Source organism: Myotis daubentonii, chromosome 15 (assembly GCF_963259705.1).
Source record: "Myotis daubentonii chromosome 15, mMyoDau2.1, whole genome shotgun sequence".
Lineage (NCBI taxonomy): Eukaryota > Metazoa > Chordata > Mammalia > Chiroptera > Vespertilionidae > Myotis > Myotis daubentonii.
In genome coordinates, this window is record NC_081854.1 from 26,091,142 (window position 1) to 26,193,855 (window position 102,714).

General features: G+C 45.6%; 5 protein-coding genes and 3 pseudogenes across 17 annotated transcripts in view; 1 reads left to right on the forward strand and 7 right to left on the reverse strand.

The window, feature by feature from the left end:
• The window catches only part of UPK1A (uroplakin 1A), an 8,164-nt gene extending 6,220 nt beyond the window's left edge, over nucleotides 1–1,944 (reverse strand). Inside the window, exons 1-2 of the mRNA XM_059665526.1 lie at nucleotides 1,835–1,944; nucleotides 1–102 (exon numbers count right to left, since the gene is read on the reverse strand). The exon at nucleotides 1–102 is cut by the window's left edge and continues 99 nt beyond it. Of these exons, the coding sequence (XP_059521509.1) occupies nucleotides 1–102; nucleotides 1,835–1,915 (183 nt within the window). The 5' untranslated portion in view covers nucleotides 1,916–1,944. The remainder of the gene's footprint in view (nucleotides 103–1,834) is intronic.
• A 9,732-nt stretch (nucleotides 1,945–11,676) lies between these two features.
• Nucleotides 11,677–19,193, reverse strand: LOC132216987 (cytochrome c oxidase subunit 6B1). 2 transcript variants are annotated; one of them, XM_059666799.1, is made up of 4 exons: nucleotides 19,062–19,193; nucleotides 16,908–17,024; nucleotides 13,995–14,095; nucleotides 11,677–11,844 (listed from the first exon to the last, which is right to left on the reverse strand). In XM_059666799.1, exons 2-4 carry the CDS (start codon nucleotides 17,011–17,013, stop codon nucleotides 11,791–11,793), a joined length of 261 nt encoding a protein of 86 aa, XP_059522782.1. In that variant the 5' UTR covers nucleotides 17,014–17,024; nucleotides 19,062–19,193; the 3' UTR covers nucleotides 11,677–11,790. The 2 variants fall into 2 exon arrangements, with proteins under 2 accessions (XP_059522782.1, XP_059522783.1); XM_059666800.1 differs by having other exon boundaries at nucleotides 18,983–19,141.
• A 3,077-nt stretch (nucleotides 19,194–22,270) lies between these two features.
• ETV2 (ETS variant transcription factor 2) lies at nucleotides 22,271–27,228 on the reverse strand. 6 transcript variants are annotated; one of them, XM_059666809.1, is made up of 6 exons: nucleotides 24,336–27,228; nucleotides 24,153–24,227; nucleotides 23,824–23,883; nucleotides 23,144–23,608; nucleotides 22,718–22,830; nucleotides 22,271–22,496 (listed from the first exon to the last, which is right to left on the reverse strand). In XM_059666809.1, exons 1-6 carry the CDS (start codon nucleotides 24,403–24,405, stop codon nucleotides 22,290–22,292), a joined length of 990 nt encoding a protein of 329 aa, XP_059522792.1. In that variant the 5' UTR covers nucleotides 24,406–27,228; the 3' UTR covers nucleotides 22,271–22,289. The 6 variants fall into 6 exon arrangements, with proteins under 6 accessions (XP_059522792.1, XP_059522789.1, XP_059522793.1 ...); XM_059666806.1 differs by having other exon boundaries at nucleotides 22,271–22,830; nucleotides 23,144–23,883; nucleotides 24,336–24,425; nucleotides 25,328–27,228; XM_059666810.1 differs by lacking the exon at nucleotides 23,824–23,883.
• Nucleotides 27,229–27,381: 153 nt separating this feature from the next.
• Nucleotides 27,382–35,653, reverse strand: RBM42 (RNA binding motif protein 42). 3 transcript variants are annotated; one of them, XM_059666802.1, is made up of 10 exons: nucleotides 35,431–35,653; nucleotides 35,065–35,209; nucleotides 33,774–33,858; nucleotides 33,593–33,667; nucleotides 32,008–32,073; nucleotides 31,757–31,911; nucleotides 30,952–31,284; nucleotides 30,517–30,634; nucleotides 27,707–27,901; nucleotides 27,382–27,627 (listed from the first exon to the last, which is right to left on the reverse strand). In XM_059666802.1, the coding sequence occupies exons 1-10, from the start codon at nucleotides 35,556–35,558 to the stop codon at nucleotides 27,515–27,517; spliced, it is 1,413 nt and encodes a 470-aa protein (XP_059522785.1). In that variant the 5' UTR covers nucleotides 35,559–35,653; the 3' UTR covers nucleotides 27,382–27,514. The 3 variants fall into 3 exon arrangements, with proteins under 3 accessions (XP_059522785.1, XP_059522784.1, XP_059522786.1); XM_059666801.1 differs by having other exon boundaries at nucleotides 31,757–31,932; XM_059666803.1 differs by lacking the exon at nucleotides 32,008–32,073.
• Nucleotides 35,654–41,077: 5,424 nt separating this feature from the next.
• On the forward strand, nucleotides 41,078–42,161 carry LOC132216991 (EEF1A lysine methyltransferase 4-like; annotated as a pseudogene).
• Nucleotides 42,162–42,312: 151 nt separating this feature from the next.
• On the reverse strand, nucleotides 42,313–52,410 carry HAUS5 (HAUS augmin like complex subunit 5). Of its 5 annotated transcripts, none has more exons than XM_059666811.1 (19): nucleotides 52,261–52,410; nucleotides 51,525–51,587; nucleotides 51,402–51,434; nucleotides 51,259–51,283; nucleotides 50,557–50,662; nucleotides 50,319–50,478; nucleotides 48,855–48,924; nucleotides 48,680–48,762; nucleotides 48,099–48,156; nucleotides 47,831–47,955; nucleotides 47,564–47,627; nucleotides 47,325–47,455; nucleotides 46,965–47,127; nucleotides 46,674–46,754; nucleotides 46,426–46,571; nucleotides 46,047–46,158; nucleotides 45,592–45,724; nucleotides 43,311–43,495; nucleotides 42,313–43,126 (listed from the first exon to the last, which is right to left on the reverse strand). In XM_059666811.1, exons 1-19 carry the CDS (start codon nucleotides 52,356–52,358, stop codon nucleotides 42,878–42,880), a joined length of 2,085 nt encoding a protein of 694 aa, XP_059522794.1. In that variant the 5' UTR covers nucleotides 52,359–52,410; the 3' UTR covers nucleotides 42,313–42,877. The 5 variants fall into 5 exon arrangements, with proteins under 5 accessions (XP_059522794.1, XP_059522795.1, XP_059522796.1 ...); XM_059666815.1 differs by having other exon boundaries at nucleotides 42,923–43,126; nucleotides 43,311–43,443; nucleotides 52,261–52,409; XM_059666812.1 differs by lacking the exon at nucleotides 47,564–47,627 and having other exon boundaries at nucleotides 47,325–47,516.
• Nucleotides 52,411–58,288: 5,878 nt separating this feature from the next.
• On the reverse strand, nucleotides 58,289–59,062 carry LOC132216254 (small ribosomal subunit protein uS5-like; annotated as a pseudogene).
• Nucleotides 59,063–83,343: 24,281 nt separating this feature from the next.
• LOC132216255 (dual specificity protein phosphatase 7-like) lies at nucleotides 83,344–84,670 on the reverse strand (annotated as a pseudogene).
• Nucleotides 84,671–102,714: the final 18,044 nt, after the last annotated feature.

Genomic DNA, 102,714 nt, shown 5'->3' on the forward strand with positions numbered 1-102,714 from the left:
AGCGAAGACATCATCCTTGCCTGAGACACCCATCAGTGGGTACACACGGTACTGGTCAGCTGTCACCCATACTGTCTCAGCAAACAGGGCCAGGCCCGATAGCTAGACAGAGCAGCAGGTTAGAAGGACCGACTCAGGGGCAACATCCTCAGCTGCATGAGTCTCCATGAGCAAGTTCCTTCCTCATTCTGAACCTCTACTGCCTGCTCAGTAAAGTGGGCATGTAATAAGAGAGGCAAAGACATCACCTTTCATGAACAGGGTTGAGGCTAGACAGAGGCCAGAAAGGAAGGAGGGCCCAGTCAGAACTGTCCCTCTCCCCTCACTGCCAGTTGCTTTAAGGGCAAAAGGAGATGCCACATGCAAAGCCTGAGTGATGACTGGCACAGAGGAGATGGTTGGTCCACCTGCCCTTCCTTCCTAGTGTTATTCTCTGAATAGGGGAATCTGACCAGTCCCAGAACAATTACAAATATATCAACTCTTTGGTTCAGCAATTCCACTCACAGAAATCAACCCTACACACACACGTGCCCATGTAGGAAAATCACAAACCACAGGTGATCCCCTGCGGCACTGTGGGTAGAGAAACCAGGAGGCCACACAATGGAGTGCTATGCAGTCGTGGAAAAGGACAGGGCTCTTTTGAGGACTTCTGTGGAGTAGCCTATAGGCTATGTGAGCAGGAGAAAATGGGAGGCATGAAAGGATATGGAATGAGTGACATCTGGGGCGAGAAAAGGGAGACAATTGGTACGTATGTTCCTATTGCTTGCATTTGTTGCATGTTGGAAAAACTAAACATCTAGTTACCTGCAGGGTAAGGAATGGGGAACAGAAGAGAGGGAATTTCTTGGTAGATCTGTTTGACAACAATCAAACTAACACTCCTAGACTACTTCCTGTGTGCCAGGCATTGGACCTCGTAATTGGTTTCTGTGTGATGACTATAATTGTTACCAGCTGCAATGTACATTGTTGTTATGACTAATACAAAGAGTAACCACACATGCCAAACTGGTCTAAGTACATTAATCCAGTAACTCATTTTATCCTCTCAGCATTACTATTTTATCTCCATCTTACAGATAAGAAAATTGAGGCTCAGAGAGATGACCCCAGGTCCCACAATAGAAAGTGGCAAAGCTGGGATTTGAACCCAGGCTGTCTGGCCCCAGAGCCATGTACAGGCATCACGTATTTTTAAAAAAACATTAAATATTAAGAAAAAGACATTGTTGTCATTATCATGGGCTTCCTGTGTGCCAAGCAGGCACTTTATAGTCGTAATCATATTAATGTTGATAGCTAGCATTTCTTTTTTTAAATATATATTTATATTGATTTCAGAGAGGAAGGGAGGTAGAGAGACAGAAACATCAATGATGAGAGAATCATTGATCGCTGCCTCCTACATGCCCCCCACTGGGGATTGAGCCTGCAACTCGGGCATGTGCCCTTGACTGGAATCGAACCTGGGACCCTTCAGTCCACAGGCCAATGCTCTATCCACTGAGCCAAACTGGCTAGGGCGATAGTTAGCATTAATTACTTTTTCTGAGCTGAGGGTCATACATGGATTAATCCACACAAATATCCCCACAATGAGGACATAATCTGTAGATGGGGAAACAGGCACAGAGAATTAAAGTCACTTGCTCAAGATCACACTGATGAGAGAGGCAGAGCTGAGATTCGAATGCAGGCTGCTCTGACTTGAGAGCCTACAACACTGGCCTGCTGGGGTCTTGGGCCCTCAGCCTCCACCCTCAGGCTCAGGACTGCCCCTTCTCCCCACCTCCCACTCGGCTCCCAGCACTGGGGGATGTCTCACCAGAATAATGATGTTGCCCACGACCAGCAGCCCCACCACAATCGGAGATCCCTTCTCCGCCTCTGCTGCTGCAGAAGCCATAGTCGTGCCTGGGACACATGAGCAGGGATAAGGCCGGCAAAGTCAGGAGAGGAGGGAAGGTCCAGCTGGACCCACTGCCCCCCAATGCCATGGGCTGGTCCTTGTTCTCTGCTGGGCCTAGACTGGTACTGAGTGCGCTCAGATTCCCACAACCCCGGTTGATGGGCCATTTTACAAAAGAGGATCGTGAGGACCAAGCAGGGCACTCCCTGGCCAGAGCTCAGCACTGGCCCTCCTTGCGCCTCAGACCACCCCAGTTCCCTCTACCCATCCCCCCCCAGAGTCCCCTCCTCACCTTCTCTGCCTGCAGTTTCTCTGGCCAGCTCCTCCCACAGTGGCTCCCTATATATGCCCAGGCCCCTCCTTAGGAAGGGAGGAGAGTGTGTGGAAAAAGGGATAAGAGGTCAAGCAGGCAGACCAGCATGAGAGAACAGCTTTATGTGCCCCACCTGAGTGATTTACAGACCTGATATTCCAGATTGTGCTAGTATCTGGCCACATGGGCAGGGTGATGTGGTCCTGGTAAGGTTGCTGTGGGCGGGGTGGGGTGGGGGGTAGAATGAGTGCACCACCTGATGTCCCTCCTTAAGACATAGGCCTTCCTGGGAGCAGAAGAGAGATCCAAGTTGGACCCGTGTGTGAATCCTGAATCCCAGAACTGCCTCTTCTGCTGGTGGTTACACCTTTCCAAATTTAGGAACCCAGGGGGACACCCAGGTAGAGACTTGGCAGGTGAGGACAAGGCTAGACCAAGACAGGGAGGTGGGGAGGAGAGGAGCGGGCAGGTGGCTCAGAGGCTGATTGCATGGGCTGTGGGCTGAGGGGAGAGGATGGCAGGAGATGGGTGTGTAAGGGGAGTTTGAGATGAGTGTACAACAAGGGCAGAAGAGAGGTGTGTTAAAAAGGGGAGGCGGCACACTGAATGGGCTTGGTGGGAGCAGACTTGCTGGGTCATGGATATGTATGTGCCAGGTTGCTTTTCACAATGGTTGTCCCTAGTGCCCTCTTAACCAAGAATTCATGAGGGTTCCTATATCTTTCCATCACCACCTACACTTGGTTTTATCCAGCATTCTAATTTTTTTTTATTGTCTAAAGTTTTACATATGTCTCCTTTTTCCCCAATTGACCGACCCCCCCAAGCCATTCCCACCCCTGGTAAGCCCCCACCGCCCCAGTGTCTGTGTCCATTAGTTATGCTAATATGCATGAGTACAAGTCCTTTGGTTGCTCTCTAACCGCCCCCCCCCCCACACACACCATCATTTGTCTCTGGATCTATTCTTGTTTATTAAATTATGTTGATCATTATATCCCACATATGAGGGAGATCATGTGATATTTATAGCATTCTAATTTTTGGCAGAGTAATTCAGTGTAAAGTGACACCTGCCATTATTTCAATTCTCACTTATTACTAATGATTTTAAGCATCTTTTCACATGTTTGTTAGCATTTTGAGTTTTTACTCCCATTACACATTTTTATTTTTAACATATATGTATATATGTATATATTCATCAACAAAGTATAGAATGGTTTTAGATGTTTTAATAAATATTATGCATATTAATTTGTATGTATCCTTATGAAATGGATTTTTTTTTCACTTCAACATTATGCTTTTGAGATTTATTCATCACATATATGCCTGTAGCTCAGCTGTTTTTCTTTGCAAGAATACTTCATAGGTTAAACTTTCCTTTCCAAATGAATTCATTTTAGCAAAGATGTCGTCAATGGCAGCACAGAGGTATGCAGACTTAGCAACACTCTGAAAACTCAAGTTTGGGCACTAAGGGAATATGTAAAGGCTGGAATCTCAGATGCTCCTTTGGGTCAGCTGAGCAAAGGAGGGTCTGAACTTCATGGGTAGGTGTGGGACAGCTGAGTATTGTGCCCAAGAAAGGGAAATTTCGAAGCTAGGTAGGACCAGTGTGAAGTGTGAGGTGAGTAGGAGAGAGGAAAAAAGGGAAGGGGAAAGAAAGATCTGGAGAGATAAGGACATAGTGTGTGGTGGTGAAGCAAAGAGCAAAACACTGCCTGACTGGCATGGCTCAGTGGTTGAGCACTGACTTATGAACCAGGAAGTCATGGTTCAATTCCCAGTCAGGACACATGCCCAGGTTGTAGGCTCTATCCCCACTGTGGGGGCTGCAGGAGGCAACTGATCAATGATTCTCTCATCATTGATGTTTTTCTCTCCCTCTCCCTTTCCTTTTTACTTTGAAATCAATACAAAAAAAGATTTTTTTTTTAAAGGGGAAAGCAGCCTAGCCTGTTTGGCTCAGTGGATAGAGAGAGTGTCAGCCTGTGGAGCAAAGAGTCCCGGGTTCGATTCTGGGCAAGGACACGTACCTCAGTTGCAGGTTCCTCCCTGGCCTGGGCCCTGGTCAGAGTGTGTGCAGGAGGCAACCAATTTATGTGTTTCTCTAACATTCATATTTCTCTCTGTATTTTCCTCTCTCTTCCACTCTGTAAAAATCAATGGAAAAATATGCTCAGGTGAGGATTAAAAAAAAAAAAAAGGAAAGCACTAGTGTGGGGATAGTCAGAAGGTCTTTTTATTTATTTTTTTCTCAAACTTATTGAGCACCAAGTATAGATCAGGCCTAAACTAAGCATTAAGAGTGCACATAACATAATGAGCTTTCTCATATCCAGCCCTGTAAGGGGGGGGCGGGGGGAGTCAAAGGAGAGGGGGTGCAATGCTGGGAGCACAGTGGTGATTAAGACAGCTCTGTTCCGCCCTGGTGGCTCAGTTGGTTGGGCTTCATTGTCCTGTGCACTGAAAGGTTGCTGGTTTGATTCCTGCTCAGGGCACATGCCTGGATTGTGGGCTCAATCCCCAGTAGGGGGCGTGCAGGAGGCAGCCGATCTATGTTGCGTTCTCACAGTGATGTTTCTCTCTCTTCCTCTCCTTTCCTCTCTCTCTCTAAAAGCAATAAAAATATATATTTTTAAAAGACAGCTTTGTTCTTGCATTCATAGGAGATAGACCTTTACCAGCGTGACAACCCAGAGTGGTCAGGGGAATGCTGAAATGACCAAGGCATTGAGAGAGAAAGCACATGTCAGAGTGACCAGGGCCACAATGGGGGAAACAAAGGTGAATGTGTGAGCTCAGAGGAAGCACCTGACCCAGCTGGAGGCATGCAGGGAGGCTTCCTGAAGAAAGGGACATTGGAGGAAGAGTCTGAGGCCAGCAGGTAAAAGGCAGGAAAGAACATTTCTGACTGAGGGAATGTGGTATATACATACAATGGAATAATTCAGCCTTAGAAAAGAAGGAAATACTGCAATATGCAACAACATGGAAAAACCTGGAGGACGTTGTGCCAAGTGAAATAAGCCAGTCTCAGAAGGACATAATCCCACTTGCATCAGTATCTAAAATAGTAAACTCATTAAAGCAGAGTAGAATGGCGGTTGCCAGGGGCTGGGGAGTGGGGAAAATAAGGAGTTGCTAAACAATGGGTATAAACATTTCAGTTATACAAGATAAATAAGTTCCTGAGGTCTGCTGTACAACATGTGCCTATAGTTAACAATACTGTCTTGTACACTTAAAAATCTGTTAAGAGAATAAGTCCCATGTTAAGTATTCTTTAAAAAAAAGACTGGGAGAAGGAAATTTCTTTGGTGTGCCACAGCCTAGAAAGGAGACTGATGTGCTGGGAGCAACCAATATTTAGAGAGTATTTCCAACATACAGGGCACTGCTCTAAGCACTTTACATATAGTATTAGGCACTGTTCTAGGCACTTTACATGTAACATCTCATTAAATCTGCAAAAGAGCTCTATGAGGAAGGTGTCATTAATTTCATTTTATAGATGAGGAAACTGAGATGCAGAGAGGTCGAATTATTTGCATAAGGTCTCACAGCTGGTAAATGTTGGAGCCTGAATTTGAACACAGAAAGTGCCTACCCCATAACCACTATACTCTACTGCCTTTCTGTGTGTATACTGACACTGTTAGAGTATCCCTCCCCCACCCCCACCCCCACCCCTTTTTTTTTTAGTCAGGAGAATCTATACTAATAATAGAGGAATATGCAAATTGTCCAGGATACCATCACAGTAATGACCAAACAGCAGGCTGCATGGGGCAACCAGGCTGGCAGGGGGGTTAGTGAGGGACGACCAAACAACTGAACAGCAGGCTGTGTGGGGCGACCAGGCCAGCAGGGGGTGTAGTTGGGGGCGACCAGGCCGGCAGGAGGAGCATTTAGGGTCAACTAGGCCGGCAGGCAGAGGCGGTTAGGGGTGATCAGGCTGGCAGGGGGGGCAGTTAGGGGCGATCAGGCAGGCAGGCAGGTGAGCAGTTAGGAGCCAGTGGTCCCAGATTGTGAGAGTGATGTCTGACTGCCGCTTTAGGTCTGATCCCCGGGATCGGGCCTAAACCGGCAGTCGGACATCCCCCAAGGGGTCCAGATTGGAGAGGGTGCAGGCTGGACTGAGGGTACCACCCCCCTGCCCCCCCATGCACAAATTTTGTGCACTGGGCCTCTAGTATATTAAGATATTACTTGTAAAACCTGAAAAAGTTTAAGAGTAGCAGGTTAGCCTGACCAGCATGGCTCAGTGGTTGAGCATTGACCTATGAACCAGAAGGTCATGGTTTGATTCCCAGTCAGGACACATGCCTGGGTTATGGGCTCGATTCATGCAGGAGGTAGCTGATCAATGATTCTCATCATTGATGTTTCTCTCTTCCTCTCTGAAATTGATAAAAATATATTTTTAAAAAAAGAGTATCAGGTTGACAATAAATGATTTCTAAGTACTATTATTAATGGACTAGAGGCCCAGTGCACAAAATTTGTACACTTGGGGGAGGGGGTTCCCCTCAGTCTGGCCTGCACCCTCTCAGTCTGGGAGCCCTCGGGGGATGTCCAACTGATGGCTTAGGCCCGCGCCTCGCTAAGCCATCAGTCGGACATCCTTTGTGCTGCCACAGAGGCAGCCATGAGCCTGGCTTCTGGCTGAGTGGCACTCCCCCTGCATTGAGCGTCTGCCCCCTGGTAGTCAGTGTGCATCACAGTGACCGGTCGTTGCTGCATTCAGTCAATTTGCATATTAGCCTTTTATTATATAGGACTAGAGGCCCAATGCATGAAATTCGTGCAAGAGTAGGCCTTGGCAGCCACGGCTGCCTGGATCCCTCCCTTGCAGCCTTGGTGGCTGCATCGATCCCACGGCTGCAGCCCCGGCTTTGTCCCAGGACATCTGGTCTAATTAGCATACTACACTTTTGTTATTATAGATAAAAGTAAGCTTCAGAACATCAGGAATAGCAGGCTATTATGATGGGTAGGCAGGTAGGAGGAAAGGTCTGCTTGCAGATGTATAAACTATCTTTGGAAGGACACACAAGAAACCAGTAATGGCAGTCATCTCCTTATGGCTAGAGGAGAAGGTGAGGGAGAGACTGATTTTTCCTGAATGTTTTTGTGCCTTTGAAAGGTGGACCCTGCTGAGGCCGAGGCCTGCTTACTGAATCTGCAGGTCATGTCCATGGTAGGCGGCTCTGATGCCACCTACCTTCGGCACATGGGTAGCATACTGGGCCCTGAGGATCCCAGGCCAGGGCTGGGATGTTGTGCTGTAGCCTAAAGACCTGTGTGTGATGAGGCTCCAGAGTGCACCCCAGGGGCAGGACCTGACCCAGTGGAAGCTGAGCCTTCTGAAAACTTCCCCAACAGGATATGGTTTCCAGCTGGTCCCTGCAGACACAGCCCTGCTTAGGAGGGAATTCAGCATCCTCTCTTATTCTCCCTGGAACAAAAGAGGCAGAGGAAGGTGACTCGGCAAATGGGCCAGAGTTCTCCACCCGAGGACAGGGTCCTGGCTTCACTGGGACCTGCAGCAGTGGGCCCAGGAGGGCGGGGAGAGCCTGGGCCCTGGGGGAACTGCCCTGTTTCCAGCCCCTCAGTCCAAGGCCCTAGAAGTGAGGGATGAGGCCCAAGTGACCACCAGACTGCCCCAGGACATCAGAGGATGGGAAGGACTGGAAGCTGCCCCTCCACCACAGCTAGGGAAGCAATTGGCAAAGGATGGGTCTTGGGCCTGTGGTGGGAGAATGGGGGATGGCCTAGGGACTGGAAATGGGTTCTCAGTGGGAAGCAACACAAAAGTCCTTAGCTGGACATATTTCTTTTCTGTCAATGATCATGGAGTTAACAATGTGACTGTTGCACGGATGTTTTTGTGATGTGGGGACAAGACAGACATCTGTCCACCTGCCCTGCCCTGACCAGGGTGAGAGATGTCATGTGGGAAGTGACTTGGTTGCAAATGTTGGCTATTTTATGCAGTTTGGCCATTTAGTTCCTGTTTCTTTGTATGTTGTTTTTTGTTAAATAAAACAAGTGTTTTTCAAAAAAAAAAGAGAGAGAAAGTAAATTATGTCTGTTAAAAAAAGTATGTAAATTGTGACATCAAAAATATAAAATAGGGGGGAGTAAAAGGGTAGAGTTTTTGTATGCAAAGTTAATTTGTTAAAGCAACTTTACTGAATTTGTATATTAGTTCTAACACTTTTTTGGCAGAGTCCTTAGGACTTCTTATATGTAAGATCATCATCTTCATAAAGAGAGCATTTTACTTCTCCCAAAGACATACTCAGTCTTTGAATATAACTTTGCTGCTTCTGCAAAACAAAATAATTGGCCCGGACAGGGGTTGAACTATGATCCAGGAGGTTCACGGTTTGATTCCCAGTCAGGGCACATGCCTGGGTTGAGGGCTCGATCCTTAGTAGGGGGCATGCAGGAGGCAACCAATCAATGATTCTCTCCAATCATTGATGTTTCTAAATCTCTCTCTCCCCCCCTTCCTCTCTCTGAAATCAATACAAATAAAACATAAAGCCCTGCCCGGTTTGGCTCAGTGGATAGAGAGCCGGCCTGCGGACTCAAGGGTCCCGGATTCGATTTCAGTCAGGGGCATGTGCCTTGGTTGCGGGCACATCCCCAGTGGGGGGTGTGCAGGAGGCAGCTGATCGATGTTTCTCTCTCATCGATGTTTCTGGCTCTCTATCCCTCTCCCTTCCTCTCTGTAAAAATTTAATAAAATATATACTTTTTCAAAATAAATAAAACATAACCCCCCCCGCCCCGCCCCACAAACTTCCATATTCTTAAAAAAAAAAAAAAAAAAAGTACAAGCCACTGTGGCGAACAGTATGGAGTGTCCTCAAAAAACTAAAAATGGAACTCCCATTTGACCCAGTGATCCCACTTCTAGGAATACTAGTATATCCCAAGAAACTAGAAACACCAATCAGAAAGGATATATGCACCCCTGTGTTCATAGCAGCACAATTTACAATAGCCAAGATTTGGAAACAGCCTAAGTGCCCATCAACAGATGAATGGATTAAAAAACTGTGGTACATCTACACAGTGGAATACTATGCTGCTGTAAAAAGGAAGGAACTCCTACCATTTGCAACAGCATGGATGGGCCTGGAGAGCATTATGCTAAGTGAAATAAGACAGTGGGAGAAAGATAAAATATCATATGATCTCACTCATTTGTGGAATATAATGGACAACATAAAATGAACAAAAACAGATCCAGAGACAGAGAAGCATCGATCAGACTGTCAAACCTCAGAGGGAAGGCAGGGGAGGGTGGGGGTAAGAGGGAGAGATCAACCAAAGGACTTGTATGCATGCATAAAAGCCAAACCAGTGGACACAGACAGCAAGGGAGTGATGGTATTGGGGGGGGGGGGGGCAAAGGGGAGATAAGGACACATATGTAATACCTTAATCAATTAAGAAAAAAAAAGTACAGATCAGGGAGTCCTGGCTGGCCTGGAGCAGGAACTGAAGGAGTGCAGGATGGAGGAGTGCAGGTGTGTGGACCTCAAGCTTACTGTGGAGATGAAGGACAACCTGAGAAGGCTGAGGCCACACCATAGCACTGGGTACCACTGTGGACACTGCCACAAACTGTATTTGTCAACTCTGCAACAGCAGTCAAGAACAGACCTCTGGCTCAGTTGGTTAGTTGAGCATCGTCCTGTGCACCATAGGGTTGTTGGTTTAATTCCTAGTGAGGGCACATGCCTGGGGTGGGTTGTGTGCTTGATCCCTGATAGGGGGTGTGCAGGAGGCAGGTGATTGATGTTTCCCCCTTTCTCCCTCTCCCTCTCAATACAAATAAATCTTCAAAAAAAGAAAAAGAACAGACCACTTTCTGTCACGGTCACAAGCAAAGGCACCGTCCTCCAGAAAGCCAAGGAATGGGAGAAGAAAGGAACAAGTTCGGAAACAAGTTTCATCTAAAGACTAAGATCTCCTGTCAATATGGGCCTGGTGACAATCCTGCTTTGTTCAAATCTTCGGTAAAGCAGCAACTCTGTAAAAGGGAAGGAGGTCTCACCTCTGGTGAAGTAACACCTGGGGCTGAAGACATGAATTTCATATGCAGCTTCCCACCTCCCACGTCTCTAGGGAAGAAATCAGGGAACTCAGTAAGGATGTTTCAGCTACATGTACCTGTCAAAGCTGGAGAGGGGGGTTGAAGTGGGAGTGGGTGAGATGGAACAATATTCTCCAGAGCTCCCCACAGTGGTGTGTCACAAATCAACTTCATGGGTGTGAAACAATGAAAAACATCAGGACACGTTTCTGTAGAAAGGGCAAGCACTGTTCCATGAAAGCTTGTTTCCGTTATGTGCATGGTTATGTGCTGTGCATGCGTGTATTGGGAATGTACGTTCCTGTGGGCTGCCATCAAAGAGTGGAAAGCTGCTCTCCTAGAGCATGCTTAGACTACAAGCTCCTTGTTAACAATAACAATAAATAATGATTAATAATAGCAACACTTACAAATGTATTTATAAACACTTCTAGATGTATGGGCTATCTCTAGAGGAAAGCATGGGAAACTGCTATTGGTGGCAGCCTCTGGGCAGAATTAGGTGATTGGAGTCAGGGAAGTCCTACATCTTGACTTTTCACTGGATGTCATTTTTCATTTGAAATTTTCACCATGTTTCTTTTCTTTTATTTTTTAATAATATGTTTTTTATTTCAGAGAGGGAGAGGGAGATAGAACATCAATGGTGAAAGAGAATCATTCATCAGCTGCCTCCTGCACGCCCAGGCATGTGCCCTGACTGGGAATTGAACCATGTCCTCCTGGTTCACAGATTGATACTCAACCATTGAGCCACACCAGCCAGGCACATATGTGTTTTTATTATACTACTAGAAGCCCGTTGCATGAAGATTCACGCAATAGGCCTTCCTTACCCTGGCTGCTGGCACCAGTTTTCCTCCGGCACCCAGGACCCAGGCCTTTGGTTCAGCCACAACGGAGAAGCCAAGCCTCGAGTCTTCAGTTTTTGCTCTGTGCCTGTGTATGCAAATTAACCGCCATCTTTGTTGGGTTAATTTGCATAGTCGCTGATTGGCTGGTGGGGGTAGCAGAGTGACACCAATTTGCATGTTTCTCTTTTATTAGTGTAGAATTTCATCACCTAAGAAAAGTTTTAAAAATTATCTGACAATTAAGGGAACATACACATAAACTTCAGCATATACAGGTGCTTAAGGCTATTTCATATAATCATTCATTCTATTGTCTGGCACAAAGAAGGTGGACAAATTTTGAAAGAACAAAATTAAAAACAAAACAAAATGAAAAAATACTCACTCTGAAGCCCCTCTTACTTGTCCAGGTACTATTTCCAACCCAGGCTCTTGCCCAGTAATCCAGCTCTTTTACACACACACAGTCTTACATTTTTCCAACAAGTATTTATTATTAGTTAAGCCATGATTCAGGATTCTAGGGTGGGATGTACCCAGGCCCCCCTTCACGCCCCTGGGAAAAGGATGGAGGATGCCCAGTTCAGATCTTCCCAGGAAACGTGCCTTCTGCCCGGCGGTCATCCCAGGCTGAAACCTGTGGAAAGAAAGCCTGTGTTATTCCCATTGTTACTCTCTTCCTCTATGGGGAAACCAGATGGGTGGACTTCTTAATTTTTCTCGCTTTGCCTATTTGAAGATTGTTTATTTCTTCAGTCAACTAATAACCCCAGTACCTACACAGTTCCAGGAGCTGGGGAACCAGCAGTGACCAGAAAGATAAGAATCACTGTGCTGCGTGGCTGGCGTGGCTCAGTGTTTGAGCACCGACTTATGAACCAGGAGGTCACATGCCCGGGTTGTGGCCTCCATCCCCAGTGTGAGACATGCAGGAGGCAGCCAAGTAGTAATTCTGTCTCATCATTGATGTTTCTATCTCTCTCTCCCTCTCTGAAATCAATAAAAATATATTAAAAAAAAGAAAAAAAGAATCACTGTCCTGAATGAAGCTGTCACAGCTGAACCACTAAAGGGGTGGGGGGAGGAAAAATAACACAGAAAAATCCCCAGCTTACTGCAGGGCTGTTCATGGGGAGATGTGTAAGGTACAGAGCTTCAAGAGAGTGGCTATCCTCTGCTTCAGGAAACTGAGTCAACACTCAATGATGTTTGTCAGAACAGAGGAAAGAAGAAATACTAGGCAGCTGTGAAAAAAGTAAGGCTGATCTATGCTCCAGCACAAATAGATCCCCAAGACATAGTCAAGTGCAAAAAGATGCCAAGTGGAATAAAGAGTAGGATACTAGTGTTAATCACAGATGTAGTCAAACAATTCGGTTCTCAACCAAGTTGTTCACAGATATAATGTTGAACAAAAACTTCAGTTCTGATAACCCTTTCATGCTGATACATCAGCATGAAAAGAAGCGTCTCTCATGCCACAAACAAAGGAGAGGATGTGAATCACTTTACCCCTAAACCTCACTGCTTGTTAACGTCTCAGGAAATTTTGCTGTGAATATATATATAATATTTTGCTTTTTAAATTTTTTTATTTTTATTGATTTCAGAGAGGAATGGAGAGGGACAGAGAGATAGAAACATCAATTATGAGAAAGAATCATTGACTGGCTGCCTCCTGCACACCCCCTACTGGGGATGGAGCCCACAACCCAGTCATATGCCCTTGACTGGAATCAAACCCGGGACCCTTTTGTCGAAAGGCCGATGCTCTATCCACTGAGCCAAACTGGCTAGGGCGTGCTGTAAATTATTTTTGTTTTTTCTTTTGTTGCTGGCAAAATGGACAATTAGCACAATTTTAAAGCATAAAGAGGCCATCAAGTGCTAATGTTGTTCAATCTCCACACAGGGCACACACAACAAGCAACCAATGAATGCATAAATAAGTGGAACAACAAACTGATCCCCCCACTCCCATCTCTCTCCCCCACCCTCAAATAATCAATAAAATTAGCCCTGTCCAGTGTGGCTCAGTTGGTTGAGCACAGACCCACGCACCAAAAGTTTGCCACTTCCATTCCGGTCAGGGCACATGACTGGGTTGCAGGCTCAATCTCTTGTAGGGGGCATGCAGGAGGCAGCCAATTGATGTTTCTCTCTCTCCCTCACTCTAAAATCATAAAAACAAATTAATTAAAATAAAGAATTTAACTTATCAGGGCTAAAAGGACTGACTGCCTTAGTGTCCATATTTTTTAGAGATACACATTAAAGTAGGAGGGGTGAAATGACATGCTGGGATTCACTTCAAAATACTTCAGCGACAAAAGAAAGAAGAAAAAGAAGAGGGATAGATGAAGGAAATGTGGGAAAGTTTTGACATTATTCAATTTGGGTAATGGGTATATTTGGTGGTCACTGAATTATCCTGCTTTTATGTATATTTGAAAATGCTCATGATAAAAAAGGACAGGATTGCACAAAATGGTAAGCTCCACAGGGACAGAAACCCAGCACTGAGTATATGTCTACAGAGTGCGTGAGCAAGATGGATTTAGCAAGAAGAGAGCTCTGGTCACCTTGGCTGAGAGCCCTGACTTATTGAGTGTATCAGTGAAAGAAGAAAAGCAAGGCAATTCTAGGAAGAAAAGGACAAGTCCCATGGACAGTGCGATGCCCTGTCTTCCCTCTGCCTCTTGCAGCTGACCTCCCACCAAGTCACCAAACTTCCTTCTCCTAAGACCCCACCCCTGTAGCCCAAGGGCCCCAGCAGGAATCACTTACCCAGGATATGGGGCACAGGGACTTGTACACACGCCGGTACCATTCACACACAGAGACATCACCCCCTTTAGCAGTCATTGCCTTCTCACAGCGGTGGAAGTCTGTGAAAAAAGGGGTTCATGTTCAGCCCAGTCAAAGGACTAGGACACTTTTAAAAAAAATACTTTTATTGATTTCAGAGAGGGAAGGAGAGGGAGAGAGAGATAGAAACATCAATGATGAGAGAGAATCATTGATCTGCTGCCTCCTGCACGTCCCCTACTGGGGATCGAGCCCTCAACCTGAGCATATGCCCTTGACTGGAATCGAGCCTGGGACCCTTCAGTCCGCAGGCTAATGCTCTATCCACTGAGCCAAACCAGCCAGGACTAGAACACATTTTTTAACAAAACTCATAGAAATACCCTTTTACCACACACACACACACACACACACACACACACACACACACACACACACACAATTTTACAAAGAGTGTATACCCTTACAAGTGCACTAAAAAGGGTTAGATATAACTCACTAAGTTGACTTTGCAACCTCTAGAGAACTGCTGTTTAACTGGAAATCTCTGGGGTCAGGCCTTAAGAGGATTCACTCACTGGGTAAGAGCACTAGCCCATGGACTGAAGGGTCTCGGGTTCGATTCCAGTCAAGGGCATGTAGCTCGGTTGCAGGCTCTACCCCTGGCCCTGGTTGGGGCACATATGGGAGGCAACCAATCAATGTTTCTCACTCTCTGTCTTTCCCCTTCCCTTCCATTCTCTCTAAAAATCAATGGGAAAATATCCTTGGGTGAGGATCAACAATAAATAAATAAATAAATAAATGAATTATTTGTTAAAAAAAAACACACAAAACTCTGGGGTCAGGACTGATGGGGCAATATGAGGGGCATGTGCAGGGATAATGGAAATCCAGAACCAGGGCAAAAGAAGGGGAAGATGGTCTTGATGCTAAAATGCTGGAGTCTGAGAGAGGAAGACAGGCATGGAATAATCTGGTTTTTAAAAGTAAGCAATTAAGCCCTAGCCAGTTTGGCTCAGTGGATAGAGTGTCAGTCTGCGGACTAAAGGGTCCCAGGTTCGATTCTGGCCAAGGGCACATGCCCGGGTTGCAGGCTCGATCCCCAGTGGGGGGCGTGCAGGAGGCAGCTGATCAATGATTTTCTCTCATCGATGTTTCTATCTCTCTCCCTCTCCCTTTCTCTCTGAAGTCAATAAAAACATATTAAAAATGAATAAATAAATAATTTTTTAAAAAGTAAGCAATTAAGCCTGGCTGATATGGCTCAGTGGTTGAGCATAAACTCAATAACAAAGGGGTCACTGGTTCGATTTCCGGTCAGAGCACATGCCCAGCTTTTGGGCTCAATCCCCAGTGGGGGGCGTACAGGAGGCAGCCAATCAATGATTCTCTCTCATCAATATTTCTATCTCTCTATCCCTCTCCTTTCCTCTCTCTCTAAAAATCAATAAAAACACACTTTTTATGAAAGTAAGCAATTAATTAGCTTTGGCCAGGTAACTGAGTTGGTTAGAAGAGTGTCCAGATACGGCAAGGTTGTAGGTTCAATCCCTGGTCAGGGAACATACAAGATTCAACCAATGAATGCATAAATAAGTGGAACAATGAATTGATATTTCTCTCTCTCTCTCTCTCTCTCTCTCTCATCAATAAAAAAATAAATAAGTAAGTAAATGTAAGCAATTAATTTTTTAAAAATCAATCCAGGTATTCCACTTCTGGGCACATTCCTTAGCGAGAAAAGCATTCACATGGACATCAGATTACACCTATAAGAATGTATACAGCAGCATTACTCCTAAGAGTCCCAACCTGGAAACCACACAAGTGACAATGAATAAAGTGTGGAAAACTTTACAACAGTGAAAATGAGCAAACTACATGTCATAGCACAGCTGAAACTTCAAAACTATTCACTTAAAAAAAATTCAACACAAAAGAATACATACAGTATTTATAAAGGTCACAAAGAGGCAAACCTAAACGTGATGAGAAAACCAAAATGTGGTTGCCTTAAGTCAGTGGGGTTACATTTCTACTGGGGAGAATAGGGTGTTGTGCTCAATACAGGATGTGCAGTAGGCAGGAGAGTTCAGAGTTCAGGCAACATCTGCTTTTTTTATCCAGGTTATAGTTACACAGGGGTTCACTTTAGAATTATTCATTTACCTGTACATTTTGTTTTCTGTACTTCCTGTATATATGTTCCATCACACACTCACACACACATCTTATTTTTAAAATTGATTTGAGAGTGCCCTAATCGGTTTGGCTCAGTGGATAGAGTGTCGGCCTGGGGACTAAAGGATCCCAGGTTCGATTCTGGCCAAGGGCATGTACCTTGGTTGCAGGCACATTCCCAGTAGGGGGTGTGCAGGAGGCAGCTGATCGATGTTTTTCTCTCATCGATGTTTCCAACTCTCTATCCCTCTCCCTTCCTCTCTGTGAAAAATCAATAAAATATATATATATTTTTAAAAGTAAGTAAAATAAAATAAAATTGATTTGAGAGATAGAGAGGGAGAGAGAAAGAAACATCAATTTGTTGTTCCACTTGTTCATGCATTCATTTGTTGCTTCTTGTATGTGCCTGACCAAGGATCGAACCCACAACCTTGGCATATCAGGAAGAAGCTCTAACCAACTGAGCTACCCAAGCCATGGCCCCAAATAAATCTTTAACAAAAGAAGTCATTGTAGGAACCAAAGTTTGTGGCACTGGCCCAGACCTTGAACATAATTGATAAGGAGCCTAGGTCTTGTGAGGTAGAATGTCCATAAATAAAAAAGGCTTGAGATTCGTGGGTCCCCAAGAAGGCAAGAGGTGAGCAACTTCAGGTATGAGAACAGGGGAAGATCTGCATTCCCCCACCACCATGACCTGCTTACCCAGGTAGTTCTGCCAACAGTTCCTGGTCTGGTTCTGGTTGGGGAAGCGGCTGTCAAAAGGAGCAGTCCGGTAGTTCTTGATTTTGGTCTTGATGTCTTCTGCCATGTTGCTGATTCCTAGAGGCAAAGAGAATGGGTGTTAGCAGGGGTTGTATGAGGCCTGAACCTGACCATGTCAGCCCACCCAGGCCCAATGGGGGCCCAGATACAGAAGATGGGCTGGGTGTGAATAAGCCACTACCCCAGTGATGGCGAACCTACGACACGCGTGTCAGAAGTAACACGCAAACTCATTTTTTTGGTTGATTTTTCTTTGTTAAATGGCATTTAAATATATAAAATAAATATCAAAAATATAAGTATTTGTTTTACTATGGTTGCAAATATCAAAAAATTTCTATGTGACACGGCACCAGAGTTAAGTTAGGGTCTTTCAAAATGCTGACATGGCAAGCTCAAAAGGTTCGCCATCACTGCACTACCCGCTCCCTGTCAACATACACACACAGATGTGAAGGACAGAGCAAATCCATACATCTAAATGTGTACGTCACAGCAAGGTTTGGAGGGAGGGGCAACTCCTTGGTAAAATTAGGCCTTATCTGTCACAAAATAACACTAGCTAACAGGCATTGAGCGCTTACTACAGGCCAGGTGCTGTCCTACACTCTTACAGCTTTGCTGCTGCAGCCAGTCTAATACAAGGTAAGAACTATTACTGTCATCGTTTCTCAGACAAGTGTCTAAATGACTTCTCAAGGTCGCATAGTATACAACTAGTGGAACTGCACTCAATCATTATTAACATAATGTACAATGCAGAGATTCTTAATGTCTTTTGTGCCACGAACTCTTCAGAGGGGTCTAGTGATCCTTTTCTTAGCACATGTTTAAGTGCATTAAAAAACTGCACAGCCCTGACTGGTTTGGCTCAGTGGATATAGCATCGGCCTGTGGACTGAAGGGTCCCAGGTTCGATTCAGGTCAAGGGCACATGCCTGGGTTGCCTGCTCCATCCCCAGTAGGGGGCGTGCAGGAGGCAGCCGATCAATGATTCTCTTTCATCACGATGTTTCTATCTCTCCCTCTTCCTTCCTCTCTGAAATCAATAAAAAAAAATTTTTTTTTTAATTGCACGGGCTCACAACGATAACTACTATATGTAGCTGAGGTTTTATTAACCACTACAGTTTTGAAGTAATCATGAGTAAAAATATTTTGTGCTATCTGCAACCATTTGATTGCTGACAAAGTCACAGATGCTAACATTCCTGAGGTTGTTGCCTCCAGCCTAACTGAAGCAAATGCTACATTTCAATTAGAGGTTAGTAAAAATGCAGACGTAATTTCCCCTCACTGGAGTACTAGAACCCCTCGAATTCTATAGATTCTGTAGACACAGGGTTAAAAAACCTCTGGTACAGTGTCTCTTATGAGGTGACACACAGTTTTCATCAGGGAGCCTGAGAGAAACTGCCTCTATTCCAGAGATTTCGAGGAGTCGTGGGTTTACGCCGAGGTGAGCGAGCCGGTATTAAACTGAAGCGATCCAAGGCAGTGTGGGGACCTGGGACGCCAGGGGAGCCTGGGGAAGGAGGCGCCGGAGAAACGAGGCCGGTGTAGAACACCAGCCGCTGGGACACAGATGGGTCGGAACAGTAAAATGGGACGAGATCTTGAACCGCTATTTGGGTGAGGGTGGGTCCGGATGACACTGTGACCCCTCCAACGCCCAAGGGGAGAGGACGGGCCAGACACCAGGGCGCTAGGCTGCGGCCCTGGCAAACTGCGGGGACCCACGCCTGTGGCCCGGGGATTAAGGGCACCGCCGTCCAAACCACCGAGACCAAATCATGGTCGCTGGCTAAGCAGCTTAAGACCTCTGAGCCTCCGTTGCCTCACTGTCAAAAGGGACAATTACAGGCCGGGGAGAAGGGGAAGGACTAAATGAATTAATGTAAGTCACTTGGAATGTCGCCCGCCATTAAGGGAGAACTAAATGTTAGCTATGACTACTAACCCAACAGAACCCAGGCCCCCGCAGGAGGCCGAACGCCGCCGTCCGGAAACCTCACCTCGCTCTCGGGGAAGCTAGGATCCGGTTCCTCAGTCCCCCAGGATGGGATGCCGGGTACCCGAACCCTCGGCACTCACCTAAAGACGCCCCTGAAGCCGCTCGCAGCTCAATGTGACCTCAGCAAAGAGACTCCTCCGTCTGACCGGAAGCGGAATTAAAACGGGCCGGAAGCCGGCGGGATAGGTGAGTCTTTCCCCGGGCTAGAGCGCCCTCGGAAAGACTCACCCTGAGGCCAAGTAAGACTACGCTCATTCCACAGATGGAGAACAAATTGGAGCTGTAATGTTGCTGTTATTTGTTTCATTTCTTTAAAAGGAAAGAGATCTAAGTTAAATGTTGCAAAATACTTAAACCTATGAACTCATTTTTTTTGGTTGATTTTTCTTTGTTAAATGGCATTTAAATATATAAAATAAATATCAAAAAAAAAAAAAAAAAAAAAAAAAAAAAAAAGACTACGCTCATTCATGAGAGCCCCAGTCTCCTATTGGGCGGATAGCTGTTCATCAACACTCCAGGCCCAATCATGAACTTGCACCGACTAGTGACAGGTTCTCATCACTTCCTTGGCTTTGCCTGGAGAAAGAAATTCTGTCTGGGTCCTGGTGCTGGCTCCGAGAGTGGGCCTGGGAAAAGACCCAAGCGGGAGTACCCTTTTCGTGCAAGTTTTATTTGTTGAATGCCAGGTACTTTTGTAAGGGTTGGAGATGCATCCTTGAACAAAAGACAACCCATACCCTCTTTATGATTATTTGAGGTCAATTGTTGGGGTATTGAAAAAGAACCAGCCTTTCTCGCAGGGTCATTTGTCATGTTAAGAGGAATGCCGGGACTCCACTTCCAAACCCCAGAAAGATTTGGGTGGCTGAGGACTCAGAAATCAGTCCTGCATCACGGAGAGGAGGGGTGAAGGATTAAAACTGGGTTCTGTGAAGGATCTGGCAGAAATCGGTCCATCTGGGAAATTGGCAACTCTATTCTTCTGGACAGTTGTCCTTGACTCCTATCTTTCTCTCACGCCTTATAGCTGATCTATCTAGAAATCCTGTTGGCTCTGCCTTTAAAAATATACTCAGAATCTTCTGCCATCTGGTTCAAGTCACCAGCACCTCCAGCCTGGACTATTACAGTAGCCTACTCCCTGGCTTCCCTACTGCCCTCCACAATAAGTCCACTCAGCCAGAGGGACCCTGCTAACACCTGTCAGATCATTCCCCTTCCTTAACTGAGAACCCTACCCTGGTGTCTGGTCTGACTTTTAGTCTAAAGCGAAAGTCCTTACAAATGACCTACACAGTTGGGCCCCCCTTTTTATCCTCATCTCTGTAAAAACTGATAAAACCTTATTCAAAATGGAGTTGGAAAATCCTGAAGGGAGAGTTCTCATGCACGCATAATGAAAAAGAAAAATGAGAATTATTTTTTTAAAAATATTTTTATTAATATCAGAGAGAAAGGGAGAGGGAAAGAGAGGTAGAAACATCAATGGTGAGAGAGAATCATAGAGAGGCTGCCTCCTGCACACCCTCCACTGGGAATTGAGACCTAAACCTGGGCATGTGCCCTGACCCAGAATCAAAATGTGACCTGGTTCTAGGTAGACTCTCCCTAGAGCAGTGATGGCGAACCTATGACACACGTGTCAGAGGTGACACGCGAACTCATTTTTTTGGTAGATTTTTCTTTGTTAAATGGCATTTAAATATATAAAATAAATATCAAAACTATAAGTCTTTGTTTTACTATGGTTGCAAATATCAAAAACTTTCTATATGTGACACGGCACCAGAGTTAAGTTAGGGTTTTTCAAAATGCTGACACGCCAAGCTCAAAAGGGTCACCATCACTGGACTAAACATTTGAAATTGCCATCTTGTCAGCCTCTATCTCCCTTCTCCGCTTTATTTCTCCATAGCACTTATCCTCTCAGACATGACATCCTTTTATTGTGTTTACCTTCTTTTGTTTTCCTCAATGTAATAGAAGATCGTAAAGGAGCAATTTTTGTCTTATTCACCATTGTATCTCCAGCACCTGAAATATCACCTGGCACATAGGAGGTACACTATAAATATTTGTTGAAAGAGTGAATTTCTTGTGTGAATAAAGCGCCTAATGGGGACTGGACAAAGGAGCTGTGGGAAAGAACTGCTTTCATCCTCCTCTTGGTCTGGCCTCCAAACCCTCCCATATACTGTGTTGGGTGCAGTGCCCAGGTCTTACTGGGTCAGGGGCTTCTTATATTCTGTGTTCATCAACATTGTAATTATTTGTGGAACTACCTGTTTATATGCCTTTATTCACTCCCTTCAACAAGATCTTCCTAAAGCCCAAATCCTTTCCATGACTAACCTCTCTATGGTTCTCCTGTGACCTCAGGACAAAATCCAGGCTCCTTAGCATGGCCCCACAGATTCTTTGTGAACTGACCCAGGGTGCTCTCTCCAACCACAGTGATATTTCAGTTCATTGAACAGTGCTATGAGATCTCCTACCTCCAGGCCTCTGCCCATGCTGCTTCTTCTGCCTGGAACATTCTTTGCCTGATTTCTAAAATCAGCTGTTTTTTTCCCTCCTAGAAGCCTTTCCTGACCTCCTCTTCCCCAGGCAAGGTAAGGTTCCTCCTTTTGGATCCCTCCATACCCTGGAGTTTTCCTATCCAAGCCGACCACTCTGGGCTGTCCCTGTCTGGTGATGAGTCTGTCTCCCTTAAGGGCAGGATCCAGAGTTGCCTTAGTCACTGTTGTATCACCAGCATTCTCCACAGGAACACTCAGAAAGCTCTCTTTAGGGGCTCAGTGGTTTCCAGAATGGTCAGGCTCTTCTTGGAGTCTAGGTCTGAGTTCTGTGTTCCCCAGCTTGGGTGGGGAAAGAGTAGACGGCTTGGGGGGAAGGGGAGGGGGAGAGCGGGAGGTGGTGGTAAGCACTAGGTCTAATTCCTTGCCAGTCCCTAGCATTGTGAGAGCACACAGTAAGCCCTTTTTGGAGCCCCAGTCATCTTTTCAAGGGGGACAGAGTAGGAAAAGTCACAAGTTAGTGACTGGGTCTGATTTCTTTACAAGTTCCAGCACAGGGCAGGCACACAGTAGAGCCTGTGGGGGTATTGAGTTAGAATCCTTTGCATGTCTCATCACACATTGAGCACACAGTAAGTCCTCTAGGTCTGGGTCTACTTTGGTCATGTGTGGGAGGGGTTTGGTGGGTGAGGGTGCGGTGCACACAGGCTCCCCAGCGGGTCTAGGGGCCTAGTCGGTATCATTGAGAAGGATGCAGACAGCACACGAAGGAAGTTTGACCGGGTATTTTTATTGGGTTGCTGCTCCCTGTCGGGCCCTAGCCCCAGCGTCGTCTGGATAAGCTAGGCCGGGCACGCGGCCCCCAAAGCGGTACGTGTACTTGCGCCCACCGCTCTTTCGCACGATGTCCCGGCGGTAGTAGTAGCGCAGGCCTCGGCTCAGCTTCTCGTAATTCATGCCGGGTTTTCTCTTGCGCTCACCCCACAGTCGCGCCACCTAGGGCGAAGGCCAGGCTTAGTCAGAGAAGGTGGGAGCGGGAGGGCTTAGCAAGAGATGGGCAGGGTTCCGTAAAGTCCGGACACAGGTTAGGTAGGGCAGAGTGCGGTTGAGGTGAGGGCATGCTGGGCGGACCAAGGGCGAGGCAAAATGAATGGTGGTGCCGAGTGAAACTGGAGGAGACTAGGGCCGGACTGGGCGGGTCTGGGAGGCTGCCCCACCTCTTTGGGGTCGCACAGCTGGAACTCCAGGCTGTTGCCTGTCCAGCGGATGCAGCTGCTGCGCGCCTCGTCTTGGAGCAGCTCCAGGAGGAACTGCCAGAGCTGAATGGGACCTGCGGGGGGCGGCAGGTGAATACTCAGGTTTTCTGGCCCTGGTCCAGGTCACTTCGATGACTCAGGAGTCTGGGGTCCCTCACCTCGAAGGTCCAAGGGTCCAGGTTTCCCCAGTCCAGACCCTCCTGTCTTCCCTGTCGCCTGATTCAGGAGCTCAGGTCTTTGTCCCTCGCTCCCTAGAAGACTGACTACCTTGGCACCAAAGTCCCGCCCTCTCCGCCAGTTTCACGGGTCCCACCCCCTTCGGCGTCCAGGCCCGCCTCCCTAGACCCCAGCTGCGCTCCCTGCAGACCAAGTCTCCGGACCTCTCACCTCGGTGGTTAGTTTTGGGGTAACGAGCCAAACTTGCGCGGTCCAACTGCTGCTTCGGTTCGGAGGAAGCGGTGAGATCGGAACTCTGGTGCTCCTTGGAAGAGGTGGGGCAAGCCGTATGCAGCCCCATGTCCCAGGAGGTGGGACAGTCGGAGGCCCCAGGCCCGCTCCAGGGAATGGAGTCGGCGCGCCCCTCCGCGCGGAGGCCCTGGCTCCAGTATGCGGCGCCGTGGGAGCCAAAGGGACAGTCCCGGCCGGGGGAGCTCGCTGTGGTGGGGGCACGCGACCACGAGTGGGTCCCGCCCGCGGAGGTGGTAGTGTTGTGGCCTGCGACCCCCGGAGACTCAGCGGAGGGGGCGGGGGGGGCGGGGCCCAGCGCCGGCGGGACTCGGCTCCAAGCGTCCCACCCGGTGCATCCCCGTTGTATCCAGTCTCCTGACCACGAAGGAGCCTGAGAGGCGTGCTCTGCGAGGAGGAACAGACCGCAGTGAGGGGAGGCCAGCTGTCCCGCCCCCTGGCCGCCTCAGGAGTCCCCTGGCTCCCGGATCTGGGCCAGGCCACGTGGAGGACACAAGCGTCCCCAGTCCTATCTCCATTCTCCCTCAAAAAGTCAGGGAAGCTAAACTTCAGCCATGGTGAAAGACCCCAGACTCCTTCCCCGCCTCTCCGCACACACTCACCCGCCCCCCATGGAGTTTCTGGGTGCGGTGACGCGGAGCTCCGGTCCCAGTGTGGGAGTCCTGCGAGGGGTAAAGATGTAGCTGAGTTTAGGGAAGGGTGTGAGCAATGCCTAGAGCACCCCCGCAACCACTCTCCCAGTATTAACCCCCCCACCCCCCCGCCCCTACTCGTGCAGACCTAGGACTCAGGACCCAGCCCCCTCCTCTTTCAACCTCAGGAGTTCAAGCCCGCAGCCCTCTCCCCACTAAACCCCAGGAGTCCAGGCACGCCCCCTTCCTCCCTCAGACCTAACCTTCCCCAGCACCCAGGGGGCCCAGCTCACAAACACCTTTCCAGCATGTCTCTGTCAGTGTGTCCCCTTGGAGCGCCACTTCAGGGAAACAGAAGCCGAGCTCAGCTCCTTCTGCAGGCAGTCAGATCGGGCTGGTCAGGGTCAGCGGAGGCCCCCATCTGGGTCCCCCCGCCTCCCCCCCCCCCCCCCCACACACACAGTTCAGCCCCACAAACCTACCCAGCCTTGACAGTGTGTTTCCCAGGGGCACTTCCTGTGGTGATGCTTCATCCCACTTCCACAAGTCCATGGATGCTTGTTGTGAATGTTCTGGGCAGGGGCGGAAAGGCACAGGGTGAGCTGGGGACACGTAGGGACCCTGCAGTCTGGGCCCCAGCCCTTGCTTCTCTCAGACACAGTAGTTCAGCCCTCTGCTCCCTTCTTCCCCAAGACCCTGGAATCTTGGCCTCCAGTGTCCTTTTTGCCCAGACCAGGAGGGACCTCAGCCCTTTTTCCTCAGACCCAGTAGTCCAGACCCCCAGTCCCCAGTTCATGATGGCTCACCTCTGGTGGGTTCCTCTGTCCCCACCTGGGGGTCTCAGCCCCATTTCATACCATGCATCCCCTCCCCTGGGGGCCTGGACAGGGGGGAATTTTCCAAGACGTCAGAGCTGGGGGTTGAAGCTAGGTCGAGTTGCAGGGGGCTGGGCGGGGCTGAGCTACACTCCTCTCGCCTCCCCCCCTCAGGGATGGCCACCAGCCTCCTGTAGCTGGGGCTGTCCTGCTGCAGGGATGGCTAGGACTTGGACAGAAGCTTGGGGAACAGCAGGCTGGGCAATGGGGGATACAGGGGGGTGATGGGAGTGGGGCAGGGGGCTTGGTGGACAGGTTCTCCATCTTGGGGACTTGATTCTGCGAAATGGGTGGTGGAGGTGGGGAGGAGGGTTTGGGTACAACTGGGCTGGTCCAGGCTTATCTGCAACAGGAAGGGGGATTTCCGGCCAGACCCTTGGTCTGCCTACGTCACAATCCACAGGGGGACTGAGGGGGATGGGATGGAGGGGAGGCCTGATCAGGCTTTGAGTTCTCCCCTTCCAGGGCTTTGAGGGCATTCCGGGGCTGCTCTTGGGCAGCATCGCTCATAACAATAGCATTAAAAAAATAAACAATAACAACAGAAATAGCCCGCCCAGGTTGGGCTGCAGGTTTAATTCCCGATTAAGGGCACATACCTGGGTTGCAGGCTCCATCCCCTGCCCTGGTTGGGGCGCTTGCGGGAGGCAACCAATCAACATGTCTCTGCCTCCCTCCCTTCCACTCTAAAAAAAAAAAAAAAAAAATTAGAATTCAATCTAAAAAATATCCTTGGGTGTGGAGGATTAACAACAACAACAAAAATAACAGTAATACTGATAGCTAACATTTTATTGAGGGCTCATTGCATGCCACCAACAGTGCCATGGGCCTTCATTTAATTTTCTTATGAGGTAGGTACAAGTCTGATCTCTATTTTATGAAAAGAGGAAATTGAGGGAGACTTTCTTCATCTCCAGAGTCCATGCCCTTCCATGCTGTAATAGTTTGGGACAAATGGGAAATTTGAGTATAAACTGAATATGACATATAGAATTACTAATTTTCTTAGATGTGACAGTGGTATCATGATATGACTGATGTCTCTATAATGAAATGAACACTGAGATATTTAGGGGTGAAGTATTATGATGTCTATAACTTGCTTCCAATGACACAGCAACCTTCCCCAGGTCTTTGTTTTTGAGCCTCTCTCTTCTACCCATCTCCAGTCCCATTGTACTGCCTCACAGTACTCATATTTCTTCATTTTTCTGCTTCCTTCCCCACCCTTCCATTTCTGTCCATCTGTCTCTCAACTCACAATCAATTTCTCTCTGTTCTCAGGAAGATTTAAATGCACACTTTAAAACCCCATTTTCTGGCATTATTCTCCTTCCTTATCTCCTCCTTTGCCCCTGCGGTTAGTCAGCAGAGGCTGAGCAGGAGTAGGGAGGGCTAATGATATGGGGGTGGGGTGGGGTTTGAGGGTCCCCAGGCTGGGTGGTCCAGCCCAGGTGGCAGGGGACTGAAGGGCACTTCCTGCTGGAGAAGGAGGCCCTCACCCTCTGACCAGACTGGAAAATGTGACATCAGAGAGGGGGCAGTAAAGGCGAAAGACAAACAGAGGGAATTTGACACCTCTCCTGAGTGGCTAACTTCTGAGACTGGCATTGTTTCCCACTTCCCCTCTTACCCCCAACAATCCAGGGTTCTGACCACTATGCTCCTGGGAGACCCTCATCCCTTCCTCATGCTGGAACCATGCAATCTCCCACTCTGCTTCATCCCTGCCCCCGCCCTTTCTAGGCCTCCAGCCCACAGTAGTCTCAGGACTTTCTAAAGTGCAGATCTGTGATGCCAGTTCCCTGCTTGAACTGTCTCAACTGCTGCCTTTGTGGCAAAGTCTAAGCTTTTAGTCTGGTTGGTATTCAAGGCCCTGCATGGACACTTCTTCAGACAGGCAGAGACAAGCTTGGAGCTGAGAAGAGATGGGAGGAGACCCACAGATACAGAGAGAACTGATTCAGAGAGATACAGAGGCATAGCAAGGGACAAACAGGGGCACTCACAGAGAAAGATAAACACTCAAGGAGACTAGAGAGAGGGTTTACAGAATGAAAAAATTGGGAAACAGTCTCGGAGATCCAGAAGGTGAGAAGTGCAGACTGGGAGAGAATGACAGAAAAGGATGAGAGTCTCAGAAGTGACCAGTTCCTAAGGGGAAGCCCTTCTGGATTCCCAGGTTGCACCTTGCTTCCCCATCCCAACCCTGACCCATTTGAGCCGTCACTATCTGATACTGGACCAGGAGCTCTGAAGAAATGACCTGGGACTGCTTATCACCAATGTATCTCTCGCACTGTGCGGCCCTAGGTAAGTTTGCTGAAAGCCTAGAAGGCTATGAGCTCCAGAAGGGCAGGGCCCAGAACCCCTACCTTGGTGCTGAGAACACAGGCTGGAGTCAGAAGAGCATGGGTCTGAGCCTCAGCTTGGCTTCAGCCCTGCCATATCCCCAGCTTCCTCTTCTGTAGAATGGGTTGCACTCAGCGTGCACTTAAGATGTCTCCAGATGTTATGGGAACACAGGAGGGACTGAAAAATGCCCGTCTGCATTTCTGTCTGGGTTAATTCTCAAAGCTCCCCACTATTCCCAGGTGGAGGATGCGCTAAACTTTGCACCCCAAAGAGTGCTTTCAAGCCAAGCCAGCGATGGAAATGAACAAAAATTTATTGACACTCGTTTTGGGGAGGATGGGTGGGTGAATAGTTGGGGGTTTTCCAAAGATAACTATGGGGAGGAGCCAGCGCCCGGCCAAGTGGGAGCGGGTGCCCAGCCACAGACCCTATCTCAGGCCCAACTTCTTCTTCTCTTTCTGCTTCTTGCGCACCACATCCAGGTTCCGGTCCTTCCACATGCTCTTGCGCAGCTTGATGGGGCGAGAGCCCACATACTTCCCTGTGAGAATGGAGATCTCAAGGTCAGGTTTAGGCCAGATGCCATCACACCCACTGTCCCTAGGGGAAGCCTCACTCACCATTCATCTCACGCATGGCTCGTACATAGTCGCTGGGGTCCTTAAAGCTAACGAAGCCATAGCCCTTGGTCTTGCCTGTGCGCTTGTCACGGATCACTTTGGCCTTAAGGAAGGATGGGAAGCGGCTGAAGGCGCGTGCCAAGATGTCATCATTCACCTCATTGCCCAGATCCCCACAGAAGATCCGGAAATCATCTGGGGTTGAGAGAAGAGAGGTCAGAGGATGTAGATGCCTGGTCAAGTGTCTGCCTTATTTAAAGAACTTCACCTTCTTTTGAGGCACCTGCCCCGCCCCCCCTCCAGCCATCCTCCCTTTGTATCCCTCAGCAGTGGCCCCCTTAGTAGTAACAGCCAACACCTGCACGGTATTGACCCGTACTAGGCTGTCCACTAAGCACTCATGGGGTTAACACATCCGGAACTCCCAACAACCCTTTTACACTGAGGCACAGAGAGGCCAAGTGGCTCTAACAGGAAATGGTAGAACTGGGACAAGAACTCAGGCATCTGGCTCCGTAGTTCTTTTAATTAATTGTACTATCCTTCCCCACCTTAGGGACATCTTACCCATTCCCACGATGAAGCCCCTAACTCTGTCCCAGCCCTGGCTTCTTCTCTGAGCCCTTGGTCTCCTGGATACCTCCCCATGGACATTCCCTGGGTCCCTGACACTGCTGGTTCCCATAATGGCCCCCTAGTACCACAGACTTCATCTTTCCTCAGCTCTGCTTTCTCTGCAAAGCCCACTCTTAATTCCCACAGAGACCCTGAAACCTGAACACATTGCCTGATCCTTCTCCAAGGCTGACCTCAGTTGCCATTTCCAGACATATCCTCTGGGCTGAGCCTCAACTGATCATGCTTACGCCCCAAGAATCTCTTCCCCATGAAACACATACTATTATTATCCCCTTGTTGGAGATGAGAAAATGAAACTGGAAAGGCTAAGTCACTTGCCCAATGTCACAAATCTAACATCTACATCAGTGGTTCCCAAAGTAGGGCACATGCCCCATAGGGGGGCAATTCAAGAATGAGTTACTATCTGAATCTTTTGCATTTCTTACGGTTCTAGGGGCCTCATATACATATATATACATATATAAACATATATGGTGACATATTTATGCATTTTAGTTCTCTATTGTATGTTTTGAAACTTTGCTATTTTTTCATATCACTTCATATTATTATATTTAAACAATTTCTTAGTCCTTTCTTTCTTTTATTTTCCTCTTCCATGAATGCCATGTTCTTTGGAAGCCTGTGTAGACAAAGTTAATGGCCTTTTAGGCTTTCTCCACGTGAATAGGAGTTCACTTTTTGAATAATAAAAATTTTATGTCATGGGGTTGGGGGGGCATCAGGATTTTAGAGATGCTTAGGTGGGGCAGGGCCAAAAAAAAGGTTGGGAACCACTGGTCTACATCCTGTACTGGCCACATCTGGGCCATGCTGCCATGGCCATGGCCTGGGGTGGTAAACTACCCAAGAAGATGTAGAAGTCAAGGACTGGGATGGGAGGTAGGTATCTTTCTTCACCTACAACTGGGGCTGCTCCATTGTTTCTGTGGTAATTAAGGACATGCTAGGCCCGTGGTCGGCAAACTGCGGCTCGCGAGCCACATGCGGCTCTTTGGCCCCTTGAGTGTGGCTCTTCCTAAGCCTTAGGAGTACCCTAATTAAGTCAGTAACAATGTGCCTACCTATATATTTTAAGTTTAAAAAATTTGGCTCTCAAAAGAAATTTCAATTGTTGTACTGTTGATATTTGGCTCTGTTGACTGAGTTTGCCGAACACTATGCTAGGCCAACCCAGGAGAAAATAATCTGACAAACTCAGAGGGTGAGACCTTCTACAAGACACCTGGTCTGGACACTTCATATAACTATTATACATAAGACAAGGCAGTGAGGGGGAAACCATTCTCATTAAAAGATAATCTAGAGCCCTAGATTATCAATGGATAGAGCGTCAACCTGCAGACTGAAGGGTCCCAGGTTTGATTCCGGTCAAGGGCACATGCCCAGGTTGTGGTCTTGATCCCCTGTACGGGGCATGCATGAGGCAGCTGATCAGTGATTCTCATCAGTGATGTTTCTCTCCCTTTCCCTTCCTCTCTGAAATCAATAAAAATATTTAAAAAAATCTAGAGGCATAAAACTATGTATCCTGATTTGGGGGAAAATGGCTATAACAGATAGTTTGGGGGAGAACTGAGTTAACTTGAATATAAATCAAACATGAGATACTATAGTTTTGTTAATTTTCTTAGATATGTTAATGGTATTATGACATGAAAGAGAATGTCACTTTTCTTAGGTGATGAATACTGAGGAATTTAGGAGTGAAGTGATAACTTAATCTATAACTTGCTTCAAATGATTGAGCAAAAACCCAAAAAGCACACATACACACAGAGAGATAAAATAAATATAGCAAAGTAGCTGCTGAATCTAGATAGCATATATGTTGCTCTTCACTGTGCAATTCAGTGTTTAACATTTTTCATAAGAAGTTGGGAGAAAAAGGAATGTTTTCAAGCCAGGCCCCTCATGAATAAAACGGAGGCCAGAAGGTCCTCAGTGCCAGTCACCTCCGTCAAGTTCTGTTCAGTGGCTGGATGAGGGCCTGCCCCTCAGAACCGCAGCCTAGTCCTCCATGAGGTGTGCTAACAACCATGCCTGCCCTACAGAGAGGAGGCAGTTGTGAAGTTACCTGGTTCATCTTCCCTCTTTCTGCCTCAAGGAAGAGAGGTTGGCCTGACTTTGGCTCAGCAATGCCTGACCCTGGACTTTGGCCCACTTACCTGCATCCCACTCCAGCAGGCTGGGGTCTTCCCAGCTGCTCCCAGCTGCTGTGCGAATGCAGCGTTTTAATTTCTCTGGCTTTCCTTTCTTCTTGTCCTCACCCAGTGGCTCTGGGACCTGCAGAAGAAAGGGGAGCAAAGGCTTGGTGTTGGAGTCTTTTGGACCCATCTGCCCCCCCGCCTCCCCTCTTCCTTTGCCCCGCTCCCACCTTCCTTTGCTCTTCTGCCTCCAGTTAAAGGATATGGTTCTGGGTGTGGGTATGTGTTTCTGCCACCCTCTCCCATGTCTTTCTAATCCCTCCTACTGCCATCAATAGAGGACTACGTGTGTGTGTGTGTGTGTGTGTGTGTGTGTGTGTGTGTGTGTGTGTGAGCCCATGGCTCCTGTCTGCCCTCCCAGTCCTTTCTACGCCCACTGTGGTGCTCCTTACTTACCTCAAGAGCCATGAGGCCAGGGGGTGGCTCAGGCCTCGGGGGTCGGGGTCGCGGACGCAAGGACAGGAGCTCAGGAATGCGCAGTGGGGGCAGCAGGCCTCGCACAACTTCCAGAGGGAGGGGCAGGGGCTCAGGCTCAGGCAAAGGCATGGCCAGGGCCAGTGGTAGGCTGGGTCCAATGACGGCAGGGCCAGTTGGGGTGCCTCCTGCTCCCACAGCTACGGCTGCACTAGCATCCTCTAGCCCGGCTGCTGCTGCCACCACTGCCTCCTCCTTCTCTTTAAGGCCCAACCCCAGGCCTAGGCCCAGCTCTCGGGGTGTTGCTGGCTCTTCCTGTGGGCAAGGGAAGTGAATGAGAGGGTCAGCTCAAGGCTCAGACTTCACTCCCATTCTAATCCTGTATAACAAAGCAAGGGCCCGGGGGTCAGAGAGCAGGCAAGAAATATGGAGACAGAGAAAGGAGTCTAGTCAGAGACAGACACAGGGACAGAGAAACACAGTCAGAGATACACACATATGAACAGACACAAGGACAAAGAAAGACACCAAGACAGAAAAACAGAGAGGGCCAATCAGAGGAAAAATGAGATATAGAAATATACCAGAGCATATGTTTCTCTCTACTGTTTTCTCAAAGAAAAAACAGAGATTTGACCACAAAATTAGAAGGACAGTCTGAGAGAATGAGAAGGCAGAGACATGAAAAGCCAGGGAAAAGGCAGACTTAGACACAGTCCATCAAGCCAGGATCAAGGATCTCCCCACCCACTGCACTTCTGGCCATCAGCGACCTGTGCACACTCACCAGGGGAGGCCTCAGAGCAGCCATGGAGCCCAGCGGGGGGCCCGGGGCCCGAGCCATTGGTGGTAGCATCATAGGTGGTCCAGGGGGCCCAGGCAGAGGGGGGCCCACAAGGGCCTGGTGAGGGGGCCGCAGGGCCATAGGGCGAGGACCACCTGCTGCAGAAGAAAGAGCAGAATCTGTCAGGGTGTTAGTGGGAGAGTTAGAGGGCTTGGGGGGGTTATGTGTCAGGGATGATGACCCTTGCCCCTCACCTGCTCTCTGAAGCACATGGGGGACGAAGGCCGGACGCAGGATAGGGGCCCTCTGGGGGGCCACAGCTGCGGGAGAGAGAGATGGGGGTGTGTGTCATGGGGGACCAGGGCACTTGGGGCAAGGCGTGTGTGTGAGTGTGTGGGTACTCTCACCATCCAAAAAATCCTGGAGAAGAGTGTGGGGAGGTGCAGGGGTCTTTTCATTTGTTCATTCAGCAGAAATTTACCATTGAGGATCTCCTCTGTGCCTCCTCCTTCTCTTTAAGGGCAATGCCAGGGACACACCAAAAGACCAAGGCTCTTAGGGAACTCCTGGTCCAGAGTAGGAGGGAATTAACCCATTACCAGAGGGTGACAGCCCAGAGTGATTGGGGCTGGGGTGGGGGAAAGTCCAGGCATAGTGGCTGGGGCTAGGAGGGGGAAGCCCAGGGAATAGTGGGAGCCCAGAGGAGCCTTCTGACCTATCTAGGGGCACTAGAGAAGGTTTCCTAAAGAATGGGACCTGGGAGCTGAAACCCAAAAGATAATGAAGAATTACACAAAAGACAAATGGAAAAAGTACTGGCAAAGGAGAACATTTATAGACAAAACCTTTTCCCCCTTTCAGTTTAGTATAATTATAATCGAGGAAGTCAGAGTTAGAGAACATCGTAAGAAAGTGGTTAGGAGGTCAGTAGGCATCCAAGCATAGCCTTATTGGCTGAGCCATGCATGTCCTCCTGAGAGCACCAAGGAGTCACAGCAGGATTGGAAGCTGGGCAGGGTGACTAGATCTGATTTGCATTTGATCAAAACCATACTAAAGAGTAAGAGATGTTTTCTCAGATACCAGATTCTTTAAAAAGTACAATAGGATTTAACATGTTTGATCTAATAGAAATTGTACCATATCCTTTTCATAAAGAAATAATATCACAAAACTTGCCTTTGTATATAAAATTCACCTCTGCAACAAAAAGAATGGTCTGTGGAGAGGACAGATGTTAGTTGACTTTGGTTAGTTTGATTTTGGTTTAGTTTATAGGTTTTAGAAGGTTATAGTTGGGTGACAGCGGGCAGGAGAGAGAACTTCAACATGAGAATTGCTGGCACATTCCAGCAAAGTTTAAGGATGTGGGGATCTCTCTCTCTGCAAGGGGCCATGTGATGTAGGGTCTTGACTGGCAGGTGCACAGCCTGGTGCTTGTTGATGGTTTGTTCATCTCATCAACAACTAATAGCAGGTAATGCATACTATGTGGCAAACACCAAGACTTCTGCCCCTCACGGAGCTTATATTTTAGAGAAAGCAAAAAGTAATAAGTTATAGAGCTTGTTATAAGGTGTTAAATGCTATGAAGAAACAGAGTGAAGGGTAGGGATTAGGAATGACAATAGGAGGTTGGTTTACAATGACCAAGTTAAGCCTTATTAAGGCAAAATAACTTGAAATACATAATCAGGTTTGTGCTTTAGCAAGATGACAACATCAGGGTAGGGATGAAATGAACAGGGTAAGTTAGAAGAACAATGAATCAAGCAAGAGGCTGAAGTCGTTGAAATTAGACTGCTTGGTTAAATGTGGGTTTCCTGGCCCCAGACCTACCTGCTCGTCGCAAAAACATCGCTTCTCGAGCCTCTGGACTTTCCAGGTGACTCCGATCACCAGGGCCAAAGCCAACTGTTGGGAGAGAAGAGACAAGAATGGTGGGAAGAAAGTTCTGGGCATCCCTTCTTACCACCCTACCTAATCCCCTGGCTCCCTCACCCCACTGCTCCTTACTTACCTGGACCCACAAAAGGAGGGCCACCCACCATGGGAGAAACCACTGTGGCTGCAGCCGCTGCCCGGGCCTCCAGAGTCTGTTGGACCTGTTGGGAAGGAGGTTGGGGTAAGGGGCCTGACTCAGTGCTCCCAAACTGCCCTGGCTGGCTCACCTTGGGAGGCCAAGAGTTCCCATTCTTTGCACTGTGTGTGGGGCTGGCTATCCGTCAACCTTTAGGGATCACACTAGCTAAAGCTGTCCTTAGCCCATGCTTAGCAGCAACTTCTCTCACTATCATGCTACTTCATCTGCCCCATAGCACTCAGCACTATCTGAAATTATGTCCAGCCTGTTCTCCCCATCCCATGCCACCACTGTCTCTTGCCTTGATCATTGTAATAGCCTCTTCCTCAGTCTCCTTGATTTTGCCCTTGCCCCCCTACACTCTGTTCTCCACACATAGCCAGAGCTACCCCATTAACCTCTAAGTTGGACCATACCACCCCTCTGCTCAAAATCCCTCAGTGGTTTCCCACTTCAGAGCAAAAACCAAGGTCTTTATGGTGACCCACAAAGCCCTGACAGATCTGGTGTCTCTGTCCTCATCTCCTCCCACTCTCCATTGCTCACTCCGCTCCAGCCACACTCTTCTCCCTGCTGTTCCTTGAACATGTCAGGTACACACCTGCTTCATGGCTCAGACATCTGCATGGTTCCCTCCATTATGTCCTTAATATCTTTGCCTAAATGTCACCTCCTCAGAAAGGCCTTCCCTGACTGCGCTGATAAACCTGTCCTTCTGATTTTACTTTGACCTGTCTCTCCCAAGTAATATTTAAACTCCGAAAAGGTGGTAATTATTGTTCTATGTTTTGTTTTCTGCTATATATGCCTAATTCCTAGAATAGTGCCTGGTGCATATAAGGCACCCAATAATTATTTGTTGACCGAATGAACAAAGTTTCATTTAATTGTTTTCTGTTTAGTTTCTCTCTCCACTAGTCATACATAACTAGTATTGAGCACTTGAATATGACTAATGAGATTCAGACACTATTTGATTCAAATATACATTTTAAATAGATACAGACATTCCTATCACTGCATAAAGTTCTAAACAACATGCTCTATAAGCTCTCAAAGGGCAGAACAATTGTTTGCCTTAATCATTACTGTGTCCTCAGTGCCTGGCACATAAAATATTTGTCAGGCAAATCAATCAACAAACCAACATGTCATTAGTGCTCTGTACACACACACTGTGTTCCAGGGATGGTGCTCTCTGACTGACGATGCCTTAGTTCAGACGTACCTGCTGGTATGTGTTGGTCGCGATAATCGGGCGGATCACAGGAGCTGTTGGGACCTGCATCGCATCTACCGTGGGGACCGTAGGCACTGCGGGCATGGCAGCTGGGATTCCGGTTACCGGGGCCCCCAGAACTTCCTGCTCAAACCTGGGGGAACAGGACACCAAAGCTCAGGCTCTTGCACCAATTCTGGGACTTTGACTATATCGACACGGCGCCTTCATCCCTACCAACCTCGCCTTACTCCCGCCCCCACAATTCCAAGGTCCCATTTCCCCATGATAAAGTCACATGTCGGCCCGATTGCTCCAGGGTTCGGCGGCCCCGGCTCTGGGACGTTTTTTATCCCGTCCTGTCGCGGGCCTTACAGGGCCATCTCCGCCTCCATCTCCTTCAGGCGTTCTTCGCCGCTCTTGCCCGGAATGCTGGCGCCAGGGCCCGGGACCACGGGTCCTCCTGCACCCGGGAGTCCCGGGAGCGGCCCCGCCCCAGCCATCGCTGCTGCCTTCACTCTCGCCGCTACCACCGCCTGGCCTCCGCCGGTTCCGCTGTCTACTCTCTGGGTTGGTCCCCGTCGGCGCCCGCGGATGACCTATGAGCGAAAGCGACGGGCGCTGGTGCGTGATGTCAGACGCCTGCGTTTAGAGCGGAGGCCAATGAGAATCTGGCCATACCCGGAGGGCCCACCCAAGGAAGAATATAGGCCAATCAGAATGCTGGAAAATCGGACCAATGGAAGGACCTGAGTCTGTGAGTGTGGGTCTTCCCAGAGGCCAAATGAGAGCGCCCTGACGTCAGTTGGTCCGCCCCTAGCGTGGAAGCGGAACCTCTGAGAGCTCGGGGAACGCGGAGGCCGTTCCGGAAGTTGTAAAACACACTTAGGTGCGCGACGCTGGGCGAGGCTGGAGGCGCTGGGCGCCGTGGGCAGACAGACAAGGGACCAGGCAGGACCCCCAGAAACACTAGGGACATGCTGTGGGAGCTCAGAGGAGGCGCTTCCTGGAGGCTGTGACAGCTGGAGGCTTTTACTGGCTGAAAATGGACGAAATGCTCTGCGTTACGTAAAGGACAGTACAACAGTCAAGAGCGTCAACTCAGAAGGTCACGTTGTGTAGGTTTGGTCTGTGTCCTTTCTTGAGACATAGCTGACCGCTCCGGTTTTGATAGTTCTAAAACGCTTTATTATGAATGTTTTAAACAGTATGCAACAATAGAGGAATAATACCTCTCCACCATTACTAACATTCTACCCTTCTTGTTTCATCTATACTTCTATTTTTTTTTTTTTTGCTGAAATATATTAAATTCCAGCCATTTGTCAATTCATGCTTCATGATGTTTCTCTGATAAGGACTATTAAACATTTTCAAACCCAGGAAAATTAATGTCTAAGTATCATCTAACACCGGACTGTGTTCTATGTTCTCTGCCTCAAAATGTCTTTATACAATAGTACTGTAAAATAAGACCCATATACCGCACTTGGTCTTTCTTTTTTTCAGAACAATTTTATTGGCTACCTTGGTTTCTTGAAGTTTCAGTCTGAGTCAGCACAAATGAATATTTTGTTAAAATTCTGGCTCTTGTTTCTGTGCTAGAGATAAGAATAGGAAACCTTTTAAAAACATTGGTATTAACTAGAGTTCATGTTTTATTCAGATTTCCTTAGTGTTTACCTAATCTCTTTTCTTTTTGAGCATTCCAAGCAGGATACCAGCTTATATTTAGTTATGTTTCCTTCAGCTTCTCTGCTTGAGAATTTCTCATACTTTGTTTTTCATGACTTCAGTAGTTTTGAGGTGTAATGGTCAGGTATTTTTGTAGAATCTTCCTCATTTGCGATTTGTCTGATTTTTTCCTTATCATTAGACTGGGTTTATGTTTTTTTGTTTGTTAGAAAAGACCACAGAAGTAAAGTGCAATTCTCAACATATATCAAGGATAAACACTGTCACCATGACTGACCACACTACATGTTAGCTTTGATCTCCTGGCTAATGTAGCATTTGTCAGATTTCTCCACTATAAAGTTACTTAAAACAAAAACCCGAACTCCCTTTCCATGCTCTTTGAAAGGAACTCATTATTCACTCCCAGTTCACGCTTCATGGTGGGAGTTCAGCTCCATCTCGAGAGTGGAATAAGCATAAGTTATTTGGAATTCTTCTGCACATGGGATTTGCCTACTATCTGCCCTTTAATTTTTTTTTTTTAAATATATTTTATTGATTTTTTACAGAGAGGAAGGGAGAGAGATAGAGAGAGTTAGAAACATCGATGAGAGAGAAACATCGATCAGCCGCCTCCTGCACATCCCCAGTGGGGGGTGTGCAGGAGGCAGCTAGACATTTCTGTGGACTTAGGGAAATATATATATTTTAGAAAGACACATGAATGTTCATTCTGATATTTCCAATGCAAATGCAAGATCATGGGGTATTCACTTCTTTGATTTTACATATGCATCTCTTTTTATTTACATTAAAAATCACAGTTTCCAATAACAGCAAAACTATCTGCTTTAGTCTTAATATGTAATTTATTTATAAAGTTTATTTATTGATTTTAGAGAGAGGAAGGGAGAGATAAACCTCAATTTGTTGTTCCACTTATTTATGTATTCACTGGTTACTTCTTGTATGTGCCCTGACTGGGGATTGAACCTGTAACCTTAGTCTATCTGGACGATGCTCTAACCAACTGAGCTACCCAGCCAGGGCTATGTAATTTCAAAGTAAGATAATGTAGGGTCTCAAAATTTTACGTCATGTATTTTTTTCAAAGTAAAAATACCAATATTATAACAAACAATAAAAGCTATTGAATTCAGTTTAAAATTTCATTGCTGCTCTTTTTCTGTTAGAATCTATATATCACTGGAAACATCGTCTAAAACTGCTGTTTTAACATCACCTGAAATACTTCTTATTGGAAACAATTGTGCCACCAACTTGATACATAATCAGGGTCATTTATTTAAGTTTGTTTTGAATTTTTAGGGATTTCTTTTTCTCATTTTAAAAACTTATCATGTTTCCACAGTGAAAAGTATTAAACAGGAGCATTTGAGATCTTGCTTCCCGGCAATTGTTTTGGTTCAAATAAACTCATAAAAATTCAAAAGGAAAAAGTATGAAACAGGGTACATTTAGAGATGTCTGGCTTCCATACTTCTCCTTTCTACCTTATTGTCTCCTGGTGTGAATTATTTAAAAACAAGTTGCAGCCATGACTGGTTTTTCTCAGTGGATAGAGTGTCAGCCTGAGGACTGAAGGGTTCCAGGTTCAATTCTGGTCAAGGGCAAAAGCCTGGATTTTGGGCTCCATCCCCAGTGGGGGGGCGTGCAGGAGGCAGCCAATCAATGATTCTCTCTCATCGATATTTCTCTCTCTCTCCCTTCCTCCTGAAATCAATAAAAAATATTTTTAAAAAATAAAGTTGCTGCGCTGACCGGTTTGGCTCAGTGGATAGAGCGTCGGACTGCGGACTGAAGGGTCCCGGGTTCGATTCTGGTCAAGGGCATGTACCTTGGTTGTGGGCACATCCCCAGTGGGGGGTGTGCAGGAGGCAGCTGATCGATGTTTCTCTCTCACTGATGTTTCTAACTCTGTATCCCTCTCCCTTCCTCTCTGTAAAAAATCAATAAAATATATTTAAAAAAAAATAAAGTTGCAGATATTACCCTTAATGCTTCAACACATACCCTGTAAGAACATTCTCTCATAAAACCACAATACCATTAGCCCACCAAAGAATTTTTTAAAAAAATCCTCACGCGAGGATATGTTCCTATTGAGAAAGAGAAACTAGGGCAAGAGAAACATCAACTGGTTGCCTCCCATACATGTCCCAACTGGGGATGGAACCCACAACCTAGCAAAGTGCTCTGATCAGAGAAATGAACCCACAACCTTTTGGTATATGGAACGATGCTCCAACCAACTGAGCTACATTGCCAGGGCCCACCAAATGAATTTAACCAAGATACAATATTCTCCAATATACAAATTTCTCCAGTTGTTCCAAAAATGTACTTCAAAAGGTTTGTTGTTGTTTTTTAAATCCTCACCTGAATCTTCTTTTTCCATTATTTTTAGAGACAGTGGAAGGGAGGGGAAAGACAGAGAAACATCAATTGGTTGCCTCCCGGCATGAGGCCCCGGTGTCAGGGATCGAGCCTACAACTGAGGTACATGCTCTTGACCATATTCGAACCCAGGACCCTTCAGTCCGCAGGCTGACGCTCTATCCACTGAGCCAAACCAGCTAGGGCTCACAACGTTTTTAAAAATGGATGATTCAATCAAGATCCCACATTGCATTTGGCTCTCAATGGGGCTAGGCTGAACCAGTCCCCCGTCTATCCCCACTGACCTTCTGAAGAATACTGTCTAGTTGTTTTGTACAAGGTCCTACAACTTGTATTTCACCCAGGATAGGTTCCAACAGTGGGATTGTTTGGGCAAAAGGATAAATGCATATGTAGTTTTGCTGCAGATTTCCTCATAGGTGATGTTCCATGTTGTATGTCTGCGGATGTATTGGAGTGCTGTTTTCCCATAGTCTTGTGAACAGAGTGAAATGCCAAAATTTTGGTTTGCCTTTTTCCCAGTCTGATCGATCGGAAATGTATCAAAATGTGGCTTCAATTTGCTTTTATGATTGAGTTTGAGCATATTTTCTGAAATAGTTCATTCATATATTTTGCCCATTTTCCCATGGATTGGATTTTTTCTTTCCAGCTTTAATATTATATTCACGTGTGCACATACACCCCTCTAGGGCATAAATTGCAAAATTTGTTCCTAGTTTGTCATTTCTTTTACTTTGGTCTTTTTTTATTTTGCCATGCAAAAATTTGTTTTGGTCAATATTTTCCTTTACTGCATCTGGATTTGGAATCATTTCAGAAAGTTTGCCCAATGAAAGCTAAAGTAAAACAGTTAGAAGATAAGATGTGGAGAAATAAGCAGAGAGTGGGGAAGGATCCCAGGATCAGTAGGAAGGTGGGATTTGGGAGCTGAGATAAAGGGAGGAGGGGGCACATAGGAAAGCAAATGTATAAAAGATTGGGGAAGAGTAGCCAGAGATAGAATTGAGAGTGAGGGTACTCTGGAGGCCAAGAGAGGAATTGTGAGAAGGGAGGTGGGAAGCCAGGTTCAAGTTCACAAAGATGTCAAATCTGCCTAATTTATAAACTTCCTGCAACCCCAATAAACCTCCCATTTGTGTTTGTATTTCTTCTGGAGCCAAGCAAGTTGGGTCTAAAGTTCATTTTATTGGGAGAAAAAATTAGCAAGAGACAGGAAAACCTTGAAAATAAGATGATGACAACTAGCCATTCCAGATACTAAAAGGTATTTACAAGGCTTGTATAAATAAACACCATAGAATGGCGTACACGTCAGACAATGGGCTTGGAGAGAACCCAGATACAGCCCAATCACTCATGGACATTTAGTGTATGAAAAGGTGGCATAACAAGTCACCTAAAGTTTTACTTTATAAAGTTTAGGTGGGCAATTTTACTTTATAAATTCAATTCACAGTGAAATGCAGAGACCTAAAAATGTACAGCTTGATGAGTTCTGACAAATTTATACACCTATGTAACCCTACCATTCTCATCATATACAACTGATCCTTATACAGTACAGGTTTGAACTGTGGATTTGTTTCAATAAATACAGTACTATAAATGTATTTTCCTTACCATTTTCTTTTTTCTGGCATACTGTTAGAATATACTATATAATACATACAAAATATTGACTCTAAGGCTTCTAGTCAAGAGCAAGCTGTTAGTTTTTGGGGAATCCAAAGTAAGTTATATGTGGGGTTGGCACCACTAATCCCAGCATTGTTCAAGGGTTCATTGTAATACATTTCTAACTCTAGAAGGCTTCCTTCTCTTTCTTTGTTGATCTGTGCTGAATTTTTGGTTAATCCTCACCAGAGGATATTTTTTCCTTGATTTTTAGAGTGGAAAACCTGAAGGGAGGAGTAGGGAGATGAGAAACATGTTGATGGGTTGTCTCCAGCACATGCCCCCATGGGACCCTCCCAGGGTTACCAGAACTGCGGGTACCGAGAGGTCCAGTACTTGGGCCAGCGCTACCGGGACACAGCCGACTCTGCCCCCTACAAGTGGTTTGGGGATTCTGTGCCCTCCTAGAGTCATGGCCCGAGACCATATCCTCATGTCAAGCTGCAGGAACAGTGTCCTGAGTTACAAGCTATATATACCTTGGGAGCTACCCTGATGGGACCAGTGTGGACTACTCATTGGTAGTGGTAGCTGCCATTCTGGCTTGTGATGCCCATGTGCCCAAGCTGTGATGCCCATGTGCTGGCAGACCTCGGATGTATGGGCAGTGGGCTTTCCCAATGGTTCCTTCAATGTGGTGCTTGGGAAGGGCAGGCTGGATGCCCTGTTGGTTGGAGAATGGGATCCCTGGACCATGTCCTCTGGAGGGGTCCACACTGTGGACCAAGTGCTGGTCCCTGGGGGCTAGTTCAGCTCACTGACCTCTGCTGCCCCCCACTTTCAGACTAGACTCTAGGCCAGTGATGGCGAACCTATGACACACGTGTCAGAGGTGACACGCCAACTCATTTTTTTGGTTGATTTTTCTGTTAAATGGCATTTAAATATGTAAAATAAATATCAAAAATGTCTTTTACTATGGTTGCAAATATCAAAAAAATTTCTATATGTGACACAGCACCAGAGTTAGAGTTTTTCAAAACGCTGACACGCCGAGCTCAAAAGGTTCGCCATCATTGCTCTATGCCCAAGTCTGTTATGGCTGGTCCCTGAGGCATGCAACTTATGGCAGCATTTTCCACTTCCATCTCTAACTCATGCACAAGGGCAAGGAGCTGAGTGTGGCCTAACTGGCCCTTGGGACCCAGATCCTCCCCCCCCAGACCTCCCACCTTACTCTGCTTTCTCTAGGACTCAGATCATCAGGACTTCCTTAGTGCCATTCAGCTGTGAGGCCAGAAGCATGACCTCGAACCCTCCCCCTTCTGTCCTGGACTCAAGTTGTTGTAATTCTTGACTCAGGGCTTAATGTTGGGTCCAAGGTGCTCACATCCCAGGGGCCTGATGCTTAAGATAGAGCTGATGGAAGCAACTCTACATGAAAAAATATAGCCCAGGCTAAATTACTGCCCTGCCAATAAACGCCCCCCTGCAACCCAGGTATGTACCCTTGTCTGGAGAATCAAACCCACAGTCCTTCAGTGCACGGGCCAACACTCTAACCACTGACCACACGGGCCAGGGCCTATTTTAATAAGTGCTATTGGAATATATATAAAGAAAGACAAAAATGGATCCATTTGCATAAATTCCAAATGGCTCAGAGACTTCAATGTAAAAAAAGAAACTATATAAAAACTAGAAGGCAATTTCATCTCTTAAATCCCCCTACCCCACCCTAAACTGCACTTTCTCTTTGGCTGTCACACTAGCACATTTGGACTCAGGGCCTTTGCATGCCTCTCACATTTACTGAGGGTGACCTTTGCTGTGTAGCCCTCTCTTTAAAATTTCACTTCCTACAGCTTGTTTTATTTTTCTCCATGGCCATTATCTTCCAACATACTAGATATCTGGCTTACTTATCTTATCAGTGGTCAGCTTCCTTATCCTAGAATGTCAATTTCCTGAAAGCAGGGACTTTTAGTGTTTAGAGCAGGTGCTCAATTATGCTTTGCTGAAGGTGAAGAGAAGAGTTTCAGTGGGACCTGGGGTGGGGTCTAGAGCACCCCATTCTCTTGGCGTTGGTGGGATGCAGCAGAACAGCCTATGAGGGGAAGGGCAGGTGTGGGTGGAGACAATGGGCGACACACCCAGGTGATGCTTTCTTTAATACTGAGGAAGGTGAGATGTTGGGGTGAACAAACATGAGGCTCTTGACTCCTGTTTGTGTCCTCTTCATCTGCACAGCTGCTGCAGGATGCCTTGGGCCTGGGCCCAGCGTAACCGCCACTGGGGCAGGGACAGGCCTTGGCAGAGCTCCCCCGAGAGGGTGACTTGGCCTGGCTGATCCCACCTGGGGAAGAGAATGGTGTCAGAGGAAGGCCTTCAGACCCTCACTGGCTTCCTCACATCATGGCCTGCTTGTCACCAGTCTCCTCCTCTTTCCTCTCCCCGTCTTTTCCCCCAGCCCTGAGTTGGCATGTTCCACCCAGCTCAGCCCTACCCCCCATCACCAGTCCTCCACAATCCCCTCTCACCAGTCCCCCACAATCCCCTGCAGCTTGGGGATTCGCTCCAGGGCTTGTTCCAGCAGGTTCTCCAGCTGCTTCAGAGCCTGCCCCAGATTCTCTTTCTGCTCCTTTTCCTGGGATGCATGGATCTGCAGCAACTCTGCAGGTTAGAAGCCCAGGAGGTAGCAGTGAGTCCTCTAGTTCCCTGGTGCCTTGCAGTCAATGGGACACCAAGTAAATCTCCAGTCACCTAGTCTTGACCTCAACATCTCTCCCAAACCTCTCCCTCCTCCCAAGTCCTCATCTCAGGGGCAAGCCCACTATCTCCTCCTCCCCCACTTCATCCCGGATGCCTCCCGCCTGGACAGACTATCAATCTCCATGACCTACTCTTCGCTTTCTCCCCCTTTCCTACTCATGCCCCATCCCCAGCCTCCCTCTTAGGCTCCAGGCCTCAGTGATCTTCCTGAAGCCTAAACCTGATCCGTTCTCTTTCTTGCTTGGAACCCTCCAAGACTTCCCAGTGCCCCAAGCCAGAGTCCAGGCTCCTCAGCATAGTACTTGAGGGCTTGCATTATATGGCTGCTGCTGCTCACTATTCCTGAGCAAAACCTCACCTACCTCCCAGGGACCACTTGAGACACTATTTTTCCTCCTGGTAGTCCTTCCCAGCATTCCTCATCCTAAGGTTTCCCCTCCGACTGCTGCAGCCCTTCACTTTACCAGTGTTTTCCCTGGGACTGTGATTAGTTCTACTCCCCCTCCACAGCTCCAAAACAGGCTCCTATCAGACCTGCGGTGTGATCAGGCTCTTTGGGCCCGAATCCTGACTCCAATCTTGCCTTGTGACACCGGGCATGACCCTTACACTTTCTTTAGCCATTCTGTGGTCAGTTGTCATTATCTGAGCCACAGGCTAATGGGGTTGGGGCAGATTGGAGCATTCTGGAGATGGGACCCAGAGCTTGCTGACAGGTTGAAGGTGGGTGGGTGGGGTTAGGGGCTTGGGAGGAATTAAGGATGATTCCTGGGTTTCTGGCTTAGGCACCTGGATCAGGAGGGTAGGATCATTTATTGAGGGAAGAAAATCAGGCTGAAGAAAAATAAAACTGCTTTTGGAGCAGAGGGAACTAAGACCCATTTAGACATGTTAAAGTTCACATTGGCCATGAGGTGGGATGCAGCTGTGCTGGCTCTTGGGCTGCTCTTCACACCGCTCCGTGCCCCTTGGAGAGGGGAAGGCAGAGAGCCTGAAACTCAAAGGCTTGAAAACAGTTTCTTCCTACTTTGTTGATAGTACCCTGATTCATCAATTCACCTCTTCTATCTATTTACCCTTTGATTCTTTGCTCTTTGATTCTACCACCAGGACACCCCTGGGGCTGGACTACTCTTGCCTCTCTCCCCATTGAGCTCTTGGGGCCAGCACCTGGTAGGTACCCACTGAGGGGCTGCTGAGTGAATCTAGAACAACTTTTCTTAGAAATTTCCATTTCCTCATTTGTAAACGGAATCTTTTTTTTTTTTTAAATATATTTTATTGATTTTTTACAGAGAGGAAGGGAGAGCGATAAAGAGTTAGAAACATCAATGAGAGAGAAACATTGATCAGCTGCCTCCTGCACACTCCCCACTGGGGATGTGCCCGCAACCAAGGTACATGCCCCTGACCGGAATTGAACCTGGGACTCCTGAGTCCGCAGGCTGACGCTCTATCCACTGAGCCAAACCGGTTAGGGCTGTAAACGGAATCTTAAACGCTTTCTGTCCCTCATGGTAAGCACTGGAAGAGACTGCGCATGAGCAGACAAAATGACTGTAATCTCATACCTGACTATGTCTTCCCAGCAACTCTGTAAGATAGGCTTACTCCACTGAGGAGGAAACTGAGGTATAGGGAGATTACACAACAAGAGGTAGTCCTGAGAAGAGAATCCAGATAGTTTAACTCTACATTCCAGCTTTTAACTATTCAAGCATAATACTGGATGTACTTGGCAATTAGATAGGCAGTCACCTAGTGGTTAGGAGCACAGACCCATCGGGAGTCCGAACGCCTGAGTTAAATCTTAGCTCTGCCGTCTGGGCATCTACGCAGGTCTCTGCTTACAAGTCCCTCCTCTGTAAAAGGGAGAATGGCAGCACTAACCCCCTGGGGCTGCTGTGCAGATGAAACTAGTGAACATGCTTAAAGCACTCAGAGCTCAGAAGGCTCTGTGTCAGCAATGTGTTGTTTGTGATTGGTTCTAGAGGTCGATGGTCCTGGGAATGGGCAAGGATGCTAGATAGAGAAGTGGGGCAGGCCTACCCTGGGTGGATGGTCCTGGCGGTAGGCTGTTCTTCATATGGAGCAGATCCCAGCACCGGAGACTACATTGGTCCTGGAAGAACAGAAGGTCCTGGCGAAGCGAGGCAGCCTTTGGGAGGAGCAGCTCTGGAGCCTAGAGGAAGGGGGAAAGGACAATTATCTCGGGTGGGGCTAGGGATGGAAAGATAGGTCCTAGGGCAGTGCTGGCGAACCTTTTGGGCTCGGCGTGTCAGCATTTTGAAAAACCCTAACTTAACTCTGGTGCCGTGTCACATATAGAAATTTTTTGATATCTGCAACTATAGTAAAACAGAGACTTATATTTTTGATATTAATTTTATATACTTAAATGCCATTTAACAAAGAAAAACCAACCAAAAAAATGAGTTCATGTGTCACCTCTGACACGCGTGTCATAGGTTCGCCATCACTGTCCTAGGGCATAGAGCACTCACCTTCCCCGTGGGTAGCCCCAGAATGTGGCTAAGCACTATAAGGCTGGAGCCCCTTGAGGACGCAGGATGTAGCTGGTGGATGGATGGCAGGACTGTAGGCAGGGGATGCAATCTGGGGGGAAAGTCCAGTTTAGGTGGGACATTGAGAGGAAGGCTTGGGTTGCAGAGGCTCTGGGGGCTGAGGGATGATTTTGGGAGGTCCAGGAACTTGGATGTGGGTCTTGGGACTAGAATTCCAGAGTGGGACTGAGGACCTGAGCGAGGTCTGGTAGCCTGGGAACACTGGGGTCTGGAATTTTTTTTTGGAGTAGGCGGATTATTTTTTTGGAGTGGGACAGTCAGCCAAGGGAGGGGATACAGAGGATGGCCCTCGTCTCACCCTCCAGGGCTGTGCCGCAGCAGGGTGCCCAGCAGAAGGTGGGGCAGATGTTGGGCTGCCTCCTCCAGACAGCGAAGCAGTTCCCGGCTCTGTGGGGCCACTGCCTCAGATGTGGGGACCACCTTTCGCTGGATCAGAGCAAGCACCTGTGGGGAAGGAAAGGGATGGGTGGGGAAACCTGAGATCACCCAGCCCCATCCCCTAGGAGACCTGGCCCTGCCCAGACCTCATTCCAAATCCCAACTCACCTCCCCAGGGCTCCGACTCAGGTGTGTCTTGCTGGCTGAGTTGCTCTTGATGAGTAATCGGACCTGTTCCTGTGTCTCCCCCTGGACAACCAGGAGGCCACCAAGACGGGCTGCTTTTCCTTCCCAACTCCCAGCCTCCAGCCCTGCCCTCCCCTTTCCACAGGTCCTGCTTCCTCTTGGAAGACTCATCCTGGGCCTCTTCCCCCACCAGAAGGCCCAGTTCTGGATCATAAGGCTCCCAGCCTGACCCTCCTCCAGGCCCTTCCATTTCCCCGGAATCCTGCTTCTCACCACCAGCTGGCGCCAGTGCAGGATCCGTTGCTGTTTGGCCTGTAGCTCCTGCAGCAGAAGCTGTTGCCGTCCAACTGCCTCCTCCAGCTCCTGGCTATGGGCACACAGGGCCTTGAGCTCTGCCCACAGGCCATAACCCCGGAGTCCCAGCACCAATGCCTGCCTGGAGAACAAGCAGAAGAGAACAATGGAGAGGAAGGTGACTAAGACTCACAGTAGAGGAGGGGATGCCCAAGGAGCCACAAACGGAAGGAGAGCAGGGAGGCAGGGACAAAAGCCACAGAGGCAGAAAAAGTCCAATATTCTGAGACCCCAGGGCGAGAGACAGCCTAGCGGCCTCTGCCCCGGGAGCTCCCTCACCTCTCATTGGCTCCCAGGGCACACCTCTCCACCTCCTCCAACAGGCTCTGGAGGCGCTGGGTCAGGATGTGATGCTCCTTCAGGAGGGGGCCCCTCTGGGTGACCAGCACACTCACAGTTTGCCAGCCTTCCTGGGGCAGGGGGACAAAGTCAGGGAGGGCATCATCCCTGGTGGTGAGGGGACTGAGTGGGCTTTGGGATGGGAAAGAGAAGAGTCTGCAAGGGTGCCTGGGGGTCACCTGGATGAGATGCATCACGGACGGCAGGGCCTGGCTGGAGTCTGACTGATCTGGGACCTGGGACCTGGCGATGGGGTGAAACTGGTGAGGGAGGAGCCCCGTCTCCTTGCTTGGCCTCTTGAGGGTAGCCACTGTCCACCCCACCTGGGTTTGGTCCCTGGATTTCAGTTCTGCTCCTATCAGCAGGCCACTGTGCCTGGTCTTGGCCCTGTCCCAGCTCACGCAGCCACCTGCCCTGCCCGACTATGGAAGTACTCTACTACACACCTGGCCATCTTCGTATCTTGGAGTCTGTCCTGACTGCACAGGGACAGAATCTCTGCTTCCCGTTCTGTAGCCAGGTGTTCCAAGGCAGCCAAGACGTGGCTGGGAGGGTGGTTTGTCAGCAGTGTCTGGTGTGGGGAGGGGTAAAGTCAGGGCAGGGCTGTGAGCTGGGACCACAAGGGGACTAGGCAAGGATGAACATTTAGGTCCTGGCACCCTGAGGTTTGATAATGGGACCGTGAGTATGGTCTTTCCTGAAAGCTCCCCTCACCTCCACTGAGCTAAGCCATTGCTGGTAGGAAGTTCCAAAGTGGTCATCTTGAGGGGTTCTGTGGGGTTGGGGGAGGGGACAGCAAATGTTACAAGACATATCAATTCTCCCTCTAATGATCACCACCACCCCATAAAGTGGGACCTGTCCCTGTGCCCAGATTACAGACGAGGAAACCAAATTCATCCATGCTTATTAGACTTGATCTCCCCTCTTATACCAACTTGCTGACCATGGGCCCTCTCACATGTGCTGCTTGCCTGGAACACCCTCTCAACCTTTTACCTTTACTAAGCCTCCTCACCAGAGACCCATCCTCCCTGCTTCCTTAGCTGGGTAGGGTGTCTCTACTCAGTACCCAGAGCCTCCTAGACTTCCCTATCCCCCAATAGTCCTAACTGCCTGGGTTGTTACTGTCTGGGATGGGTCTGTCTCCACCTCTTCCCGTCTGGGAGGCCTGTCAGGGCCGGCCCTGGGGCTGACACAGCCCAGACACTCAGTGTCTGATGAATTAACAGGCAAGTAACTCCTTCCAAAGCCCAGGTTCTTTGTAGGGTTTCTGGGGGCTCAGTGACACTCACGGAATGCTGCCTCCTTTGGCCTGAGGAATCAGAAGGTTCTGTAGAAACTGGGTTCGGAGGGTGCAGGCTCTTCGGACATCACCCTGGGAACAAGAGGATGGGACATAAAGGGTCCCCAGGGGCCCACCTGATCCCAGACTCCCTCCTTTCCCCCCCCATGGCCCAGGACTCTTACCAGGACCACAGGCTCCAGGCCTAGGGCTGCCGATGTCAAGGGGCCAAAGGTTATATCCATTTTAGCCTTCCTAGAAAGAATGCAATTGGGGCTGGGTCCCTGGTAGGAGGGAGGTGGGAGAACAGATGTTTGTGTCCCCTCCTGCTGCCAGCAAAGCTAGTCACAGGGATCCCTGCGTCTGAATCTCAGGGGCCATCTCCAAAATTAGGCCACTGTCATCTCCTGGCTGGTTGACATTAGCCTCCTCATTGGTCTTCCTTACTTTAATTCTCTGCAGTCTGTTCTCCACTCAGCAGTTAAATGATCCTGTTAAAACCTCAGAAAGATCATGTCACTATTCTGCTCAAAACCCTTGTATACAATATATATCCTCATCACCATTAGAATAACAATGGTTCCCCTAACCGGTTTGGCTCAGTGGATAGAGCATCAGTCTGCGGACTGAAGGGTCCCAGGTTCGATTCCGGTCAAGGGCATGTACCTTGGTTGCGGCACATCCCCAGTAGGGGGTGTGCAAGAGGCAGCTGATTGATATTTCTCTCTCATCAATGTTTCTAACTCTCTATCCCTCTCCCTTCCTCTCTGTAAAAGATCAATAAAATATATTTAAAAAAAGAAAAAGAATAACAATGGTTAACAGAAACTCTTCTAAGCACTTTGCATGACTTAACTCAATTATCATACCTGCCAATGTAAAGTAGGTAATATTCTTTCTATAGATCTTTGAAACTGAGGCACACACTTTGCCCAAGGTCACACTGTAAGTGGCCAACCCAGGGCATGAATTGCATTCCAGTGACTCCATGGTGCTATGTCCACCTCTCAACCTCACCTTCTCATGCTCTCCCTCTTGCCTGTGGAACTTAGACTGAACTACACTCCTGGCTGTTCTTCCCATATGCCAAGCTCAGGGCTTCTGCTCTTGCTGTCCCTCTTCATGGAAGTTCCTTCCCCAACTCAAATGATACCTCCTCAGAGAGGCCTTCTCTGACCATCCTACCTAGAGTAGCATCTTCTTCTCCCCTTATATAATTTTTTCTTCATAGCACTCATCTCTACCTGCAATTACTGGGTTTGTTTGCTTTCTAGTTTACCATCTGTCTCAGGTGGGCCCCTGGGTACCCTTTATGTCCCATCATGTCACTATTCTGCTCAAAACCCTTGTATACAATATATGTCCTCATCACCATTAGAATAACAATGGTTGCCCTAACCGGTTTGGCTCAAGGCAGGGTTGTTCCTTGTTTACTTTTCTTTCCTAGCAGTGGTGTTCTAGATATATAGGTGGCACCATTCTAGGCACAAATACTGGTGGGTGAGATGACAAAACTTCCTGGCCTCATGGATTTTAAATCCAAAGAGCAGAGCCTAGAATTCTGGAACTCAAGAAGGGGTCAGGGCAGAATACTGGGGTCTCTAAGGAAAATGTCTCTCCACCCAGCCTGGTGGGCACCTGAAGCCCACCTTTCTATGTCCTGCAGGCGCCCGAGCTGATTCTGTAGCCACTGCATGGGATGTTGGAGTCCACGTTGCTGCCTTCTCATGGCCCCAGCTTGGCCCCGAAGGAGGAGAGCATGCCGCTGGGTGTCTTGCATGCTCTGCAATACCTGCTCCATGGCCATGTCTGCGGGAGGAGCAGCGTGGTCATCAGTACCTTCCCAATACCCTTTCTGCTGCCCATCTGTTCAGCCACATGAGTTACCCTGAGCCTCGGTCTCTTGATCCATCAGCTCCAAGCTCTGGTCTAACTCCTGGATCTCTGCCCGAAGGTGGGCAACGGCAGCTTCCAGCTCCGACTTCCGACAGGCCTGTGGGATCAGGTACAGGGCCAGATACATGGCCTAGCCTTGGCTCAGCCTGGCCTGGCTGTCCTTTGTGGAGCACGAGTCTCATCTGCCCAGGGGTGTGGCAGATTTTTTCCCCCTAGGCAGTTACCGTGTCTGAACCTCTAGGCTCAGAGGAACATTAGAGACCTATCCTGGGCCCTTCCTCTGGAATTAGATCACCTTCCCAACCTGTTTCCTGTCTCTGCATTGATGCCACATCTCTGTCCCAGTCCTCATCTCCTCATGAGCCCCTCATCTAAGAGTCTCAAGATCTCTTAGAAGTGTCCCTCCAGATATCACCTGGACCGCTCCCACATACTAAGTCCCACCCTGGCCTCAGTATCTCTCCCAAACTAATGCATTCTCCTGTCTTCCCTCACCAGCTGTGATGCCTCATATCTATGTTCTTCCCGTTCCCGTAGCTCATGCCTGCCTCCCCTTGACCGTAAATCCTATGAATGTATGGATCAAGGCTGTTTTGTGACCCAGTATCCCCATTATCACTCAATACAAGGCTGGCCCAGAACAAATGATCCTCTCGTTTGATAAAAGAAAATCTTGCAGGACATGCTTCTTACCTCTGAACTGTATTTGTGGCCATACCTGAGGAAATGAGGACGAAGTTAGGGAATGACAGGGACTTCCAGGAGGTGTAAGGCTGTGGGTGGGGACAGGGCTGGATGGGACTGGGGAAAATAGGATAGCTTTGAGGACAAGTTACCAGAGTAGGTTTCCCCGGATCCTCGTGACAGTCCTAAGTGGAGAAGTAGGAGGAGGAGAAGTCATTGTGGGACGTGCCTATGTCCCTTCCCCTGCCGCAGCCGCCCGCTGCAGCCAGGCTCACCTCTGGCTGCGCACATGCTGTAAGACGTAGGCCCAGATGTCGGCCCCCTGGCCCAGACACAGCCTGTGGGGACAGCAGGCAAAGGTGCGCCGGGCATCAGTGTGGCGGGTCCCAGTTCCCCGGGTGGGGGTGGGGTCTTCACTAGGGAATCCTCACTTCTCCCAGGGAGGGCGGGTTCACATTTTGGGGTCAGGATATTCCTTCTTGGATGGGTCACTGAGAGGGTGGGCTTCGCTCTGGGTGTGGGGCGGTCTTCCTCCCTCCCTGGTGGGGTGCCTCCTTTCTCCTGGGAGAGGGTTCCTTCCAGAGGCGGGGTGGGGATCTCTGTCACCATTGGACGTGGCTATCATTCCTACAGATTTCGTCTCCAATGGGGTGGTCTTGGCTGACTCGAATGTCCTCCCTGGCTGAGCTGGGTGGTGGGTGGTGCAGACAGCCTTCCCGACGCAGGGGTTCCTATTTACACTTAGTGACGAAGGGCTTCACAACTCGGGAGGGACCGCACCGGTGCCAGGGACGTCGGGCGGCTCCCGGGGCGGGGTGGAGGGTGAGGGTTACCGCCCGGTCGTCCTCACTGAGACCCAGGACCCTCTTCCTGAACACACTCCTGGGGGGCTGGGGGGCGCCCTTAGAGGGGGTGCCTGGCGCGGAGGAGGGCGCGTCTTCCGTAAAGACGGGCTCGCACCCCGGAGGCTCTCTCCTGGATGGGTGGCCCTCACTCCCGCGCGGCCCTCACCTGCGCAGCGTCGACTCCGGGGCCCGGGCAGCCTCGGGCGCCTCCATCTCTTCCGTAGCCCAGCAAACCAGTTCCCGCGCTTCCCGCACTAACTCCATGACGGCGCCTCCGCCGCCGCCCGCGCCTCTCCGGCGGCGCCGCTCTGACGTCACGAGCGCGCCGACGGGGCGGGAGGGTCCCGCTGAATGAAGGTGGGAGGGGCGTGGAAAAGCGGTGGAGCCCGCTTGCTTTCTGCGTCCTCCCTCTCACTACTGGCTGTTCCCTAAAGTCAAAAAGTCCTAATGGCTCACTTGATTTTCTTGACGAAATGGGACTTGCACCCTAAGAGGATGAGAACTAGGCAAGGAGATGCCAAACTTACTGCTCTTTGACTTCAGAAACAGGGTATCTCGGGTCCGAGTGAGGGACAGAGGGCAGATGGCATGACCCTGTATGGTCCTGCAGGCTTTCTTCCAGGTTCGTTCGTCTGGCCCACTCCGTGACATCTGTGCTGGGGCCACCGCGGCGGCTGACAGCCTCAGGCTCCATGCTCGGAGCTCAGCGTTCAGTGGAGGAGCAGATGCTTCACCAGGCAGGGATGCTAGAAAATGAGCAGGAGGCGTGGGTCAGTGTGGGATGCTGGGAGCGTAAGAGGCCTGTGGGGTGCCCCAGGAAGCACGGGACACTAGGGCTGGAGTTCTGGAGAGCCTGAGAAGGCTAAAAGGCCAATTCCAATGTAACCCCGATATTTGGGGGGGGGGGGGGGCTAGCAATCTGAATCTGTGCCAGCAAGCCCAGTGTACATTCTTGATAACCTATAATAAGTCACTGCCCCTTTCCCAGAATTTGATCTCGCAAGACCTGAGGCCATAAACCATTACACAGCCTCCAGAGGGGGGTTATTAGCACTGGCGCCAGGCCAGCCCCTTAGATATGATCTCAAGACCCCCATCCCAACCCACGGGGGTTTTTGCAAAGCCCAAGAAAAGTCCGGAACTCCCATCCCACATTTGGGGGACAAAGAAACCAAAAGGGGATAAAAGAGGGGCTTTCACCATATTGGTTTGCTCAGAATTTGAGAGGCAACCTCCTCTGAGTCCACCGGGGTAATAAAGCTGTGTAACTCATTTCTCTAAGCGTTGCTTGGTTTTTCTCCGGTCTTCTAAATTACAACAAATCCACTCAGCCTCAAGAGAGCCCTGAAAAATGGCAACATTAGGGACCTTGCATTCAACATGATTGCCTAGGTCACCACTCTGTCCTCTGTCCAGTACAGAACCGGACTGATAAATATTTGTTGGGGGGGGGGGGGGAATGGGTGTGGTGGGAGAGGTGGTGAGGTGACACTAAAGCTGGGAACTCAGGGAGGAGAGTGGAGCAGAATGAGGAGCAAGGAAAGTGCTGGTCCACAGTAGGGCTGTGGAGCAGAAAGGAGACCGAGTGGATGGGGTTGATTGGCTGTTGGGGCTTGGGGGGATGGACATCCAGCAGAGGTCCAGGACTGGGCTAGGGGTTAGGTGGAACAGACCTTGAAATGCGGAAGTGAAGGAAGGGGAAGTACTGACAACAATGTGGAACTCTATCTCTATGAGGAGCCAAGGAGAGACATCCAAGGGCTGGGGAGTCTCTGGCCCAGGGACAAGGGCACCATGGGATCACCATTGAGATAGGACAGTGGTCGGCAAACTGCAGCTCTCGAGCCACATGTGGCTCTTTGGCCCCTTGAGTGTGGCTCTTCCACAAAATACCGACTTCTGTGCATGGGCCACGAAGTTTCAATAGCACTGTACGTGTGCGCCCGCACGTGGTATTTTGTGGAAGAGCCACACTCAAGGGGCCAAAGAGCCAGCCGCATGTGGCTTGCGAGCCGCAGTTTGCTGACCACTGCGATAGGAGATTTGGGGAAGATGCTGAGTCAAGCTTCAAATGTTTCATAAGGGCTGAGAAGCAGAAGAGGGTGCCAGGGGCTGATGTAATCCAGGTGGGCTTCCTGGAAGAAAGATTAGCAGTTGCTACTCCATGATGCTTGATTTCTCAATAGTTGTCATTTCTCTCAAATATCTCCCCTCTTCCACTTTGTGGGCTGTTTTTCTATTTTAAAAAATATCAATAGCCAGCCTATCTGCCAAAAAATTATTGGCTGTTAAGAGAATTAAAAGACAAGTTACAGACTGGGATAAAATATTTGCAAAACACATCTGATGATGAACTTGGATCCAAAATATACAAAAAACTCTTCACACTCAACCATAAGATAACAAATAATCCAATTAAAAATGGACAAAAGTTATGAACAGATGTCTCACCAAAGAAGATATACAGAAGCATATGAAAAGTTGCTCAACATCAGATGTTATCAGGAATTGCAGATTAAGACAATGGGATACATCTATTAAAATGTCTAAAATCTAGCCCCAGCTGGTTTGGCTCAGTGGATAGAGCATTGGCCTGTGGACTGAAGGGTCTCGAGTTCGATTCCGGTCAAGGGCACATGCCTGGGTTGTGGACTCAATCCTCAGTAGGGGGTGTGCAGGAGGCAGCCAATCAATGATTCTCTCTCATCATTGATGTTTCTATCTCTCTCTCCCTCTCCCTTCCTTCCTAAAATCAATAAAAATATATGTAAAAAAAGTCTAAAATCCAAAACAACAACACTAAATGCTGTGAGGATGTGGAACAGAACTCTCAATTCCCAATGGAAATGCCAAATGATACAGCCACTTTGGAAGACAACCTGAATAGATGATATACTGTGTGATTACAATTATGTGACATTTTGGAAAAGGCAAAGCTATAGAGATCAGTAAAAAGATCAGTGGTTGCAAGGGGAATCATGGGATGGGGGTGGAGATGAAGAGATGAAGCACAGCATTTTTAAATGGGTAAAAGTAATTTGTTTGATATTGTAATGGTGGATACATTTGTAAAAAGCCTTAGTACAACACAGAGTGAGCTCTAATGTAAGGTATCAATTTAATTAGTAGTAATGTTCCACTATTGGTCATCAATTGTAACAAAAGTATATTCCTGCAAGATAGGGGAAAATGTGTGTAGAGGGAGAGGAGGTATATGGGGACTTTCCTTTTTGTGGAATTTTCTATAAACATAAAACTGTTCACACACAAAAAAATGTCTATTAAAAAAGTATTGGCTGAAAGATGGACTATTGTTTAATGATGGACTATTGTTTAAATATAACCATAACCTAACGACAACTAATCAGATGCACCTTGATTCAAGTTACATAATTATATATAAACTGATGGCCTGGTGCACGAAATCATGCACATTAAAAAGGAATTAGTTAGAGGAAATATTTTAATATTGCTGTTTGCCCTTTTTCTATAATAGAACTGTCAGAGATGAAAGAAAATTAGTAAAATGTATGTGAAAATCTCCCTCCTGTCAGAGTCTGGGGTGCGCCATGGGACCCAGAGTCAAGTCCCTGCCCACCTGCACAGGCCTCAAAATTGCGCGAGACCCAGACCTGGGTGGCCCTACCCCCAGGTTAAGCCCTGCAGGGCAGGGGTGCAGCCTCAGGTCCCCTGTCAAGCCCTGCCTGCCGGGGGGAATGGCCTCAGGTCCCCTGGCCCAGCCTCAGGTCCCCCGGCAAGGGCGTGAGGGCGCAAGGGCTCGAGGGAGTGACAACCATTTGCATGTTAGCTCTTTATTATATAGGATAGAAAATGTTTCTGTATGTTTTGGAGGAAAAGTTAAAGCCAAATAAGAGGTAAGTATTAGTGGTCCCCCATCCCCTAACTCTAAAAAAAAAAGCCACCCAGGGGTTATTAGACACATCCTGTAAGATACCTAAGAGAGAGCAGAGCTGGTCATGTGACCGTCTCTCCAGCAACCACTTACCATATCACCACCCTCCTCCAGCCTCTATGTGGTGGCTTTGTAATGTGTCAGCTTGACTAGGCTGAATGAACTATATCCTGGAATTACCTTCTCTGTATGTGTCCATTAGGATGGACTAAAAGATTCTTGGGCCAGATTTGGCGGTCAGAATAAAGTAGCTTCTATTTTGTAGATCACACAGGGTGTGATCTACGAACTGTGTGATCTATATTTTTGCATAGGGCAGCAGCCAGGCCAGCAATTATTCCACCTTCTCCTGGTTCTTCCTTCAACTTCAACTCCTTGGCTGGGTGTGTGTTTAGCTCCAGGATGAAGGATGCCAGCTTCTACTGTAGATGCTCATACCACCAAGGGTAGAGGCAAGTTTGTTCCAGTGTGTCCTAGCTTTCCCCCACTTTACATCTGTCTTCTCTTCCTAACTGCCTGCCATGTGCACTTCGAGTGTGAGTATTAGTCACTAAGACAATCTTAGGGACTGCTTAACAACTCCACTAATTGCACAAAGTTAAACCCCTGATATCTTTATCTATCTATCTATCTATCTATCTATCTATCTATCTATCTATCATCTATCTATCATCTATCATCTGTCGACTAGTATCTATCTGTCTATCTATCTATCTATCTATCTATCTATCTATCTATCTATCTATCATCTATCACCTATCTGTCATCTAATATATCTCTTCTAGTGATTCAGCCTTTCTGATTGAAACCTAATACATTCTGTAAGCAGAGACTCTTTATGTCCTAGAAATCATTGTTACATCAAGCTGTTGTTGGACAAGTTGCAGTGGCTTTCCTTTTCTCCTCTGTGAGAGGAGGGGTCTTCTCCATCCCCAAAGAGTCTGATGCAAAAAGGTGAGATTGACATTTTACTCACAGGACAAAAAACATAAGTCATGTTTTTACCCCATTGTTTTCAGTTTGTTCAGTATACTTTGCAAAATGACTTTTGTCTCCAAACTGAGGAGATGCTCAAGGTCAGCATCCCTAGCATTACAAGGGCTTGTTTGAAATGCAGAATCCCTTTCCCCTTAACCCCTGGATTTACTGAATCAAAACCTGAATTTTGACTAAATCTGTCAGTGATTTGTTACATATTGAAGTTTAAGAAGTGCAGTCTATAGAACACTACTTTTGGGCGATAAAACCTTTTTAAAAAAATTACCATGAATTGTCGAAGTGGATTCTTACTGGATCCACTTGCTTCTTTGATATACAGTTTTAAAATATGTGATCAATATCTGGCACATCTTAGACCAGTGGTCCGCAAACTCATTAGTCAACAGAGCCAAATATCAACAGTACTTCTTCAAAATAGACTCGCCCAGGCCAAAAACTGACTTCTGCGCATGGGCCACAAAGTTTCAATCGCTGTACGTGCATGCCCGCACGTGGTATTTTGTGGAAGAGCCACACTCAAGGGGCCAAAGAGCTGCATGTGGCTTGTGAGCCGCAGTTTGCCGGCCGCTATCTTAGACCATCCTGTCTTAATTTCCTCATAGCAATTGACATTTTTATGACCATGTCAACTGACATTAACTGAGCCAACTGAGAGACCCAGAAGGTATGGCCTGGAAGATGAAGAGCTGGAAAGATTTGGTAGAAGCCACTAAGGACTACTACACACCCCAAACAACAATTCTGGCCCAGCTGGTGTGGCTCAGTGATTGAGCGCTGACCTATGAACCAGGAGGTCAGGTTTCGATTCCTGGTCAGGGCATATGCCTGGGTTGCAGGCTCTATCCTCAATGTGGGGCATGCAGATCAGTGATTCTCTCATCATTGATGTTTCTATCTCTCTTTCCCCCTCCCATCCTCTCTGAAATCAATAAAAATATATATTAAAAAAACAAAACAATGATTCTGCATCATCAAGTGTACCCACACATATTGTGTAAAAGTGCAAAATACACCGAGGAGTGATTCACGGCAACCTGAGTTCAGTGGTTTCTCCAGGGATGGAGGGAGGAAGAAGGGAACAGAGAAGAGGGGCCAGCAGCTTGATCTGTATCAATAATGTTTTATTTCTAAAAGGAAGAGGTCTGATACAAACATAGGGAAATGTTTACATCTATCAAATCTGGATGTTACCTGGGGGTCTGTTAGACTCATTCTGTACCATCTGTAGATTTGAAAGCTTTTTAAAAAAACAGGCTTAACTTACTTTATTTTTCTTGTATAAAATTATGTGTTGGTCACAGCTGGAGCCTGAGTCCTCTGCACAGCAACTCTGGTGTGAGTCTTTACAAGAGGGTCTGTGAATTCCTGATAGGGAGGCTTGGTGAACACGGTCTCTTTTCAGAAGTCTGGGGTGAGATAGCTGTAGGTCTTAGAGACAGCAGCAAAGGTGGCCTTGGTGAAGTTGCCCAGGGTGGCAGTGCAGCCCCTGGCCGAGGGACAGCAGTCGCCAATACCAGCCATCAGCAGCAGCTTCTTGGGCACAGGGGCTGAGATGATGCCAGTAATTCTGGGGCAGAGATGAGGCACACCAGCACAGAGCTACATCAGCTAGTCTTCTTGTAAGGGATGGTGTGGGGCTTGCCAATCCTGTTCCTCCAGTAGCCTCACTGCACAGGGACACTAGAGAGCTTGATCAGGATGATGACTCCACGGATAGCAGTGGCTACTTCCTTGGAGCACTGGAACCGGGTCCTCTGGCCAGCGCGTCTGCTTTTGCATGGGCATATTTTTCAAAACCTCATCCTTGAGAGATGTCCCCAGGAAAAGTCAATGGTCTCAGATTCTTTGATGGGCAGGGAGAAGAGACAGATATTCTCCAGGGATTTGATCTTCATGTTCTTAACCAGGTGACCCAGCGTGGTGACAGGGACCCACTCCTTGTCCTCGTTCATGCCTCCGCTAGTTACACGGCCTCAGCCCGGTCCTGACCCCCGCCATGACGTTGGCCCTGGATGCTGCTGCCAAATCCTCCATGGAAGCTGCTGCAGCCTCCCATTCCAAGGCCTCGGGAGTTCCAGGCCTTCCTGTAGCACTGGTGTCATCTGCATTTGGTGTTTCCTTGGAGAAGAAGCAGATTTGAAACCTTTATCTAAATAAATTTAAAAATTTAGTTTTTTACTTTGTTAACAGTATTACAGATACCTCTCATTACCCGCCTCCTACTCTTTGCTCCACTCCACCCAACGCCTGCCCACCCTACATCCCACTATTGTCTGTGTCCATGGGCTATGCATACTAGTATGCACTCTTTGATTAATCTCTTCCCATTCCCCACCACACCCTTCCCTCTGAGATCTGTCATCTTGTACCATTTATTCATATTTCTGGATGTATTTTTTTTCTGGACGTATTTTGATCATCAGCTTATTTTGTTAATTAGATTCCGCATATAAGTGAGATCATGTGATATTTGTCTTTCTCTGACTGGCTTTTTTTGCTTAGCATAATATTCTCTAAGTCCATCCATACTGTCTCAAAGGGTAAGAGAGCCTTCTTTTTAATAGCCGCATGGAATTCCATGGTGAAAATGTACCACAGCTTTTTTTTATCCACTCATCTACTAATGGACACTCCAGATCTTAGCTACTGTAAATTGCGCTGCTATGAACATAAGGGTGCATATATTCTTTCTAATTGGTGTTTTGGGATTCATAGGATATATTCCTAGAAGTGGGATCACAGTGCCAAATGGCAGCTACATTTAAAATTTTTTTTTAAGTTACTTGTTTTATTTATTTATTTATTTATTTATTTATTTATTTATTTATTTATTATTGATTTCAGAGAGGAAGGGAGAAGGAGAGACAGAAACATCAATGATGAGAGACAATCACCGATTAGCTCCCTCCTGCATGCCCCCTACTGGGGATCAAGCCTGCAACCCGGGCATGCGTCCTTGACTGGAATAGAACCCACACCCTTTAGGCCACAGGCCAACTCTCTATCCACTGAGCCAAACCAGCTTGTGCCATTTTTAATTTTTTTTTAAATATATTTTATTGATTTTTTAGAGAGGAAGGGAGAGAGATAGAGAGTCAGAAACATCAATGAGAGAGAAACATCGATCAGCTGCCTCCTGCACATCTCCTACTGGGGATGTGCCCGCAACTCAGGTACATGCCCTTGACCGGAATCGAACCTGGGACCTTTCAGTCCGCAGGCCGACGCTCTATCCACTGAGCCAAACCGGTTTCGGCCATTTTTAATTTTTTGAGGAAACTCCACAGTGGCTGCACCAATCAGCATTCCCACCAGCAGTGCTAGAGGGTTCCCATTTCTCCATATCCTCACCAGCACTTGTTTGTTGATTTCTTCATAGTAGCCATTCTGACAGGTGTGAGGTGATACCTCATTGTATTTTTAATTTGCATCTCTCTGATGATTAGTGACGCTGAGCATTTTTCATGTTTATTGGCTATCTGTATGCCCTCTTTGAAGAAGTGTCTATTCAGGTCCTTTGCCCATTTTTAAATTGGATTGTTTGTCTTCCTTTTGTTGAGTTGTAGGGGTTCTTTCTATATTTTGGAAATTAACCCCTTATTAACAGTTTGTTGGTGGTTTCTTTTCATGTGCAGAAGCTTTTTAGTTTGATGTAGTCCCATTGTTTATTTTTCCTTTGTTTCTCATGCTTCAGTAGATGTATTGTCAAAAACATTGCTATGTGAGATGTCTGAGATTTTACTGCTTATGTTTTCTTCTAGGGCAGTGGTTTTCAACCTTTCTAATGCCGCGACCCTTTAATACAGTTCCTCATGTTGTGGTGACCCCCAATTTCATTGTTACAAATTGAACATAATTAAAGCATAGTGATTAATCACAAAAACAAAATGTAATTATATATGTGTTTTCTGATGGTCTTAGGCAACTCCTGTGAAAGGGTCGTTTGACCCCCAAAGGGGTCGCGACCCACAGGTTGAGAACCGCTGTTCTAAGGTTTTTATGGTTTCACGACTTACATTTAACTCATGGAGTATGATGGTGGCTGTAGGTTTGTCATATATGCTATGGCCTTTATTCTGTTGAGGTATGATCCCTCTATTCCCACTTTTCTGAGAGTTTTTATCATAAATGGGTGCTGGATTTTGTCAAATGATTTTTTTTGGCCTTTATTGATAGGACGTGTGATTTTTATCCTTAGTTTTATTTATGTGATGTGTCACAATACAGTAATTGATTTGCAAATATTGTACCAGCCTTGCATCCATGGAATAAATCCCACTTCATCAAGGTGTATGATATGATCTTTTTAATGTATGGCTGGATCTGATTTCCTAATATTTTGTTGAGAATTTTATCATCTTTGCTCATCAGGGATATTGGCCTGTAATTTTCTTTCTTTGTAGTGTCTTTATCTGTTTTTGGAATTAGGATAATCCTGGCCTTGTAAAAAGAGCTTGGAAGTCTTCCCTCCTCTTGAATTTTTTGAAATACTTTGAGGAGGATAGGTGTTAGTTCTTTGAATATTTGGTAAAATTTGCCTGTAAAACCATCCAGTCCAGGACTTTTGCTTGCTGGGAGTTTTTTTGATTACTGCTTCAATTTCATTAGTTGTTATTGGTCTATTCAGGTTTTCTGATTCTTCCTGATTGAGTTTTAGAAGATTGTATGTGTGGGAGCCCTAATCAAAGTCTGCCGAAAGTTCAAGGCCAGTTGGAGTGTGGGGGCCCTGTTCAGAGGATGCCGGATGTTCAAGGTCAATATGAGCAAGGACACAGTGATTGTATTGTATATGAAAGGTTTGGAGTTGGGCTGGGGTTGCACAGAACTGACTCAAGGCTCAGTGTAGTAAAAAAGATAGTTATTTAAGGCACCTGGGTGCAGGTGGGCTGAGTCCGAGAAAGGAGTCAATGCTGAATGAGAAGGGAGCAGGCTTTTTATGTGCGTAGGGAGAGCTGCAGATGGTTTGGCTTGACACACATATCAGAACCATGCCCCTGGTCGTAGTTTTACGGTCTTGCCCTTTGTCCTTCTGCTGGCTCCAGACTCCTTCCTCCTGGAAGCTGTTCAGGGTTATGGTCTTCAGGAATTTCTATAAAATAACCAATCAAGAGAAGCATGTCTGTGCAAGGCTTAGGCTTGCAGAACAAGCTTTCTTTTGTTAGCCCCTGCTGAATTAGAGCCCTGTTTCTTGATTAACCCTTTCAGTATACACTGCGTTGGCATACTTTTCTATAACCCAAATACTGATGTCACTATTTGGCAAGAAGCCTCTTTTGTCTAAACTGGCATAAAGATGTGTTGTTGACCAGCCAGTGTGTGGCTGCTTAGTATGGCTCATGTGTTTGCTACTGAATTAGTAAGGGCTGCCTTGTATGGCTACTTTGTGAAGCTACTTTGAAGAAATGTTTTGTCTGATGGTCTTAGTAATGGCTACTTGGTCAGCAATAATGACTCTTCTATATGCCTACAACTGCTCATATCTTCTCAGTCCAATACCCGGCATCTGTGAAGGTCCAGTTCCTAGCAGAGAAAGACCTGTGCTCCCACAGTATGTTTCTAAAATTTTGTCCATTTGCCCACGTTGTTCAGCTTATTGACTTATAGTTGTTCGTCATTTTTTTTTTTTTTTTTTTTTTTTACAATTCTTTGTATTTCTGTGATCTCAGATATTCGTCTCTTTTATTTCTGATTTTATTTATTTGGGCTCTTTTTCTTTGTTTCTTTAAATAAAATCTTTATTGTTGAAAGTATTACATATGTCCCCCTTTTCCCACCATTGACCCCTCCCTGGCCCAGGCCTTCATCACCCTGTTGTCTATGTCCATGGGTTATGCATATATGCATAGAAGTTGTTTGGTTGATCATCTCCCACCCTCCCACCCTCCCCTGCCTTCCGTCTGAGTTTCTGCATTCTGTTCCATGCTTCCATGTCTCTGGATCCACTCCATTCATTAGTGTATTTTGTTACTTAGATTCCACATATGAGTGAGATCATGTGATACTTGTCTTTCTCTGACTGGCTTATTGCACTCACCATGATACTCTCCACATCCCTCCATGCTGTCTCAAGGGGTAAGAGATTCTTCTTTTTTACTGCTGTATAGTATTCCATGGTATATTCCAGAGCTTTTTTATCCACTCATCTACTGATGGGCACTGGGCTCTTTCCAGATCTTAGCTATTGTAAATTGAGCTGCTATGAACATAGGGGTGCATACATTCTTTCTGGTTGGTGTTTTGGGATTCTTGGGATATATTTGTAGAAGTGGGATCACTGGGTCAAATGACAGTTCCATATTTAAATTAAAAAAATATTTTTATTGATTTCAGAGAGGAAGGAAGAGGGAGGGAGAGACAGAAACATCAATGATGAGAGAGAATAATTAATCAGCTGCCTCCTGCATGCCCCACACTGAAAATCAAGCCCACAACACAGGCATGTGCCCTGACCAGGAATCAAACCATGACTTCTTGGTTCATAGGTCGACACTCAACGCTGGCTGGGCCATATTTATGGTGAGCCTTGAGGATTGGGGTTTGGGCCCTGGTGGAGCCACCACAGGTACAGATCTTGGCGAAGAATTTGCCTAACCCGGCAGATATTCCAGGCAGGCCTGAGGGCAGCTGGATGGCTTGGCTTCTCTGCCCTGAGGGGCACATTAAGACTCAATCATGAAATTCCAGCAAAGGAGGTCAATTGCTAATCTTGTTGTGTTTTGCAAATGAAACTGGACTTAATGCAATAGATAAATTGATCTTAATTTGATTCTTTAATAAATATAAGGGTGATTTTAGGGAGAAAAATTATATTTCAATAGGCAATTATTAGAATTGAAATTTTTTTTATTGCTTAAAGTATTACAAAGGGTATTACATATGTGTAATATGTACATAATATTACATATTACATATGTGTCCTAGTCCCCTAGCCTTCCCTATCCCCCAGTGTCTTTTGTCCATTGGTTATGCTTATGTGCATGCATACAAGTCCTTTGGTTGATCTCTTACCCCCCAGAATTAAAATGTTGTTTTGTTTTTTGTATGTTTTGTTCCTTCCACCGGACTGTTTGTCGTAATTCTTGCTGTTCTAACTTTTGAAATTTTATAACAGTTTGTCTCTATCAGACATGAGCAGAGCAAGGACGATGGACCAACTGGAGGAGTAATGGATGGGACCCTGAGACGTGCTTCTCACCACTCCAACTGCTCTGAAGCTGGTAATGGAGGAACCTATGTAGATTCTCTCTCCCTCTTCCTTCTTCTAAGAAAGCCAACAGGTTTTAGAACAGCTAATGGAGATAGGATCAATTAGTGTAAAAAGAAGAGGTGGGAATTTGTAGGAAATGGATCTCTGTGATCCATCTCCAGCATGGTGGGCTTTTGATGGAATTTACTGAATTTCCCCAGGGCAAACAGAATGTAGGGAGGAGGGAAGAGAAACAAAGAACTGTGCACAGGGCCAACATCATGGTGGAAACCCTGGAGGTGTCTGCCTCAGCTAGACAGGGGAGTGGAGGCAGCTAGAAAGGCCTCAGCCCAATATTTTATTTTATTTTATTTTATTTTTTTAATTAAATCTTTATTGTTCAGATTATTACATTTGTTCCTTTTTTTCCCCCCCATAACTCCCCTCCTCCCAGTTCCCGCCCCACCCTCCGCCCTCACTCCCCACCCACTGTCCTCATCCATAGGTGCACGATTTGTGTCCAGTCTCTTCCCGCATCTCCCATACCCTTTTCCCCCTCAAGAATAGTCTGTCCATTCCCTTTCTATGTCCCTGATTCTATTATAATCAACAGTTCATTCTGTTCATCAGATTATTTATTCACTTGATTCTTAGATTCACTTGTTGATAGATGCATATTTGTTGTTCATAATTTGTATCTTTACCTTTTTCTTCCTCTTCCTCTTCTTAAAGGATACCTTTCAGCATTTCATATAATCCTGGTTTGGTGGTGATGAACTCCTTTAGCTTTTCCTTATCTGTGAAGCTCTTTATCTGACCTTCAATTCTGAATGATAGCTTTGCTGGATAAAGTAATCTTGGTTGTAGGTTCTTGGTATTCATCACTTTGAATATTTCTTGCCACTCCCTTCTGGCCTGCAAAGTTTCTGTTGAGAAATCAGCTGAGAGTCGTATGGGTATTCCCTTGTAGGTAACTGAGTTTCTTCCTCTTGCTGTTTTTAAGATTCTCTCTTTATCTTTTGCTCTTGGCATTTTAATGATGATGTGTCTTGGTGTGGTCCTCTTTGGATTCCTTTTGTTTGGGGTTCTCCGCGCTTCTTGGACCTGTAAGTCCATTTCTTTCACCAGGTGGGGGAAGTTTTCTGTCATTATTTCTTCAAATAGGTTTTCAATATCTTGCTCTCTCTCATCTTCTGGCACTCCTATAATTCTGATGTTGGTACGCTTGAAGCTGTCCCAGAGGCTCCTTACACTATCCTCGCACTTTTGGATTCTTTTTTCATTTTGCTTTTCCGGTTGGATGTTTTTTGCTTCCTCGCATTTCAAATCATTGACTTGATTCTTGCGTGCCTCTGGTCTGCTGTCGGGCGTCTGTATAATATTCGTTATTTCAGTCCATGTGTGCTTAATTTCTAGTTGGTTCCCCAATATAAGATCGAGGGTCTTATTAGTTTTCGTGTAAATCTCATTAAGTTTATCAGCAGCTTCTAAACAGTTCTTGAGAGACCTTAAAAGTGTGGTTCTGAACTCTATTTCTTCCATTGACAATTTTGTCCTGTTTCTTTGTCTCCGCATTTTGTTATGCTTCCTTGGTGCACCCCCTAGTGGTCTTTGTTCGCAGTCTTATAGATAAATCTTGATTGTTGTAGCTAATTCCAGGGAGGGTTTGACCTCCAGGCCAAGTGGCTATGAGAATCAGCTGTGTCAGCAGTGAGAGAACTTCTGTCCTCTAGGGAGGTGCTAATCTAGCCTTTGCCTGAGGCTATCCGGCAAATGCCTCTGTGCAGGGCTTGGGCGGGGCGGGTCGCACAGGATCAACAGGGTGGGCTGGAGAGAGCAGTTATGGCGGCTCTCAGTCCTGTCCCCAGGGGCTCTGCCTCTCTGAGTCCCAGCACCCGCTGCAAAGCTGGGAGAGAAAGCTGCACTCGCTCTGACCAAAGCCAGACAGTCCCGCTTCTCCCGTTTGAGTCTGGGTCCCTAAAGACTCGCCCGGATCTAGAGCTCAGAGTCTGCGACTCCCTCCCGATTGAAAACGCCAACCGCGCCCTCCGCTGCCAGCCCGCTCCACGCACTCCGCACCTCAGAATTTGACTTCAGCACTGCGCCTCCTCTGAGTGTCCGTGTACGTTTCTCTTTCCTCCTAGTTGTAGGACTTCCACTCAGCCAGTGTTCCTGTGGTTCTGGGTGATGTCCCTTCCGTGTTTTAGTTTCACTTTTGAAGTAGTTGTTCAAAGCAGCAAACTCCGGCGTTAACCTATGCCGCCATCTTGGTTCTCCTCAGCCCAATATTTTAAATGGTCCAATGGGAGACAGCAAGACCTAGGGGACATATGAGGAAACAGGTGACCCCGTAGTACTCAGCCAATGAGGAAAAGAGGAGGGACTAAATAAATAGGCTACGACTGATACTCCATGTGTGTCTGTACAATGAGATGGACACTGGCTCTCAGCAGTTCCAGTTTTGGAAGCTGAAAAGTCCAAGATCAAGGTTCTGACAGGTTTTGGTTTTTGGTGATGATTCTCTTCCTGGCTTGCAGATGACCACTTTATTTCTGTGCCTTCTAGTGGCCTTTCCTCTGTGTGCCTTTGCAGTCAATCGCCCCTTTTCTTGAAGGATATTGTTTGTTTGTGCATAGGTAACTACAGTGGGGCCTTGACTTACAAGTTTAATTCGTTCTGAGACCGAGCTCGTTAAGGAGCTCGTTAACTCAAATTACTCTATCAACTCAATGCAAAAAATCTGCCGAGAGACAGCTGGTATCTCAAAAAACTCGTTAGTCGGGACACTCGTTAAGTCAAGGCCCCACTGTATTGTCCCATCCTGTAGAATCCCAGAAGTCTTAACAGCCTTCTTGCATTCTGTCTCATTTTTAAAAATTTAAAGTCTTTTAAAAAGTGGGAAAGAACAATCTGGTTGTTCTGTGGAGGGTGGATAAGAGGAAACTGAGGCTGGGACAGGGAACCAGAGAAGGTGATGACAGTGTTGAAGCATAGCAGGGGCAGGTGGGAGAGATACTGAGGAAGAGTGGAGGAAACTTATCCAAAGCTTAAAATCTTTCCAGAGAGGAAAGCAGTGTTCTCATTGGGGTAGTACTGATAGGGGCAGAAATAGAACGTTGGGGAACCAGCTAGAATTGTAAGAAATATTAATCATACTCTTTTAACCATGATTGTTTTGTTCTGATTAAAGAAGACACATTCTAACCTGGCTGGAAGTTGCAGGCGGGACTTGGGAGCGCACCTGGAAATGTGACCCATCCTCTACATCCAGGAGCTGCTCATTATCATGTAAAGATTAACAACCTTGTTGCTGAAACCAGAGCCTCTAGCCCAGGGGTGGGCAAACTTTTTGACTGGAGGGCCACAATGGGTTCTTAAACTGGACCGGGGGCGGTACAAAAGCATGGATGGAGTGTTTGTGTGAACTAATATAAATTCAAAGTAAACATCATTACATAAAAGGGTACGGTCTCTTTTTTTTTTTTTTTTTTTTTTTAGTTTTATTAATTTCAAACGGGCCCGATCCGGCCCGCGGGCTGTAGTTTGCCCACGGCTGCTAACCCTTTGCATATCGGCAGCCCACATTATCTGTAAACTGTCCACTTGGCATACATACACTTTTGGCTACTTCCCCATGTAGTCTTCATCCTCTTACCCAATATAAGCAGCTGGTTTATGGTGGGGGCAAAGCAGGTGTTTGTGGATGACCTGCTCTCCCATACTGTGGCATTATTGGAATAAACACTCATATGATTCAACCCTGTCTCTGCTTAATTGGCTCAGGCAGTGACAGGCAGCCCAGACCCACTGGTTGTCCGGTTACAGTACTTCCCTTCCACTTCTGGGATTTTATTCCTGCTGTGCCCCCTCCCTCAGTCACGCTTATTCCTTATCTTCAATATTACCTCCTCCTCAGATGTGCTCTCCCAGGGAAGCCTGCTCTGCCCCTTCCCAGGTTTGCTGGGTTACCTCCTCTGGACACAGAGCTAAATCTCTTTTTGGATTAGCAATGTCTGAAAACCCAATTCAAAGTAGTTTTTCCCCTCCCAAATAAGAAACATCTTGGCGCTCATATTGTTTTAAAAAAACTGGTGCAGGTGAGGTGTATTCAGCAGCTCAAACACTGGAAGGCACTTAGAATGAGCAAAACCCTCTGTAGTCTGACTGACAGGGTTTGAATCCTGACTCCACCACTCACAGGCAGATAAGTTTGGGCAAGACTCTCAATCTCTCTGGCTTCAGTTTTCTCATTTATGAGTTGGGGACAATAACAACACCTACTTTTCAGTATTGTTGTGGCATTTAAATGAGATAATATGCATAAGCTTTGAACAGTGCTTGAACACAAGTGACTGTTAATAGCGATGGGCTATGATGATGATAATAGCGAAGTTGAGGACCCAGTTTCCTGTTCTTCCACTTTCTATTGTTTTCTTCTTGGCTCTTCCTAAGTTCTGGCAACCCCAGGCTCTTCCACTTGATTGAGAACTGGTTTACCCTGCACCCTTCAAGGTGAGGGAGAAAGATGTGGTTTTAGAGGCTAACATGGAAGAGGAAGGCTGCTTCTCTTTAGTATAAACTTCTGGAGACCAGTTAAGTTTCATTGGCTCAGTATGGTTCACATGCCTACTGTTGAACCAATCTCTGAGCCAGAATATGGTTCCCAAACCTTATAATGACTGCTATGCTGTACCTCCCCAGACTTATTTCTTACCTCCTTCCCCAGATCACACAAAGGGAGCTCTGTCCTTCCAGCTCCTAATACCATGAGACAATGGACTGAGAGCAAAAGGGTAAGGCTCTTCAGGGCCAAAGCTTAGTTGTAACAATTCCCCCTGCTTTACTGAGGTGTAACTGCCAGATGAAATGGTAATATATTTAAAATGCATAATGTGGTGATTTGATATATGTATGCATTGTGAAATTATGAGCATAATCAAGTTAATTAACACATCCATCATCTCACATAGTTACTTATTTTTGTTACATAGTTACTTTTTATTTTGGTGAGAATGCTTAAGATCTACTCTCTTAGCATATTTTAGTATACAGTACAGTATTGTTCATCGTATTCACCATTGTTAGGTCGGAGAGAGCCCAGGATCAGATACATGCAGACCTGTGAGGAGATAATGGACTACCCCTGGCATTTCTAACAGATCAGCATGCCAGACACAGATACTGGCTTCTCCACGACCCCCACACAGATACTGACTCATTCCTGAATACCTTGCTGACCCCCCTGCAGCTGAAACTTCCTCAGCTGAATACCTCAGCTCATGTCCCTGCCCCTCATCCAACCGCAGTATAAAAAAGCGCCCCCCTCCCTGTTGGCGAATCCACGTGCCCTGTCCTTGGGGGTACGTGGGTCTCCCGGGGACGCAGAAATAAACCTTTTCCTTTCCTTTCTTTTCTGATTCACTGGACTCTCTATTTCTTGCGCCGCCTCCTGAGCCACCTAACCTAACAACCATGTTATACATAGAATCTCAAACCTTATTCATTTTATAACTGCAAGGTTATACATTTTTACCAGCTTGTCCCCATTACCCCCACCCTCTAGCCCCTGAAAACCATCATTCTACATTCTGTTTCTATGATTCCACATATAAGTGCAAACACACAGTATTTGTCTTTCTCTGACTTATTTCACTTAGTATAACACCCTTAAGATCCATCTATTTGCCAAAAATGGCAGGATTTCATATTTCTCGTGGCTGAATCATATCCCTTTGTGTATATATTCCACATCTTTTACTCATTTATTTTTAAAATATATATATTTTTTATTGATTTCAGAGAGGAAGGGAGAGGGAGAGAGAGATAGAAACATCAATGATGAGAGAGAATCATTGATTGGCTGCCTCTTGCATGACCCACACTGGGGATCAAGCCCACAACCCAGACATATGCTCTGATCAGGAATCGAACCATGACCTTCTGGTTCCTAGGTTGATGCTCTACCACTGACCCACACCGGCCCGGGTATCCATTTATTAATTGTCAGTCACTTAGGTTTCTTCCCCCCCTCCCCCCCATATCTTGGCTATTGTGAATAATGCTGTAATGATAACAGGAGTATAGATGCCTCTTTGAGACAGTGATTTTATTTCCTTTGGATATATGCCCAGAAGTGGGGTTGCTGGATCATATGGTACTACTATTTTTCATTTTTTGAGGAAACTCCATACTGTTTTCCAAAGTGGCTGTACATCCCACCACAATGCACAAGGGTTCACTTTTGGGCCAGTCTTTTTAAGATGCAAGTGTGTATTCTTCACTCTCTTCTTTGGCTCTGAGCCCTAAGGAGATGGTGTAATTACTAAGTGGAAGGAGTCTGGATCCCTGCTTTTATATGTGGGTCACCAGAAATGTCCACATTGGTAGGTGCTGTGAGTGAGAAATAAACTATTTTGAGAGCTACTGATTTGAAGATTTTTAAAAATATATTTTTATTTTTATTGATTTCAGAGAGGAAGAGAGAGAGGGAGAGAGAGATAGAAACATCAATGATGAGAGAGAATCATTGATCGGCTGCCTCCTGCACGCCCTCTACTAGGGATCAAGCCCACAACCTGGGTATGTGCCTTTGACTGGAATCGAACTCAGGACAATCCTGTCCGCAGGCTGATGCTCTATCCACTGAGACAAACTGGCTAGGGCTGATTTCAAGTTTGTGATCGCTGCTAACGAGACCCTAGACGACAAACCTTATTGCTCCCTCCCAGTGCATCTCAAACTGTTTGTGGTTGTGGTGTAGGACTCACTTTTTTAATATCTCCAATGTTACAGGGACAGATCCTTTGGTCTATACCAGTGATGGCGAACCTATGACACGTGTGTCAGAGGTGACACACAAACTCATTTTTTTGGTTGATTTTTCTTTGTTAAATGGCATTTAAATATATAAAATAAATATCAAAAATATAAATCTTTGTTTTACTATGGTTGCAAATATCAAAACATTTCTATATGTTTTGTTAGGTTAGGGTTTTTCAAAATGCTGACACGCCGATCTCAAAAGGTTCGCCATCACTGGTCTATACCCTATTTGACAAGGTAAGTCTCTTGATCATATACTTGGATGTAATGACAATATCAAATTGCTGTAAGTTTTAAAGCACTTATTGTCAATTTCTGCTTTTATCTTGTTGCAGACCATTAATAGTGGTGGACCAGTACTAGCCCTGCTTTAGTTTATGGCCTTATTTTTTTTCTCTATAGCATTTTCCATGCTCTGTAATTCTCTCGCTTATTTAGGGGTCTAGTTATGGTTTTCTTCCCCACTAAAATATAGGCTCCTTCAGAAAGGCATCTTATTTTCTTTTCTCTGTTGTGGTTCTAGTTCCTAGTGCAGTGCCTGGTACATCCTAGCTGATCAGAAACTATTTGTTGGATGATGAGTAAATCACGAACTGATGGTTTCAGAAGGGTATGGGGGGAGAAGGCAGTGCATACCTGTTACAGAAGTGTCTACAATCAGAATATGAGCCAAATGTTAACCAGTTCACTGGCAGCTGCTTCACTTCCTGGTTTGCTGCTTTGCAGCCCAGATGAGGTCTGGTTCTTACAACCCACCTCCCTTAGTTCCCCCCATTAGAGATTACACTCTCAGAACTGTCACTGTCCGGTGATCAGTTTCTCTTCCACCCTAGCTTGTAAGTGTCTGCTATGTCCCCAGAGTCAGGCAGCGCAGTCAAGGCCCTTGGTTAACATGAATACATTTGTGGCATGAACGCATGAATGTCGGCAGTGGGGAGGCTGCCTTGGGGAAACAGTTCCCTACCCTGTCTCCCATGGCCCCCATCCCTTGACAGGGTCCCAGGGTTGGTCTTGAGCTCTGGCCCATTGGGCTGCCTGAACTACTGAGAGGGTTCACTTGAAACGCAGGCAGACAGGGCAGGGGTCCAGTGGAAAACAAAGGCAGGTGGAACATACGCAGGGGCAGACACGGCAGTTTGAGCAGCCTAACCACAGGAACCAAACAAGCAGAAATCTTTAAATGTTTCTGGGCTCAAAGTGGGAGACATGGGAAAACAAGAGAGGGCCTGTAGCAACAAGGCATACAAACACATAGAAACAGAAAGTTCAGCACAGGAACAGAGAAAGCACACACAGAAACAGGGAAAGTTCAGGCCCGTTGCTGGGCAAGAACAATTGAGGGAATCAATCAGGTGACGACACAGGTAGACATAGAGCAGGCTTGTGGCAAATATATGCCCCTGGACTACCAGGCTTTAACGGGCAGCCCATTACTGGGTCACCCTCCCCTTGTGGGGATTCTGAATCTGCTTATAATAAGTTTTCCGCACTTTTGCTTAAATCTTCTGGTCCGTGGAGCTCATTCTTCGGCGTCATGAGACACGACCCCGGGAAAACACCTGGGCTCACCGTTCCGGTCATCACTACCACTTCCTTCCCTATCAACCACCTCACATTGCAGGCGCAGACTGACAGCATTTAGCTCTCCAGCTATGGAGGAGCAGGAATCTGATTTGGCACAACTGGATACTTAAGAGTCAAGGTCAGTAACACAGTAGTATATATTTGTTGGTTTGTTCATGAATTGAAGAGGATGTTACCGAGAAAATAAGTCCGCCATGTAGAAAATCAAGATGATGAGTATGATGATGCTTCCCATAACAATCCCCAAGACTGCAATGTAGAAGACTTGGTGGGAGGTCTCAGCTGCCAAGGCTCGCTCATTCCATTTGCTGCTGTGCCTTGTCTGATTTGAGGGGAGAGGTAGAATAGGAATAGATGGGCTTAAAAGGATTATTATATAAGGGTAAACTATGGAACTGTATGGACATAGGGTGGGGACCGGAACCCACAGAGAGAAACAAGGAAGAATTCGAGTCAGGGTTCTGACCAGGAGGAAGAGGGAGGGGAGGATTCAGGGAGGGAGGGCATGACTCAGATTCCCACCTGGATAGAGAAGATCAAGGCTATAATGCCTATGGGAAAACACAAGAAGCAGGCCAAAATCGACAGGCACATGTAATCTTTGGGGGGCTTGTCAGGCAAAATTTCAAATGCCTGGGGGAAGAGAGTGGGTTATGGTTTAATATGATTTCTGGACTCTACCATCCCCTATAATCTCATCCCTTTTCACACTAATATCTCTCCTTTGCTCCTGTAAATTCTTCATTTAAAACTCTCGCTGACTCTATCTAACTCCCACCATGTCCTCTCTAACCTCTCCCTGTCCCCTAGAATATCTCCCTGTCCCCTAGAATTCCCAGGCCCAACATTCCCCCATGCCTAATTCCTCTCAGTTCCTTGTAACCCTTTCCATGTCTCCCATAACCGCCTCCCTGTTTTCTATAACTGCCTTGCAGATCCCTAAAATATGTCTTTCTTGGCCCCATCCTGTTCACCCAAATCTCGCTGACTCTGATGACTCTCACTTGTCCTCCCTGAAACCTCAACTAATCCACTATCACACTTTGTTCCTATAATTGCCTTGTTGTCACACCAGCAACCATGTCTTTGCTTCTGTAAAACAAAGAAGATCCTCACTCAATACTTTAATGGTCTCAGTTTATTTGTAAAACCTTCATTATCCCTTATAAAAATTCTCACCCTAGCCCTAACTGGTTTGGCTCAATGGATAGAGTGTCGGCCTGCCAACCGAAAGGTCCCGGGTTCAATTTCAGTCAAAGGCGTGTACCTCAGTTGCAGGCTTCTCACTAGCCAGGGCCCTGGTTGGGGCTCATGCAGGAGGCAACCAATCAATGTTTCTCTCACATTGATATTTCTCTGTCTTTCCCTCTTTCTTCCACTCTTTCTAAAAATCAATAGAAAAATATCCTTGGGTGAGGATTAAAAAAAATCTCATCCTATAAACTTCTAATGACACCAATAGCTCTCTACTCGTCCCTTTTATAATATCCCTCACTTTGTCCATCTATGATCCATAAACTCCAGGCTCCTCTAGGACCTTCTTTAAACATCCTTCTCATGACACTCATAGCCTTTTCTCTGCCTCTTTATAAAAGCCTGGCCTTCCTCCCTCTAAGACCTTCTCTCTATCTCTCCACCTAGCTTTCTGATCTTTGAGCTCCTTCTGTGTCCACTTATTACAGCCTCCCTGTTCTAAAGCTGTGCTCCCTCTACACTTATCTACTTTTAACAGCCTCTTTGCCCGCTTATGAAACCCTCCTTGCCCCCTTAATCCTCCTCTAACTCCTTCCCGCCTGTCCCCCCATAAATTCCCTCCCATCCCCCTCAAACACCCCCATTTGGGCATCTCGATCTGGCTTGGCTACAAGCAGCCTCTCCAACCCGCAGGGATTGCCATGGAGATCACGCAAGCCCCGCCTCCTCTCCTGGCTTTCTACTTCTATTGGCTGATTGGAGGTTGTCTGTAATTGAGGAAGACAGTAGTACTGGCCTGGCTGCTGATTGGTCTGATGGAGTGCTGGTCCTTCCTACTTTCTTGTGTGATAGATCAATCCGGGGAGTTGTTTTTATAACAGTTTAGTTTTTGAAAGTCTTTATATATTTTGGATATAGTCCTTTTGTCAGATATTTTTTCTTGGTCTGTAGCTTTTCATTTCCTAACAGTGTTATTTGCAGAGCAAAGTTTTAATATTTATGGAATCTAAATTAAATTTCTTTTCCTTTAAGGATGTGCTTTTGGTGTCATGTCTAAGAACTCTTCGCTTAACCGAGGGCCAGGAAGATTTTCTTCTATTTTTTTCTCTCTAATTTTTGATAGTTTATATATTTAGATCTATCATTCACATTGAGTCAATATTTGTATAAGATGTGAGTTTTTAGTGGATGTTAATTTTTTTCATATGGCTTTTCACTGACTTTAAACCATTACAGAAAATATTCCTTCCTAATAAATTGCCTTTGGACTTCTTTTTAAAATAAATTGGCCATATATTTATGTGCATTTCTTTCTGCAGTCCTTATTCTTCTGTTCTGTTGATATAGGTGCATATCTGTTTGACAATAACACACTGTCTTATTAATGTAGCTTTACAGTGATTCTTAAAATTGGGTAGTGTGAGTACTCCAATTTTATTTTTAAATGTTTTGACTATGCTTATATAAATCAACAAATCTTGTTGGTCTTTTTTATTGTTGTTAATCCTCACCTGAGGATATTTTTCCATTGTTTTTGTTGTCGTTGTTGTTGTTGTTTTTTTTAGAGAGAATGGAAGGGAGGGGAAGAGACACAGAGAGAGAGAGACACATTGATTGGTTGCTCTCCTTACTCCCTGGCCAGCAACCAAGGTACATGCCCTTGACTGGAATCGAACCCAGAACCCTTCAGTCCATGGGCCGACACTGTTCACTGAACCAAACCAGCTAGGGCCTTGTTGGTCTTTTAATAGGCGTTGCATTAGAATTACATATCAATTTAGAAGAGATGTTGAGTCTTCCAATTCATGACGGTTGGAAGGTTCTCCATTTCTTTAGGGCTTTTTTTATTTCTATAATCAGCAGCTGTAGTTTAAACATAATAGCTCATAATATTTTAAATTTATACCCACCTACCTGATTTATTGGGAGCTATTGAAATGGTGCTTCAAAAAAATTTTGGTTCCTGTTCATTCATTGCTAGTATATAAAAATGTCATTGTGTGTGTGTGTGTGTGTGTGTGTATGTGTGTTGATATTCAACCTGAGATTTTGCTAAAGTTATTTTATTAATTGTAGGAGGTTTTTTGGGGGGGTAGATTTCTTGTGATTTTCTACATAGATAATCATGTCATATGCAATTAAGGTTAATTTTATTTCTTCCTTTATAATTTGTATGTTCTTTCTTTTTCTGACTTCATTTGCTGATTAGGACTTCCAGTATGATGTGGAATTGGAGTGATGAGAGTGAACATCCTTGTCTTGTTGCAAATTTTAGGGAGAACCCTTCCCCTTTGTCTTGGTAGAAAACCCAATTGATTATAGTGAATTAATTCTATTTATATACTTCTGTTTTTTCCTAATATTTCATTAAGAAATTTTCTGTCTATATTCATGAGAGATGTTGGTCTGTAGTGTTCTGTACAAAATCTCTACCTAGTTTTAGTATTAAGTGGGTTTAGTATTTATGATGGCCTGCAATGAGTTAGGAAATATTCCCTCCTCTTTTATTTTCTAGAAAAGATTATGTGGAGATGATGGTATTTGTTTGATATAATTTACCAATAACATCATCTGGGTCTGGAGAGTTCTTTTCCAGAAAGGTTTTAGTTACAAAGTCAATTTCTTTAATAGATATAAAATTATTATTCAGATAATCTCTTCATTGTTCATCAGTTTTTGGATTTAAAATAAAAGGTTCAATTTTTATCTAAGTTGTAAAATTTATGTGTGAAGAGTTGTCACGATCCTTTGTTTTTCCTTTAATGTCTCAGGGTTCTGTAGTGATAATCTCTCCTTATTTTAAATATTGGTCATATGTGTCTTCCCTCTTGTTTTGTCAGTATTATGAGAGATTTATTAATTTAATTGGTCTTTTCAAAAAAACAACTTTTGTTTTCATTAATTTCTTTATTGTTTTTCCCTTTTCAATTTTATTGCTTTCCAATTTTACCTCTTATTTATTCTCTTTGCTTGGGTTTGTTTTGCTCTTATGTTACTAGTTTCATAAGTTACAAGCTTAGATTGCTAATTGGAGACATTTCTTTTTTTAAATAAAATTTATTGGGGTGACATTTGTTAATAATTATATGAGTTTCAAGTATACAATTATATAATACATTATTTGTATATTGCATTTTGTGCTCACCATATTGTCTACTCACAATATATTTGACCCACTTTGCTCTCTTCATCCTCCACCACCTTTCTTTCCTTCTGGGTACCAACATACTGTTATCTATGTCTATGAGTTTGTTTTGCTTGTTTGTTTTTTCTTCCTTTTTTATATCACACCTATGAGTGAAACGATATGGTTCTTGTTCTTTTCTATCTGACTTATTTTACTTAGCATGATACTCTCAAGATCCATGCTTGTTGCTGCAAATGGCAGTATTTCCTCCTTTCTTATGACTGAGTAGTATTCCACTGTCATTGAAGGACAGACAGACACTTCGGCTGTTTCCTTGTCTTGGCTACCATGAGCAATGCTTCAGTGAACATTGCGGTACGTATATCTTTATAAATACACATTTTTAAATTTTTTTTGGATTGATACCAAGAAGAGGGATTGCTGGATCATAAGGTGGCTTTATTCTTAATTTTTTGAGGAAATTCCATACTGTTTTCCATAGTGGCTGTACCAGTTTACATTCCCACCAGCAGTGTGTGAGGGTCCCTTTTTCTCCACATCCCCTCCAAACTTGTTATTTCTTATCTTGTTGATAATAGCCATTTTAACAGGTGTGAGTTGGCATCTCATTGTGGTTTTGATTTGCATTTTTCTAATAGCTAGGGAAGTTGAACTTCTTTTCATATATCTGTTGGCCATTTTTATGTCTTTTTGGGAGAAGTGTCTGTTCAGGTCCTCTGTCCATTTCTTAATTAGAATGTTTGTTTTGTTGTTGAGTTGTATGAGTTCTTTACATGTTTAGAATATTAGCCCCTTATTGGAGGTGTTGTTTACAAATATTGTCTCCCATTTGGTTAGCTGCCTTTTTGTTTTGTTGATGGTTTCTTTTGCTGTGCAGGATCTTTTTATTTATTTTTAAAATATTTTATTGATTACAGAGAGAAAGGGAGAGGAAGAAAGATATAAAAACATCAATGATGAGAGAGAAAATCATTGATTGGCTGCCTCCTGCACACCCCACACTAGGGATTGAGCCTGCAACCCAGGCATGTGCTCTGATCGGGAATCGAACCATGACCTCCTGGTTCATAGGTCGACACTCAAACACCGAGCCATGATAGCTTGGCTTCCTGTGCAGAAGCTTTCTAGTTTGACATAGTCCTATTTATTTATTTAATATATTTTTATTAATTTCAGAGAGGAAGGGAGAGAGGGAGAGATATGGAAACATCAATGATGAGAGAGAATCATTGATTGGCTGCCTCCTGCACACTCCCTACTGGGGATCAAGCTTGCAACTTGGGCATGTGCCCTTGACTGGAATTGAACCTGGGATCCTTCAGTCTGTAAGCCGAAGCTTTATCCACTGACCCAAACAAGCTAGGGCTAGTCCCATTTATTTTTACGTTTACTTTCCTTGACTTTGGGGTCAAATTTGTAAAATTCTCTCTAAGACCAAGGTCCACAAGTTTAGTACCTATGTTTTCTTCTATGTATTTTGTTTCAGATCTCATATTTAAGTTTTTAGTCAATTTTGAGTTAATTTTTGAGTATTGTGTCAAATAGCAGTCTAATTCATTCTTTTGCATGTGGCTATTCAATTTTCCCAACACCGTTATTGAAAGGGCTTTCTTTTCTCTATTGTATGTTCTTAGCTTCTTTGTTGAAAATTAGTTGCTCATACATGGGGACTCAATTAAAATTTTTTTTTTATTGATTTCAGAGAGAAAGGGAGAAAGAGGGAGAGAGATAGAAACGTCGATAATCAGAGAGAATAATTGATTGGCTGCCTTCTGCACACCCCACACTGGGGATCCACCCCACGACCTGGCATGTTCCCTGACTGGGAATCGAACCATGCACTCCTGGTTCCTAGGTCGATGCTCAACCACTGAGTCATGCCGGCTGGGCAGTTTTGTTCCATTGGTCTGTGTGGCTTGTTATCTGCTTTGATTATTGTACTTTTATTTTTGTTTAATATATTTTTATTGATTTCAGAGAGGAAGGGAGAGGGAGAGAGAGATAGAAACATCAATGATGAGAGAGAATCACTGATCGGCTGCCTCCTGCACACCCCACACTGGGGACTGAGCCCACAAGCTGAGCATGTCCCCTGACCAGGAATCGAACTGTGACCTCCTGGTTCATAAGTCGATACTCAACCCGAACCATGCTGGCTGGGCTGATTGTTGTACTTTTGTAGTATAATTTGAAGTCAGGAGTGTAATACTTCCAACTTTGTTCCTTTTTCTCAGGGTTGCTTTGGCTATTTGTTTTTCCATGTGTGCAGTTCCATACAAATTTGATGATTTTTTTGTTCTATTTTTTGTGTGAAAAATTCCACTGGGATTTTGATGGGGAATGCATTAAGTCTGTGTATTGCTTTAGGTAATATGGCCTTTTAATTATATTGAGTTTTCCAATTCATCTTTCCATTTCTTTGTGTCTAATTCAATTTCTTTCAACCACATCTTACAGTTCTCACTGTGTAGGTTCTTCACATCTTTCAAGTTTACACCTAGGAATTTTATCCTCTTTGTTGCAATTGCAAATGGAATTGTTTTTTCATTTCTTTTTCTGTTATTCCATTATTAGTATATAGAAATGCAACAGGTTTTTGTACATTGATTTTGTATACTGCAACTTTGTTTATTGCTTCTAGTAGGTTTTTGGTGGTGTCTGTAGGGTTTTCTATATATAGAATCATGTCATCTGCAAAAGGCGATTTTTACTTCTTCACTCCCAATTTGGATGCCTTAAAACTTTTTAAAAATTTTATTGGGACAACATTGATTAATAATATTACATAGATATCAAGTGTACACTTTTATAATACATTATCTATATATTGCATCGTGTGTTTACTACCCAAAGTCAAATCTCCATCCATCATCATATCTTTGACCTCCTTTACCCTTTACTACCTCTTCCCACCCACTTACCTTCTAATAACCACTATACTGCTTGTCTATGAGTTTTTTTTGTCTTATTTGTTCATTTGTTGCTTTCACTTTTTAATTTTTTTGTTAATCTTCACCCAAAGATATTTTTCCATTGATTTTTAGAGAGTGGAAGGAAAGGCAAGAGAGAAAAACATTGATGTGAGAAAGAAACATCAATTGGTTGCCTCCTGCAAACACACCAAGCGGAGCAGGGGATTGAACCTGCAACCGAGGTATGTGCCCTTGACTGGAATCCAACCCGTGATTCTTCAGTCCACAGGCAAACACTCTACTCATTGAGCCAAACTGGCTAGGGCTGTTGCTTTCACTTTTATATCTCACATGAGTGAAATCATATGGTTCTTGATTTTTTCCATCTAACTTACTTCACCTGACATGATATTTTCAAGATTCATCCATGTTGTCATAATTGGCATTATTTCATCTTTTCTTATGGGTGAGTAGTATTCCATTTTATATATGTACCACTTCTTTATTCCATCATCCATCAAAGGACAATTTGATTGTTTTCATGTGTTGGCCACCATGAATAATTCTGCAATGAACATAGAGGAACATACATTTTTATGAATAAATGTTTTTATTTTTTTTGGTAGATACCCAGAGGAGGGATTGCTGGGTCATATGGTAACTCTATTCATAATGTTTTGAAAAACCTCTATACTGTTTTCCATAGGAGGTGTATTCATTTACATTCCCACCAGCAGTAACTGAGGGTTCCTTTTTCTTCACAACCTCTCCAACACTTGTTATTTCTTGTTTTGTTGATAATAGCCATTGTAACAGGTGTGAGGTGGTATTTCATTGTGATTTTGCTTTGCATTTCACTAATAACTAGTGAAATTGGGCATCTTTTCATGTATCTGTTGGCCTTTTGTATGTCTTCTGGGGGGAAGCGTTTGTTTAGGTCCTCTACCCATTTTTAAATCTGTTTGTTTTGTTGTTGTTGAGTTGTATGAGTTCTTTACATGTTTTGAATATTAGCCCTTCATTGGAGGTGTTGTTTACAAATATCTTCTACCATTTTGTTGGTTGTCTTTTGTTTTTGTTTGTTTGCTTTTTGCTGTGCAGAAGCTTTTTAGTTTGATATAGTCCCATTTATTTATTTTTACTTTTAGTTCCTTTGACTTGTAAAATCCTCTCTAAGACCAAGGTCCATGAGTTTGTTTATTAACTTGATAGAGAGAGAAAGAGAGAGAGAGAGAGAGAGAGAGAGCGAGAGAGAGAGAGAGATCAATTTGTTGTTACACTTATTTATGTCTCCATTGGTTGGTTTTTGCATGTGCCTTGACCAGGGATTGAACCCACAACGTTGGTGTATGGGGACAACACATTCTAACCAACTGAGCTACTGGCCAGAGCTCAAGGTCCATAAGTTTTGTACCTATTTTTCTTCTATGTATTTTATTGTTTCAGGTCTTATATTTAGCTCTTTGATCCAATTTGAGTTCATTCTTGTGATTGATGACAGATAGCAATATAGTTTTATAGTTTCATTCTTTTGCATTTGGCTTTCCAACTTTCTCAACAATATTTATTAAACAGGCTTTCTTTTCTCTGTTGTATGTTTTCTTTAAAGAAAAAATAATATTTATTTGTAATATAAACAAAGTCCCGTTGCTGGCTGGGGATGTGTGTGTATGTGAGTGTGTGTGTGTGTGTGTGTGTGTGTGTGTGTGTGTATACATCTATGTAGAGACACAAATTTTCCTTCATAAGATCATAAAGCAAAACTGGCCCCTCTTGGCATACTCTCATTTACACAAATCTGATGCATCTTTCTGGGTTTTTCTCTTTAAAAGTAAAAAAGAGAAAGAGAACCATGTACAGCATGGAAGCTTTTTGGCAATTTCTCAACTGGCAAGATTTGAATCTGCTGCCTTGAAGAATCCCTTGAAAACAACCCCAGAGAGGTAAGATGCAGTAGGGCAGAGGGGCCATGGGGCCTTGGTCCCGCTCAGGGACCTGGCCCCACGCAGTCCGGACACCCGGTAGAACTGAGGCTGGAGAAGGAACAAAACTGGAGAGGCTAACAGAATCGTGGCTTTGTTCTGTGGATACTGGGGGTGGGGCTGGAGGACAGAGCCCTGCACCCCTTTCACTGTCCACCCACCCTCACCCCTCTGCACTTGCCTGGGACGGAAATGGGATGGGTACGAGGTGCCTGGTCGCAGAAGGCATGGGCAAGAAGAGCGCTGGACAGGCTTCACTGGACAAAGGGGCTGGGAGTGGCAGCTGACCCAAAGCAACAGCCAGGGTGAGGGACAGACACTTGGGAGGCAGGGCGGGGCCCCCACCACCTGAGCTTCCCCCAGCCATTGGGCCTCCACTGTTACCACCAAACAGAGAGAGAAAGAGACAGAAGTAGTGGGTTGGTAGAGAAAAGGCCTGGGCCCAGGCCCTCCCAGGGGCCGAGCCCAGAGGGCTAATGCTACTGCATGTGCCCAGGCCAGCCTCTCCCACCCCTCCCCACCGGCAGGACAGCCACAGGGCCTCTGTGTCCTGTCGTGGTTAGTCTGAGGAACCACCTGAGGGATGGGAGGGAGGGCAGAGAATGCAGAGACCACTGGCCCAGCCCCATCGCAACGGGCAGCTGTCACCAGACCAGTGCAGGGCCATGGGGGTGGGGCCAGGTTGGGGGACGTGGGCACAACGAGGTCCCCCCTTCGAGAAGTGCCCGCCGCAGAAACAGGCGTCACACATGTGCAAAATGCATTTGGTCAAGATCAACACGGGTTCCTCTTTTCCATTAAAAAAAGAAAACAAGAAACCAATAACGGCATTTGGAAATAGAAAAACAAAACTGAGAACATTTCTCTCTCTTCTCTCGCAGGATCAAGAAAGGGATGAGCCGAAACCGGTTTGTCTCAGTGGATAGAGCGTCGGCCTGCGGACTGAAGGGTCCCAGGTTCGATTCCGGTCAAGGGCATGTACCTGGGTTGCGGGCATATCCCCAGTAGGAGATGTGCAGGAGGCAGCTGATCGATGTTTCTCTCTCATCGATGTTTCTAACTCTCTATCTCTCTCCCTTCCTCTCTGTAAAAAATCAATAAAATATATTTAAAAAAAAAAAGAAAGGGATGAAATATTGGTTTATATAATCCACTGCTGCATGTGGCCTGAAAATAACACTTTTCATTAAAAAAGAAAAGTCAAGAAGACGTGTCCTCACGGTGCCCTGGGGGCTTGGGTTTACCTGCCAAAGTAAAAAGTAAACTCGTCCGTGGTGTCTTTAAAAACGCCGAACTGGCTGGGCCATTCGCAGGAAGAAGCCCGTCTGACTCCGCAGCCCTGAGTCCGAGGCAGGGCCCCTCTGGAGTCCTGCACCGGGAGTGCTGCTGGGCTCTGTCCCCCGGATGGTGAGGGGCTCAGCACCAATGGCCTGGCCTCTGGCCACAGGCGATATCCTGGTTGCTTGGGCTCCCTGGGGAGGCCGGCACCCTGCCCACCGGTGCCTGGCCTCACGTGGACTCCAGGGTGTTGAGTGGGAACAGGCTGTGGTTGGTGGGCGTGGAGAAGTAGAGCTGCTCACAGGGTGTGTGGTTGACGCACAGGCTGCTCAGTCAGCCCAGTGTCCGCTCAATGTCCAGCAGCTGCCCCATGAGGCTGAAGTTGGGTGAGATGTTGGACTTTTTCCTCTTGGCAAAGTCGTGGGCGTTGTTGAGTGACAGGTTCATCTTCTGCATGGGGTAGGCCACAGTGACCGTCACCGAGCGGCTGATGCCCGCCAGACAGCGCACCAGGACGCCACACCTCTTGGAGCGCCTCCTGGGTGAAGCTGATGGCCTCGGCGAAGAACTGGAAAGGTTCTGGCTCCGGTGGTCAGAGGTGGGATCTGCTTGTAAAGGGTGTCCCAAAATTCACGCAAGGAGTAATTTTGATAGAAAACACAGGTTTATAATAAAAAATTGTAAATTTTTTGTTGATTCATAAAGTATACAGTATAGGGTTATGTATGGAATAGCATATAGGGTAAATGGCTTCCATGGCTTTTTTGGCACATGCGCACTCTTTTGTTGAAATTTCCCATGACCGTTTTGCATAAAATCCACGAGTGATTGTTGAGAAACAAATGCATCCACAACGTGTCACTGGTGCGGATTTTGGGCTGCAGGCATCATCGGACCATTCTTCTTCGAAAATGCGGCTGCTCAGGCAATAGCAGTTAATGGTGCTTGCTATCGCGACATGATAATCCAGTTTTTTGTGCCTAAATTGCAGAAAGTCATGGAGGCCAGAGTGCTCCGAGTACTCTGTCTGGAACTTGTTGAAACCACCTTGGAGGTCGTCGGACTGGCAGCCGTCGTCGCGCAGCTTCTGCAGGAGCAGGCCGAGCACTGAGGCGGGCCCGCCGGGCTTCGGCTGCCACTCGGCGTAGAGCAGCAAGGTGGCTGCCCTGCAGCGCGTGGCGAAGTGCTCCTCGTCCGCGTGGTTCGGGATGATGGGCCGGATGGGCAGGTTGCCCTGGCGCAGGCGGCGCAGCGTGAGGCCGGGGATGGCCAGGTTGACGGCCCTCTGCTTGCGGCCAGCAGTCGAGCCGCAGCAGGGACACGCCACCGCGCGCCGCCAGCTCCTCCTGAAGCCACTCAGCGCTCTCCCCGCGCCCGTCCAGGTGCCCGCGCCGGACCCGTCCAGGTGCCCCCAGCCGCCGCCGTCCCCGAGGCCGACATGTGCGCCCGCGCTGGGGGGCCGCGGACGTGGTTTTTCATGGGGAGCGCGGGTGGCTCCGGGCCGGAGCCTGGCAGCCCTGCCCAGGGACTGCTACCCCGCCGCGCGGGCCCCAGCCACGGTTCCTGGCGCCTGCCTCCAGCCTCCCGCCTAGCTCTGTTTGTTTTTAGCTTCTTTGTTGATAATTAGCTGCCCATATATATGTGGGTTTATTTCCAGGTTCTCAACTCAGTCCCATTGGTTTGAGTGTTTGTTTTCTGCCAATACCATGCTGTTTTGATTATTGTGGGGTCTATAGTGTAATTTGAAGTCAGGGAGTGTGAAACCTCTGGTTTTATTCTTCTTCTTTTTTTTAATCTTTAAATTCTTTATTAGTTAAGGTATTAGAAATGTGTCCTCATGCCCCCCATTAGCCCCCCCCCCCTCCACATGCTCTCATCCCCCTGTTGTCCATGTCCATTGGTTTGGCTTGTATGCATGCATACAAGTCCTTTGGTTGATCTCGTCCCCTTACCCCCACCCTCCCCTACTTTCCCTCTGGGAATTAATAGTCTGATCGCTGTTTCTCTGTCTTTGGATCTGTCCCTGTTCATCAGTTCTCTATGTTGTTCTCTATATTCCACAAATGAGTGAGATCATGTGGTATTTATCTTTCTCTGACTGGCTTATTTCACTTAGCATAATGCTCTCCAGTTCCATCCATGCTGTTGCAAAAAGGCAAGAATTCCTTCTTTTTTACTGCAATGTAGTATTCCATTGTGTAGATGTACCACAGTTTTCTAATCCACTCATCTGCTGATGGGCACTTAGGCTGTTTCCAAATCTTAGCTACGGTGAATTGTGCTGCTATGAACATAGGGGTGCATATATCCATTCTGATTCGTGTTTCTGGCTTCTTGGGATATATTCCTAGAAATGGGATCACTGGGTCAAATGGGAGTTCCAGTTTTAGTTTTTTGAGGAAACTCCATACTGTTCTCCACAGTGGCTGCACCAGTCTGCATTCCCACTAGCAGTGCAGAGGGTTCCTTTTTCTCCACATCCTCTCCAACACTTGTTTGTTGATTTGTTGATGATAGCCATTCTGACAGGTGTGAGATGATACCGCAGTCGTCTTGATTTGTATCTCTCGTATTAGTGACTTTGAGCATGTTTTCATATGTCTTTTGGCCTTCTGTATATCCTCTTTTGAAAAGTGTCTATCTAGGCCCATTGCTCATTTTTTGATTGCATTGTTTATCTTCCTATTGTGTTTTTTTTGTTTTTTACTATCAACAATCATTTTATTTTATTATTATTATTATTTTTATTAAATCTTTATTGTTCAGATTATTACAGTTGTTCCTCTTTTTTCCCCTCATAGCTCCCCTCCACCCAGTTCCCAGACCCCCTCTGCCCTTACCCCCGCCCCGTCATCATCCATAGGTGTACGATTTTTGTTCAGTCTCTTCCCGCACCCCCCCACACCCCTTTCCCCCCTGAGAATAGTCAGTCCACTCCCTTTCTATGCCCCTGATTCTATTATAATCACCAGTTGACTCTGTTCATCAGATTATTTATTCACTTGATTTTTAGATTCACTTGTTGATAGATGTGTATTTGTTGTTCATAATTTGTATCTTTACCTTTTTTTTCTTCTTCCTCTTCTTAAAGGATACCTTTCAGCATTTCATATAATACTGGTTTGGTGGTGATGAACTCCTTTAGCTTTTTCTTATCTGTGAAGCTCTTCCTCTGACCTTCAATTCTGAATGATAGCTTTGCTGGGTAAAGTAATCTTGGTTGTAGGTTCTTGCTATTCATCACTTTGAATATTTCTTGCCATTCCCTTCTGGCCTGCAAAGTTTCTGTTGAGAAATCAGCTGAGAGTCGTATGGGTATTCCCTTGTAGGTAACTGAGTTTCTTTCTCTTGCTGCTTTTAAGATTCTCTCTTTGTCTTTTGCTCTTGGCATTTTAATTATGATGTGTCTTGGTGTGGTCCTCTTTGGATTCCTTTTGTTTGGGGTTCTCTGCGCTTCCTGGACTTGTAAGTCTATTTCTTTCACCAGGTAGGGGAAGGTTTCTGTCATTATTTCTTCAAATAGGTTTTCAATATCTTGCTCTCGCTCTTCTTCTGGCACCCCTATAATTCGGATGTTGGTATGCTTGAAGTTGTCCCAGAGGCTCCTTACACTATCTTCATATTTTTGGATTCTTTTTTCATTTTGCTTTTCTGGTTGGGTGTTTTTTGCTTCTTCGTGTTTCAAATCTTTGACTTGATTCTTGGGATCCTCTAGTCTGCTGTTGGAACTCTGTATAATATTCTTTATTTCAGTCAGTGTATGCTTAATTTCGAGTTGGTCCTTTTTCTTTTTTTTTAAAAAATATGTTTTATTGATTTTTTACAGAGAGAAAGGGAGAGGGATAGGGAGTTAGAAACATTGATGAGAAACATCAATTCAGCTGCCTCCTGCACACTCCCTACTGAGGATGTGCCCGCAACCAAGGTATATGCCCTTGACTGGAATCGAACCTGGGACCCTGCAGTCTGCAGGCCGACGCTCTATCCACTGAGCCAAACCAGCTAGGGCTAGTTGGTCCTTTTTCATATCCTCGAGGGTCTCACTAGATTTATTGGTGGTCTCACTAGACTTAATTGAGGGTCTTACTAAATTTATCAGTGGTTTCTAGAAAATTCTTGAGAAACCTTAAAAGTGTGGTTTTGAACTCTATATCCAGTCGTTTGCTTTCCTCCATTTCTATCATTTGTGTCCTGTTTCTTTGTCTCCGCATTTTGGCTGCTTCCCTGTGTTGATAGAGTGGCTTTGTGTGCTAGGTGTCCTATAGGGCCCAGTGGGTCAGCCTCCCCTATTACTGGAGGTGGACATTCTTGGTGCACTACTTTGTGGACTTTGTACACAGTCATGTTGTAGTTAAGGCTTGATTATTGTAGGTATCTCTGGGAGTAATTGACCTCCAGGCCAATTGGCTGTGAGAATCAGCTGTGTCTGCAGTGGGAGAACTTCTTTGCTGATTTTTTGTTTAGAGGATTTGTCCAATGGTGATACTGGGGTGTTAAAGTCCCCTACTATGATTGTATTGCTGTCAATCTCTCCCTTGATCTCCTCCAGAAGATTTCTTATGTATTTAGGTGCTCCTATATTGGGTGCGTATATGTTTACCAGAGTTATTTCTTCTTGTTGGATTGCTCCCTTTAGAATTATGAAGTGGCCTTCCTTATCTCTTTTTATGTCCTTCACTTTGAGATCTAATTTGTCAGATATAAGTATTGTTACCTTTCTTTTTTCCCACTTCCATTCGCCTGAAAAACCTTTTTCCATCCTTTCACCATCAGTCTGTGTGCGTCTTTTTTTCTGAGGTGGGTTTCCTGTAGACAGCAGATATATGGGTCATGTTTTCTTATCCACTCAGTTACCCTATGTCTTTTGATTGGGGCATTTAATCCATTTTCATTTAAAGTTATTATTGATAGGTACTTGTTTGTTGCCATTTTTATTCTTTACCCCTGTGTTCCTTCTTTGTTTCCTATTTTTTCTTTTTACAGCAGACCCTTTAGCATTTCTTGCATTGCTGGTTTGGTGGTAATAAACTCCCGTAGTCCTTTTTTGTCTGTGAAGTTCCTGATTTCACCCTCAATTTTGATTCATAGCCTTGCTAGGTACAGTATTCTTGGATTCAGACCCTTCCTTTGCATGATTTTGTATATTTCATTCCATTCCCTTCTTGGCTGATGTGTTTCTGTTGGGAAATCAGTCGCTAGTCTGATGGGGGATCCTTTGTAGGTAACTTTCTGTCTCTCTCTGGCTGGTTTTAAGATTCTTGCTTTGTCATTGGTGTCTGCCAATTTAATTATAATGTGTCTTGGCGTCGGTCTTTTGGGGTTCATTTTGTTTGGGACTCTGTGAGCTTCTTGGATTTGTGTGAGTTTTTTCTTCCCTATATCAGGGAAGTTTTCTGTCATTATTTTTTCAAACAGGTTTTCTATTCCTTGCTCAATTTCCTCTCCTTCTGTCACCCCTATTATGCAGATGTTGTTTCGTTTTGTGTTGTCCCAGAGTTCTCTTAGGCTCTCCTCCTGCTTTTTAATTTTTTTTCTAGAAGCTGCTCTGCTTGGGTATTTTTTCCTACCTTGTCTTCTAGCTCACTGATGCGGTCCTCGGCTTCTTCTAGTCTACTGTTGATGCTTCCTATTGAGTTCTTTATAGCAGTGATGTCATTTTTTATTTCTTCTTGGTTTTTCTTCATTTCCTCTTTGTTTTTACACATATTGTTGAATTTGTCTTCCATTATTTTCATCCACGTTATGACCATTTCTCTGAATTCTTTCTCTGACAGGTTGATTGCCTCCTTTGCCTCCATTTCGTTTACTTCCTTTTCTGGTGATGCCTGGTTTTCTTTCATATGCTGGCTGGTTCTTTTTCTCCCCATGATTTCTCTTCTCCAGGTGTTTGGTTATATAGTTCTCTCTCTGCTGTGTCGATTTAAAGGCACAAAATACAACACAACAAGGCACAATGTACAAGGCACTGAGCACAAATGTATTCATGATATTAATAAAGGTGACCATCTGAGCAAAGAGAATTAGGGGATAAGGAAGAAATATGAGAAAAAGATAAAAGAGAAAAAGAAAAAAAAGGAGTGCTAAAATGAAATTGGGAAAAGGGAAAAAAATAGTAAGAGAGAAAAGAGAGAGAATGAATTAGAAGAGTGGAAGAGACTATTTATGTGGGGAGAAAACTCCAATAGAACCACCCCTAATCCCAACAAAATCCAGCAGCAGATCCCTGGAGATGAATGCAAACTACAAACAACCAATAATATCAAGCAAGGTGAGGGAAAACAGAAGCACACAAATAACCGGAAAAAAAACAACAACAGAAAAATAAAAAGAAAAAGCAAAACAATCTCACAAACAAGCAAAAAAAAAAAAAAAAAACCCTCACAAAAACCCCCCAATATACTCAACAATCAAGCAAACAACAACAAAACGACACAGAGAAAAAAATTTGGATAGTAAAGAACGAGAAGAGAGAGGTGTATATGGATTTAGAGCTGGGGATTGGAAATTAGATATATAAGTAGGGTGAAATTTTTACAGGGGGTAAAAAGAAGGAATAGGGAAAATCTAAAACAGGAATAGGGTAAGAGAAACAGGATAACAAAAGGGGAAAAGTGAGGAAGAGAGTTTTGGCATAAAGGTAAAGTTGAGGTAGAGAAAAATGATGCTAAAGGAACAATGAAAATAGAATGTAGAACACTAATCCCAAAATAAAATAAAGAGAAAATAAAATGACACTTTAAAAAATGGTAAAATGGTAGTAGTAATAATACTGGTTAAAAATAAAAATGTAGTAATTAAAAAGGTAACATCAGGTGATGAAAAAAGAAAAAAAATTAGTTTCTTAATTAAAAGGTGCAAAAAGAATTTAAAAAAAATAAAAATGTTCAGTAGTGAAGGTCCTTCAGTTCCTCTGCTCTTCTGTTTGGCACGCCTTAGTCCTGCCAGGTATTCAGGAAAGTGTTGAAGTTCCCTGAGATACACTGTTCCTCTGTGTTGTAAACCACAGTCCTGATTTTAAAGCAGGCCATATTTGTTTCCCAGACTGCCTTTATTTGTATTTACAGAAGAGTCAGTTCGTGGTTCAGCTCCTGGGTGGCAGTGTTTCTGGATTGACCTCTGAGGCTATAAGTCCTCTCTATCCAGTAATTAGGGTTTATTTTCTCTATCACACTTAAAACTGGTTTGGGAGAGTCAACTGTCCAGAGCCGGTTCTTTAAACTTTACTCCCCGCTCTGTTTCCCAGGTTCCACAAAAACAACTTTCCCCTGCAGTCTCTGTGAGTGACCCCAATTGGGCAATCCTATGTATTGGGTTTAAGAATTAAACGCAAAGATTTAAGGGGAAGAGAAAAAACAAGAGCCTGAGAAGTTGCGCGAATTCACAACCCTCCACCTTCCAGCTCCGTGTGCAGTCTCTTCCGCGTGTCCTCTCTCCCCTGGCACTAAGCAGCCGGCACACTGGCAAAATCTGAGGCTGCCTTTTTGCGTCCAGTCCAGCTATGGGTTTATTTTTAGCGTTCCCTTCTGCCAGCAGCCCTGCGGGACCCCTTCCACACTGGCCCCAATGGCTGCGGACTTTGTGGGGCGCAGATTTCCGCCGCGCACGTTCCTCTCTCCAACCTGAGTTGCAAACCACACCTTTATGGTGAAATCCGACCTTTCCGTGAGGAGAAGCAGGGCTCCTCTGAGTCCATGTAGTCGCACTGCTTGAGACCCGGTGTTTCTGGGTTAGTAGCTGATCTCTGGATGCCGTTCATGCCGTGGATGCCGTGGATGCCGGGTCTTTGGATGTATATGCTTCCAATAACAGCCACTCAAGATGGCGTGGTCTCCGCGGCTGAGCCGGTGCTCTGGGAGAGATTTCAGCCGCAGTCTCCAACTGCCCCCTTTCTCTGGGAGTCCTCTGCCTTTCCCGGCTGCAAACTGTCTCCCAGCTGAAATTTTCTGCCTATTCAGGCTGTATGTTACCCGTTTCAGCTGTTCACCCTATCTGCTCCGGAACAAGGCACGGGACACGTCCATCTATACCTCCGCCATTTTCTTCCTCCCTCTGGTTTTATTCTCTTCTTCTCAGAATTGCTTCAATCATCTGGGGTCTTTTGTGGTTCCATACAAATCTGATGATTTTTTTTGGTTCTAATTCTTTAAAAAATGCAATGGGGATTTCAACGAGGATTGCATTAAATTTGCATATTGCTTTGGGTTATGTGGCCATTTTAACTATGTTGATTCTTCAAATACATGAATATGAAATATCTTAATATTTTCCCTTTTTGTGTGTCTTCTCCTTTTTAAAAAATCCTCATCCAAAGACATGCTTTTATTGATTTTAGAGAAAGAGGAAGGGAGAGAGGGGAAAGGAGCAGGGGGAGAGGGAGAGAGAGAGGTGAGAGTGAAATATTGATCAACTGCCTGCTAAATTTACCCTGAACAGGAATCGAACCTGCAACCTTGGTATGGTTTCTGACCAGGAATAAAACCCAAGACCTTTCAGTGTACAGGATAATGCTACAACCCACCAAGCCACACTGGACAGGGCTTTTTGTGTCTTCTTAAGTTTCTTTTAATAGTGTCTTGTAGTTTTCAGTATACAGGACCTTTTAAAAAATGTTTTGTATTTTATTTTAAAATATATTTTTATTGATTTCAGAGAGGAAGGGAGAGGGAGAGATAGAAACATCAATAAGGAAGAAACATCTGTCTACTGCCTCTTGCACTCCCTCTATTGAGGGTTCTAGCCCACAACCTTTGCATGTGCCCTGACTGGGAACTGAACCAGGGACAATACTCAATCCACTTAGCCACACCAGACAGATCCTTTAAAAGTTTATTTCTTTGATATGTATGTATGTATGTATTTATTTATTTTAAATTAAATCTGTATTGTTCAGATTATTACAGTTGTTCCTCTTTTCCCCCCCATAGCTTCCCTCCACCTGGTTCCCACCCCACCCTCCGCTCTCAACCCCCCCTCCCCCCACTGTCCTCATCCATAGGTGCACGATTTTTGTTCAGTCTCTTCCCGCATCCCCCACACCCCCTTCCTCCCCAAGAATAGTCAGTCCACTCCCTTTCTATGCCCCTGATTCTATTATAATCACCAGTTGACTCTGTTCATCAGATTATTTATTCACTTGATTTTTAGATTCACTTGTTGATAGATGCATATTTGTTGTTCATAATTTGTATCTTTACCTTTTTTTTCTTCTTCCTCTTCTTAAAGGATACTTTTCAGCATTTCATATAATACTGGTTTGGTGGTGATGAACTCCTTTAGCTTTTTCTTATCTGTGAAGCTCTTCCTCTGACCTTCAATTCTGAATGGTAGCTTTGCTGGGTAAAGTAATCTTGGTTGTAGATTCTTGCTATTCATCACTTTGAATATTTCTTGCCACTCGCTTCTGGCCTGCAAAGAGAAATCAGCTGACAGTCGTATGGGTACTCCCTTGTAGGTAACTGACTGTCTTTCTCTTGCTGCTTTTAAGATTCTCTCGTCTTTTGCTCTTGGCATTTTAATTATGATGTGTCTTGGTGTGGTCCTCTTTGGATTCCTTTTATTTGGGGTTATCTGCGCTTCCTGGACTTGTAAGTCTATTTCTTTCACCAGGTAGGGGAAGTTTTCTGTCATTATCTCTTCAAATAGGTTTTTAATATCTTGCTTTCTCTCTTCTTCTGGCACCCCTATAATTCGGATGTTGGTACACTTGAACCTGTCCCAGAGGCTCCTTAAACTATCTTCGTATTTTCGGATTCTTTTTTCATTTTGCTTTTCCGGTTGGGTGTTTTTTGCTTCTTCGTATTTCAAATCTTTGACTTGATTCTTGCGATCCTCCAGTCTGCTGTAGGGAGTCTGTATAATATTCTTTATTTCAGTCAGTGTATGCTTAATTTCTAGTTGGTTCTTTATCACAACATCGAGGGTCTCACTAGATTTCTTGAGGGTCTCACTAAATTTATCTGCGGTTTCTAGAAAATTCTTGAAAAACCTTAAAAGTGTGGTTTTGAACTCTATATCTAGTCGTTTGCTTTCCTCCATTTCTGTCATTTGTGTCCTGTTTCTTTGTCTCCACATTTTTTTATGCTTCACTGTGTCGATTCATTGGCTTTCTGTGCTAGGTGTCCTATAGGGCCCAGTGGGTCAGCCTCCCCAATTACCTGAGGTAGACACTCTTGGTGCACCCCCTTGTGGGTTTTGTGCACAGTCTTGTTGTAGTTAAGCCTTGATTGTTGTAGGTAACACTGGGAGGGATTGACCTTCAGGCCAATTGGCTGTGAAAATCAGCTGTGTCTGCAGTGGGAGAACTTCCGTGCTGGAGACACCCCTCCTGGGCAAGACTTGCTTCAATGGGACTTTGGTGCTCACTGAGTCTGCCCCCTTAGTGTGTCCTTTATGGATCCGAGGAGCTGCAATCTGGATGGTCCCACTCTGACCATGGGGCACACTGCTTCCTGGATCTTTAAGGAGGTGCTAATCTAGCCTCTGCCTGAGGCTATCCAGCAGGAGCTAGCTGTGACTCAATGCAAGTTTCCCTGGGGCCTTGGGCCAGCTGCAGTTTGTTAGGTAATTATCAGATTGCAAAGGGCCAGGCCTTTCATATGCAAAAGCCTCCGTGCCAGGCTTGGGCGGGGCGGGGTCCCAGGGGATCAACAGGGCGGAGCGAACTGTTATGGCTGCTCTCAGTCCTGCCCTCAGAGGCCCTGCTTCTTCGTGTCCTGGCAGTCACTGCAAGCACCCCGAGAGAAAGCTGCCCTCGAGTTCTGACCAATGCCAGACAGTCCAGTTTCTCCCTTATGAGTCTGGGTCCCCAGAGACTCACCCGGAACTTGAGCTTAGAGCTTGAAACTCCCTCCCAATTGAAAAAGACAACTGTGTCCTCAGCTGCCAGCCCTCTCTGAATGCACCTCCGTACCTTACTTCCGCACCGCACCTCCTCTGAGTCTCGGTATGCTTTTCTCTTTTCTTCTAGTTGTAGAATTTCCACTCAGCCAGCCTTCCTGTGGTTCTGGATAATGTCTGTTCCGTCTTTTAGTTGTATTTTTGAAGTGGTTGTTCGAGGCAGCAATCTCCAGTGTTTACCTATGCCGCCATCTTGTTTTTTTCTGTATGTATTTATTGATTGATTTGGTGTTCTATTCCTTTTGCTGCAATTGCAAGAGAAAGTTTTCATTTATTTTTTCGAAATTTTATTGTTACTATATAGGAATGCAATGGATTTTTGACATTGATTTTATATCCTGTAACTTTACTGTATTTGTTTATTGTTTCTAATTGTTTTTTGGTGGAGTATTTAGAGTTTTATATATAAAGAACCATGTCATCTGCAAAAAGTGACAATTTTACTTTTTCACTGCCAATTTGGATGCCTTTTATTTCAGTCTCTTGCCTTATGGCTCTGGTTAAGATCTCCAGTTCTATGTTAAACAACAGTCGTGAGAGTGAGCATCCTTGTCTTGTTCCTGATTTTAAGGAAATGCTTCAGTTTTTCACCAGTGAGTATGATAAGTGGCCTTTACTATGTTGAGGTACTTTCCTTCTATATCCATTTTATTGAGCATTTTAATCACAAATGCAGGTTGAATTTTGTCAAATGCTTTTACTGCATCTATCCTTATGATCACATGAATTTTATCCTTTTTTGTTAGTGTGGTGTATCACATTGGTTGGTAGGTTGAACCATTCTTGAATCCCTGAAATAAAACCTATTTGATTGCGATGTATTATCTTTTATTTATTTACTAACAGCCCAGTGCACAAATTCATGCATGGATGGGGTTTGGCTGCCAGCCCAATGGGGGCTGATTGTGGCCGAGCCGGCTTGGGGGAGAGGCTGCGGGAGGTTGGCCAGCTGGCTGGCCCCACCCCCGATTGGGGTGGGGGGGGGGTGCCGATTGGGGGCAGGGCCAGCCAGTGGAAGGGGCCGCAGGAGGTTGGGGCAGGCATTGATCAGGGCCCTGTTTGGGCCGGTTGGCCACTGCAGTGCGTGTCATAGCCACCGATTGTTCTGGTAGTTCCAGTTGTTCCGTCTTTCCCGTCGCTTGGCTTTTATATATATAGATTTTATTTTAATTTTTATTATCTAAATAATAGTTTTATTGATTTCAGAGAGGAAGGGAGAGGGAGAGAGAGATAGAAACATCAATGATGAGAAAGAATCATTGATCAGCTGCCTCCTGCATGCCCCCTACTGGGATCGAGCCCACAACCCAGGCATGTGCCTTTGACTGGAATAGAACCCAGGACCCTTTGGTCCACAGGCTGATGCTCTATCCACTGAGTCAAACCAGCTAGGGCTCTTATTTCTTTAAAAAAAAAGTATTTTCATTGATTTTAGAGAAAGAGGGAGAGTGATAGAAACATTGATGAGAAACATCATTGGTCAGTTGCCTCTTGTGTGCCCCCTATTGGGGATCAAGTTCACAACTCAGACATGTGCCCCGACTGGGAATTGAACCAGTGAACTCTTGGTTCATGGGTCGATGCCCAACCACTCAGCAACACTGGCCAGGCCATGTTTCTTGAGGTAGGTCTCAGAGATTAAAAATGGTGGCAGAGTAAGTAGATACTGCACAGATATGCTCCCAGGAACAAACTGGAATTACATTAAATACAGAAAACCACCTGAATAATCAAGGGAAGACTCACTGGAGAGAACCCTGATAACTGAGGACAGAAAGTGGAGATCACATAGAGACTGCTAGGAGGGGTGGAGGCCCAAAAGGGCTGGCTGGCTTCCACAGACAGCAATGGAAGTTCCAGAGAGATATATCAGCTGTGGGGGAGGGGGGTTGCCACTGAGAACTCTGAGGTCTAATCCCCAAGCTGGGTCCTCCAGCAGAGAGCATCAGAACTGAGAAGGGGACCCACATAACATCTGGCTATGAAAAGCAGTGGGGCTGTTCTGTTAGGGAGAGATGGCTGGAAATTCAGGCACCCTCTTAAAGGGCCAACACACAAAATTCCCTGTGGAGCCACTCACCTTGCACTCTGGCAGAGTGGACTGGAGCTATATGAGCAGAAGCCAGGATCGGGCGGCTCTGGGGTTAGAGCTCAGAAGCAGCCACCCCGGTTTCCTGTGCTGAGTCATTCCCTCATGCTGCAGAGATCATCCTTCTCACATAGACATCTGCTAAACAGGTGGCTTTGCCTGGGGCAAAGACAGTTGACTCACCCTATTGGAAAGCACCTTGTCTCACTGTGCAGTTTCTGAGGCCCATTAAAAGACTGAGAATAACAATTAGCCTTCAGGCAGAAGCAATTGTCCACCCTATTGAAAAAAACTCTTGCCATATCTGTGGACGATTGCCTGAGGGCAATTCAGGGTGGAATCCTATCAGTCTACAGGCAGAGGTGGTCTCTGGAGGCTTTGTGTCTTTGCCTGATCTAATTAGTCAGAAACAACATTTGACATTGTCCTGCACTAGAGATTGAGAGGCATAGCAGATTTACCTAATACATAGTCATAAATCCAAACAGGCAGCCAAAATGAGGAAACAAAGACACAAACCCCAAATGAAAGAACAAGAGAATTCTCCAGAAAAAGAGATAAATGATATGAAGATAAGAAATTTATCTGATATAGAGTTCAGAATAATAATGGTAAAGATGCTCAACAGCATGAGAAAAAGTATAGTAACTATAAAACAGAAATAAAGAATGACATAGCACAAATAAAAACACATTGGAAGGAATACACAGAAGATTAGAGGAAGCTGAGGATTGAATCAGTGAACTGAGTGAAAAAAATCACTCAATCAGAGAACCAAAGAGGAAAAAAACAATAAAAACAGGAGGACAGCTTAAGGGAGCTGTGGGACAACGTGAAACATAACAATATTGAGATAGGTCTGTAATGTTATAAATGTACCTTATATTACCACTTTTTCTGCATTCCCAAAATTTTGATATGTCATAATGTCATTCTTATTTGTTTCTATGTGTCTTTTAAAAAAATGTATATTTTTATTTATTTCAGAGAGGAAGGGAGAGGGAGAGATAGAAATGTCAATGATGAGAGGGAATCATTGGTTGTCTGCCTCCTGCACGCCCCACACTGGGGATCAAACCCACAACTCGGGAATGTGACCTGACCGGGAATCCAACCATGACCTCCTGGTTCATAGGTCGACACTCAACCACTGAGCCATGCTGGCCTGGCTGTTTTATCTTTTTAATGCTATATGTACAGTTCTAGATTTTTGTTTTGTGGTTATCATTATGCTTATCCTACAAGTTTAATATGTTTAATTGTCCTTGTTCTGATTGCATCTTATCTCCATTCACCTGTGCAAGTTCAGCCCTTACCCCCTTTCCTTTTCTGTTTTCATTGTAACAAACTATTAAACTGTGCAATATTTTCCAAATTGCAGTAGCTATTGTCTTTTAAAAATGCTTTTGACTCCTTTAACATTTATGTTATATTTAAGTGTTTAATACCCATTCTGAACAAGAGTTGCAATTTCCTGCTTCTGTGTGTTTGTCTTCTTATAACAGTTTTATATCCTTTTGCTTTTTTTATTTCAGGTAAAAGAGCTCCTTTCAGCATTTCTTGTAATTCAGGTCTTATGGTGATAAATTCTTTCAGCTTCTGTTCATCTGGAACAGCCTTTATTTCTTCTTCAGATTTAAAGGGTAAATTTGCTGAATATATCATTCTTAGCTGGTAATTTCTCTTTCAATATTTTGAATATTTGACTCCACTCTCTCCTAACTTGTAGGGTCTCTGCTGAAAAAAAAATGCAATGATAATCTAATGGGGTTTCCTTTATAGTTTACTGTCTTTTTTTTGTGGCTGCCTTGAGAATTCTCTCTTTACCATTAACTTTTGACAGTAATATGATGTGCCTTGAGACGGTTGTTTTTCATCAAGATAATCAGGTGTCTGTTAGTTTTTTGGATTTAAAGGTCCAGTTTTTTCAATTGGTTGGGAAGTTCTCTTGATTATTTGTTTATATAGGCTCTCTGTTCCTTTATGCTCTTCTACTTCTGGTATCCCATTATTCTTTTTTTTTTTAAATATATATTTTATTGATTTTTTACAGAGAGGAAGGGAGAGAGACAGAGAATCAGAAACATCGATGAGAGAGAAACATCGATTAGCCGCCTCCTGCACATCCCCCATCGGGGATGTGCCCGCAACCCAGGTACATGCCCTTGACCGGAATCGAACCTGGGACCCCTCAGTCCGCAGGCCGACGCTCTATCCACTGAGCCAAACCGGTTTCGGCCCATTATTCTTATATTGCTCTTTCTAATGGTATCAGAGAGTTCTCATATTTTTTTTTTTTTTTTTTTTTACTATAAATTCTCTCTCTTCTTACACCTGAGTTGTTTCTAGAGTTCTATCTTCTGTGTCACTGTTTCCTTTATGTGGTCTGCCCTATTTCCTAAGCTCTCTAACTTATCCTTCATCTCATTTATTGAGTCCTTCAGCTCCAGAATTGCTGCTTTTTTTTTCTTGTTTTGCTTCACTCTCTTTAGCCACGTACTTCATTTGTTCATTGATTTTATTTCTGAGCTCATTGAACTGCCTTTCTAAGTTCTTTGTTTTTCATTGACATTTTTTTAGAACTGCAATCTCAAATTCCCTGTCATTTAAGTCATAGTCTTCCATGTCATTTTTTTTCCCCTGGAGATTTTTCATTTTCTTTCTGAACTTCTTTGTTACCTTGGTTATTTATGGTATTTGATTAATGATTTCTCTGCCTGGGTATTTGCAGGGAATGAATTCTTTATTATTATTTTTTATTTGTTTTTTTAAAGTACTGTCATAATTATTTAGCCTGTTGATAAATAGATGTCTTTCTTTTGTTTCCCAGTAGGTGGTGGTATAGCTCAAGATTTTGTTTTTGTTTTTTGTTTTTCTGTTCTACAGGGACTTCCCTGATGTCTGTGGGGAGTTGTCACCTCAGCTGAGAAAAATGTCTTGTATTGCCCGAGGAAGTGGGTGCCCTCTTTACAACCCCGACTGGGTTGCCTTGGTCTTAGGGCATCATCTGTGTGGTGGAATGTGGTGGGTTATGGGTCTCCTGGCCTATGTGTTCTTAGCACTAATTTCCTGCAGCCAGAAGCTGCTAGCCACACTGTAACTGTTTCCTTCATGTGGCCTGCCTTATTTCCTAAGCTCTCTAACTTATCCTTCATCTCATTTATTGAGTCCTTCAGCTCCAGAATTGCTGTTTTTTTTCTTCTTGTTTTGCTTCACTCTCTTTAGCCACGTACTTCATTTGTTCATTGATTTTATTTCTGAGCTCATTGAACTGCCGTTCTAAGTTCTTTGTTTTTCATTGACATTTTTTTAGAACTGCAATCTCAAATTGCAGTTCTAGAGATCCCAGCTGAGAGATCCCAGCTGCCTTTCCCAGGCTCCTTGGAGATTGGTGGGGGAAGAGTGGATGGGGAAAGTGGGGTTGTGTGTGGCTCTGTTCTTTTCAGTGGGTTCAATTGCAATGAGCACAGAGCATTTAGTCTGGAAAGTTGCTTCTGCCCCTTGTGATTTGCCCAGCAAGAGTCGCAATACCAGAGGAGAGATGGAAGATGGCGGCAATATAGGCAGACGCGTCCCAGGTCGTGTCCCGGAGCAAATGGAGTGAGCAGCTGAAACTAATAACACCCACCCTGAATTGGCGAAATTACTCAGCTGGTGAGACGGTTTGCAGCCGGGAAGGGCAGAACTCCCCTGGAAAGGTAAAAAAAACACCGAGGGATTTGGGCAGGAAAGTTTGCCAGACCTCTGAGCCCAGAGGGTCGGAGGGAGACCTCGTGGCAGACAGCCGCGTCCTGTGGGATAGGCACAGCCCCTGACTGGGGAAAGGAGATCTGCAGGATTCCTGGCGCCAGGGGATTTGAGATCTGGGTTCTGTGATCACGGAGGACTGAGCCTAAAGGGGGCAGCCTGAAGAGCTGATCAGACCATGTAGTGCCAGTAAGAGAAGAGCTTACAGAAACTAAGCCTTCCCTGTTTCCGTGGCCGGCGTTTGTTTGTTTGTTTTCACTGAATCCTGTTCATAAGACATTTCAGATACAGACACTCACTTGTGCTGAAGAGAGGGAGAAGGTGTGGACGAGTGGAATCTGGGGAGAGACTGAGGAGAGAGGGGGGGGGCCGGGAGAGGTGGCAGCGAATTGAGTGCTGAGACACCCCTGGGCCCAGGATCCGGGCAGCCATTCTCTCCGGATGGTGGGACTCCTCCACCTAGCCCCGAGGCAAGGAGCACAGCCACACCCAGATTCCACCCTGAAGGAGATCAAGGATTAAAATAATCTGATCAGTCCCTGGGAGTTAACAGGGTCTGGCCTATAGAGGGATTTTCAATCCCAGCAACAACAAAGAGCGGGTAACTATTAAGGAACCAGCTCTGGGCAGTGGACTTCCCCCCACCAGTTTTAAGTGCAATAGAAACGATAAACCCAAGCTACTGGACAGAGAGGCCATATAGCCTCAGAGGCCAACCCAAAAACACTGCCACCCAGAGGCTGAGCCACAAACTGACTCTTAGCTACAAATTAAGGCAGTATGGGAAACAAATACGGCCTGCTTTAAAATCAGGACTGTGGTTTACAACATGGAGGAACAGTGTATCGCAGGGAAATTCAACACTCTCCTGAATAGCTGACAGGACTAAGGCGAGCCAGACTGACGAATAGAAGAACTGAAGGACCTTCACTACTGCAAATTTTTTTTTCTTCTTTTTTCTTTTTTCACCTTTTAACTAAGAAACCACTTTTTTTCTTCTTTTTCCATCACCTGATTTTACCCTTTTAATTACTACATTTTTATTTTTAACCAGTATTATTACTGCTACCATTTTACCATTTTTTAAAGTGCCATTTTATTTTCTCTTTATTTTATTTTGGGATTAGTGTTCTCCATTCTATTTTCATCATTCCTTTAGCATCAATTTTCCCTACCTCAATTTTACCTCTATGCTAAAACCCTCTCCCTCACTTTTCCCCTTTTGTTGTCCTGTTTCTCTTACCCTATTCCTGCTTTAGATTTTCCCTATTCCTTCTGTTTACCTCCTGTCAAAATTTCACCCTACTTATATATCCTATTTCCAATCCACTGCTCTAAATCCTTATACACATATCCCTTATCTTTCTTCATTATCCAATTTTTTTCTTCTTTTATCTTTCTATTGTTTTGTTGCTGTTTGCTTGATTGTTGAGTATATTGTTTTTTTTTTTGTTGTTGTTGTTTGTTTTTTTGTGTGTCTGTGTGTGTGGGTGTGTTTTTTAGGACTGGTTGTGAGGCTGTTTTGCTTTTTCTATTTCTTTTTTTCTGCTGGTTTTTCCCATCCCTCCACCCCCCCCCCCACCCCCGGTTATTTTTGTGCTTCTGTTTTCCCTTGCCTCTCTTGATATTATTGGTTGTTTCTAGTTTGCATTCATCTCCAGGGAGCTGTTGCTGGAATTTGTTGGGATTAGTGGCGGTTTTATAGGAGTTTTCTCCTCATATACGTAGTCTCTTCCCCTCTTCTACTTCATTCTCCCTTTTCTTTTTTTCCTTTTTTCCCCTCTTTTCTTTCCCCCTTCTTTTCCCAATTTCATTTTTGCACTCCTCTTTTTTTGTTCCCTACTTTTCTTTTCTTTTCTTTTTTCTCTTTTATCTTTTTCTCTTCTTTCTTCCTTATCCCCTAATTCTCTTTATTCGGGTGGTCACCTTTATTTGGGGTTATTAATATCGTGAATATATTTGTGTTTAGTGCCTGGTACGTGGTGCCTAGTTGTGTTGTATTTTGTGCTTTAAATCAATGCAGCAGATGCAAGCAACAGCAGCCTCCTGAGCACCACATCCTCTGTCTGAGGAACAGCAGCTGTACGTGAAGCCTCCCCCCACCAGCCAGAAGAGCCACCACAGCTGTGAACAGCACCCAACAGGGTGGGCCGGAGAGAGCAGTTATGGCGGCTCTCAGTCCTGTCCCAAGGGGCTCTGCCTCTCTGAGTCCCAGCACCCGCTGCAAAGCTGGGAGAGAAAGCTGCACTCGCTCTGACCAAAGCCAGACAGTCCCGCTTCTCCCGTTTGAGTCTGGGTCCCTAAAGACTCGCCCGGATCTGGAGCTCAGAGTCTGCGACTCCCTCCCGATTGAAAACGCCAACCGCGCCCTCCGCCGCCAGCCCGCTCCGCGCACTCCGCACCTCAGAATTTGACTTCAGCACTGCGCCTCCTCTGAGCGTCCGCACGCGTTTCTCCCTCCTCCCAGCCGTAGGACTTCCACTCAGCCAGCGCCTCCGTGGCTCTGGGTGATGTCCCCTCCGCCCTCCGGCTTCACCTTTGAAGTAGCTGTTCAAAGCAGCAAACTCCGGCGTTAACCTATGCCGCCATCTTGGTTCTCCGGAAAGCCTTCTTCTTGGCACTATGTGTTTTAACCAAGGTCTCTGAGGAAGGTTGTTTTTCTATTTTTCAATTATAGTTAACATTTAATATTATTTTGTATTAGTAGAGGTTTATGCACAGTGGTTAGATAATCACATGCTTTACAAAGTGGTCCCCCTGATATTTCAAGTTCCCTCCATACATTATTATTATTATATTATTGACTATATTCCCTACGCTCAAGCATGTCAAACTTGCGGCCGGCATGCAGCCCATCAGCCGCGAGTTTG

Bases quoted from the DNA above. Each gene is read 5' to 3' on its own strand.
- LOC132216987 (XM_059666799.1), bottom strand. From the start codon at position 17,013: ATGGCAGAAGACATCAAGACCAAAATCAAGAACTACCGGACTGCTCCT. The intron at 14,096-16,907 runs GTAAGCAGGTCA...CTTTTTTCACAG, and splicing joins CTGTTGGCAGAACTACCTGG to ACTTCCACCGCTGTGAGAAG. The intron at 11,845-13,994 runs GTAAGTGATTCC...TTCTTTCCACAG, and splicing joins CCCTGTGCCCCATATCCTGG to GTTTCAGCCTGGGATGACCG.
- ETV2 (XM_059666806.1), bottom strand. From the start codon at position 24,405: ATGGACTTGTGGAAGTGGGATGAAGCATCACCACAGGAAGTGCCCCTG. The intron at 24,228-24,335 runs GTAGGTTTGTGG...GACTGCCTGCAG, and splicing joins AAACACACTGTCAAGGCTGG to AAGGAGCTGAGCTCGGCTTC. The intron at 22,831-23,143 runs GTGAGAGGTCCG...CGCCCCCCGCAG, and splicing joins CCCCAAAACTAACCACCGAG to GTCCCATTCAGCTCTGGCAG.
- RBM42 (XM_059666801.1), bottom strand. From the start codon at position 35,558: ATGGCTGGGGCGGGGCCGCTCCCGGGACTCCCGGGTGCAGGAGGACCC. The intron at 30,635-30,951 runs GTAAGTAAGGAG...TTTCTTCTGCAG, and splicing joins CTGGCCTCATGGCTCTTGAG to GTCCCAGAGCCACTGGGTGA. The intron at 27,628-27,706 runs GTGAGTGAGGCT...CCATTCTCACAG, and splicing joins AGCCATGCGTGAGATGAATG to GGAAGTATGTGGGCTCTCGC.
- HAUS5 (XM_059666811.1), bottom strand. From the start codon at position 52,358: ATGGAGTTAGTGCGGGAAGCGCGGGAACTGGTTTGCTGGGCTACGGAA. The intron at 48,157-48,679 runs GTGAGTGTCACT...CCAACCCCACAG, and splicing joins GCCAAAGGAGGCAGCATTCC to AACCCCTCAAGATGACCACT. The intron at 47,628-47,830 runs GTGTGTAGTAGA...CCCCATCGCCAG, and splicing joins CAAGATACGAAGATGGCCAG to GTCCCAGGTCCCAGATCAGT.